The sequence below is a fragment of the Salvia splendens genome, chromosome 1, assembly GCF_004379255.2.
Source record: "Salvia splendens isolate huo1 chromosome 1, SspV2, whole genome shotgun sequence".
Taxonomy (NCBI): Eukaryota; Viridiplantae; Streptophyta; class Magnoliopsida; order Lamiales; family Lamiaceae; genus Salvia; species Salvia splendens.
In genome coordinates this window covers 6,065,108-6,204,741 of record NC_056032.1, presented here as the reverse complement: position 1 = coordinate 6,204,741, position 139,634 = coordinate 6,065,108, and the positions used below count along the sequence as shown (strand labels likewise).

The 139,634-nt window shown below is 39.3% G+C and overlaps 17 protein-coding genes, 1 long non-coding RNA gene, 1 other non-coding gene and 1 pseudogene across 26 annotated transcripts; 11 read left to right on the top strand and 9 right to left on the bottom strand.

Annotated features, from left to right (window-relative positions):
• The first annotated feature begins 4,731 nt into the window (after window positions 1-4,731).
• On the top strand, window positions 4,732-5,634 carry LOC121792703. The gene has a single exon (XM_042191129.1). The coding sequence runs from the start codon at window positions 4,732-4,734 to the stop codon at window positions 5,632-5,634; it is 903 nt and encodes a 300-aa protein (XP_042047063.1).
• A 16,809-nt stretch (window positions 5,635-22,443) lies between these two features.
• On the top strand, window positions 22,444-27,487 carry LOC121810309 (serine/threonine-protein kinase BSK1-like). Of its 2 annotated transcripts, XM_042211114.1 has the most exons (10): window positions 22,444-22,568; window positions 22,793-23,140; window positions 23,225-23,360; window positions 24,401-24,534; window positions 24,689-24,794; window positions 25,275-25,360; window positions 26,053-26,241; window positions 26,541-26,705; window positions 26,785-26,898; window positions 27,017-27,487. In XM_042211114.1, exons 2-10 carry the CDS (start codon window positions 22,844-22,846, stop codon window positions 27,269-27,271), a joined length of 1,482 nt encoding a protein of 493 aa, XP_042067048.1. In that variant the 5' UTR covers window positions 22,444-22,568; window positions 22,793-22,843; the 3' UTR covers window positions 27,272-27,487. The 2 variants fall into 2 exon arrangements, with proteins under 2 accessions (XP_042067048.1, XP_042067044.1); XM_042211110.1 differs by lacking the exon at window positions 22,444-22,568 and having other exon boundaries at window positions 22,582-23,140.
• Window positions 27,488-27,632: 145 nt separating this feature from the next.
• Window positions 27,633-27,705, bottom strand: TRNAF-GAA. Its single transcript has one exon. It is a non-coding gene; the product is annotated as a tRNA-Phe (tRNA).
• A 2,700-nt stretch (window positions 27,706-30,405) lies between these two features.
• LOC121790756 (probable cytokinin riboside 5'-monophosphate phosphoribohydrolase LOGL3) lies at window positions 30,406-32,090 on the top strand. The gene is made up of 7 exons (XM_042190022.1): window positions 30,406-30,522; window positions 30,640-30,737; window positions 30,811-30,841; window positions 31,038-31,137; window positions 31,235-31,305; window positions 31,826-31,969; window positions 32,046-32,090. Exons 1-7 carry the CDS (start codon window positions 30,406-30,408, stop codon window positions 32,088-32,090), a joined length of 606 nt encoding a protein of 201 aa, XP_042045956.1.
• A 4,395-nt stretch (window positions 32,091-36,485) lies between these two features.
• On the top strand, window positions 36,486-38,202 carry LOC121794852 (sugar carrier protein C-like). The gene has a single exon (XM_042193215.1). It carries the CDS (start codon window positions 36,506-36,508, stop codon window positions 38,054-38,056), a length of 1,551 nt encoding a protein of 516 aa, XP_042049149.1. The 5' UTR covers window positions 36,486-36,505; the 3' UTR covers window positions 38,057-38,202.
• Window positions 38,203-45,341: 7,139 nt separating this feature from the next.
• On the top strand, window positions 45,342-48,266 carry LOC121810274 (probable inactive purple acid phosphatase 29). 6 transcript variants are annotated; one of them, XR_006052433.1, is made up of 5 exons: window positions 45,342-45,714; window positions 45,785-46,176; window positions 46,718-46,855; window positions 47,350-48,158; window positions 48,239-48,266. XR_006052433.1 is itself a non-coding variant. In XM_042211055.1 (4 exons), the coding sequence occupies exons 1-4, from the start codon at window positions 45,348-45,350 to the stop codon at window positions 47,443-47,445; spliced, it is 993 nt and encodes a 330-aa protein (XP_042066989.1). In that variant the 5' UTR covers window positions 45,342-45,347; the 3' UTR covers window positions 47,446-48,232. The 6 variants fall into 6 exon arrangements, 5 of the variants coding, with proteins under 5 accessions (XP_042066989.1, XP_042067007.1, XP_042066999.1 ...); XM_042211055.1 differs by lacking the exon at window positions 48,239-48,266 and having other exon boundaries at window positions 47,350-48,232; XM_042211073.1 differs by lacking the exon at window positions 48,239-48,266 and having other exon boundaries at window positions 46,798-46,890; window positions 47,350-48,231.
• A 4-nt stretch (window positions 48,267-48,270) lies between these two features.
• Window positions 48,271-49,530, top strand: LOC121810298. The gene is made up of 3 exons (XM_042211099.1): window positions 48,271-48,326; window positions 48,407-48,838; window positions 48,920-49,530. Exons 1-3 carry the CDS (start codon window positions 48,309-48,311, stop codon window positions 49,433-49,435), a joined length of 966 nt encoding a protein of 321 aa, XP_042067033.1. The 5' UTR covers window positions 48,271-48,308; the 3' UTR covers window positions 49,436-49,530.
• Window positions 49,531-53,621: 4,091 nt separating this feature from the next.
• On the top strand, window positions 53,622-55,794 carry LOC121782241 (probable inactive purple acid phosphatase 29). Its single transcript, XM_042183211.1, has 2 exons — window positions 53,622-53,642; window positions 55,324-55,794. Exons 1-2 carry the CDS (start codon window positions 53,622-53,624, stop codon window positions 55,792-55,794), a joined length of 492 nt encoding a protein of 163 aa, XP_042039145.1.
• A 2,319-nt stretch (window positions 55,795-58,113) lies between these two features.
• LOC121810265 (KH domain-containing protein At3g08620-like) lies at window positions 58,114-63,435 on the top strand. The gene is made up of 7 exons (XM_042211043.1): window positions 58,114-58,414; window positions 58,496-58,587; window positions 58,969-59,120; window positions 60,645-60,761; window positions 60,894-61,010; window positions 61,222-61,365; window positions 62,895-63,435. Exons 1-7 carry the CDS (start codon window positions 58,332-58,334, stop codon window positions 63,036-63,038), a joined length of 849 nt encoding a protein of 282 aa, XP_042066977.1. The 5' UTR covers window positions 58,114-58,331; the 3' UTR covers window positions 63,039-63,435.
• Window positions 63,436-71,558: 8,123 nt separating this feature from the next.
• Window positions 71,559-74,042, bottom strand: LOC121774193. Its single transcript, XM_042173965.1, has 2 exons — window positions 73,828-74,042; window positions 71,559-72,342 (listed from the first exon to the last, which is right to left on the bottom strand). Exons 1-2 carry the CDS (start codon window positions 74,040-74,042, stop codon window positions 71,559-71,561), a joined length of 999 nt encoding a protein of 332 aa, XP_042029899.1.
• A 1,068-nt stretch (window positions 74,043-75,110) lies between these two features.
• On the bottom strand, window positions 75,111-75,802 carry LOC121765686. The gene is made up of 2 exons (XM_042165006.1): window positions 75,501-75,802; window positions 75,111-75,350 (listed from the first exon to the last, which is right to left on the bottom strand). The coding sequence occupies exons 1-2, from the start codon at window positions 75,648-75,650 to the stop codon at window positions 75,111-75,113; spliced, it is 390 nt and encodes a 129-aa protein (XP_042020940.1). The 5' UTR covers window positions 75,651-75,802.
• Window positions 75,803-76,163: 361 nt separating this feature from the next.
• LOC121810255 (unknown protein 1-like) lies at window positions 76,164-77,250 on the top strand. The gene is made up of 2 exons (XM_042211034.1): window positions 76,164-76,317; window positions 76,480-77,250. Exon 2 carries the CDS (start codon window positions 76,522-76,524, stop codon window positions 77,098-77,100), a length of 579 nt encoding a protein of 192 aa, XP_042066968.1. The 5' UTR covers window positions 76,164-76,317; window positions 76,480-76,521; the 3' UTR covers window positions 77,101-77,250.
• Window positions 77,217-83,462, bottom strand: LOC121810239 (ethanolamine-phosphate cytidylyltransferase-like). Its single transcript, XM_042211009.1, has 10 exons — window positions 82,930-83,462; window positions 82,574-82,809; window positions 82,141-82,358; window positions 81,194-81,265; window positions 80,857-80,924; window positions 78,773-78,893; window positions 77,903-77,968; window positions 77,681-77,803; window positions 77,513-77,607; window positions 77,217-77,423 (listed from the first exon to the last, which is right to left on the bottom strand). The coding sequence occupies exons 1-9, from the start codon at window positions 83,217-83,219 to the stop codon at window positions 77,536-77,538; spliced, it is 1,266 nt and encodes a 421-aa protein (XP_042066943.1). The 5' UTR covers window positions 83,220-83,462; the 3' UTR covers window positions 77,217-77,423; window positions 77,513-77,535.
• Window positions 83,463-83,916: 454 nt separating this feature from the next.
• On the bottom strand, window positions 83,917-87,484 carry LOC121810229 (probable serine/threonine-protein kinase PBL8). Its single transcript, XM_042210999.1, has 6 exons — window positions 87,293-87,484; window positions 86,688-87,028; window positions 86,444-86,579; window positions 85,738-85,874; window positions 85,474-85,597; window positions 83,917-84,611 (listed from the first exon to the last, which is right to left on the bottom strand). Exons 1-6 carry the CDS (start codon window positions 87,354-87,356, stop codon window positions 84,112-84,114), a joined length of 1,302 nt encoding a protein of 433 aa, XP_042066933.1. The 5' UTR covers window positions 87,357-87,484; the 3' UTR covers window positions 83,917-84,111.
• A 2,543-nt stretch (window positions 87,485-90,027) lies between these two features.
• LOC121757322 lies at window positions 90,028-92,199 on the bottom strand. The gene is made up of 2 exons (XM_042155802.1): window positions 91,913-92,199; window positions 90,028-91,849 (listed from the first exon to the last, which is right to left on the bottom strand). The coding sequence occupies exons 1-2, from the start codon at window positions 92,197-92,199 to the stop codon at window positions 90,028-90,030; spliced, it is 2,109 nt and encodes a 702-aa protein (XP_042011736.1).
• Window positions 92,200-95,024: 2,825 nt separating this feature from the next.
• LOC121810248 (V-type proton ATPase subunit E-like) lies at window positions 95,025-96,489 on the bottom strand. Its single transcript, XM_042211021.1, has 5 exons — window positions 96,353-96,489; window positions 96,052-96,283; window positions 95,615-95,837; window positions 95,430-95,529; window positions 95,025-95,144 (listed from the first exon to the last, which is right to left on the bottom strand). The coding sequence occupies exons 1-5, from the start codon at window positions 96,452-96,454 to the stop codon at window positions 95,121-95,123; spliced, it is 681 nt and encodes a 226-aa protein (XP_042066955.1). The 5' UTR covers window positions 96,455-96,489; the 3' UTR covers window positions 95,025-95,120.
• Window positions 96,490-97,061: 572 nt separating this feature from the next.
• On the bottom strand, window positions 97,062-104,492 carry LOC121748940 (annotated as a pseudogene).
• A 2,397-nt stretch (window positions 104,493-106,889) lies between these two features.
• Window positions 106,890-107,924, top strand: LOC121803175. Its single transcript, XM_042202878.1, has 3 exons — window positions 106,890-107,439; window positions 107,517-107,591; window positions 107,712-107,924. The coding sequence occupies exons 1-3, from the start codon at window positions 106,990-106,992 to the stop codon at window positions 107,766-107,768; spliced, it is 582 nt and encodes a 193-aa protein (XP_042058812.1). The 5' UTR covers window positions 106,890-106,989; the 3' UTR covers window positions 107,769-107,924.
• Window positions 107,925-108,494: 570 nt separating this feature from the next.
• On the top strand, window positions 108,495-111,323 carry LOC121794840 (vacuolar-sorting receptor 1-like). 2 transcript variants are annotated; one of them, XM_042193205.1, is made up of 11 exons: window positions 108,495-108,838; window positions 108,924-109,616; window positions 109,681-109,769; window positions 109,845-109,914; window positions 109,992-110,152; window positions 110,229-110,310; window positions 110,381-110,463; window positions 110,535-110,601; window positions 110,672-110,800; window positions 110,894-111,003; window positions 111,082-111,323. In XM_042193205.1, the coding sequence occupies exons 1-11, from the start codon at window positions 108,541-108,543 to the stop codon at window positions 111,169-111,171; spliced, it is 1,872 nt and encodes a 623-aa protein (XP_042049139.1). In that variant the 5' UTR covers window positions 108,495-108,540; the 3' UTR covers window positions 111,172-111,323. The 2 variants fall into 2 exon arrangements, with proteins under 2 accessions (XP_042049139.1, XP_042049131.1); XM_042193197.1 differs by having other exon boundaries at window positions 110,529-110,601.
• Window positions 111,324-112,025: 702 nt separating this feature from the next.
• On the bottom strand, window positions 112,026-113,178 carry LOC121794832. The gene is made up of 2 exons (XR_006049363.1): window positions 112,796-113,178; window positions 112,026-112,135 (listed from the first exon to the last, which is right to left on the bottom strand). It is a non-coding gene; the product is annotated as an uncharacterized LOC121794832 (long non-coding RNA).
• Window positions 113,179-139,634: the final 26,456 nt, after the last annotated feature.

Below are 139,634 nucleotides of genomic sequence, written 5' to 3'. Positions count from 1 at the left end.
GTTGAATTTATTAATGGAAAACTAAATAAAAGTAGAAGTTTTAAAAAGTTATTGCTCTGTAATTTATTAATTCAATAGCCGACAAACAGACTGACATAAAGCATGACACATTTTACTAGAAAATTTTAAATATAATAATAATAATAATAATTTATTAACTCTTTTTAAGTTAACTCATCTTATTCCTCCACTTGTATAGGTAGTCATTGTTATATTTCAATTCTCTGCACATTTTTTTTCTTGATTGTTCAGCCCCTTTTTCCTTATAACTTCAGATGATTTAGTCGTAAATAACTTACTCGGGTAAGGGCTGAGAGATAAGTTTTAGAATTTTTGAAAATTTTAATAATAGAAAAAACTAGAAAGAAAATTTTGGGTAAGGGCTTAAGCCCTCTCCTCCTTGAACGTGTGTCCGCCCCAACATGCTAGTCCAAACATAAATTTTCCTACATTGAGTTTCCACCGGCATTTCTTATTTATGATTCATCAATTCTGTATAGGACGTCAAATTAGGTGGAAATTGAAGTTTATAAATAAAACAATCTATTTTAAAACAAAAACAAATAACACAGTCTTGGGTGCATCCCAGCATAATGTGTGGCCAACTCCATCCGAGCAACAATTGATGGTCCAAACACATTGGTACCGAATGAGTCTCTAGTTAATCACAGTAACAAATATTAGCAAAAATAAAATATACTTTTAAAGATTTTTTGAAAAGTAAAATTAAAGCATCATATATGGCTATTACAATGTGAGTGAAAATAAGATAAAGGTTGGGTTGTATATATTGAGTGGTGATGAATTAATAGTCTTTATTTTATTTGAGAGTTAGGTTGAAGGAGGTCGTGTATGAATCAGAGACGACCATCAATATATATGACGGCAGCCCCGATCAACCCCAAGTCACAACTCGCAAGTCATTTTGTACTAATATCAAATTTGGGAAATTTGATAATTATTTTGTTGCATTTTAGTAAATTAACGTGGCTTTTTCACTTAATTTGCAATTGTCTCATGATTAGACTATTTTTCAGGGAAATTAGTTGTGGTGCCAATGTGGAAGGCTTATTTTTCCACATGAACAAAACTTTGATTCTTCGATACATTATTGGTTGGGCAGACTTGAAACGACGTCATTTCCTTCATTCTAATCAATTTTAGGGCTTTGTTCGTATAAAATTTAGGACTTATGCTGTTTGAAGTTGGCAGCTTCGATTCACGACTTAGTTTGCAACTCTCAACTGCAATTCAGACATGACATTCGCGAATTTGAGTATTTTCTTATATTTTTGAGTTTAAACAGAATTTAAAATAATTATTAATGTGAAGAGGCTCGTGAGATTTTTATAAGAAGAAAAAAACAAAAAAATTGATTGAGAGGGGCTTAAGCTCGCCCCCATCACCACATGGCTCTGCCGTTGGTTCGAATGGTTTTGCTCTTGTGGGGTTTTGTTCATATTCCACCATAGGTTTATACATCCACGTAGCACTTTCTCCTCTACGATGGGTGCATCATTCGTTTTAAAATAAAAATACTACGGAGTAATATTTATATTATATTCTTTCTCTACGGAGTACACATTAGTATTGTAAAAAATTTCATGTAAAAAAATATTCATTTTATATGGGATAAATGAAACATTTTTTTTCTTACTTAAGTCCTTTAAGATGAACATTTACTCAAGACTACAAATCTTTGAAGGATATCCCATAGAGGCGTTCTCTTGTGTTCTCCCCCTCATGGAGTATATTTCAATTATACTTCATCTGGTCCTATTTAATAGTCACATGTATGACTGGTACGGATTTTAAAAAATTGCTTGACATTTTCTATTTAATTGTCACATGTTTGACTGGTACAAATTTTAAAAAAATACTCTCTCCGTCCCGGACTACTCGCACATTTCCTTTTCGACACGGATATTAAGGAATGAGTGTATATCAAAGTCAACAATTGCGGCTGTAGGTGATAATTTTTAAAAAAAATGGAAAGAGTGCAAATAACTTGGGACGCCCAGAAAGGAAATAAGTGCAAGTAGTCCGGGACGGAGGGAGTATTTGACATTTACAAATAAAGTGAGGAAAAAAAGTTAATGGATTATGTATTCCGCTTTTATATATTAGTAGTATAATAATTCTAAACGAAATGAGTTAATGAAATGTATGATTCCCTTACTAAAAATAATAAAATTAAAATAAAGCATTTATTGAAAAACATAAAAAAAGAAAAGAAATATGAGTCATTTAATGAAACAAGAGAAAGTATTTAATATTTAGTCTCCTTAATTAATAACATAAACAACACAATTTATACTATAAATACTCTAAAGATAAATAAAAATTAAAACGCATTATAATAAAACATGAAAATAAATTATTAAATATGACACAAATAATACTTCTATAAGAGCATTAGCAATGGCGCCCGTCCCGGCAGAATTCCGACCGGCGTGCCGGAAGTCCACGCGGGACGTCCGCCATTGTGCAAGGGAGGCACGGATACGAACATCCGTTGCGGACACCGGAGTTCCGGGCCGTTCCGCGGATATCCGTCGCGACGTCCGTGCGGACGTCCGCCATTGCGTTGACTCCCACGGACGTCCGCGCGGACGTCCCGATTATTGCATTAATTTCTTTTTTAATAATTCTACAAATACGTATCGTTGAACTTCATTTCGTTCACACCACTTGTATTAACGAGTATCTCTCTCTCTCTAAAATACTTTTCTTTCGAAGAACAATGGATCACCACGATAGCGATTCCCCTGCCACGAGCGAGTCACATGCGCCTTATTTTCCCGTCGGCGGTAGTACGCTGATGTCTGCTGCGATGCCCCAAATGCCGGGGATGATGCCCCAATCTCAAACGGCGGCGAGGATGATGCCCGGTTACTACAACATGTACCCGGAGTGGTATGGGATGATACCCCAAATGTCCTAGATGCCCGGGGCGAGTCCCGGAATGCCCCAAATGCAGGGAATGATGCCCCAGATGCCAATGATGATGCCTTAGATGCCCGGGATGATGCCCCAAATGCCGGAAATGATGCCCCAGATGCCCGGGATGATGATGTCGGGGATGATGCAGGGATCACATGGCGCTGCGGGGGGAGTAGGCAGGGGGTCTCCCAATCGCCGGTGGACAACGTCTATCGGCCTATATGAATTTACTGGCGCTATACAACCCCCGAGTACTCCTCTCGAGACTCAGTTCACTAGCATGGAGACGTTCTCGCTTGAGGAGTTGGGGCTATCTCCGATCCGGGATTTTCCCACCGACGCACCAACGGCAACAAGGAGGAGGGGGAGAAGCCAGGGATAGGGAGGGGCAGGGGACGTGGCATTACCTCGCTCGTCCCGATGTACGGTGGTGAGGCGGGGGCCGCAGAGGTGGGGGAGGGGTCTAGCGGGAAGAAGAGGACCGTCTGGAGCATGGAGGAGTGCATCGCACTGGCGAAGGTGTGGATCAGTGTGGTGGAGGATCCAAACGTCGGGGCTAACCAGCGCATCGACAGGATGCGGTGGCGCATTAGCCAAAGCTACCTCCAGTTCAAACCACTAGGGGGAAGCCTCACAACGGAGAGCAATGCGGGAAACAGTGGGAGCGGCTGAGGAGGCAGCTTAGCAGATTTTCCGGCATTTACACAAACAACCTCCGCTCGGCAACCAGCGGCATGTCTACCGAGGATGTGAAGCTCCTGTCTCTCCATCAGTTCATCGACACTGCACAGGGGTTCGGGAAATTCAAATATTGGGAGGTCTATATTGTGGTGCAGACTTCGGCCAAGTTCACTGCGAGTGTTGAATCTGGCTGGCCAAAGCGGACGAAGATCAGCGCCTCCGGGGAGTACAGTAGCAGTGCTGGTTCCCACAACTCCCCCCGCCGAGGCAGAGTTCCCGACTCCCACATCGTCGGGCCGCCGCTGTCGCCCGGTTGGGCAAAAGTCCCCGGCGCGGATGGTTGAATGGCGCCAATCGACCGACCGCCATTACAAGCGGTCGCTTAAGGATATCATCAACAATATGCGATGCGATTGGGGGTTCGGAGACATGTCGGAGAGTGACGACGAGGGGGGGTGGCGGCGGCGGGAATGATGAGGGGACTGGCGGTGGGGACTCCGAGGAGTGAGATGGCGGTTTTTTTAACAATGTAATTTTTTTAATAATTATGTATTTTTTTAATTAAGTATGTTTTTTTTAAATAAAGTTGTTTCATTTTCCTTGTATTTGTGTCGAAATTTTAATTCCGTAAATTGTTTAATTTGTGAATTTTTATTGTGGGAAGTCCGTTGGGATGTCCGCCACTGTGCAGTGGGATGTCAGTATGACGTAGCATCCGCAGTGGGATGTCCGTATGACGTGGCATGAGGTGTTTTTGGGATGTCCGCCGGGACATCCGCGCCACCGCTAATGCTCTAAGAAGATTATGAAGTTGATGCGTAGATGAAGTTGAAAATAAACGTGTATGAAAGGGTAAACGGTTGCAGGCATGCATAGCGAGTGAGAGGTACGGGAATAAATGAGAGGCACACGTGATGCGTGTGTAGGCTCCACCATAACAGAAACACCTCCACATGACTGAATCTCCTCCCCTCCCAACACCTCCAGCTGTATTTATTCGCATATCGCAACCCAAACCACCATATAAATACACACACACACTACTCTTCCCCTTCAAACAAACATCTCCTTTTTCCCCCTTTCTTCACAAACACAAAAATCAAAACAATGGCACCCAAAATGGTGACCAGTTTCCGCCGCTCCCTCTCCTTCCCCAACCCTCCCCCAGCACCCAAACCACGCACCGCCATCCACGTCAGATCCGCCAGTCTCCCGTGCCGGACGCACCCGATCATTTCTCACCTCCGCGACGAGATCTCCGAGCTCCACTCCTGGTCCGCCGACGCCCGCACCTCCGCCTGGCTCTGCGACGGCCTCCGCCGCCTCAAGTCCGTCCACGAGTCTCTCGACGACCTCCTCCACCTCCCGCAGACGCGCGACTCCCTCCGCGGCGCCGACTGCTCCGAATCCAATCACCTCATCGAGAAGCTTCTCGAAGACTTCCTTCGCTTCGTCGACGTCCACGGAACCTTCCAGACGCTCCTCCTCCGCCTCAAGGAGGAGCACTCCGCCGCGCAGATCGCCGTCCGGAGGAAGGACGAAGCCGGTGTCGCGGCGCGATCGAAAAATCTCGGCAAAATCGCCAAGGAGATCGGGAAGCTCTCCTCCGATTTCGCATCCGTCGGGAAATCAGCGGATCCGCCGCGGAAGGTGTATGACGAAGAGGCGGAGATACTGGACGTGATCGACGGTGTGGTGGAGGCGACGGTGGCGGTTTCTAATGCGCTTTTCGGCGGGATCTCGAGCTCGGCGGCTTTTCGGAAGGCACCCTGCATGGGGTTGGGGTTTGGGAGGAAAACGAAAAGCGTGAAAGTTGAAGGAGGGATTCGTGAATTCCGAGAGTTGGATTTGGAGAATTTGAGGAAGAAAGCGGAGGAAGATGTGAAGAATGCGTCGAAGAAAATGCGTGAAATGGAAGATCGGATTTTGGAGATTGAAGAGTGTGGAGAGAGGGCGTTTCGGAGCTTGATTAACACTAGGGTTTCATTGCTCAATGTACTCACACAATAGTCATGACATTTTAGAAACAAAACAAATGAAATTTTACAGTTCAATTTTTTTTTGTTTCATATATTTTGATGTTATAGAATACTAGTATGATATATACACTGTATAGTTACGATTTAATATTGATCTTGAACATAATATGAATTCCATTTTGTCCATATCAGTCTAATTCCTCATTTGAGTTTGAGTTCACAGAATAAATGAATAACCGTTATGGATAATATCAATAGCTCTGATTAGCCTATTTGCTTAATAAAAGTGGAGTAATTTCAACCATAAAAATAAAAATATACTTTAATCATGGTTTATATAAAATTGATTAAATTGTATATGCAAATGTTTTGTAAAGGATATTGGAAAATCAATTCTCGACACTGACTAATGGCATAGTTATGATGTTCAACTAATTAGTCATTAAAATCTTGCCCACTTGATTCAAAAATTAAAATTTAAATTATGGGGCCGCAAGAGAATTAAATGAGCGCGACCCAACGCTAGTAATTGTCCAGCTCATGCTAGAGCTACATTTATTAAATTGAATAGTGGCATTAATTTAAAGAAACCAATATACTAGTAATCTACCAAGAAAATTAAGAAAGATTATTAAATAATCCCATAATGCAAGTGGGCGCGTTATAAAAAACATTCAGGCGAAATCGTATACCCAACATCCACGTTAAAAGAACAGAGTCTGAACATGTGAACTGGATCGGTAAGGAAAAAATGGGGAAAATTAAATAAAGTCAAATAATTGAAGAAAATATTACTCCAGCATGTAATTGCAGGAAAATAAGCAATCATTCCAGCATTGATGCTTTCTAAAAAGGGGTCATGATGAACTGGAGTTTTGGATTCTTGAGTAAGTAAGCTATTTGCAAGACTGGTTTTCAATCACAATAATTTTGGAACATGTTCCTTATTCTTCAAGTGTGTCTGGAGTTGAAAAACGATGGTTAGATGGAATATATAGCCAGACTCTTCGTCTTAGATACTTCCTACTTCTCTAAGTTAAAACTTTTAGACATGGAGATTAAAAAATTATGTTGAAAAGTGGAGAGAGGAATAAAGTAGGCTAAATAAAGAGGGTTAAAAGTGTGTGCTGGAATAAAGTAACAGTGATTGAATATTTTATTTTATTTTTTTAAAAAATGACTCAACTTAGTTGGAATATCCAAAAAAGAATCTGACTCAACTTAGTTGGAACGGAGAAGTAGTATTTTATTTACTTATACAATAAAAGCATCTCTAATGGAAGAGGTAAAATCTTATAAGTATCATAGTATTTGCCTTGTTTTTTATAAAAAAATCAATCAATCTCCAAGGGAAAGGGTATTTAAGAATGTACTCTATTATATATTTTCTCATTTTAAAGTGGAATTTTTACCTTTTGATTAAAATTTTATAACTACCAAATTTGCTCTTTTCATGAAAAATTATTCTCTAAGAGGGAAGATATTTGAGAATATATTATTCTTTTATGTTTTAGAATGTATCTTACTATTTTTTTATTTTAGAAAATAATTTATCTTTCCATATACCTTTTCCTTTTAAAATTTGTTATTTTTTAAAATGATATGATATACTTTTTCTATGGAGATGCTCTATTATACTCCTTTCGTCCCATAGAAATAGGGCATATAGTATCTTTTTTCGTCCGTCCCATACAAATAATCCATATCCATTTATGGTTACCTTTTTTCCTTCTCTTTTACTTTATAATTTATGGACACCACCATCCACTACACAATTTCAACTATTTTTTCTCCTTCTATCTTACTTGACCAATTACACATTAAACCCGTGTCAAACTCAAATGGTTTATTTCTATGGGATGGAAGGAGTATATGAACCTAAAACTACGTCGTTTTTGCTTATTGGATTATATAGTTTTTTTTCCAGTTGTATGAAGACATGGTATCTTCTTAGATACCCACATCGCTATCTCCCCTTGTTCGATCTCCTCTGATGAAGTAATAGATATCACATAATCAAATATCTCAAGAACTCTCGATTAAAATAATTATAACTATTAAAAATAAAACAAAATAATAGTAATAAATTGAGACAGTGAATTTGACAATCCCAGATGTAACTGAACTAGGCAATGTTTTTAAAACCGGACCGGCAAGCGAACCGATGTCATTACTGGTTCACTGGTTTAACTGGTTCATTGGTTGAACCGGAATACTGTTTATATATATATATTTATTTATTTAGTAGTAAATAATAAAATTTAATTAAATATTTTATCAATAAATATTATAGTATTATACATTTAATAGTATTATTACAGAAAACAAGTATTGTACTAGTGTATTAGAATATTTAACGACGTTAAGTTTAAATACAATAATAAATTATAATACACAATATTAAAACTAGTATTAAACTCTATGTATAATTATAAACTCCTATATTGTAAAATATTAGTGATTGTAAAAGTATAATTAAAATAAAAGAAATATATTATAATTAACAATTTCTTAAAAGAATATAAAATTAAAATGAATTATTAGTTTCGGTGGAAAAAGAAATTCAGATTTAATGTATAAGGATAATTAATGTTCAAAATATTTCAAAATGACTCTGTGGTAGAGTGGTAAAGGAGTAGGTATTTAGAGATGAGATCATGTGTTCAAGTCTTAGAAAGAACAAATCTAATCTTAAAAAAATATTTTATATTTTGAAAAAGTGAAAAATCGGTTTCCGGTTCACGGTCGGACCGGCCGATTCCACTGGTTCGCGACAATTCAATGTGCTAGTGGTTTTTAGGGGTGAACCGGATCTAATCTTAAAAAAATATTTTATATTTTGAAAAAGTGAAAAATCGGTTTCCGGTTCAAAAAATATTTTGAAAAAGTGAAAAATCGGTTTCCGGTTCACGGTCGGACCGGCCGATTCCACTGGTTCGCGGCAATTCAATGTGCTAGTGGTTTTTAGGGGTGAACCGGACCGGGCTTCCTGGTTCGCGGTTGAACCGGTCGGTCCGGTTTTTAAAACACTAGAACTAGGTATAGGGTAGATATAAAAATAAAAACCTAAATCCATCAAAAAATGAAGCCATGCCAATTGACAAATCTGCCTTCAGAGATCATCGCCATCATCTTCTCTAAGCTCCCCATTCCAACCTTTGCAATCAGCAAGTGTGTACGCAAACGGTTGCTGAATCTGCTGAAGGATGATTATTTCATCAAATCCTATTTTTGTAAATTATCCCCAGCCCTAGCTGTCATGCTGCCATTGAACCCCTCATACCGCTGCAAATTTTTCGAATTGGAAGACGATCTGGATCTCGATCGCCACAATCCACTAACCTACATCAATTTCCTCTACAGATCGCGAATAGAGGCTTCCGCAGTGGCGGATCCAGGGGGCAGGAGGGGGCGGTCGCCCCTACCCGACCGTCCGGAGAGCCTAAATTTTTCATTGAATCAAGCCGAAAATAGCATATCCGCCCCCTCCGTAGAGTGTAGAAATATTTTTGTTTTCAATAAATGTCATATAAAATGTAGTAGTCCAATGGTTTGGTTGTTGGATTTTTAACTAAGATGTCTAGGATTAATCCTCAACAAAAACATATTTATTTTCATTTTTCATTTTTTATTTTGTCAATTCATATTTCTTCTTATTATCAAAATAATACCTTTAAATACTAAGTTGCATATATTATGTTGTTATATTTATTCTTTAGTTAAAATCATTTTTAATCTTGTATTAAAGTCTTTTTTATTCTAAAGTACTTATAATTTGATCCATGCATCTTAATTATTCTCTATGTAACAAAATAAACATTTTAAATATTTTTGAAATATAAATATTTAGTGCTCTACTTATATCACTTTTGTATATAATATTTACAGTGATTTTAAATGTACATATATTTACAATAATTTTATATTTTAAAATGAATAATACATATTTGCAAGCTAAAGCATGTTTATATTTATATAATTTTTTATTTTAAAATGAATAATACATATTTGCAAGCTGAAGCATGTTTATATTTTATTAATGAAGCTAGTGCTACTTAAATATTAATATAATATTTATTTATTTTATTATTAAAAATAATATTAAATTAAATATTTAATATTTAAATATAAGTTCCGCCCCGTCATTTTCGGGTCCTGGATCCGCCACTGCTTCCGCTAACGGTTTGCTCATTCTCAGAAATTACGAGAAACACGTCCGCACATTTTACGTGTGTAATCCGATCACTCGCGAATCAATTCGGCTTCAACCGGTTCCACAGGGAATTTCTTACGGATTTGGGAAGAGCAGAATCATTGGGCAATATAAGCTAGTGACCGTTGGTGGTACTGGATATCATGTATACAATCTCGGGGAGACGCGTTGCTGAACCTATCCCGATTCAGCACGGTTACGTTACCTTTGCTGGATCGGTTAATGGCAATCTCCATTGAGTAGAATATAACAGTCGATTGATTTCTTGTTTGGATTTGGGAACATAGTTTTTTAGCATCTTTCCTGGGCCTCCTATTCAAGGGAATAATTTTCATGTGCGGCTGTTTACTTTGAAGGATTGCTTGTGTTTTTGCGAGCGATCCTCTGCTCATGAAATGGTATGGTTATTTGGTTGGTGAAGGATTATGAGATTGACAAAACTTGGACCAAGGAGTTTGTGATGTCCTTGAATTCTGTTATTTTTGGCTTAGTTAAATTCACATATATTCAGCCTCTCAAAGCTAAGCTTTTGGAAATGGTGACATCTTGTGATTACAACAAGATTTTCTACTACTCCAACACCACTAAGGATTTTCATCAAATTTCTTTCTTTGGTGAACCGGAGGGAGGAGGAGTGCTATTATATGACCTTTAGGCTATCCGCAATGGGCGGACGATGGCACGCCCGATGGCGCGCATCGTCCGCGCCATTCATCGTCCGCCCCCACTGTGGGTGTGTGGCATAGGCCGCGGACGATAGTCGCGGCCTATGCTTCGGGCGCGACTTAAACCGCGGACGATGGCCATCGTCTGCGCCATCGTCCGCTCCATTGCAGACGTCGCGGACGATGGTCGCGGACGATGGCCATCGTCCGCGACATCGTCCGCCCCATTGTGAAGGCCGCGGACGATGGCACACGGTTTCGTTTTTTTATATAAATCTCGTTTCTCATTCAGTTGTGCATACGAACATATCGACTATCTCTCAACATATTCTCTCTCAACATCCAACGAAAATGAATCCCGGCGAAGACACCAATAGTTCTAGTTCGTCTGATTCCGGTCGTTCGATTGACGAAGCATTAGATGCAGCCGTTGAAGAGGCCATGGCGGCATGCTATTCGCAAATGCAGCGCGAGAAGGCGGCGGCTGAGCAAGTCCATCGTCCTATTCGACATATGACTTATGTCCGACGCAACCACGAGGAAGCTCACAGGCGTCTGGTTGAAGACTATTTTGCCGATCAACCACGTTGGGGCCCGACTGTGTTCCGCCGCCGGTTTCGAATGTCGAGGTACCTTTTTCTCAGCATTGTTCGTACATTGTCTTCACGTGAAAAATACTTCACGTTTCGGGAGGACGGCATCGGGAAACCCGGCCTTGCACCATTGCAAAAGTGCACGACTGCTATTCGTCAGTTGGCATACGGCACCACGGCGGACCTTTTTGACGAGTACCTCCACTGTGGGGAGACTACTGGCCGCGAGTGTCTGAAGTACTTTTGTCGGGGGATAGTAGAGGCCTATGGCGACACATATTTGCGCAAGCCGACAGCCACTGATTGCCAGGGTCTGATGCAGATGCACGAGAGGGCGCACGGGTTTCCTGGGATGCTCGGGAGCATCGACTGTATGCACTGGCAGTGGAAGAACTGTCCGACGGCGTGGAGAGGCCAATTCAGAAGTGGATACAAGGGCAGCCACCCGACGATGATCCTCGAAGCCGTCGCTGACTATCGGCTTTGGATCTGGCATGCTTACTTCGGCGTAGCCGGGTCGAACAACGACATCAACGTCCTCAACTCGTTCACCCTCTTCACCGACCAATGTAACGGCAACGGCCTGGCCATAGAGTTCACTGCCAACAGACGCCAATACCATATGGGGTACTACTTGGCCGACGACATCTACCCATGGTGGCCAGTTTTCCTAAAGACGGTCAGCTGCCCGATTGGTGAGAAGAGGGTTTTATTTGCGCAAAAGCAAGAGGCGGCGCGGAAGGATGTAGAGAGGGCATTTGGGGTGCTCTAATCACGGTGGGCAATTGTGAAAGGGCCGGCTCGTTTCTGGTACAAGGAAGTCATCGCCGATGTCATATATGCGTGCATAATCATGCACAACATGATAGTCGAGAGTGAAGGCGGATGCATCACCGATTGGAATGACGGCGACCGTGCATCTAGCTCTGCCCGCACATCGACCGAGACACCCGATAGATGGTTACCGTTAGGTTTCGATGAGGTTTTATCTAGGCAGGCCTCAATGCGCAACCAACAGGAGCATGCGCAGCTCATGAGCGACATGATTGAAGAAGTGTGGGCTCGTAACCGCCGTCGCTGAGTTTGCGTTTTTTATTATTTTGCATTGTAATGTATTAATTTTTATTAAATGAATGAAGTTTTTAAAATTCGTATTTTAAATGTATTTTAGTTTTTTTTTAATCCGTATGTATTTTGTAAATATTACAAAATTGATGATGTGGCGCGCCATAGGGCGCGCCTTAGGGCGCCCCACTGCAGGTGTAGAAGGAGGAGGATAAAAATGCTGACGTGGCACGCCATAGGGCGCCCCACTGCTGATGGTCTTATGCTACTCACTCCAGCCCCTGTTTCACTCTGAAGTTTCGGGCGGGAGAAAGTCATCTCATTTTTATTACATTACATGTATGGTTTTCTGTTACATATGAGAGACAACGACCATAAATTGTGCATTAGTAGAATATGAGTCGTATATATAATTTTAAATGAAATTTGAATAAAATGAGTTAGTGGAATATTGTGTCATAGTATTGCCATAATTTGTAAAAATAAATCGAGATTTCTGTTCGGAACAGAGAGATTACTAATAGTTGTAGCAGTACTCCCTCCGTCCCTTAAATATTGTCACGGTTTGACCGGACACGAGTTTTAAGAAAAATAATGGAAAGTGAGTTGAAAGAGTTGGTAGGATGTGAGTCCTACTTTTAAAGTATTAGTTTTATAATAAAATTTGAGTGATAATAAGTTAGTGGAAGGTGTGATCCATTACCAAAAATGGTAAAAAAATGAAATGTGACAAATTTTATGGGACGGAGGAAATGGAAAAATGTAACAAAATTTCAAGGACTGAGGGAGTATTTATTTTTATATTTTACTTTAAAAATTCTTCTTGAGGCCGCTACACTACTCTTAGAAGCAACATTATTTATGGGCTTTAATTTGTAATAATATTTTCTTTTAACTTTTTCTCTCTCAAACATTAATTGATTCTTATGCTTTTCTTATAAAATTTAATTTAATTTTTAAAATTATTTTCTATATCATATAAAATGTAATTATATAGTTAAAATATAAAACTCATTTAAATAAAGGAATTATGTATTTAAGAATCTAAATGAATTAAAATAAAATAGATAATTTAAAAGCTGCAATTACAGTAATTAATTTAAATCTAACTACTTCGCTAAACTCTCAAGAAGATGCTAGTAGTTCGTCTTTTATATATATTTCATTCATTTAAGATTGGTCTTGCAAATTGGTGGTGTTGTTAGTAAGGATTTTCGTCACCTTACACCGTGCGTTGAGTTCAACGTGTTTTGCTCCATATCGGATGGTTCCTCCTCGCTTATATGGGTCCTCGTCATAATGGTGTCTATCTCCCAGTTGGTGCTGAATTTATCATCGCACATCTCTTTGCATGAAGCTTCGCATTCCCCCAATTTTGCAAAGTAGCGAACCAGCCAATCCTTCATATTCTTGAAAAAGCTTTCCGTTTTTTCTCTAATAGCATCTCAGGTCAGGGAGACAAGATATATAGAAAAAGGTATATCATGTATTTTACCTTCTTAAAAAATAATATACCCTTCTAAAAAAGTTACATATTTCAAAGGGAAAAGATATATAGAAAGGTAAATTATTTTTTAAGAATAAAATAATAGTACAAAATGCATTAAAAAACATAAAGTGTAATACCTTCACAAATACCTTTCTTATTGGAGAATGATTTTTCATGAAAAAAGGTAAATGTAGTATTTATATTAGTTTACTTCTCCATTTACCTCTCCCCTTGGAGATGCTCTAACTTATATATGGACACTGTGTTCTATGATATCTACTTCGCTACCTCTGTTCGTACCCTTTCAATTAAGTTGTAATTGTTGAAGAATTCAAATATCTATCGAAGCGGATCTCCTATTCCAACAATGGTGCACCATTCCTACTCCAACACTCACAACAAAATAAAATAATTATATAAACATGCAAGTGATGATGAGATTATTTTATTTTGCTGTGAGTGTTGGAGTAGGAATGGTGCACCATTGTTGGAATAGGAGATCCGCTCCGAATATCTACCGCACCCTTGATTAAAAACTACTCCCTCCGTTTTATAGTAGTTGAGTCATTTTGCCATTTTGGTACGTTCTATAGTAATGAAGTCATTTCTCTTTTTAATAAAAGTCAACATATTTCTTCTCACTTACTTTGCTCTCACTTAATTTATCTCTCTTTATCTCTCGAACTTTTTTATTTTCTACTTTATTCATCTTTACTGCTCACTCTTAACATAATTTTTCATAAATTGTACGGCGAAAAGAAACGCGTCTGTCTCTCCATCATTGTAACTGAGAGACGTTACATTTTGATCGTAAAGATCAAAATTAAATCTTAAAACACAATTGCACGATCACGCGCGTTTCCCATAAAACGCGGGCAGGGCTCGGCTCTAAGACCATCCACAATGCCGCCCAGCCGACCGCCCAGCCGAGCTCCGGCGCTGGGCGGTCGCGTGGCGCTGGGCGGTCCGCTCGGCGCTATTGCAGCGCCCGGATCGCCCAGCGCACCGCCTAGCGCGAAATTTAAATTTTTTTTCCCGAAACACTATATATACGCGCTTTGCTCGTCATTTTCATTCGCACCACTTGTTTTATTATTGTATTTTTTTAATTAATGTATTTTTTTAAATTATTGTACTTTTTTAAATTTTAATATTATTATTAAACTTTTCCCGTATATGTCTCGTAAATTAAATTTCGTATATTGTGTGATTGTTAATTATTTCATTTTGTATATATTTGTTAATAGTGATGTGGATATTATGTGGCTAGGCAATGGCTGAGCTATTTGCTTATTTTGATGATGTGTCAGGAGGATTTTTAGTGCTGATGATGTGGCAGTAGCTAGGCTATGGCTGGGCTATTGCTGGGCTATTTCTATCGTGGATGGTCTAATTGGTGCCCTAATTTTAGGTCAGACTGATTAGAGTAGATATAAAAACTCCAACTCCCCCACGCCAGCCTCTTTTCGCCTTCACCATCTGAATCTATCCAAAAATGAAGCCCTACCTATTGACAAATCTTCCATCAGAGATCATCGCCATCATCTTCTCATAGCTCCCAATTCCAACCCTTGCAATCAGCAAATGTGTCTGCAAACGGTTGCTGAGTCTGCTGGAGGATGATTACTTTATCAATTCCTATTTTTCTAAATTATCCTCCGCCCTAGCTGTGATGCTGCCACTGAGCCCCAAATACCGCTGCAAAATTTTCGAATTGGAAGACGATCTCGATTTCGACAGCCACAATCCACTCACCTACTTCGATTTCCGCAGAGGATTACGAATAGAGGTTTCCGCTAACGGGTTGCTCATTCTCGAAAAATACGAGAAACATCGCCAAGCCTTTTACGTGTGTAATTCGATCACTCGCGAATCAATTCGCCTGTATCCGGCTCCAGAAGGATGTTCTCACTGATTCGGGAAGAGCAGAATCAGCGGGCAATTCAAGTTTGTGATTCTTGATGGCAATTCTGGATATCATGTATACACTCTCGGAACAGGTGGTTCGTGGAGACACGTTGCTGAACCTGTCCCTACTTGTCACGGCCATAAGTCTTTTGCTGAATCGGTAAATGGCATTCTCAATTGGGTAACGTATTGCAGTCGATTGATTTCCTGTTTTGATTTGGAAACAGAGTGTTTTAGCACATTTCCTGGCCCTCCTATTCAAGGGAATAATTTTCATTCGCGGCTGCTTACTTTGAGGGTTTGTGTTTTGTTGAGCGATCATCTGTTGATGAGATGGTTATCTGGTTGGTGAAGGATTATGAGACTGAGAAAACTTGGACGAAGGAGTTTGTGATCTCCTTGAATTCTGCTATCTTTGGTGGAGTTAAATTCACATATATTCAGCCTCTCAAAGCTTTTGCAAATGGTGATATCTTGATGGCGTGTGATTACAGCAAGATTTTATACTACTCCAACACCACTAAGGATTATCACCAAATTTCTTTCTTTGGTGAACCGGAGGAGTGTTACTATATGACCTCTGTGCCTCTCACTCCAACCATTCTTTCACTCAAAAGTTTCAGTATGGAGAAAGTCACCTCATTTTGATTAAATGTATGGTTTTCTATTACTTACATGGTCGTTTGCGTTTATGTCGATGATGTAATCGACATGGGATCGTGGTTGATGCAAGTAGCTTCACTAGTCTTCATAAAGGTTGATCTTGTTGACGCGTACTAGACCTGGCATTGCTTATGCTCTTGGCGTGGTTGCTAGATTCAGGAATGATCCAACGAAATAACATTTTGGAGCCGCTAAGAGGATTCTTTGCCACATAGAAGGAACTTTGGATATGAGGATTTGGTATTCGAATTATTATAAATTCAATCTGGTGGACGTCACTGGGGCAGGGCCATTTGGTGATAGGAGAAGCCGAGAAGTAGCTCTGGCTTTGTCTTCTATTTCTGGTCAGGAGCAGTGGCGCGGAGCTCTAGGGAACGAGGGGCAGGGGAAGACAGTTTCAACGAACGAAACTGAATATGTGGCTGCTGTTTGTTCAGGCATCAAGCAATGCGGTTTAGGACTTAGGAGTATGTTGGCTGATTTGGGTCACCAGCAAAACAAGGTGACTCGGATTTTCTGTGAGGCGACATGCCGGGCTCAGAATTCGACTTGGAGTCTGCAGTTATGAATGAAACTTCATGGGTTCAAGATTCACAGCTTATCCTTCTCTACCTTCAGTACTCATGTTTTTTAGTTTATCCTTATCTGGATTTAGTGGTTACACTTTGATACTATCGATGCTTAATCTCATGTTTTGACAGTGCATTTCAGTATATCTAATTGCATATACAAAGTGTCAAAAGGGTAATTTTAAAAAATATACTGAACTGTCACTGTGCTGATTGCATATACAAAGTCGTGGCTTGATTTTCTGGAGGATGATTACTTTGAAGGATTGCTTGTGTTTTTGCGAGCGATCGTCTGTTTATGAGATGGTTATTTGGTTGGTGAAGGATTATGAGAATGAGAAATCTTGGACGAAGGAGTTTGTGATCCCTTTGAATTCTGGTGGAGTTAAATTCATATATATTCAGCGCTTTTGGAAATGGTGATATCTTGATGTTGTGTGATTACAGGGAGATTTTCTACTACTCCAACAGCTCTAAGGATTATCATTACTCTACGATGTCTATGCATGCCATTCCAACTTTTCTTTCACTCAAAATAGTCCGTATGGAGAAAGTCCAACCATTATGATTAATATAACTGGTTTTATTTTTACATACTCTCATATTGCATTTATAAATTAATTTCCATGTTTCAAAGAAGTACAAAAGTTTAATCTGCTTATTGGTTGTCATGTTTACTTGGGGCTAAATATCATGTCTAATTTAATTTCTTATTTATTATTTAGCTTTATAATGCCAAGATTATATTATATTCTATGATTATTCATTTCAATTATCACCTTCTTCTCTATAACTAATTTAATCTATTTTGACTTATTTTATTTTGTATTATATTATTATCTTGTGCAGTGAACCGAACATCACTTTAATGCAACTTGTGTTATAAGTAAGATTATCATATCTAACACTTGACTGAGATTCTAACGTAACGGTGGTAGCTGCCATTAAAATTCTATTGATGGCTTATTCTACCGATTTGATTTTAATGTTTGTAATTTATCTCTTATAATAAATTGTTATTTTAGGATTTCAATTATATAATTTTTTATTTTTTCAATGAAATCCCATTTTTAGGATTTTAATACCCTCTGTCCCATTAAAATAAAACGTTTAATGCTTTCCTTTTTATATTGTCTCATTTAAAATAGCACATTCATTAAAATGGAATTAAACAACAGCATCACTATTTTCTCTCTCTCACTTTAATCGCTTCACTTCTCACAAAATAATATTACAAAAAATCTCATGTTTTCATATTTAGTTTGGATGGAGGGTGTATAATGTTTAATTTAAATTAAATTGGCTGAAAAAAATGAAAAAAATAGTGAGACTAATGAATAATTAATGGAAAAGGTAGTGGAGAGATGATGGGTTGTTGAAAAATGTGTGAACCTATAAATAGAATAAATATTGAAGAGACGTGAATATTGATTTTATTTGTTGCTTGTCCTAGGGCTGCCTATGCTTGTGTTGTAACATTTGGGAATATTAGATTGTGCTTATGCAGACCAGGGGAAATGTAGACTAGAATCTTGGAGCTTAACATGGTCAATAAAGGAAAGTTTTGATTGGTTTTTAATCCATAAAATAATTAAACAAAATCGGTTATATAATTATACTGTCGGCAAGAGAGAATGGATTCAAGAAAAGAATTGCGCAAGAGTCATCTATCCCTATTTATAATCTACTATGGAGTACTATTTCCTTCTTCCTACTAAGCTCACAATATATTTTTTTTGGATCATCCCAAATTGTTTGTACCATTTCATTTTGGCAATATAAATAATTTTTTTTATTTGTACTCTTTTTTATCTCTCCTAATTTATTCTCTTTCCCAGATCATCCTTTTTTTACTTAATTAATAAACATCTATTTTTAATTTTCATATATACCAAAAGAAATGATGCAAATAAACGTACTTGAATTGAAAGACAGTGATCCTAATCAATATATGTTCGACTTCGATCCATTCTCAATTTCTCATCTACCCCACTCTCATTGAATTATAGACAAAATTTCGTCTTGTGGAAAATGATTTGGCCAGCAATTATTTCTAGAACAGAACAATCACAATAATACTTGCATGTCGACCGACTCTATTTCCTTATTTGGTTGTACTGTAATCTCTCACAGATGACCCATACATGTTTTAAGAAATACGAAGAAAAGTGGTTAAAAATGTTGATCATACATTTTATATTGATTTTATAATAAAATATTAATGAGAATGAGTTGATGGAATATATATTCCATTACTAAAAATAATAAAAAGTAAATGTGACAAGTATTTCATATGGATCAAAAAGGAAGCTAGTGACAAGTTATGACGGATGGAGAGAGCAATTTTTATAGACGTGATTAGATAAGTAGTAGTATTTTCTTTGGAAGTTCTGTTGGCTTTATTTTAGTAAAATTCTCACATGAGGGTGTTTCTTAGACTTGACCATTTTGAGAATAATTAAATTATGGGCAAATGACAAAAAAATCATAAAGTTTAGTTAAATTACAGTCTAATTCATAATTTTAAAAATTGGTCATTATATAACTTTCATATTTTTCTCTATTGTCTCATAGTCTATGATTTGGGAGAAATTTTGTACGAGTACGTTTTTGGAAAACGGAAAATACCGTCTGAACAAAACATTCAACTATTTTAAACGATGTAATTTTATACATTTAGTTAATATGTCTTTAATTTTTACATATATATGCATTATGTTGATAAATTTAGAAACATAGCATTGATGATTTTTTTTTGTTACGAGACAATTGAGAAAAATAGTAAAATTATGATATAATTGATAATTTTTTTTGTCATTTGCTCTTAAATTAGTAGTAGAAAATAAATATTAAGCCCTTGATTCAGGGCAGTGCCAGAAAATTATTACTCCCTCCATCTGATAATATGAGTTACATTTGGTGTGAGCACGAATTTTAAGAAATATAAAGAATAATGAATTAGAAAAGTTAGTGGAATATGAGGTCCATTTTTTATATTGATTTTATATTAGAATTTGAGTGAAGTGAGTTAGTGGATTGTGAGAACTATCTACTACTACTACTACTATTTTGTGGTAAAAGTGAAATGCGATTCTTATTGTGGCATGGATCGAAATAATAAAATGTGCCTCTTATTAGGGCATCCACAGTGGGGCGCCCTAAGAGCATCCACAACCGTGCTCTTGCCAGCGAGCACGGTTGTGGGCCCGGTGCCACTATTCCTTCCTGCTCTCTGGCAAGAGCACAACACCCACAGCTGTGCTCTTCCGCAAGGACGAACACAATTCAATTTAAAATTCAATTAAACAAAAACATTTCCATAATATGAAAATTCATTAAAAAAACCGAAATAACATTACAAATTACAAATAAATTTAAAAAGACATAATTAAAATCCTAAAAATAAAAAATTACATAATTAAAATCCTAAAATTAAAAAAACCACTACTCGTTGCCGAATTTCGCCCACATGTGTTTGATTAGGTCTTCTTGTAGCTGAATGTGGGTCGGGTATCGCGCATTGTGTGCCTTGTCTCGATCCTCTGGCCAACCGTCGTATGCACACCTTGGCGTGGGGGAGACCTCGCGGTTGAGCTTTCGGCTTCATCCTCGTCGTAGAAGCTAGCCGCCCTCGGTCATTCGTCGGCTATAATCATGTTGTGTAAGATAATACACGTGAACATGATGTCGACGATATTATTCACGTACCACAGCCGAGCCGGGGCCTTCACAATGTTGAATCGGGCTTGAAGGACCCCGAAGACTCTTTCGACGTCTTTCCGCGCAGACTCTTGACGCTGCTCAAAAAGAACCTGTCTAGGGTCATGCGGGTTGCTGAGCGTCTTCACGAAAGTCAACCACATTGGGTAGATACCATCGGCGAGATAGTAACTCATGTGGTATGTAGTTCCGTTGACGGTGAAGTCGATCGCCGGTGCTATACATTCATCACATCATTGAAGAGTGGTGAAGAATAGAGCACGTTCAAGTCGTTGTTGGATCCGTCAACGCCGAAATATGCATGCCAAATCCATAGGCGGTAGTCGGCGACCGCCTCAAGGATAAGTGTTGGGCCGCCACCTTTGTGACCGCTTAAGTGTTGCCCCCTCCAAGCAATCGGGCAATTCTTCCACCTCCAATGCATGCAGTCAATGCTGCCAAGCATTCCGGGAAAGTCATGGACTGATTCGTGAATACTAAGCAACCGTTGGCAATCATCGGTGGTGGGTACCCGAAGAAATTCATCACCGAAAGTTGAACGAACTCCCTCGCAAAAATTCTTTAGACAAAGGATTCCAGTGGACTCACCGACATGCAAATACTCGTCGAAGAGGTCGGCCGTTTGCCCAGTAGCGAGTTGTCGGATGGCACACGTACACTTTTGCAACGGTGTGATACTTTGCCGGCCGGCTGCATCTGGACCTGTTTGGAAGAATTCAACACGTGCGGACAATGTGTTGACAATTGGCATGAACATGCGCTTTGACATGCGAAAACGGCGCATGAAGTAATCTGCCGGAAACCGCGGCTGGTAAGTAAAATAGTCGGCAACGAGTCTTTCGTGAGCTCCCTCCCGGTCACGATGGATGTAGCGGCGAGTTGATCTAGTTCCTTGAGGAGGGGGAGCGGGGGTATTCGCCGCGACATACGCTTCGTAAGCGGCCCGATGTTGTTCGTAGTATTCTTGTTCTTCGCGCTCCTCTTCCGCCATAAGATGGGTGAAATCCATTTGATGTTTTGAGTGAGGGATGAATGTGTTGATAGTTTGTATGAGAATTATGAATGAGAGATGAATGAGGGATGATTTGAAGTGATGAATGGACGATGAATGTGTGTATTTATAGATGATTTTGGGGGAAAAAAAAATCAGAAAAACGGGAAAAAACGGCCATATTTTTGTGATTTGGATTTTTTTTTCATTTTTTTTTATCATTTTTAAAAATTAAATAAATAAAAAATAAAAAATTCAAACGCAACGGCTATGCCGTTGCCCAATCGCGTGCCGCCACTTCGCATGCTCGCTGGCATGGCGGCGAGCCTCGTCCTTGCCAGCGGCGCGGACGGACACGTGGCCTGCGTCCACCGTTGTGCATGCTCTAAGGGGCGCCCTAAAGCCCGCTCTATGCACCGCCACGTCAGCATTTTATCCTCCTGCCCTTCCACCTTCTAAGGGGCGCCCTAAAGCGCCGGCCATGTCACCTGCTCGTTGGCACGGACGTGCTCGATGCATCGAGCAGCGCCGTGCCAGCTGCGTGAGCGCAGCGGCGGACAGCGTCTCCGTGCCGGTGGCACGGACGGACGGACAGATGCCGTCCTGCTCACCGTTGCAGATGCTCTGGGAATGTTGTCGAAAATGACGTCATCTAATGATTCATTTTTTTTTTCTAAAGTTAGTATTTTTGACGAATACGACGTCATTTTAGTATTTTCTCCTTTATTTATGAACTTTAGCAAATTAAAACATTTGACAGCGTATTCTTAAAAAATGTAATATTCATATATTTGAATTACTACAAAAAATCAAGTGAAAAACAAATAAATGTTAAAGATGTTATTAGTAGTCAAAAATAAAAATACTACGGAGTATTATATTATCCAATCACGCACAGCCCAATATATACAAAATTTAATCATAAATACTAGTAACTCGCTGCTAGTTTATTACCCAATATAGACAAAATTTAACCGACAAATATGACTTCACAGAAACAAGAAGAATGTATTCGTTGCAAATATTGTGATGATGAAAAACTGAAAACAAAATAGAAAAGGAAAAAGCTGAGAAGAAGGAAAAGAAAAGGTAGAAGTATGATTTATCTTCCAAAGATTAAAACTTTTGAAACCCTTTTTCTCCACATATCTTAGCACGCACGAACGAATTCTTTAAATTTTTATTGCCAAAAAAGTATACTTATAAAATTCGCATTTGCAAATCAAAATAGTGCAAATCCCAACAATTTCATCCTCTGTAACTAAAACTCAAGCCATATGATATGATTCTGTGATTGATTTTCCGAGCTACAGATTGATTCAACAATTTCAGCTGCGCGTGTGAGTCAACTCAACCGAGTCGCCATGGGCTGCTGCTTATCTAAGGGGTATCCTCCGCGCGCGGCGGAGAAGGATCACCAGCAGCTGCAGCACGGCCACCGCCGCTCCTCCTCCGTGAACGGAGCTGCCGCCGGTGGATTCGCTGAGTTCTCGCTGGCGGAGCTGAAGTCCGCCACCGGCAACTTCAGCTCCGACAAGATCGTATCGGAGAGCGGTGAGAAAGCGCCCAATGTCGTCTACGAAGGACGCCTGCACAACCAGCGCTGGATCGCAGTGAAGAAGTTCACGAAAATGGCGTGGCCTGATCCTAAACAGTTTGCCGTGTGTATCGTATTTAATTTGATTGGTATTTAATGAGCTGGGAACTAGGTTTTGAGTTTTTGATATGTCTCGATTGATGTGTAGGAGGAAGCGAAGGAGGTGGGGAAGCTGAGGCATAAGAGGCTGGCTAATCTGATAGGCTATTGTTGCGATGGGGATGAGAGGCTGCTTGTTGCTGAATTTATGCCGAATGAGACTCTCGCTAAGCATTTATTTCACTGTAAGGCTCTGTTGTTGAATTTAAGTGAACTTAAATCTGTGCTTAGTTTGTCTTTGATTGGCATTACACATTTTTGTCAAATCCAAGGACCACCTCTTTTTGGGGGTGATTCTGTAGAGTTGGTATACTGATTGCTGTTTAAAGCATGTTATGGCTAATGGCTAGATTGTGAGGCTGTCTGTGCTCTTGGTCTTTAAAACTCTTTTATTGGGGGAGTTCTGAGTGTTTTCAGGATGAATGATGGAAGGAACCAAGGGTGAAGGCTTGGCCCTTGGATATTTGTTTCTTTTTTCGAGTATGGTTGCCCCTTTACTGCGACAATTACTGATGTAAGAAACATGGAATAAGATTTGGATCATCCAGGAGGATGATTTTATTATGGGCATAGGGAAAATAAGGAGTGTCTGTATTCTGTAGCAAGTTATCTGCTTATTGTCTGAGGGCTAACCTTAGCCATAATAAGGTTGAGTAGTTAGGCTAACCTTAATGAGCTCAATAAACTTAAAAACTTCCTGAGGTCTGTCACGAAGTTTCTCTTAGCCATCAACAATGTTGGCCGTGTTCAAATGTAAAACGTGTTAAATAATTTCTTAAGGATTGTTGTGATTTTTTTTGTTAATTAGAGATAACCATTTGATTTGCCAGATAAAATAGATACTCTAGGAACTTCTTGTACTGCTAAATCATCATAGTTCCTTTGTCTCATTAATCATTATAGTTCTTTTGATTCTGAGTTTTTGGATCATATCTATGCCTTTTTTCATTCATTCCTGCAACATGGGATTATGAGAAAATCATATTATTTTCTTATTATCCTTGGTAGCAATCTGGTACAGACTTTGGTACCTTAATGTTTTGTATCAGTCGTATTAATTACCTTCGTCGTGGTTCTGGCTTTCTGCTTGCTAAAGGGGGTGCACAAGGATGGGCTTGTCTTTCTCCGCCATTGAGCATTTCTATAGAAACTGTGAAATTGAATTTATGATGCCCTTTATTTATCTCTCAATTCTATCCTAAGTTTTCTTCTCCACCTTCTGCAGGGGAGAATCAAACCCCTGAGTGGACCATGCGTTTGAGAGTTGCTCTATATATTGCTGAAGCGCTTGATTATTGCACCAGGGAAGGTCGCCCCCTGTACCATGACTTAAATGCTTACAGGGTTCTCTTTGACGAGGTTAATTATTTTAAGCTTTTGAAGCATTTTCTTGTTCTATTACTATATCTAAGCTAGGGTGTTTTTCAGTCTTGCTATATGCATATTTTGCATGCAGTTGGGCCTTAGTTTTTTTTTTAATGTGTACATTTGTTGATGAGGTTAGTTTTCGCAGAATGGAGACCCGCGTCTTTCCTGTTTTGGGTTGATGAAGAATAGCAGGGATGGTAAAAGTTATAGCACAAATCTTGCATATACACCTCCAGAGTATCTAAGAAATGGTAAGTTAGACTGAGTTTTTAAAGTTCTTTATATTATAAACCAATTTTTATATGTTTTCCATTGCGGATCATGGCTTTTTAAATGTTGGTGTGACTTAGTGCTGCAAGGGTGAGCATCAAAAAATTCTCCAAGATTTTGAGCAATATGCCTGAGCTTAGTTTACTTGCACCATTATACATTAGCATGGGAAAATAAGGTTTTATTTGAAAATCAGTACAAAACCTATGCATAGCAGTTGTTAGCTCTCAGAGCTGACTTAGGTTTACTGTCATGTAGAGATGGTATATTCTGGAGTATATACGTGTCAGTGAAGAAACTGTGAATTGAATTGTCCTAATATTGAGTTGGAAAAATAGTTCTAAATTGATGATTTTTATTTAAGCACCTTTGCTTTTCCTGATTTGGTTGTGTTATGTTACATTTTCCTCTATTCTTTCTTCTTCTCAAGAGTATTAGCATGTGACGGAAATCTCTTGCAGGGAGGGTCACTCAGGAAAGTGTCGTTTTCAGCTTTGGAACCGTCCTTCTGGATCTTCTTAGTGGAAAGCATATTCCTCCAAGTCATGTACGTATTTGCATTTTGCTATTTATGATTTTTGCTATGATTTGAAATTCTCCTCCACTAACCCCAACGAAGAACTTTGGATGGATTTGTACAAGTGAAAACATGTATAGAAATACTCCCTCCGCCCCATTCAAGATGTCCACATTCTTGAATGGCACGTGATTTTAGGTTGAGCAGTTGAGTATAATAAAGTAGAGTGAAAAAGGTGATTGAATATTTTAATGAGGAGATAGTAGAGAGGGATTTGTTTCCAAATATGGAAAATGGACATTTTGAGTAGGACAAATTAAATAGGAAAGGTGGACATCTTGAGTAGGACAGATGGAGTACATGAATTCACTTCTCTTAACCAATATTTGATCACTTATTCATCCTGATATATTTTTCTCTCTCACTATTACACCGATATTCTTTTGAACACTTTCCCAAGACTTGGTATATATTCCTGCTAAAACGATTCCTCAATGAATTAGTGGGTTCGGCATTATTTTCTCAAGTGAGAATATATGTTGATTGGCTTTTTTGTTGACCTGCTTATTCCGGTTTCACATTTTTTTGTATTTCACGTTATGTTGTCACTGTCATGGTTGTGGTGCACACATGTTGCTCTGATTATAATTTTTTCTATTGATATTGTGCTGTTACTGAATTTTTTGGTGACTGTCATCTTATAATAATTTTCTACATTTCAGGCACTTGATATGATACGGGGAAAGAATATTCTTCTACTAATGGATTCCCATTTAGAGGGGAATTTTTCAACTGAAGAGGCCACTGCTGTTTTTGATCTTGCTTCACAGTGTTTGCAGTATGAGCCAAGGGAGAGGCCAAAGACAACAGATCTCGTTTCCACACTTGCCCCTTTGCAAAATAAGAATGATGCAAGTTCTAATAATATCCTTTGCTTTTAAAAGATTCATATTTATACCTGTTTAATCCCTGCAATAGTAAAATATACAATTATTATCTGCTGTTCCTGTATTTTTGATGCATACCGTAAACTGTGGTTGGATATTTATCATCCCTCTCTCATTTTGTTCTTTCATATTCTTTTCTCCGAATGCTACTTGATTCTCTCTTATAGTATGTTTTTTCGGCATGCTAGGCTAATTATGTGTTGCTATTTTTTTGGCATGCTAGTCTAATTATGTGTTGTTATTGGATAAATTATTCATTGTAGGTTCCATCTTATGTGATGCTGGGAATTCCAAAGCAAGAAGAAACGCCATCTCCACCTCCTCATCCACTCTCTCCAATGGGTGATGCCTGTTCACGAATGGATCTCACAGCTATTCATCAGTTTTTGGTGATGCAGCACTACAAGGATGACGAGGGAACCAATGAGGTAAACTGCGCTAGCTAAAGTGCTATCGTGAATTTTATTTTGATATTGATCTGTATTCTGAAGTGCATATGTCAAATAGTTATCTTTTCAAGAATGGACTCAACAAATGAGAGATATGTTGGACGCTAGGAAAAGAGGGGACTTGGCATTCCGCGATAAAGATTTTAAAACTGCTATTGATTGCTATTCTCAGGTAATTTTAGTCAAGTTCATGATTAGTCCCTCTTATCCGGCAGCTTATCAATTAAACGAGCCTTTTTCCTTATTTAGTTTCCCCGGCACACACATATACTGGGTGTTTATATTTGCAGTTCATTGATGTGGGTACGATGATTTCACCAACTGTTCATGCTCGGAGAAGTCTTTGTTATCTCATGTGTGACCAGCCAGATGCTGCACTTCGGGATGCAATGCAAGCTCAATGCATCTACCCAGATTGGTCAACAGCATTTTACATGCAGGCCGTGGCCCTTGCCAAGCTTGACATGCACAAGGACGCAGCTGATATGTTGAATGAGGCTGCCATGCTCGAAGAGAAGAAGCAACGAAGTGGGAAGGGATCATGACCCATCAACGTTCAAGGCATGACTGCTGTAATCACATAATTGCACAGTTTTATTCGGTTGGTTTGTGATTGAGATTGTGATTGTTGTACAATATAGAGAGGGAGGAAACATGAGTAGAGATGTTCTTGGTTATTTTTTTGTGTAACTGATATGTTGAATAGTATTTATTTGTATTACTCTGTATCATCAATGTTTAAAATTGGATATATTGTTTGAGCTTTGGCAGAATGCAACATAGTGGATTAGTGGTTACTGCCGCACCAAATCATAGTTTATTTATCCTACCACTAATGATATGAAAAATTAAAACATGAAAAAATTAATACTGTAGAAAATGAAATAAAAAATAAGAAATAAAAAATGCGGTGAACGTGGATCGAACACGTGACCTTCAGATCTTCAGTCTGACGCTCTCCCAACTGAGCTATCCCCGCTTGACTATTTTTTCAATGAATAATAATATTTCTCAGTACTTAGAACACAGTATTTTCTGTTTTTCATCATTCCGTTTCTAAAATTAATATCATTGAAATAAATATTAAATAGAATCTGTATTCAGTATATACTCCATCTGCCAAAAAAATTTATACTAGTGAATAACACAGACTTTAATAACTTAGTAAAATATGAGAGATAGAAAAAAATGATTAAAATATTACTCCTATTATATAAAATAGACTTATTCCATTAAAGAGAAAAAATTATACACTATTAAACATTGAACTAACCTTCTTTGTTTGTATATTATATTTTCTGAAAAAAGTTTATAATTTAATAAACATCTGAATAGTTAATAAATTTAAGCTTGAGATAGAGGATTCTATATTGGTAGGATTATATTGGAAAATGCACTATAATTACTTGTTGGATGGACGAGCTGCACTTCATTGTCATTACAAATTTACAATAAGATCTATAACTTGATTGTTATAGTGCAATGTATAATTTATTTTATTTCTTCTTTATAGTACTATTAAATTTGGAGATATTTAGAATGCATTTGCGAATCGTGGTCCTCGGATTATAATTATGTTGTCAACTTGCAAACCAAATAAGTGTAGGTACAAACTCGAGTTATGATACCCGGTGAACAGTTATAATTGCCACCCACTTGGGGTGCACACTAAAATTTCCCAATAAAAAGTTATCATTTAATTAATTATTATTTTTTGATATTTTTTTGTTTATCCAATAACATTGTACTCCAACTTTTTGGATGTTTTGATAATTTTTCGTTTATCCCATAATTTTGTTTAATTTTTGGAGTAAATAATATCACCAACTTTTTTTTCCCTTTTGTACCGTAATGCTTAAAATTGAAATTGATATAGAAAAATCAAATATGATATGTAAACAAGACTACAGTGTTTCAAATAAATTGATGTTATTTAATTAACAATCAAATTGAATGACGTTATTTTGTTGTCACATTATATTTGCTATTGTCATATTAATTAGTACTAGTTTATTACGTGACAATTGCTAAAAATTGAAAAGTACGATTAAATCTAGTTATAATTATAAAATTGAGTAGAAGTCAGATGAAAAATTCTAAGTTATATTACAGTGATTCCTTAAATTTTCTTAAATTTTGATGATATTTATAAATAATAATACTATTACATTTTTTATGAAAAATATTTTTAAAGTAAACAATGTGAATTTTAATGTATAAAATTAATACAGTAAGAAAGTGAGACATAGAAAAAGGGACTTGAGAGAAAAATTTTAAATAAATAAACATTAACTTTAATAAACAATTTAGAATAGAAAAATATGATTATTTTTTTATGACGGAGACCGTTTTAATAAGAACGACATAAGCTGAGTAGTCGTGATTATTCTAGTGAATTGTAAAAGTTTAGTAGTAGTATAGAATTCCATTAATGGAGACAGTTGTGTACAGTTGTTTTACTATTTAATGTCACTGAAATATCACTATAAGTTGATGAATATATATTTTCAACAGTAAATGTGAAAAAAATTTACATGAGTAAAACTTGTAGGTCTAAATTTAATGGTTTTTATGGCAGACCTAAACTTGATGTATATACATAAAAAATGAAAATAGCGCAAAAAAGAGTCAAAAAATTAATTTGATGTATATTGTGATCAACAGTAAATGTGAACAATTTTACCTGAGTAAAACAATTGTAGGCCTAAATTTAATGATTTTTTTATGGCAGACCTAAATTTGATGAATATGCACAACACGTACGAATAAATGAAGTCAGGAAGATAGCGCAAAAAGAGTCAAAATTAATTTGATTTATATTCATGAAACCGGTGATTAATTGGGACATAATAAAACTTGCCAAGCCAAAGTTTCCCAAGAGTCCATCTTTCAGTACAGTAGATGAGAATATTAAGAATTAGCTAAAATAGTTAAGTACTGTATATGTTATATTCATCGTTACTTAAAAATATCAGACCTTTATATTACTCCCTGCAGGGGTGGAGCTAGTAATTTATAGGAAAGGGGGGCAAATTTACATATGGAGGAATTTTAAAATTTTGAGGAAGGGCATTTAGTAGAAGATTAAAAGAAATAAATTAGAGTAGGTATATATATACATGAGATGGAAAATATGAGATGGGGCAATTGCCCTCTGAGTACATGTAGATCCGCCCATGCTCCCTGAATTACAAGATAGTTGAGTCATATTCTTTTTGAGTTGTCCTAAGGTAGTTGAGTCATTTCTTTTTTTAGCAAAACCTTTAACTTCTCTTGTACTCTACTCTCTATTCATTTATCTTACTTTATTATTTCTCTTACTTTAATCTTTTCACTTTAACCTTTAACCTATCAATTTCTTAAATCTCGTGTTCAAAAGAAATGCCCCAATTCTACCTTGGGAAAGAGGGAGTATATTATTAGTAGTTTTACCGTAAAATGTGAATGGAGTGAGTTAGTGAAATGTGTGGTCTATTACAAAAAAATAGTAAAAACAAAGTGGGACAATTAATAAGGGACATCCAAAATGAAAAGCCGGGATACATAATGGGGACGGAGGGAGTACTTGCTACCTAGTCATGACACTTAATTGCATAATGTTGTATCCTCCATTATATATCCCAAAAAGGATCATCCTAAGCTTATCCAACACTACACAGAGTTAATTTAAAGAGTAAAGATGGAAGAGAAGAAGGGAAGTGAATCAAGATTTAATAGGGTTTCTGTATTCTGTGGAAGCAGCACAGGCAACAAGGATTGCTATAGAGATGCTGCTCTACAGTTGGGCCAAGAATTGGTATATATTCCACACAAACACTCATTTTCTTATCTCAGTTTTATGATTAAAATAGAATAGGTTAATTCACATCCTAGTACTAAGGAAAAATATACGCATTATTTTGAGTGTGTTTAGGTTTCAAGAAAAATAGATCTTGTGTATGGAGGGGGCAGTGTTGGGCTGATGGGGGTGATCTCGAAGGAGGTGCATGCCGGCGGGCGACATGTTTTAGGGTACTTCACTTCTCTATCTATTCAACTTATGACACTTCAATTGTTTCTTGTCCTAATCTATTTCTCTCCTCAGAGTCATCCCCACAGTGTTAATGTCCAAAGAGGTAATTTTTGTGATTTATTCTCTTAAACTATATACATTTGCATTGCAGCATGAAGAAGTTAATTAGGTCCAAAATGAACACATTAATTGGGATATATTTATAATTAACACTCTATATGATTGGTTATACAACATCTTTTACCGGGGGAATTAGCAGCAGTATCTCTTCTTATCGATTTGTGCATGTAATGGAACAGATAATTGGAGAAACTGTAGGAGAAGTTTGTCGGGTTGCAAACATGCACGACAGAAAAGCAGAAATGTTCCGACAATCTGACTGTTTCATAGCTCTTCCAGGCAACCTTAATTTCCTCCAAGTTTCACACAGTATGGAGTAGTAATTAATTGTTTTATTCAAAATCAATTAATCAAACACAAATTATGATTAAATCAGGGGGTTATGGCACAATGGAAGAATTAATGGAAGTGATTACTTGGGCTCAGCTTGGGATTCACCACAAGCCTGTACGTATATTAAATTTATCTTTCAATATTCCCACTACCATGCATGTATGTCAGTCCGTACATTTTAGGTTTCTCAACCTCCTAAACGTGTGAATTCATAATAAAGTTTTTGCCAAATTTTGGTTTTGAATCAAGATTTCAGTATCGATGACTGGTACTATTAGACACGTCAACTAAAATAAGACCACATTATAGGCAGCGAAACAAGATTGTAATGTACTAGTACTAAATTAAATAATTTAATTAATTGTATTTTCTTCTATCTCATTTCTCGTTTTTTCTTCTTTGCATCTCATTCTTTCATTTAGTGTATACTACAACGTCGTTTCCCTGTCTAAAATGTGACGTTGCTTTGGTCAATGTCTGGTAGCACCACATATGTATGTCATCGAGCTATGTTCATGACCGTCCACACAAATCTTGATTGGTTGAATCAATAATTTATAAATAGATTTAAAGCTGATATCCAAAATAAAAACTTTACAAAAAGTTTAAAGTGTGTTTATTAAATGTGTTGCAGGTGGGTTTATTAAATGTACAAGGCTACTACGACACTCTGCTGAGTTTCATGGATAAGGCCGTCGACGATGGATTCATCGAGCCATATCACCGCCAGATCATTGTTTCCGCTTCAACCGCGCAAGAACTCCTCCGAAAACTCGAGGTGAATTTTATTTTACATTTATGTTATTTTTGGATCTTAATTACCTAATTCACAAGTACTGTATATGTATAAGTAGGAATATGTCCCAATGCATGAGGGAGTGGTGGTAGCTAAGGTATAAGAAGTGGAGCTCAGCCATTGACAGAATTGAATATCGTGAGAATAACTCCCTTGTTGGACATATAATCAATGTGCTTTATTTCCTTATTTGTGTCTTATTCAAAATAAGTAATGTACCACCGACGCGACTGTATTTATCTACCACATCTGTGTTCTGAAAATTTCAATGAGTTTGATAGTATTCATTATATACTTTAAAGCTTATAAATACAATCTAAAAATTTCAAGGACTTTGATGACATGACAGTCATTATAAACTTAGTGATAAAGCTTATAAGTACAATCATTTGAATCAAGAAATTTGATCAAATTTAGATTAGTTCAATCAAATTTGATTTTTTTTTATTGTTCTATGTACAAAATGATGGCTTTTTAGTGAAGCTCAAAAAACATCAGTTCATGAAAATAAGAAAAAAAGGGGAAAATTTTATTTCAATGAAACAGCATTTGTTTTGAATACACTACTAGAAAATTGGCTTTTTATGGCACTTCAAAATGCCACCAAAGATTCATTAACGTTACACTTCATGTATAGTGGCACCTAAGGCAAATGTCAAGACGGTAGATGTAATGATAGATCAAGTGTAAAGATAGGACTTGTATTATTACACTCAAAAAGTGCCATGAAACGATACGTGTAAAGTCACTGGAAAGTGCCACAATATGTTTTCTTAAACTACGTAAACTTTTGGACGAAAATTTACAATATACCCCAATAAATATTTATTATTACGATTTCCCCTGCATATTTTTTAATTTACTGTTTCCACCTACATATTTCTATAATTTATATTTTAATTCTTTGAATACTTACAATTTACATTTTGACTTTCAATGTACAAAATTCATTAAATTACTATTAATCATACGACAAAATTTAATACTCACTCAAATAAAATAGCAAATATTAATATCCAAAGTATCAAATCATCCTACACCAAAATATAATGTTTAAACAAAAACTAAACATAAGTATTGGTAATCTTTTACTTAAACTACACAAATATTACTAGTAGTAAACATTATATAATGCTAATCACTGCGTTTCCTCCTTGGATCTTCAATCTTCTCTTTTCAACGAAGGCCACCCCTCGCCGCTAGTGGAGACCTCCTCTTCAGCCAGAACTCCAAGCTCCTCCCGCCGTCGACATCTCAGCTGGAAGCTCTCAAATTACTAGTTAGGACACATAGTCAGCCTAAGTCAGATCATCCTCAAAAACCTCTATCTTTAAATTCAAATTCTTCATTTCAAGAGTACACAGAACTAAAACCCCAAACAATTAAAAGCAAAAAAACTCTAATTCCACCAAACATTGAATGATTGATACCAGATGAAGAGGAAACACTTACAACAAATGGATTAACTTCTTCTTCCTCAAATGGATTTTGATCCTAACAGCCTGTCATCTCCTTTTCGACTAATCCTTCAACTAAATCTGCTCACAAACACTAATTTACAGATTCTGTAGATCTAAATAGTGTGTACCCAACAATTCCAAGAATAATGCAATTATACTACCTCAATTTTGGCAGGAATCATGACAGTGGTAGATTATCACTCGGCGAAGTTGAAAATATGTAACCATTTTAGCACCAAGTTAAAACAAGAATAATGCAATTGTACTACCTCAATTTTTCATGACTTTGCCCACAACTTTGTGTATATGCTCCATTATTTCATCTAGGAGCTTCTGCATATTTAAAAGAAGAACAAACATGAGCATTAATTGGAAATTTTGAGCCAACATTATATGGGAAGGGCGACTGCCTGCCTGCGTATTTTGAACTAAACAAATTAGAAAAGGTCTAGTACAATATTTTAGTAGTTGTTTCCTGCAGCGAATATATTGGCGGCATGAAGAATCTGTTAAGATAATCACCAAAGAGAAGTTCCAAATGCATCCATGCGTGTTTAAGAAAATGTTAACTAATAGCAAACAAACATCAGTACTCAAAACCAAAATATGAAATTTACCAAGCAAGATAATTCAAAGCACGATAAATCTTTCATCATTACTGCAAATCTGCAATCTTCAATTGGACCCTTAATTCTTGTTCTTTGAACTTTTAATCATTGTACATTATGAAATCTAACAGCAAATAGTTTAATTTCTATACATACATAATAAGTTTAGTTAAAATGAAACTGAATGGATAGTTTTGTAAGAAGGAAACAAAGAATGTATTTACTGAAATGTACTTAAGTTATGTGCAGTTATTGCATTATAAACCTGTCACCCATCAAGATGCAGGAAAAATCCACCCAATAGAGACATTTGCAAGTCAGTGGTGCACAAGGAAATACATTAATGTATTCGTGAGTTATCCATGATAATTGGGCATACGTTTATCTTGCCGACTTTTGAGTTGTGTAGTTGACATGTTCAGTCATGTCCAAAATATTCCATCATATGTTCATATGGTTGTATCAGTTCAATCAGTTCACTTCTACTTCCAAATGCATCCATGTGTGTTTAAAAAAATGTGAATTAACTAGCAAACTAACATATAAAAATATAGCTTTAAGAATTCAAAACCAAAACATGAAAAACTACCAAGCAAGATAATCCAGAGTACGATAAACCACTACCTATAAAAAAATCCAGCTTTTCCGATCCCAAAAGAGAATGTGAATTAACTAGCAAACAAACATAAGAAAATTTAGTACCATAAGCATTATTTGCTGCAGCAAAAAGTAATCCATCATAGCATGCTCTCATGTGTTTCATATCCTGCAAACGAAAACAAAGCAAATACAGCCTACTTAGCTACATGATTCCACAGTAACGGTGAGAAACAACTCCAAATTTGAAAAAAGAAAAAAACAATAGCACCAAGAACTTTTAAAGCACGACTGCACAAACACAAACATTTCTTCACAACTGCTGCTTCACTCATAAAATCCAAGGAACACATGTGGGATTTCCAACTATTTTTACTTAAATTCGAATTGGGGGAGAAATTTAACACAAACCCTAAATTCAATTTGAATCGGAAATTGGATGAATAAGAGGTGTGGAAGGTTACTTACATAGAGGATAGACAAGACTATCCAAGCGATGCCGGAATCCAGCGACGGCGGCGGCAGAATCGGCCGGATAGCAGTTGCAGATGAATGTATATGTGGGTATGGATGGGGATAGAGGTGTTGAAAAATAGGAGAGAATGAAGGGCTTCCACGTTGTTCGGTGGAAGATACCGGTCGCCGAAGGCGCGGTGACGTCGGCGGAGGGTTGTGGGTGTGCGTGTGTCGCGGTGTGTATACGTTTCTAATTTCCTTTTATTCGTTAAGGATTGTATGCATTTTAAAATTGTCACAAATAGAAGTGCCATGAAATGAGTTTTTATATGGCATTTATTTTGAGGTGCAGTAACACTATATGATATACGTGTAGTGAAAAGCTAATGTATAGAGGGTATATCTATGCTGGCACCTTCTATAAAGTGTGACTAAAAAAGTGTAATGAGAAGCCAATTTTCTAGTAGTGATATCACAGAAATAACATAGTCTTGTTACAATTCACAGTAATTGAAATTTCATGATTTAATATTGCATTTTCAAACTTTATGTGTGACTCAAATTTAACCAAATTTTACGATTTAAATAATTACTCCTATTATGCAAAGTTATATAGCCTAGTCATAATTAATAATGAAATAATCACTCCTGCCAAGAATTAAATCATAAAATTTGTAAATAAATACTTATTTATTAAAAAATATTTCAAACCCATTTTCGATACAATGAAGCCTAATTAATACTTATAAAATAAATCTAAAATGAAAGAATTGAAATTGAAGAAAAATGCTTGAAAAAATATGAATCAATAGTAGAATACAAAAATTTTGAAAATTTTGAAAAAAAGAAAAAACAACTTTTGGGAAGGGCCCATCTCTCGGTGTGTCGCCAGTAATGACAAAGGTTGTGATCATTTGATCCTTCTTCAAACCCTAGCTATATTTTGTCCATAGCATATCTATAATTTGATAATAACGTCATAACTGAATTTAGATAATCTAGGTAAGTAAGATATTTCATGGAATTTGGGTATCTAAAGAAAAACGGATTAAGGGATAAAATCATAAATTAATAGTATGATTTTGATATTTTATTGGATGTTAGTTATCCTTTGGAACAAATATATTACAATCAAATTAAATGGATAAGTGGATAAGTTAGGGATTATAATTTGTTCGAATTTTTATTAATTGTGAATAAGTGGATAGATTGGTTAGAGAAGAATCACTACCTAAATCAACTCAAATAATTAAACAGATAAGCTAGAATAATAAGTAGAGATTTACTCCTATCTCGTATGTAATCATATACGATATGGAGCTTTATAAATAAGGGTTTGCATCATTCATTAATCAATCATCAATTAATCTCAAACAAACAAAAAAAAATATTGAAAGATGGCGGCAGGATTCATTACTGGCGGCGGCGGCGAACGGAAGGATTACCCCGGCAAGATGACGTGGCGCATGGTGATCACCTGCATCATGGCCGGCTGCGGCGGCCTCATCTTCGGCTACGACATCGGTATCTCCGGCGGAGTCACCTCCATGGCTCCCTTCCTCCAAAAATTCTTCCCCCACGTCTACCGCCGCGAGGAACTCAACTCCGGTGGCACCAACCAGTACTGCAAGTTCGACGACGCCATGCTCACACTATTCACATCCTCACTCTATTTGGCCGCGCTTGTGGCATCGCTTTTCGCCTCTTTCATTACTCGAAAGTTCGGTAGAAAACCCTCGATGGTTTTCGGCGGATTGGTCTTCTTAGCCGGCGCCGCCGTCAACGGCTTCGCCCACAACGTTGCTATGCTCATCATCGGCCGGATCCTCCTCGGTGTCGGCATCGGCTTCGCTAACCAATCCGCTCCGGTTTACCTCTGCGAGGTGGCTCCGGCGAAGCACCGCGGCAAGCTGAATATGCTCTTCCAGCTCATGATCACGGTGGGGATTTTAGCTGCTAATTTGATCAATTTCTTCTCTGCGAAGATGAGTAATGGAGAAGGGTGGCGCGTGAGCCTCGGATGCGCCGGAATCCCCGCCTTAATTTTTCTAATCGGATCGCTCTGCCTCCCCGATACCCCTAATTCTCTAATCGAGAGAGGTAAGCTCCCAGAAGGGAAGGAGCAGTTGAGGAAATTCCGCGGAGTCGACGACGTGGAGGATGAGTTCAACGACATCCGTTTGGCGAGCGAGGCGGCGAAGAATGTGCAGAAGCCGTGGTCGAATCTCCTCCGCCGCAAGTACCGTCCGCAGCTAGCGATGGTCGTTTTAATCCCCTTCTTCCAGCAATTCACCGGAATGAACGTCATCATGTTCTACGCTCCGGTCCTATTCAAAACCATCGGATTCGGCAGCAACGCCTCCCTCGCCTCCGCCCTAATCTCCGGAGGCGTCAATTGCGTCGCCACATTAGTCTCAATTTGCACCGTAGACCGATTAGGCCGACGCTTCTGGTTTCTAGAAGGTGCGATTCAGATGTTCATTTGCCAGATCATCGTCGCGATCTGCATTGGCGTCAAATTCGGCGTCTCCGGCAACCCCGGGGAGCTGCCGGTGTGGTACGCGGGCATAGTCGTGTTTGCGATATGCGTGTACGTGGCGGGATTCGCGTGGTCGTGGGGCCCGCTGGGGTGGCTGGTCCCCGGGGAGATACTGCCGCTGGAGGTGAGATCGGCGGGGCAGAGCGTGAATGTGTCGGTGAATATGATTTTCACGTTCATCATTGCTCAATGCTTCCTCAGAATGCTGTGCGTCATGAAATTTGGGCTTTTTATATTCTTCTCCGGCTTCGTCTTCGTCATGGCGCTTTTCATCTACTATTTCTTGCCGGAGACGAAGGGGATTCCGATTGAGGATATTGCTGAGGTTTGGAAGACGCATCCGTACTGGAAGAGATTCGTCGACGAAGACGATGACGCTGCTCGCAAGAGTAGGTTTTCAGGAGTTTAGATTATGTTCTTTTATGTTGCTTTTTCTTTTTGAGGTTAGAATATTTATGTTTTTGTTTAGGTTTTCATGAGTTTCAGTTTATGTTCATTCTTTCCGACGTTTGATTTTAAGATTAGTATTATTCTCTTTCTTGCTTTTGTTCCTATCAAGTGTGCTTATGCTTCAATTAAAGTTTACTTATGATGATTGGTAAATACCGATTGCGAATTAATAATAAGTTCGAATTTCGTTAAACTCTTGTGTTGGTAATTAATGTATCTTGTAACACGTATAAATAGCTCTCACACGAGTTGCCATATAATGAATCATTAGGGTTTTTAAATTTCACCTGTCCAATATATATAGACCAACATATTTTATTTCAATTTGTAATTCCTTTTGATTTCTTTGTTTCTCTATGTTCATAAAGGGCAAAGGCAATGACATCTTTTGTCTTTCAGTTCTATCAAATTAAAAGTTCAATATCAAATACTTCCACTCTATAGTCTGAGGGGAAACATCCACCATAGATCACATTATCAATGACCTCTTGAGTATCTTGTTGATCGGGGAGTCGGTTCAAGAGTTCTAGTCGAGGGGAAACATCCACACATGAAGATCACATTATCAGTGCTAACATTGCGTGGCCGATCAACAAGAAGCTCAAGAAATCCATTAAGAATTTGAAGTAGGTCATTCCTTTCTGAGTTGTGGCTCATATAAACCACTAATATTTTTCAAGCAAAGATATCATTGATGTTTTGGTTGATATGAGTTTTAGAAACTCCACGTGTTATCAGAGTTGGCGGTTGACGCATTATAACAACCTTCTCTTCCTCGTCATTTTGCATGTAGACCAATGTATAACATATAGAGTGGTGAGAGAGTCTCAATACAGTTCAAAATATTTTGAAATATGTAATAGATAAATGTTGATTTCTGAGTTCATCTTATATTGGTGTTTTACGGATTTTACATTTAGGTTATTTGCTTAAAAATTTCATATTTATATAATTATAAGAATATACGACAAAAGGGTTGGTAGGGGTGTGACAATTGAAATAAAGGTGGGTTCAGGGTTCCTGCTCAATTCATAGTTGTTGTGATAATCAACATCTTCAAATTCAACCACAGTGATCCCAACTGCATATTTAGAAGCTACGATTGGGGCTACACGAACCGTCACATGACCTCTCAACGTCTTCCCTCTAACGCAACGATTGCTGCAGAATATCCAAATGTATCTCTGTTTTCAACTTAATCTCTTGTACCCTCTTGGCTAGTGATTGGTTGGATCAGCAAGCACCAAAAATGGTCATGGTGAAGAAGAAGTTGGGAATGAGAGAAGAGCCCATCAATAACTCCTACATATGTTTTGAATCCCCAAAAACTCTGGCTGATTCTATTAACCTCAGTTTCGGAGAGGCCATACGTCAAGGCTTGGCTAGGAAGTGGATTGCCCGGTGGTATTGTGCGAGCATCCCCGTGTAGATCAAGGAAGCTCGTTGCATCATTCGAAACCTGTCGAATATATAGGGCCTCACCCTGCAAGATACCATCATCCACTACATAATTCGGGAGCTGTAGCTTGGTAACGCCCAAATGATCCAATTCATAAAATGACTTTGAACTATCAATGTAAAAGAAGGAATCAACACCATCTATTTCCTTCATTGGCTGCTCACAAACAACTGCAATATTGACAACATTGTCTCCAGCTTCATCATCATCCGTGTTATTTGGTCCAAAATTCTCATCACAAATAGTTGTATAAACAAAAGTGAATGAATTTGGTATGCTCTCTTCATCAGCAAAAACCGATTCACTAACTTCAACACTGGAATGGTGAGCAACTATAGGGTTGTTAATTGTAGAAAAAGGAGTAGACACAAGTCCGTTGTACTCCGACCCAATCTCATTAGGCCATCCGCAATGGGCGGACGATGGCACGCCCGATGGCGCGCATCGTCCGCGCCATTCATCGTTTGCCCCCACTGTGGGTGTGTGGCATAGGCCGCAGACGATAGTCGCGGCCTATGCTTCGGGCGCGACTTAAACCGCGGACGATGGCCATCGTCCGCGACATCGTCCGCCCCATTGTGAAAGCCGCGGACGATGGCACGCGGACGATGGCACGCGGTTTCATTTTTTATATAAATCTCGTTTCTCATTCAGTTGTACATACGAACATATCGACTATCTCTCAACATATTCTCTCTCAACATCCAACGGAAATGAATCCCGGCGAAGACACCAATAGTTCTAGTTCGTCTGATTCCGGTCGTTCGATTGACGAAGCATTAGATGCAGCCGTTGAAGAGGCCATGGCGGCATGCTATTCGCAAATGCAGCGCGAGAAGGCGGCGGCTGCAGCGGCGGCTGAGCAAGTCCATCGTCCTATTCGACATAGGACGTATGTCCGACGCAACCACGAGGAAGCTCACAGGCGTCTGGTTGAAGACTATTTTGCCGATCAACCACGTTGGGGCCCGACTGTGTTCCGCCGCCGGTTTTGAATGTCGAGGTACCTTTTTTCTCAGCATTGTTCGTACACTGTCTTCACGTGAAGAATACTTCATGTTTCGGGAGGACAGCATCGGGAAATCCGGCCTTACACCATTGCAAAAGTGCACGACTGCTATTCGTCAGTTGGCATACGGCACCACGGCGGACCTTTTTGACAAGTACCTCCACTGTGGGGAGACTACAGGCCGCGAGTGTCTGAAGTACTTTTGTCGGGGGATAGTAGTGGCCTATGGCGACACATATTTGCGCAAGCCGACAGCCACTGATTGCCAGGGTCTGATGCAGATGCACGAGAGGGCGCACGGGTTTCCTGGGATGCTCGGGAGCATCGACTGTATGCACTGGCAGTGGAAGAACTGTCCGACGGCGTGGAGAGGCCAATTCACAAGTGGATACAAGGGCAGCCACCCGACGATGATCCTCGAAGCCGTCACTGACTATCGGCTTTGGATCTGGCATGCTTACTTCGGCGTAGCCGGGTCGAACAACGACATCAACGTCCTCAACTCGTCCACCCTCTTCACCGACCAATGTAACGGCAACGGCCCGGCCATAGAGTTCACTGCCAACAGACGCCAATACCATATGGGGTACTACTTGGCCGACGGCATCTACCCACGGTGGCCAGTTTTCCTAAAGACGGTCAGCTGCCCGATTGGTGAGAAGAGGGTTTTATTTGCGCAAAAGCAAGAGGCAGCGCGGAAGGATGTAGAGCGGGCATTTGGGGTGCTCCAATCACGGTGGGCAATTGTGAAAGGGCCGGCTCGTTTCTGGTACAAGGAAGTCAATGCCGATGTCATATATGCGTGCATAATCATGCACAACATGATAGTCGAGAGTGAAGGCGGAAGCATCACCGATTGGAATGACGACGACCGTGCATCTAGCTCTGCCGGCACATCAACCGAGACACCCGGTAGAGGGTTACCGTTAGGTTTCGATGAGGTTTTATCTAGGCAGGCCTCAATGCGCAACCAACAGGAGCATGCGCAGCTCATGAGCGACATGATTGAAGAAGTATGGGCTCGTAACCGCCGTCGCTGAGTTTGCATTTTTTATTATTTCGCATTGTAATGTATTAATTTTTATTAAATGAATGAAGTTTTTAAAATTCGTATTTTAAATGTATTTTAGTTTTTTTTTTTTAATTCGTATGTATTTTGTAAATATTACAAAATTGATGATGTGGCGCGCCATAGGGCGCCCTTAGGGCGCGCCTTAGGGCGCCCCACTGCAGGTGGAGAAGAAGGAGGATAAAAATGCTGACGTGGCGCGCCATAGGGCGCGCCTTAGGGCACCCCACTGCTGATGGTCTTAGCGACACTGTTGCTAGATTCTTCAGTCAAAATTTGAGCAACAAATTCCTTTTCATCACAAGTGGCGGTGGCAGCCGAGGAAGTTGTTGGAGACGGAGCTTCTGAGAAAGTGGGAAAATCCGAAGTTGAGGTATGAAGCTTCCGAACATGCCCGTCGTAGTCATCATCGGGTTCAAATTGTCGTTTGACTGCCAATAGAAAATCATCCCAACCCTTTTCGGCATTGCTATCCGTCCAGTGATCCATCCATGTCGACGCCGGGTGATCGAACAAGTATTTAGTCAGGTATAGCCGATCGGATAGAGGTGTGTAGTAGAGGTTGTAGTACAACTGTATATCACGAATCCACTCGGCGGCATTCGCGAGGAGGATCGAAACGATGGCGAGGTAAGGCCATGGGAACCACGCTTGTCAGCCATCCTCATGTGTCTGAGTGGAAAAGAGGTGGATCGAGTGGTTCGATCATGTTCTTGTTGCCCGAGACAATGCTAACGTAATCTTCACAAAAAATTGGATCAAACCGATGCTTGACCGCTATTAAAAACTCTTCCCGGCTTTTGCCCGTGTTGTTTTCCTTCCAATATGTCGCCCAATCGGATGCCGGTGGGTCAAATAACAATGTGACAAGATAGAGACGATCAGATTCCAGAGTATAAGTGTGATTGAAGTAGCTCTGGATCTTGATAATCCAATTAGAAGCATCAATACCTGTGAAACGTGGCGGATCCATGCGGGGATATCTCCATAACCATGTCTGGCGGTTCCTTGTGTCTTTCCTCGGTCACGTGTCCACCAAAAGCTAGAGTTTCCAGCTTCTTAAGCATTGATTCTTGGTGCCGCGCCAAAGCGTGGTGGCTATAGTACTTCAGCGGAGGTTGGGGCTCCAAATCCATCGAACCTAATGCCATGGTTGTTGAGTGTTGAGGGAGAAGAGTAGTCAATGGAAGCACCAATTTGATAGAACCTAGTTCTATCTTGATTGAGCACACATGCTTGTAACGAGAACAAAATGAAGATAAACCCTAGTTGAAGTGCTAGGGGACGATTTCTCAATGATTTTCGCCAGAATCAGAATGAGAATAAGTAATTAACTTTATTTCTCAATAATTTTGACTCTCTAATGGACTCTAGTATTTATAGAGTCCGGACCCTGCTTGATTCGACTCTACGATTTGGGAAAGAATCAAGAAAAAAACATGAAAAGATTTATATAAATCCTATGCTAAAATACAGTAAATATCTTGCTTGAGGAGCAAGATTTGTGTCCCAAAAATATTATAGCTAGACAAAGAAATAAATAATAAACTAACAATAAAAGATGTCGGCTATGGCTTAGTTGTTCGTTTGGGTTTGGGAATCGAGGTCCCTATCATATGGCCACCCGCATTTTAGTGTTTCTCAAGGTTGATAAGATAGATGGACCCACACAGGCACACACCATCCACTCCTTACTGTGGAAAATATCTTTTAAAAGTATTACTAGTGAGCAGTAAGTAGACAATCTCTTGAAATATTGGACAAAAAATGCACAAACTCGGCATCTATTGTTGAATTGGACCGCTGTTTGAATTGGAATCACACAAGCGGTTCTCACACTTTATCCTTGGATAAATATTTAGAGAAAAAAAAACTAGAATTTATAGAAAAACGGTTGAAAAAAACCCAGCAAAAACCCTAATGAATTCACAATAATATCACGGGCAACGTGACAGTTGGGGCACATCAATCGCGTGCCCACCTCCTCTCCTCTCTTAGAGCAACCCCTAGCTGCTCGATGGGGAGGACGGCGTCCGTGCCGACGGCGCGACACACTCGTGTCCGCCGCTATGCTTGCGCCGACGGCACGACGCTGCTCGATAATAAGAGCACGTCCGTGCAGTTGAGCAGGTCGACGTGGCAGCCTCCTATTGGCCAGCGGCAATTTCGTTGGCTTTTTCTATTTTTTTTAAATTCGAATTTAATTTAAAAAATGTTTTTAAATAAAAAAAATATTTTCCCACTTCCCAATAAATTATATCTGTTTTCTCCCCACTTTTACTTTATTTTTCATTTTTCCCCCCAAAATTCACGTTTTTCATCTATAAATACCCTCATTTCCACACAAAAAATTTCACACCACACTATACAATTATCATCTAAATTCGCTCTCTTTTCACTCTTGCAAAAAAAATGTTCGGCTCATGGGATTATCCCTCTGACTCCCGTGGATGGAACCACGAATGGTTCAACCCAACACCATTCCCTCACCCGGATATGGAATTCTCGGCCCTTCCTCAATCCAAAGGTTCTCAAATTCCGGGTGACTACCGGCCTTATCCGGTGGACGAGCAAGATGCCACCGACGCTCACGTCCGCACCGCGTACACTCCGCCGGAGATGGAGAAGATGTTCAAAGCTTATTTCTAAATATCCGAAGATCCGGAAACCGGCATGAACCAAACCGGGAAGAGGTTTTAGTGGCGCGTCTCTCGCTAATACAATGTCAACCGACCGCAGGGAACCATCGAGCGCAACGAGAGTATGGTGCGCAATGCCATCTTCAGAGCCAACGAAGGAATCCAAAAGTTCCAGGGGTATTACCTCCAGGAACAGCGGTTGGCGGGGAGCGGCATGAGCAAGGTCGACATCATCACGACCACCATGTCGACCTACCATTCCATGCATTACAAACCATTCAAGCACCTCGGCGCTTGGCAGCAGGTGCGTAGAAATCCGAAGTATAGGGGAGGCTTATCATCCTCCTCCAGCAAACGGTCGAGGTCGTTATCCCTATCTGACGGCAGCTCCGATGAGGTGGCTAGCCAGCTTGCCGGAGCTAACTTGGGTAGCCCCGATGCCGGCACGAGCAGTTCCTAACGCCGGCCGCAAGGAAGGAAGAAGGCGACGGCCAACCGCCGTCGCGCCGAGACTCCATCCGCCCCCGCTCCCTTTGTGCCACCTTAACCTCCCACCAACTCGTTGTGGATCCTTTTGGCTCAACTCAATTTGGCCGATAGGTCTCGGATGACTCCCGAACAATTTGATTCACATTTGGCAATGATACGAGGTCTCCGAAAAATATTGGAGATAGGGCCAGAGGACTAGTCTTCCACGTGAGTATTTTTAATTATGTAATTTTTAATTTGTAGGATTTTAATTATGTAATTTTTATTTTTTAGAATTTATTTATGTAATTTTTAATTTTTAGGACTTTAATTATGTAATTTAATTTTTAGGATTTTAATTATATATTTTTTATTTTTTTTTTGTAATTTTTAATAGTATTCCGGGTATTTTTAATGCATTTTAATATTGTGGAAATGTTTTTATTTAAATTGAATAATAGAATAGTGAAACCCTTGAGCATGTCCTTGTGGAAGAGCATAAATGTGAGTGTTGTGTTCTTGGAGAAGAGCATAGAGTAAAAATGAATAAAAGTTGGTCCGAGCCCACTTCCATGCTCTAAGTTAGCATCCATGCTCTTAGCTAGCATGGATGGATGCTCTTATATGCCAAGTGCTAACAAGCTTTTCCCCAAATCTCTCGCACTTGTTCCATTTCCTCTCACTCCACTGCTTCCTATGGCTGCGCCGAAGGCAATGGGAGCTCTAGCGTTGCTAGTGGTTATGGCTTTTCTGAGCAGGGGCAGCTCAGCAGTAGGCCGGCAGCTCAAGTTCAACGCCAAACAAGGCGAGTTCAAAATTCTTCAGGTGGCCGATATGCACTTCGGCGACGGCAAGCGGACCGCCTGCCTGGACGTCCTCCCCCGCCAGGCCCCCAGCTGCTCCGATCTCAACACCACCGCCTTCATCCGCCGCATGATCCTCGCTGAGCGGCCGAATCTCATCGTCTTCACCGGTCAGTTTGTTAATTAACCCTTGCTGCTTTTGATTTGCCGAGAATTGATGAAATTAGCTGTTGGACGCAGGGGATAACATATTCGGATTCGATGCGAGCGACGCAGTGAAGTCGATGAACCAGGCGTTTGGACCTGCGGTGAACACCGGCATCCCCTGGGCGGCGGTGCTGGGGAATCACGACCAGGAGTCGACTCTGTCGAGGGAAGGTGTGATGACGCATATCGTGGGGATGAAGAACACACTGTCGCAGCTGAATTCCGGCGGATCTCACGTCGATGGATTCGGGAACTACAATCTGGAGGTCCATGGAGCGGAATTTTCTAGGATGGAGAACAAATCGGTTCTCAATCTGTACATGCTTGACAGCGGCGATTACTCTACTGTCCCCTCCATTCCTGGCTATGGCTGGATCAAGCCCTCTCAGCAACTCTGGTTTCAGCACACTTCTGGTAGACTGCAGGTATCAAAACTCTTAATTGAACTAATTGACTCTCTATTAAATTCTTGCTACATTAATAATCCTAATTAGGAATCAACGAATCCAGATTGGAATTATGCATTCATTAGTTTCATTTGGTGTAAAAATGGAGATAACTAGTTTGCTTTGTATCCATTTAAAACAATCCAATCTCATATATTGTCAATCAGTGAGAAAATCGCGTATATAGGCTACTTGGCCTTTAAAATAACGTAAATGTACCCCATTTTATTATCAATTCCATTTATGGGAAAAACGCCGATGAAGTTGGCGTGTTTATAAGTAAAAACGCCAATAGTATTGGCGTGTCTTTACGCAAAAACGCCAACATAGTTGGCGTTTTATACTTGTGCAGTATTTTGGGCGTATTCTTTCCAATGATCATTACGTTAAAACACGCCATTGGTGTTGGCGTGTATTATGTAAAACACGCCAATGACATCGGCGTGTTTAAAAGCAAAGACGCCAATAACATCGGCGTGTTTAACCGAAAAACGCCAATTTGAGTGGCGTGTTTGAACAGACTGATATACCAGCAGCCTCCACCCCCAAATCGCGAAAACATCACAGCAGCCTCACACTTTGCGATTTTTCTCCAAGCAGCGCCAATCTCCGCGAATTCGCCCTCCTCTCCGTGATTTCGCCCTCCATTCATCAATCGGTGCTATTCTTCCCCAGATTCATATATTTTCTTCGGTTAATATGCTTATCTTTTACATTATTAGAGTAATTGTTGGATAGTTAGCTAGGGTTTGTAATGGGTTGTGAATTGAGTTGAAATATTATGCATTTTGGATTGTTTGAATGACATTAGTGTTGATTATTATGTTGGATTATTTGGATTTAAGTGAATTTATATATAAAATTGATTATAAACCTAAACCCTAGGGTTGTTATAGCAAAAAAATTGGGCAAATTGATTTGGTTTATGTGGGTTTGGTTGATGTATATTGTTAGGTTGGGCAATTTGAAATTGGACAAATTGAATTTGTTAGGTTGGACAAATTTGTAATTGAAATTGTCAATTTTGTGTAGATGAATTGTGTTATGATTTTGGATGTGAAATGTTGTGTAGGTGAATTTGTGTATTGTATGTAATTATTGAAATGATTTATGTTTGGTAAATGTTAAATTTGGATTATGAATGCCGTGTAGGTAAATTATGGCATCATCTTCGACTTCTGCTCGTCGGCTTGCGTGTGGTCCTGCGGATCCTTCTGTACTGTATCTTCAGAGACAACACGTCTCTAATAACATATGGGCAGGAGTTCCATCCGAATACGTACGCTGCCGACGATATGAAGGAATAATTTGGAATGTTCCCATACATCACCGTGTTCTGGCACTAGTGGACCAGATGGGGTTCGGCGGTTTATTGAGGTGTGGTCAGCCAAAGGAAATTGACCACCATCTGATCACCGCTTTGATTGAACGTTGGAGGCCAGAGACTCACACGTTTCACTTCCCAGTCGGTGAAGCGACTGTAACATTGGAAAACGTGGAGGTTTTATGGGGCCTGAAAGTTGATGGAGAGGCTGTGACGGGTTACATCCCCCCGACACAACCGGGATATTGGAGGAAATGGCTTTTAAGCAGACAAGCTTATCGCGTCAATTGAGGATTGAGCTGAATGATGAGCACGAACACAACATATATGCTCAGCGGGCTCGTATCTACTGTCTGCTATTACTTGGTGGTCTGATGATCCCGAATGCCACCGGAAATAAAATTTCGTTCTTCTACTTGCAATTTTTCATGGATATAGAACGGTGTTCTACCTATAGCTGGGGTGGTGCGACGCTTGCTTGCTTGTACCACAATTTGTGTGAAGCTGCCATTGCTAAGAGGACGGATGTCGGGGGAGCCTTAACTCTATTACAGCTGTGGGCTTGGGAGAGAATCCCAAATATTAGACCGAGGATGCTAGATCCCGTGCATACAGACTATCTACCATGTGCAAGCGCGTAAGTTGTTCACTAATTCATTTTTTAAGCTTTATGTTCATCAATCTTCGTGTTATTCGCTCATAATTTATATTTTGTAGATGGAATGGTCCGGCGTCATATGTAAAAGCACCCGGACATTGTATTGAAAATTTCCGAGATCAGTTCTCCATGATGCATGCCAACCAGGTACTTCATATACTTATAAATTATTTTTTGTTTGTTGTTTTTTATTGAAATTAATTTGAATAAATTTGTGTTACATGTAGTTTATTTGGATGCCTTATCTCCAACGGCAGTTGCCGGAAAGTTGTGATGTCGGTCGTCCTGTATGGATGTCGATAACAACGCTTATTTGCTGGAATCTGGCTGAGCCACACCTGCCACACCGAGTGTTGCGCCAATTTGGGATTGTCCAACCGTATATCCCGCAACTCCCCCGGTTCCACGGTACTGATTTTGCGAAACAGGATCGCCGTGGAAAAGCTGGTCGAAATTGGGTTGATTGGCACGCCAATTATATACAGGAGTGGGACAACAGACACTTTTTGGTGTGGACTGATCTGGAGTACAGTGATGAGCCTGTTGCAACCGAAGAATATATGGATTGGTTTCGGCAGATAACTGTGGTGTATTTAACCAAACCCGGCGTGCATGCTGAACAGGGCTTCCACGAAACGGCATCTTCTCATAGATTCGCGGTAAATTATTCATACTTAACCAAACCCTAGTTAATTATTTAAATTCATATTATGATATGTATTTAACTTTGATAATTGTAGGTGGAGACACTTCACAACGTGCGCCACTTTCTAAGTGGCCAAGATACGACAGAACATCCGGCTTTGGGAACCATTTCGAGGATGATTGAAGAAGGACTGCGGATATCCGGGGAGGCTGAGCAGATGGACTACCTTCCTTTGCAGCGCTCTGCAATGGACGTGGACGTACCCGTAAGGCAAAAGGCAAAACGACGAACCAAAAAGAAAACCGCCTGCCGAGAGTCGTCATCTCAGCCCGTACACCGCTCCGATGACGATTTTGTGGAACCACCTCCACCTAGATCTGCAGTTCGAGGCCGTCATTCTGTCAGCCACACCGGTGGTACCGGCGACGACATTGGCCTCACTGATGTCCCCACTTCTCCACCACGGTCGTCTGTGCAAGATGACTTTTTTGGGGTGGATCTAGAGAACGCTGTTGTTCAAGATACTCCTCCCTCAAGGATCCCTAGATCTACATCCAAAATTGGGAAGGGGATACGGGGTTTGTTTATGCGGAAACGGCGAGATGATTAAACTAATTTGATACATTCTATTGATATTGGTGGTTTTTCATTGATTTCAACTCGTTATATTAGTAATTTGATAAATCCTCTTTTTACACGTATTCATATTGATATTTTGAACTCTTTATATTACTTATTGGTCGACGATAGGAACAAACACGCCATTCCCAGTTGGCCTTTTTATGTCACTAAGATTTTGTATAAAACGCCACTCCAATTGGCGTTTTTCACTTGGGAAAAATTTTGCCAAATTTTCCTACGTTGGAGCGGACATTCTGCATAAACACGCCACTGTCGTTGGCGTGTTTTAAAAGACGCCAACATTATTGGCGTTTTGTGTGGAAAACGCCAACGGAGATGGCGTTTTTACCTTGGGAAAAATTTTGCCAAATTTTCCTACGTTGTAGCGGACATTCTGCATAAACACGCCATTGTCGTTGGCGTTTTTACTGGAAAACGCCAACGGAGATGGCGTTTTTACCTTGGAAAAAATTTGGCTGGGAAAATTTTGGCGAGTAAAACGTTACAATGTTCAATTCAATAAATAGCTACGATTATAAACAGAACAATGTTCAATTCAACTAAATAGTTGTTACACATTCAATTGTCTCGCCTTCTCCGGGTAAAGAAGCTACGGATACCCTTCCCGATTCTGGCGGTGGAGAGTCTAGACGGAGGAGTATCTTGCACAACGACATTCTCTAAATCAACCCCGAAAAAATCGTCTCGCACAGAAGACCTAGGTGGAGAATGTGGGATATCACTGATCCCAATGTCGTCGCCTGTACCACCAGTGTGGCTGACAGAATGCCGACCTCGAACTGCAGATCTTGGTGGAGGTGGAGGCATAAAATCGTGATCGGCATCATCAGTGTGGCTGATAGAATGACGACCTCGAACTGCAGATCTTGATGGAGGTGGAGGCATAAAATCGTCAGCGGCATCATCTACCAACTGAGTATCCATCCTTGAAGAAGCATTCGGGCAGTTGCGTCTGTCGTGCCCTGGTTGACGGCAATGTTTACATCGGCGTCGGGCGCGTGGCTGGTCAGCTTCATGGACATCCATCTGATTAGGAATCCTAGTAGTACGATATCGACCTCGACTTTTAGGCATTAACTGGGCTCGTGAACATTGCAAAGTCCATTCAGGCACAGCCCAATAATCTTGGTGTCTGATTGGATTGAACACCGTAGAATATTGGTGTACCCAAACACGTGTGCGGTATACGTTATCAACAAGCGACAGCATGGGCTCGTTTCTAAACCGCGCAACTGCCGCTGCATGTGAACATGGAAGTCTCCACATCTGCCACTTTTGACATTTGCAGTTCGACTCCAAGTACTTTACCTTCCACTTATTACCGCCCTTTCCACCAATTCGACGCTTTGTTCGAACCACGTAAAGCCCTGCAATTGTGTTTGGGACTCTCACATTATGTAATTGACCTTTTACTTCATTTTTGCACACCTTTTCATGGGCCCACGGGGTAAGTGGTGTGGCACACTGTGTTGATGCAATTGACCGCTTATTAAACCATTCTATTGTCCTCCAAAATATCAGATCAATGCAAGCTTTAATTGGGAGTTGTCTTGCGCCTCTCAACACATTGTTGTAAGATTCCACCATATTAGTGGTCATCTCACCCCATCTTTTGTGTTTGTCATACGCCAAACTCCATTTTTCTAACTCCACGGCATCAAGGTATTGCACAGCCTCGTTGTTGATGGTTCGAAGTAAACGACGTCTGATCTTAAACTTGCGTTTCTTTGTAGCAATACCAATTTTCCAAACAAGTTTTTTTACCATGATGCCTTTGTGATTCTGCAAAACATTTTTTCTAACATGTACCAAGCAAAATTTGTGATGCCCCACATTGGGTTCTTCTTTCCATATGGGAGAATTCAATTGCATCTATGATTCCCACATGCCTATCAGATATTACACATATTTCATGCTCTGCTACGTGAATTCTAATACGTTCCATAAACCAATTCCAACTTTGTATGGTTTCCTCATCAACAATGGCATATGCAATAGGCAAACATTTCTTATTAGCATCAAATCCAACGGCAATAAGAATTTTACCTCGATATCGTCCACGTAGATGAGTTCCATCAGCGGTTAAAACTGGTTTGCATAGTTGAAAAGCCTCCACAGCTGGACCAAAAGCCCAAAATACGTACTTGAAAACCTTGTTCATACCGTTGCTTAATCTTTCATCATGTAACCATTCGACAATTGTGCCAGGATTTTGTCTTTGCAACTCATTCAAATAACCTGGTAAAACTTTGAAATTCCACGCCCACGAACCATACACAAGCTCAATAGCTGTCCTCCGAGCATACCATGCTTTCTTGTAACTAACTTTCACATGAAATCTATTTTCAATATCCGCCACAATTGCTTTTACCTTGTAGCAAGGATCGTTTTCTATCAGATGTCGAACACTCAACGCTATCATACCCGACGAAAGATTAGCGTGCCCATTATAATTACGATCCCCCATGCAAGTATGAGCAGTGCTAAACACTCTAATTTGCCAGTGTTCATCATGCTTCCTCAATGTTGCTCGGCACTCCCACAAACACGGCGGTAATGACTTATCTTTCGGATTTCCTTGTGGCCACTTACAAACTGCATGCCATCTCTTTCCTTTACTTTCAACAACTGTATATTGTCGGATTTTTTCCAAATGCCAAAAAGTCACAGCTGACTTCAATTCCAATTTGGTTTTAAATTTAGTATGCAAACCGACATTGCTCGGATCTTTTTCACTCCAATAATGCACATTGAGATCATCAGACTCAAAGTTTTTTGGATCAAAACTATCATATGGACCTGGTAAGGTGCGAAAATAGTTCATACCAGGCTGTGGGAACTGTGGAACTACTCTTTCTCGTACTGCTCTTCCTCCAATTGATGTTTCTCCAACCACTGTTTCTCCAACCGGAATGGATGTTCTTGGAGCAACAAATTGGTCCTCATCCGACGAAGCACCATCTGAATCTGTACTATCCGGATCTACATCTTCAGAATCATAAGGTGATTGTGGATTAAGAAAGTCGGCTTTATCAGGACCAATTATGTCCTGAACCACATCACAGTTGTCACTGTCCCCTAAATGCACGCCTCCAAGATCAAAATCTTGTGTTGTATCGAAGCATGGTTCTTGGCCTCTCGTTGACGTACCAACATCAAAATCTTGTGTTGCAGCGACATAGACGTACCAACATCATTACTCATGAGATGATGACTATGTTGTTGAGTAATTGACGAATACTCAACATACAATTCAATTTGACCTCCTGTAGTCATACTCTCACTAAACATTAGTGGCATGTATACTTCTTCTAGTAAAATACCTATATACGTGATTGAAGATCCATAGAATATATGACGTTTCCATACTATTTGAAGTTTGTTTTCAAATATGTTTATCCCCATTCTTTCACAAATTGTTTCCACAAGCTTTTCGTAGGAAATACTTTCATCCAACATAATCAATCCTTTTGCAAAAGGAGGATCATAAGAAATGACTGTTCCGGGAATTATATTTCCACCCCAATATAAATGGACACACCACGTCATACTATCTGCATTAATGTCAAACACAAATATTGGTCAAAAATATTTCTTTACAGTACACTACAATATATACTATCATAACAACCTATCAAATATGGGTAAAAAATTAGATATACTACAACATATAATACCATAACAATTGGTCAAAATATTTCTATTAATTACAATACAATTTATAATACTATACAATCCATCAAATAATTATATAAATTACACTACAATATATACTATCATAATAATCTAGAGATGCCCACCGGTTTCGGTTCCGGCGGTTAACCGTCGAACCGGAACCGCCGGTTCCGGTTCCGAACCGGAACCGTGGCAATATTCCCGAACCGGAACCGTCGCAATTCGGGTCGCGGTCCGGTTCAGGTTCAAGATATTTCGAACCGGAACCGTCACCGAACCGGCGGTTCGGGACGGTTCGGAACCGGCGGTTAACCGCGGAACCGCCGGTTCGGGTGCGTATATCGAGGCATGGGGGATGGGGCCGGCGGCGGCAGCTTTTTAGCAGCAAAACCGACCGGAACCGCCGGTTTTTCGGCGGTTAACCGGCGGTTAACCGCCGGTTCAGTGGCTTTCGAGGCGGCGCGGAACACGAGGCAATAATGGCGCAGCCTTTGCAGACGGTTCGTTGACCGAACCGGCGGTTTTATCCCGAAAACCGGCGGTTTTGTCTCGGAAACCGGCAGTTCCGGCGGTTTTCCGCCAAAACCGCCGGTTTTGTGAAATTTCAAATTTTTTTTTTTCAAATTTCAAATTCGAATTCTTCCATTTTCCCCCTCATTTTTATCTATAAATACCCCCCTCTATCCTCATTTACATTTACCCCACTCTTGTGTTAATAAGAGTTTCTCTCTTCAATCTCCCAATTCTCTCTCTTTGTCTCCAATTTCTCATTTGTGCTATTGTGCTTCCATTTAATTACTCAAGTGCTACTCTTATTAAGCATTGTTATACGCTTTATATTTGTTCTCGTAGTTCTATAAGTTGTCTTTAGTTCTCAATTGCTAAAATGGGCAACATTTTGCAAGAAAAAAGGGTTGGTCCCAAGGTAAGAGAACTACGTGGGCTTTGATTCCTCAATAAAATTGTGGATACGTAGGCAACTCAACTTAAATTTGAAAAGTTTAACTTTGAAAGTTTAAGTTGATCCCAAGCCCTTTTCAATTTTTCCTTTCCCCCCCATTTCATGTTTTTTTATTTACCTTCCGAGTCCGACGAGGCGACGACACTTGTAAATTATATTACATTGTTGTATGTTGTTGTATTGTATAATTATGTATTGTAAATTGTAATGTATCGTTGTCCGTTACAACTCAAAATCAATAAAATTTATTTCATTTTCTCCTTATTCGTCTTATTTGTGCTTGAATTATGCATTGTCTTGTTCCGATTTGTTGTATAAAGCCAAATTTCAAATTTTAAAAAAAAATAAAAAATAATTGAACCGCGAAACCGCCGGTTCAAAAACCGGAACCGCCAAAACTGCCGGAAAACCGGCGGTTCCGAACCGGAACCGCCGGTTTTCGAACCGGAACCGGAACCGTGAAATAGCCTCACGGTCCGGTTCCGGTTCCGCCTCCACCTCCGCCAAAACCGGAACCGGCGGTTCCGAACCGGAACCGCCGGTTTTCGAACCGTGGGCAACACTATAATAATCCATCAAATATTGGTAGACTAATGTTTGGAAGAATGAGTTAAAAATTAGCTATACTAACCGATTGCGAGTACTAATATTTGGAAGAAATGAGCCAAAATAGAAATCTACACGCTTCAATCCACCACCGGGTTGACCCGACCAAGGCAAGCGTTTTCGCGTTTTTCAGCTTTGGGAAGGTTTTTCGCGTTTTGGGGAGGGAGGGAATGTGACTAGGGTCTGCGATTTTGGGGGAGATCTGAGAAATATGGTTCAACCAAAAAACTCCGATCAGGTTGGCGTTTTTTTTTAAACACGCCAATGACCTTGGCGTTTTATATCTTAAAGACGCCATCCAGATTGGCGTGTTCAAATTTAAGTATTTTGGTTAAAAATACGAGCAAGATACGGTGCCATTGTAAAACGCCAACTATGTTGGCGTTTTTGCGTAAAGACACGCCAATGCTATTGGCGTTTTTACTTATAAACACGCCAACTTCATCGGCGTTTTTCCCATAAATGGAATTGATAACAAAATGAGTACATTTACGTTATTTTAAAGGCCAAGTAGCCTATATACGCGATTTTCTCGTCAATCAGTCAACCCTAAACAGTAAATACTCTGAAACTCTACATTGTTTGAATCTTGACAAATTATTGTTGAAATTAAGAAAATCTACAGCAGCCAACCGGAGGCGCAAAAGGGTGCTGCCCCTGGGCTTGCCTACTTCCACATTCCGTTGCCCGAGCACGCAAGCTTCGACTCGACAAATTCCACCGGTGTGAGGCAGGAAGGCATAAGCTCCGCGACGGTGAACTCTGGATTTTTCACAACGATGGTGGCAGCAGGGGACGTGAAGGCGGTTTTCACAGGCCTCTATCATCTCAATGACTTCTGTGGCGAGTTGACCGGCGTACATCTGTGCTATGCCGGGGGCTTCGGATATCACGCATACGGGAAGGCCGGCTGGTCTCGGAGGGCGAGAGTGGTGTTAGCTTCCCTCGAGAAAACACAGAAGGGGTCGTGGGGAACAGTCAAGTCCATTAAAACTTGGAAACGACTCGATGATAAGAAGCTTAGTCTCATTGATGCTCAGGTGTTGTGGAGCAAGAGCTCCACCAATAAGCAGCGGATTCTGTGAAAGCTGTTTTTTCTATCATGCCTTAAGCAAAGATGATTAAGTTTGAGAAGAAACAGATTGATTACAGTCTTTGTAGGTTTAACCTTTTCAATTAGTTATAGTTATTGAAACATTGCTCAGTTACAAGAAAAGCTTTCATGTATTTGATGAGAAGTTATGATACTTTGAACAAATTAATGAGAAGTTATGACAATTTAGATACACAATCTTCTGTTTGTGAAAACTGGTATATAGATGGTCCAACAATCTTACAATTGTTCATTTCAACCCAACATTTTCTACCAATGATAATCTCAATAAAAACAGACTTGGAAGTTAGACAACCTCATCCAAACATCACCATAGTCCCAGTTCTGCACAATGTAGAAAGGTACACAAGTACAGAAGAGTTTATAGGGAAAATCCACCCTGAACATTATTTATTCTAGCATGCGACCGAGCAATGTTACCTGCATCACAACAAAATAAGCTGAATAAGTGACAGGAAGCACATTCACGAAAAATGTGTAGGCAATAAGGCTCACACGAGATTATAAATAGAGTTATAGAACAATGCCCAAGAACCAAATCAGAAACAAATGTTGCAAAGAAACCTATCAGTTAGCAATATGCACTGAACATTTTTTTGATTAAGGTGCTTCACAGTTTTCAAGATCTGAGAACTTTAGATAGAAATTTAGATCATCCTATCAATCTATGTTGCTTCAGATGATTGTTAAAACCTCTAATGGAAAGATGAGTAATATTGGAAGTCAGTGGTAGCAACTAGCAAGATAGAAATGAAGGACTTCGACCTTAATAATGTTCATGAATTGGTTGAAAAGGTCTCCACACTTCACTCTATGCACAACTACCCACCCAAACAAGACATGCCTTCAACATGGTCCACCTAATCTTATAAGAAGGGATTTAGCCTAGTCAGAATAGATCAATGCTTACTACTCATGAGAAGAAGACAAGTGCCAGAACTACCTAAGAGTTTGGATGTGCACTCTCCATATGGTCCTTGCCAGTAATTGTGCATAGGAATATGAAGGAACTCGCAGACTCCCACCACAACTCATAGAGCTGCCCCATAGCTTAGTTTTCATTCGGCTAAACTAATCGAGAAGGTAACGCTAGAGCTAGACCACAATAAAGTGTCACGCGAGATATTTTTATCAACCTGAAGAGCCTAAATTTACATTTCATGGAGCAAGAACTACTACTTAATCATGAGCACACCATGCGTGTTAGGACTTAATAATGAATGCACTGGTGAATGCTTAAAAATAAGAATTGCCAAGGAATTTTGGTAGACAATAGACATCATAAGAAGAAATCATATACAGCTATAGATACTAGGCCATGATTTATTTGAAACCATAATCAAGCCTTACACTGAAGGAGATGTATTCCTGGTTCATCAGGACAAGATGACGAATGGGGAGGTTTTTGAATTAAAATCATAGAGAAGGCAATTGAAGTGATTGCCAGGATTAGAGAAAAGAACCAAAGTAGCACAAGGCTAATAAAAGTCCTAAACCTATATCAAAGAATGGACTTACACTTCAAAGTTGGAGAATGCTGAAAACTCCAACTTTATCAGAACACTGAACACTTTATTCAAATGGGAGAAAATGTATGCTTTATTTTCCCCAAAAAAAAACATCTTTAGATTCAGTTTTTATCATGTCTCCACTAGTTACATACACAGATTTCAGATAATGAAGAATAAAAGAGATAATAGTAAAAGAAGAAACATGAGACAAACCTAAATCAGTTGGAAGCAGAAGACGAAGAGAGCATCTCCATGATTTTCTTATCACGTTTCTCCATAGCCACATCCCAGACGTCGTTCCCAATGTGCTTAGGCTGCCGGATCAATTGCGAATAATCAAAGGAATGTTAGACTAATGTAATCAAACAGATTTAGGAAATACTAGTAGATAAAAGTGGAGAGGAAGGTACGGACGCGGCCGTGAGCAGCTTTGTGGATGTGATATTGAGCGTTGCCCATAACGCAGAGCATCCCTGCTATAATTCCCAATGGCAGCATCGCTTCCAACCACACCAACCCCATTCTATTCAATTGATAAGATCGACGACCACAAATTCACTCAGATCCCCCAATTCCAGCTCTACGAGAATGTAGATTGATTTCCGATTTTTCCCTCTGCTACCCTAGAAATGGGGGAAAAAATATAAAAATATTATTCTTGTTTAAATGAAGCCCAAAAAATTTATCTTTTTTTTTCGAGAAAAAAATATTATTGAAAAAAAAGGCCCAAACCAAGCCCATGTGTTGGAGAAGAGGATAAAAGCTCGTTGAACTGGAAATGAGGGTATCCCATGAATTTAGTCCTGTGACCTTCTCTCCATCGTCTTCTTCCCAGCTTTGCTTGCTTGCTAGATGCTTTTGTATCGATTTGAGTCCTGTGACCTTCTCTCCATCGTCTTCTTCCCAGCTTTGCTTGCTTGCTAGATGCTTTTGTATCGATTTGATTCAAATCGTTGCTAGCTGTGCCGCTTGCATCTGATTTGCGGAGCTTCTGTCTATGTCGGGTCTTTACAATTCCAACTTTTCGCCTGCTCGGGCTGCCTCTCCGCAGATTAATTCAACTAACCCTGATGTAGAGAGGTATATCGCTTCTTTTCTACTTATCTTCTTTGATCATGTGTTTAGTTAAGAGTTTTTATATTTTTGTTAATCCGAATTTAGTAATCGGTACTTGTCGGAGCTCTTGGCGGAGCATCACAAGCTTGGGCCATTTATGCAAGTTCTTCCCATTTCCACGAGGCTCTTGAATCAAGGTTCTTCCGTTCTCTAATTTACTTTGATGGATTACTTTGTTTCTTGTAGAGATTGGATCTGAATCATCGCCATATTGAGATTTCTATTGTTGTGTCGGTTTTCAAATCAAGAATTACTTATAGCTCAAATCAAGTACTTGTTGGTGTCATTGTATCTTCATTCAATATAAGTAAAATCATAAGTACTAGATTCTTCATTCATAGTTCTTTCTTGAAATGCCCTGTCTTGTGTTACTTTGGTTTCCATGGAAGCATGTATTTTAATGCATTTTATGGCTAAAATCCACTGATTGACTTGCTAAATTGTAGTGGAACTCTGAGGCCACAATGTGTTTTTCTCATTTTTTTATTATTCACAACTATCTTGTTTTCATCTTCAAGAGATCATGCGGGTTACTGGGATGGTGCCGAATCACGGCTTCAGTGAACTTGAGAGACTAAGACACAGAAGTCCGAGCCCTATGGCCTCTGCAAACTCTCTGTCAAATGTTGCTGGGACTGGATTATCAAGCTGGAATGGACTACCGCAAGAGGTAGTTAAATATCCATCTCAACAAAACTCTCTTTCTTTCTTTTTAATCTATGATATACAGTCAGGCAGGGTTGTTATGCTTTAAATGGACTAATGGAAGAGTTGTGGCTGTTAGGGAGTTTGATATCTAGCTATTGTAATTATAAATTTTCCCATTGCAGTTTCTTCGCAATAACTTGGCTCTAATAATAGTTCACAATCTTAGAATTGTGGACATTTTGAACTTTTGAAAAGTATGATATCTGGTGTAATTTACTATGTGTTATGTCTTGTGTAACTGTAAAATGAATCTTAGTTTTCAGAAATGATGCAACAGATATCAGGTAGCTTATCTGAGCTTTACAAGGTTGAAACATGTCTACTAGTTTAGGCATGGTTTCTGACTTGGTAAGAAAAAAAGGTGGGGCTATGGGACCTACTTTGAATGCAATTCAGATTTGCGAAGGATGGTTCAACTGTTCTTGAAAGATAATGTTATTCATTTAGGAACTTTTTCCCAGAAGTTATGTTTTTTGTTCCTTTTCCTTTTTAAGTTTCTGGTGCTTTAAATTTATGGAGCCTCCATTTTCCGTATATCCTAACTTATCAACCACAATCTCAGTGTACTTCTTTTGCATATCCATGTACTGCTATTGCTACTTCTTTCTAATTGTGGTTTCTTTCTGTCACCTTTTTGTCTTACTCATAACATACTCCATATTCGGAAAAAATCTATATGGTAAATGTTTTAAAAAACCTTGTAGCAGTTTTATGATATGTTCAGTAGATCATCAACTGCCCATCCAATTGACAGCAGCACTCAAAATAATACTATATTGTAATGACGATTGGCTACATACTGGGTGGAAGTGTTAGATGGTTAATGAGTTATGATATGTGGTTCCAGTTGGTTACTTAATGTTAGAAGTAAGGTGTTGATTTGGTTTGTCATAAAAGCTTTTTTTTGTTACTGGCCATTGAGATATGTTGCATTTAGAACTTCTGGTTGGATTTGAGAACACCCTCTTTCGCCCTGCTTTCGACACAAATCAGGATCAACACTTCAACAGTAGTTTCAGCTTTAAATTATCGCTATATTGTAGTAAGCTTTAAGCTTAGTTATGGAGGTCATGTATGCTGTCACCATTTTCAGTGAGTCCATTCCATCTTTTGACCAGTCACACTTACAGGTGAAATTCTAAAGCTCGTAGTGATGGTCACACTTGCTGGTTGATCATTGATTGGTTTGTTTTTGCATTTCGTCAGCTATGATCTAATTATATTTTTGCTTTTTAAAGTTTAGCCTTGGCAGTAATGATGAAATATATCTCATTGGCTTGAATATTGCAAAGGATGAGAACCAAATACCAATAATAATATAGTAGTTATTATTATTACTTTTATCACTTTTTTGCTTGATAGGGAACTTCTGCTTGTTACATGCATATCATGTTTCAATACTGGCATTATACTCAGTATCTAATCATTCCTTCTAATTTCTTTCAAAATTAAGCTGATTCCCTCTAACTTCTTGTTTAACTGGCAGAGACTGGGTGGGCCTCATGGAATGACTATGGATTGGCAAGGAGCACCAGCAAGTCCCAGTTCATACACCGTCAAAAGGATTTTGCGTTTAGAAATTCCTGTGGACAGCTTTCCTAATGTAAGAACATGGAATGAGCATGATTTACTTTTTGATACTCTTGTTGACCCTTCGTAGCTTGGTTCATTCTTAGCAACAAAATGCTTCCTTCTCTCCGGATGTTCCTCTTATCAGGATTTAATTTCTTCATAGTTCAATTTTGTTGGCCGACTGTTGGGACCTAGAGGAAATTCACTTAAACGAGTTGAAGCCACTACTGGATGCCGGGTATATATCAGAGGGAAAGGTTCAATAAAAGACCCTGACAAGGTAATGCAGTGTTTTTATGATGCTTCATTTTTTATTGTTCTTTCCGACTGAGCATGAAACAGCTACATTGTAAGTAGAGAAAAGAAAGAAACAGGATATGAAACATTTGGAACTATGATTATTATTGATGTCCATTACTTCATTTACATTGTAAATGAAGTTGCAAGTGTTAAGCAAATCTTCGTCACTGACTGCATATGTCAAGTTGCAGGAAGAGAAGCTGTGTGGACGACCTGGCTATGAGCACCTTAATGAGCCCCTCCATATCTTAATTGAGGCTGATTTACCAGCCAATGTTGTTGATATGAGACTCAGACAAGCACAGGACATAATTGAAGAATTGCTGAAACCAGTGGTAAGATCTGTACTGTTCTTTTTCTCCTTAAAAAATCTACCTGATTTCAAATTTCTTACTCTTACCAAGTATGATAAATGATCATGCCGGGAGTTCACCATAGTGACATTCTTTGATTATTCTTATCTTAAAAAAATATTGAGAAGTAACATTGAATTTTCAGCAATCTCAATCAATAGCTCCTACACATGACTCGATTAAGATGCTCACACTTCCTCTAAAATAAGAAAAAGGAAAAAAAATGATGTTATATGTAGAGAAGATGAAATAATTGTACATATGACTATGGGAATATTGGTGTAGAGAATGAAAGAATAATAATTTGTATATGTATACCTATATCCTATATAAACTAGGGACCATTTCAGCCTTTAGATCATGAAGATTTACAATGGATTCATCACCTTATTGAATGAGTCCATGGTTCTGAGTTCGAATCCAAAAGGTGACAAGATTTTTATTTTTTGAATTCATACAATATCCTAGTGAATTCATACATGATCCATGCTCCATGGCCATGAATTCATGTAACAAGGAGATGAATCCATTGTGCATCCTATATTTTAGCCACTCCTTATGTATATAGCATAGGGTTCAAATAAAAACATTTCATATTGTAAAAACTGTGAATTATTTTCAGCCATTAGATAGTAATGATCTACAGTGGATGCATCTCCCTTGTTGGACGAATGTAGACTTGGGTTCAAAACTTTGTGGAGGCAATTTTTTTTATTGAAGTTAATTTCTCTACAAAGCAAATTTTATTTATATGTTCAATGCAATTAGTCTCGCATTCTTATAACAACTAGGTTTTTATTCTAACACACCCATAAATATACATATACATATAAGGCCCTACTATACTGCAAACTACATCTCTCTTGCAAACTACAAACTAAAATTTGGACCATTAGATCTCAAGATTTGATATCAACAAGTGACATCAAATTGGAAATCTAATAGTCCAAATTTTTGTACATTGCAATTGATTACACCTCAGTTCATATAATACACTACTAAGGACATGTTTGATAAGCTGGTAATGCCTAAATGTAGATAATATGACTATTTCCAAGTGTTTTGTATCATAGTTAACCTATCATGTAAGCCTGTGTTATCCTCAGTTTTTTCCTCAAAATACAAGGATATGTATCTCACAAATTTGGTCGGATAGCATTTCTACCTCATTTCTTCTCTACCAAACAACAACGAAAAAACCCTCATTTGATCTTATCTTGACACGAAACCCTCATCTATTACTTTGCAAATCCTCTTATATCCCATCTTTCTTATCAAACGAGCCCTAAAGATATTAAACATTTAGCTTTATATCTGAATAAAATTGAACTGCACGTAGTGACAAGTGTGGCTGCGGTTGGTCTCTTGGAGCCCATGGTTGGTCTCCCATGACTTGAGTAAAACTTTCTTTGCTGTAATTTACACATGTGGCGGTTGACCAAAATTGCTAAAGGCCACCACTATATGTAGTCTTAGAGTTTCTAACTGATTGTACTTGTACTTTCATGTAGGATGAATCACAGGATTTCATAAAGAGGCAGCAGTTACGTGAGCTTGCTATGCTAAATTCAAATTTTAGAGAAGAGAGCCCCGGGCCAAGTGGCAGTGTCTCACCTTTTAATACCAGCATGAAACGTGCAAAAACAGGACGTTGAGATCAGTACACAAGCTCGTCAGAGAGTTTTTCTTCCGTGGCTGATGGAGTAATACATGGATATATCTATGGAAATGCATTGTATCCGTACTTGCTGCCCAGTTGATTATACAACAAAGAGATAATTGTTCAATGGATGTGAAGGTGATTGTTTGGGTTGGGTTTTACTTTCTTTTTGATTAAGCAGAACATCTAAAAGTTTTAAAAATGGTTGTATAGTATAGGGTTGGTTTAAACCAGGTTTTTGTCATGTCAGTTCAGAAATATGTATTCATTTGATTGATTCTAGTGTGAGATGTGTTATTATTTGTACAGACTGCCATTGAGAAGTTTGATCTTGTAGATATTTTGTTGGGACAAACTATCCACAATACTACATGGTCTTACCATTCACATTATGCTGCCTTTTTCAGTGTGGTTGATGTTGTTAGATTCATGTGGCAGATTAGTGCATGTTATGCATGCTAGTTGTGTCAGTTCCATGAAAATGCACACTGTAACCGGACCGGGTAACCTTATAGTAGCATGGTTATGGTTGAACTGTTTGCATCCAGTTCGGGTTCGACCCAGAACTAGTGGTTAACCGCCGGTCCAGTTAAAACTGCACACATTTACTCGGTGTGCTCTGAAATATGAAGGAGATGGTGAGTTGCATTCTTATGAAAGCCTTTTGCGGTAGCTTTGGTGAGAGTTTACTTTTCATGATTGACAAGTTATCACGGTCAAAAAATTCACAATCCTAGCTGTTAGCCTTAGGTGACAAAATGTATAGAGAAACAGTTGGATATCATCGATATCTACAATGCCATGGTAGAAGTTTCCCTAACGACTTAAATTATTCAGCTTCAACACAGTGGAGATCACTATGATCTTAACAGCCTTATCAATGCGACCAAACCATCGGTAGCTGAAGAAGATGAACCCAAATTCCGACGATATGAAGACAATGTCAGAATACTTGTTCAATTTTAAGGCCAGGGCTGAGTATGAGCCTTTTTTATAGTGTTTTGGGATGATAGTCACGGTAACAAATCGTGGCCAAATTATGATCAGTCTTTTAAGTTTTGAAAACAAAAACTAATGCAAAGTTTAAACTTTTATCAATTGTTTCATTCTTGTATAAAATCGCATATGTTGGTGGTGCTCAAACGAAATTGTTTCATTAAAAATAGAAAAAAAAAGGAAGAAACTAGAAAGGGTAAGAGAAAAGACAAAAAATAACATATTTTAATTAAATATACATATTTTTAATAGTAACCAAAAAGGCCAATTGTTGAACAAATTACGAAGTTCTCCAATTTAGATATATTTTTGTATATGAAACTTAAAAAATTCATACACAAAGATGTTTTCTTTGACGAATTACATATGATACTGTTTACTCATAAAGAAAACAACAATTGTATAAGAGCATCCGCAATGACGCCCGTCCCAGCAGACGTCCGATCGGTGTGCCGGACGTCCGCCATTGTGCAAATGTGACGCTGATACGGACGTCCGCTGCGGACACCGGCGTTCCCGGGACGTCCTTGCGGACGTCCGCGCGGACGTCCCGATTATTTTATTTATTTTTTTTCGAAAATTCTATAAATACGGCTAGTTGAATTTCATTTCATTTGCCTCACTTGTATTAACGAGTATCTCCCTCTCTAAATACTTTTCTTTTGAAGATAAATGGAGCACCACGATAGTGATTCCCCCGCCACGAGCGAGTAACAGGGACCGATCTTTTCCGTTGGCGGAAGTACCCCAATGTCCGCCACGATGTCCGGAATGGCGGGGATGATGCCCCAACCCCAAATGACGGCAGGGATGATGCCCGGGTACTACAACATGTATCCGCCTTGGTATGAGATGATGCCCCAAATGCCCGGGGTGAGTGCCGGAATGACCCCAATCCCGGGGATGATGCACGAAATGTCGGGGATGATGCCCCCCCAGATGCCCGGGATGATGATGTCGGGGATGATGCAGGGCTCGCCTGTCGCTGCAGGGGGGTAGGCAGGGGGTCCCCCAATCACCGGTGGACAATGTCTATCGCCCCTATATGGATTTACTGTCGACGGACAACCCCCCGAGTACTCCTCTCGAGACTCAGTTCACTGGCATCGAGACGTTCTCGATGGAGGAGTTGAGGCTATCTCCAATCCGGGATTCTCCCACAGACGTACCAACGGTGACAGGGAGGAGGGGGAGGAGGGGGAGAGGGAGGGGCATGGGACGGGGCACTACCTCGCCTGCGGCGGGGTACGATGGTGAGGCGGGGGCCGTTGAGGGGGGAGGGATCCAATGGGAAAAAGAGGACCGTCTGGAGCACAGAGGAGTGCATCGCGCTTGCGAAGGCGTGGATCAGTATAGTGGAGGATCCATATATCGGGGATAACCAGCATATCGATAGGATGTGGTGGCGTATTAGCCAAAGCTACCTCCAATTCAAACCGCCAGGGGGGAAGCCTCACAACGGAGAGCAATGCCGGAAGCAGTGGGAGCGGCTGAAGAGGCAACTCAGCCGATTCGCCGGCATTTACACAAACAACCTCCGCTCGGAAACCAGCGGCATGTCTGCCGAGGATGTGAAGCTTATGTCTCACCATCAGTTCAAAGACGCTGCGGCGGGCTTCGGGGAATTCAAATATTGGGATGTGTATCTTGTGGTGCAGACTTCGGCCAAGTTTACTGTGGGTGTTGAATCTGGATGGCCGAAGCGGACGAAGATCAGCGCCTCCAGGGAGTACAGTAGCAGTGCTGGTTCCCACGAACTCTCCCCCGCCGAGGCAGAGTTCCTGACACCTTCATCGTCGGCCCGCCGCCCGGTGGGGCAAAAGTCCGCGGCGCGGATGGCGAGTGGAAGCGCCAGCGGGTCCGCCGCGGCCCAATCGGCAGCTCATACCCAAAACGATCCCGAGCTCCCCTCACTCGCCCGCGTCGCGCAACATGAAACCCTGTTGCATGTAATGGTTGAATGGCGGACATCGACCGATCGCAACTACAGGTCGTCGCTGAAGGATATCATCAACAGTATGCGGCGCGATTTGGGGTTGGGAGACATGGCGGAGAGTGGCGACGAGGGGACTACCGGCGGGGACGACGAGGGTACTGGCGGCGGGGAATCCGAGGAGTGTGACGACGGTTTCTTTTTAACTATGTAATTTTTTAAATAATTATGTATGTTTTTTTTGTACTATGTATGTTTTTTTTAAATAAAGTGGTTGCAATTTTTCCGTATTTGTGTCAAAATTTTAATTCTGTAAATTGTTTAATTCCGTAAATTGTTTAATTTGGTGAATTTGTGAATTTTTATTATATTGTGGAAAGTCCGTCGAGACGTCCGTCACTGTGCAGTGGGATGTCCTTATGACGTGGCAGGAGGTGTTTTTGGGATGTCCGCCGGGACATCCGCACGTGGATGCCCTAAATAGTTACATGAATAAGAGCATCCACTATAGGAGGAAAGGGGGCGGACGAAAATCTGGGGCGAGGGTGGGGAGATCTATAATGGATCGGACGTCCGCCCCGGGGCGGACAAGAAAAATGGGGCGAGGGTGGGGCGGTAGAGGCTTCGCCTCCTACGGGGTGAGGACGGGGCGATGGTGGTGGCTGCGGGGCGATCCGGGGCGATGGAGGGGCGATCTATAGTGGGGCGACGGGCTATGGACGTCCGCCCCGTTTGAGTTTTTTGTTTTTATTTTTTAAATTTTTTCGAAAATTATATCTATAAATACCACTCCTCCACTTCTCATTATTTTCACACCAAACATTCAGTGATATGCGCAGGAGCACAGCACATACCACACTCCAGACCGATTTGGTTGAAGAAGTTTGGGCACGTAGGGGAGGTGCCGGTGCAGTGTGAACACTATTATGATGTTTAATAGATTAATATTTCATTGTATAATTTTACCCCACTTTAATACAATGAAAATGTAGTGTTTAATTTTAATTTCTTCACTTATACCCGTTTTTTTATAATTACGTATAGTCCGATAAATTTAATTACTTATTATAATTGAATTAAAATTAAAATTAGGTATTAAAATTTCGGGGCTATTAGAAGTGTCCGCCTATAGTGGAGTAGTGGAGGAAAAAATTAGGACTATGGACAAAAAGGCGGGGATGTGGATAAAAAAAAGGGGCGGGGCTATTATGAAAGGCCGCCTACAGTGGATGCTCTAATATTTTTCTGACAACTAAACTTATTTTACCAGAAATGTAGTTAGCTTTATTTTGATTTTTGAGAGACCGAGAGGAAGAGTAAAAGGGAAAGGAAAATCGAAAATCCAATTGGATTCTCCCAGTCCTAGAGCAGGAATTGAGGGATCTGAGTGAATTTGTGGTCGCCGATCTTATCAATTAAACAGAATGGGGCTGGTGTGGTTGGAAGCGATGCTGCCATTGGGAATTATAGCAGGGATGCTCTGTGTTATGGGCAACGCTCAGTATCACATCCACAAAGCTGCTCACGGCCGCGTCCGTACCTTCTTCTCCACTTTTATCTATTTCCTAAATCTGTTTGATTACATTACTCTTAACATTCCTTTGATGATTCGCTATTGATTCCTCAGCCTAAGCACATTGGGAACGACGTCTGGGATGTGGCTATGGAGAAACGTGATAAGAAAATCATTGAGATGCTCTCTTCGCCTCCTGCTTCCAGCTGATTTAGGTTTGCCTCCTGTTTTTCTTTTACTATCTTCGTCTGATATATGTTTCTCCACTCTAGATATACTATCATCTGATTAATATAAGCATTTTCAGTGTATTAGTTGACTTGATTTGATACTCACCATGTAGACAAACTTGTCTCTGCACAGTTACATTTTATATTTCCAGTAGGGCAATTGAGTTTCTTTGAGCTTGACTTGAGAGGGTAATGAAATTCTTGGTCTCGTAGGGAATTTCCTAGACTTTATAGTAGCATGAGGATTGAAGTTATAAGACTTGTAGCTGTAAGTGCTTTGTTTGCAAGAAATGTTGTATTGAGTTATTCCACTCCACAGTCATGAAAGTTTATCATGTTAAAATACATGTATATGCAACTAGTTCAGACATGATAAGATCTGATAGTACTAAATATGTCTGTTTTGGAGATATAAAAAAAAGATATATTTCATAGAACATCGCACTTGAGTAAAGTGTTCAGTGTGCTGATGAAATGGAAAGATGACTGCACTGATTTATGTTAAGCATAGAACTTCATTTGTTGTCCTGTATTGATGAGCAATGAGTTACATATGTTGAATGAACATTCAATCACACAAACAAGTGTATTTGGCCATGAGTCATGCTTGATCTGAAAACTGACATGCCACTGAGAATCCAAACATGGTGAGTTGCTCAAGTATTTTGACCAAGTGCATTTTACAAAGAGCATCAAATAGAAACAAAGACTAAGAATCCAGGGGTGTCATATCTGAGTTGGTTAGTTCACTAGGCCAAAATGAAAATAGCTAATTGCCTCACACTTATTTGCCTTCAACCATTTTTTGTTCTTCCAGTAGAACTTACTATGCTAATGATAAGGCATCCTAGTTGTTCCACTAATGAAGTTGATAATAATCTAAATAATTGATTCCTTGCCGTACTAATTATCCTCTATTAGATCCATATGTAGAATGTTCAAATGGGTGGGTTTGATGAAACCCGAGACCTGCTGCCCCTTGCTTCATAGTCTAACACAACCTGTCTCTCCCCGCATAAAAACTGCTGGGTTTAGGCCTGCAAACCTGTTCTCCAGATCTGGTTTTGCCACCCTCCTTTAGTCCGTTCAATCAATCAAAAGTTTGTGGTCTTCTTCCATCTTCTCCTCCTCTCTCACAGATAAAAACACTGGCAAATCTGAAAGATGTCAAGGGTGTTTTCAATACATGGAGCAGGTCTAAATAAGATATTGTAATGAGTGTTACTTAGCCCAACCTTAGCGGGTTCAAGATTATGAACCACGACACCCACCTTACTACCCTTGTAGTCTCCCCAAAGTCTTCTTGAGCTAGGCGAGTTAATGGCAGGTCTGTATATATTTCCCTATTCATGATCATGCATAGGTGTAATGAGGCCTTGTCGGTTAAGTTAGTAGTAATTATTTAATGCTTCCTTGATACTAGTGGTAATTTATCTCAACCTGAGCCAGAGCTTGCAAATACCGAATGCTGAGATAGTGGGATTATATTTAGACATTCATCCAATTCTTTGACCATGTTCTCTATTCAATTTATTTCATAACTTTCCCTGTTTCACAAGAACTAAGAACATCACAGAATTATTTGACAGCTACTCGCTCAGCGATTAGGTGCTTCAGTCATAACTTTGTATGGGATACGGGATATTTATGCACCATTTTTTTCATACATCATGCATAAGTTTAAGCCAAATGAAGCACAACTGGTTAAAAGTGGCAGTCTGTACTGCTCATGTTAAAACAGGGTAGTTAGGCACAATTTGGTTTGTCATCATACCTTTGTCCGTAGATCTTATTTTCAACTTAACTCAATTTCTGATGAAAGTTAACACTTGCAGACAATATATTATTTCCACTGTCGATGCATAAATTCTAATTCAATCAATAAACCAGGAATTGGGATAAATGGAGTGTGCACTGCCACTGTCTGATTATGGAATATACAAGTTTACTAGTTTATCCATATTTCCTTGCACAAATCTCATTTTATGTATGGTATTGGAACCAGTTTCAAATTTCAATTAAAATATAATACCTTCACCAACGTCACACAAAACTCGGCCCAAACTATTTTCCAAATGAAATCATGTGAACAATCCAAATAGAATCAGGGTTGGTTGTTGTTGCTTGCTGTTATCCTCTATGCTTATGCTTATTCCACAATCTCCTTAAACTATCACCCTCAGATACATATAAGGAGTTCAGGGATGGAACTAGGTGCACGAGGGAGAAATAAGGGTACAAGTAAGGCTCCAAGTGTTGGAATTGATCCAAGAACTCAATCGAGGAACCCTAGGTTTAGAGTGTGTGAGATTTGAGAGAAGAAAACTATTGCAGAAAGTAGAATTGCTTCTTATTCAAAATGAAAGAACTCAAGCTTACAACTATATCAATATCTTTACACAATGAGCAGCTATTCCAAACATTTATACTCTATCAAACTAAGTGTATGAGAGCTACACTAAATCAGTTAGAACTGCAAATATAACTGCTTCCAACGGATAGTTGATAGTTCACTGTTTCAGCTCATTTCTTGATCTCGTAGGTTGCTTCTCCACCTGACTCCATTACCCTCAGTTGCTGTGATTGACCACACCCTTTAACACCAAGAAATTTGGAACCAACCACCTCCACCACCTAACTCACAGCCAGCTTCTTACACTCCCAACCGATTCTTTTATTATTTTCAAAATGATTACAGATCACTTAGCAAATATAGTGGTCCTCTTTCAGCATCTGGAGATCATCCAAATCTGGTGCATGTCTTCCTAGATCTTAAGTGCGGCTAGATAAAGATTCAGTTGGTTCTTACTCTCAGTTTGGTCGTTATAGTTTCTTTAGTGTTTGTATCTGAATAAGTTGTTGGGCAATATTCTACTATTTACAATCTCTTGTATGTGCCTTATGGCCTAAGCATATTTCTTGGGTGTGCTTCTTTATTTATCACTTATTCTGGCTTCTTTTATTGTGATGTAGATTACAATGCTTGGTGGCATGCTGGAATGAATAATGTGTTGGGTGGATTTATGTACAAACTGTGCAAGAATTATGGTGATTTTTGGATGTTGTTTATGATAAATCTGTTGAAATACATGTGTTGCTTAACATCCAAGTCTATTTTTATTGAGATTAGAATTGTCTGAAAGTGTTGGGTTTGAAACAGAAATCAGAATGGTGAAGTTGTTGAACCGTCAATATATATTACTACACGGTGTACTGATTTTCATAAACATATTGCAATCAGTTTTTCGAAATTAGGCAATTAGTTTTTGAAAAATGATAGTGCTTAACTAGTTGATATTGTACTTTTTTAAGTAAATAGATTTATAACTACCTTTTGATAATTGGTTTAAATAAAATTGAATTTATATGAATTCATCTGATGCCATTTTATAGTCATATGTCTCAAATCAATAGATATCATTTTACAGAACGAGTTTGTAGAACTTTTGCTTTTTTTTATTCAAGTTCTATAATTGTGATTTTCTTCGAACTATATCTTAAAATTGGGAAAAATTTGTAGAAAAAGTAGGTTGAAAAATATAATTGAAATGATTTAACCTCTAATTCAATACTGATAGCTTTTAGAGTAAAATATATTCGTTGCGTGAGAAGAGATGATTTTTGGCAGAAACTCTTTAAAGCCATTTGTTTTAGTAGTATGTTAGGATTGTTTGAAAATGTTGGGTTTGAAGTGAACAATTGTGAGTAGAAACACAATCTAAAGATTTATGGATCTAATGGTGCTTGTGATTATCATATTTAATATTCCTTGGCCAATTTGAGTGTACAAGCAATTGGCAGCTAGCTAACAGTTGAATGAAAAAAAGATGCAAAGGGGTGAATTTAGGGTACATATTCATTCTCAAGTATAGGAAGAGTCCTTGTTGGCATAGCCGCCGGGGTGCCATTGTTACTCATATAGAAAGCTTCACTCAATTCCGCAACCATCTTCTTCCTCGTCCTTCGCTCGTACTTCCTCCTCGCCACAACCGCAACTCCTCCCAATGCCAACACCCCACCAGCAATCATCCACCACTTTAAACGAGTCGAACCAGTACTAGTACTATCATTTCGCGCAATACTAGTAGTCACAACAGAATAATGGCCCTCTTGGAAAGTCGTGCAGATATTACTCCACATCATGTCACTGAAGTAGACCGACCCATTGACATCAAAGAACACACATTTTGGATGCGCGGGCATGGCCATGGGAGCCAGCAGCAGCTTCGAGAAATTGATAGATATGGGTTGGCTAGATGCTCGTATGTTGAGACGCATCTTCAACTGCGACGCATCGTAAGCAAGGAGACCGATCACCGGGGCCAAATAGGTGTAGCCCTCAAGAGGAGGGTAGTATGCCAAGGACCAATTGGCCAAATTGTGGTAGAGAAGAACAAGCCTCTCCACATAGGGATGTGTCATCACTCCCTTTGGAATTTGGAACTCTTGGTACATGCTCACTCCTCTCCTCTTTAAAGCTCCGGTCTTGAGCCTCATCGCCGATACTCTGATGCCGGAGACGGCCCCATCGTACGCCACGCCGGTCTTTGGCCGCCGAGCAAATGCCTCCAAAGCATAGTTTTGTAGGACACCATCCAAGTCCCTACTACTTAATTCACCACTCACTCTACATGTCCACAACATTATTAACAACACAATCATTTTTTTAACATATATATTTCGCGCTACATCTATCCATCTATCCGATTAATTCTATATAGGCGTATCATCAATAAAACCCTAACGAATCTCCTAAAAGCGTGCATGCTAATATCTTTTTGAATTTTCAATCATATCTCCTTCTTTCTCTCTACATTAATACCTAATCTCATTTCTTGAATTATTTTTTGACTCATTACTTATAGAAACGGAGTAGATTCTACTCTATTAAGAGTAATTATTAGATATTAAAATAATATGCCTTACTTAAAGAAACAAATTAGATTCTCAAATTTTGGGTTCCCTTCTATTGGGTAAAATTGATAAATGCATATTCATTTATGATTGAATACAAAAATCTCATCCTTTGTGATCCTAGCTATGCTCTTACGTTATGGATCACTTTTTTTTTCATTAATTACAAGAATATAGTCAGCACTATAAGAACCAATGTTTTAAAAACCGGATTGGTGGACGAACCGGCGTAGCTATTGGTTCACGGTTCAACTAGTCCGACCGGTCGAACCAATGGTCAAACCGGAATACGCAACACACATATATATATATATATATATATATATATATATTTAATTAAATAATACATTATACAAATAATAAAATAATATAAATAATAAACAAAATTGACAATTATAATACATAGTTTTGAGCATTCATGACAAGAAATATCAATAATCCTACAATACATATAACTTTTTCCTACGAAAAAAATGCAACAATAAAACTTTTTCTAAATATTATATTGTACTACTCCTGGTATTAAAATAAAAGTTAAAATTGCTGAACCAGTTTAACCAGTCACTGGTTTTTGGTTGAACTGGGCGGCTTGAGTGAATCAAAACGGCCCAATAGTAGAACGGTTTTAATGTCCAAACCGAACCGGATAAGTTGCCAGTTCGTGGCCGAACTGGTCTGACCGTATGATTCGGTCCGATTTTTAAAACATTGGTTTTAAGAACGCATGTTTAGGCAGCAAGTGATACGGTCTCACCTATCTTATTTAGCAAGTAGATTAATAGTCCCTCTTGGAGAATCATTTAGCTGTTAAAAGATCTCGTTCATCATCAGACCCCAGTTAGCCATAAAGTCTTGCCACATAATTCTTTTCGCGATAGACATGCTTAGTCTCTACATGCCATTGTTTATCGGTCAAGGAGCAAATATGGTCTAATAATGCCATAAGTGCAACCTTCATTTTTTTTTTCAAGTATAGATTTCAACACAAGTAGTTCTCTTGTATCCAAGATATTCGAAGTCAATATACATGCACGTTGAGTGTTCATCAATCTATGTTCAAACCAAAAGGCCTCTTAACAACAAACAAACAAGTCAAAATGAAGGGTCAAATCGGAGTTGGGCGGTGGCAGAGGCGCTTCGGAAGAGAGAGGAGAGATCCGGTGGAGAGGTAGGGGAGTCAGGGAGAGACGCCGAGTACAAGATTGGATGAACTTCTGCCACCTCATCACTCCCCTCGTCCACGTAGATAACATCCTGCGTCGTCATCTGATGGTATTCCACTATCTCTCTCAACACGCGATTCTCACGCGCGTACACTGAGTTTTCGTGAGCTAAACGCGCCTTCTCCGCCAGCAGTGTCTCCAGCTGATTCCGAATCTGAATATCATTTTTCATCAATAAACACATATCCATCAGTATATCACTATATACAAATATTTTTGCATTAAACAGTATTATTGGTTCTTAGTTCTTATTTTAATAAGAATTCACTATAAATACCATGTCGTCGTCATGGTGAGCAGGACCATTATCTCTGAGGGTCTTGTTCTCTTCTTCCAACTGAGTGCATCGCTGCTTCGTAAAAGTCAGGTCAGCTTTTACCGTTTTCAGCTCCCGAAGCAGTAGTTTTGCTTTGGCAGCAGTCGCCATCGCCACCTGTGATATTCAATCCAGGAAACTGTAATGCAGTTGCTGAAAAAGTAATACTCCCTCCGTCCACCAATGTGTATTGGTTTTATAATGAAATGTGAGATCTTACTTAATGTAATAAAAAGTTAATTGGAAATGATATGAGAAAATGGGACACATATTACTGGACGGAGTGATTATAAAACAAGAGAGTGTAGCAACCTTACGTCGCGAGATGCCTTGAGCAGATCTTCTTGGGTGGTGGGATTCTTAGGTACTTGTTGTACTGTTGATTTATGGTGGTCTCCCATCTCTTGCACTAGATTGTTTCCTTTTCTTACTATCTGTATTTTATGAGTTTCATCGCCCTTGCTCTCTCCTCCGTGGTCCAAGGTTTTGGCAATGTTGCTCCTCGTGGAATAAGCTATCGCGGCGTGACTCGGACTGGGAGTGTCTAGCTTCTTCGATATTTGAATCTGCAATGGCAATATTGGTAGAGCTTTGTTAATCATATTTTCTGGCAAGCCAAATAAATATATGTTCTTTCTAATTAGCTTTGTCTAACATTGATTCAATTACCTTTTTTTTTCGTCATAATATAGTTGAGTCATTTTTCTTTATAAAGGATTTCTTCTACTTTGTTCTCTTTTCAAGTATTTACTTACTTTATTCTATCTTCACCAAACTCACTAAACGCTCATTCCTTAATCTTTTTATCTAAAAGAAATGCTTCTAACTAGTGGAAAGCAGATAGTACTCCATAATAACAATACATTTCTATTTCTTATTTTAATTTTCTTCTTCATCTCTTACATCCATATTCTTTGTCAAGCCCTTTCTTATTTTGTTTTCTCAAATTTGATCTTCATCGACGTCAGACGATTTGGAGAAAATTGAAATGAAAACCTGAGTAGGAGGAGGATGAGCTTTGGGAGAGTCTAGTCTCTTCTGGCTTGGGGAAAGAAGAAGATGAGGGCGTGATTTAATGTCATCATCCTCAAGAATGGCCTTAGCTTTTCTTGCAAGAACTCCCCAAAAACTGCCCGTTTCGTTCGAGCTTCCCATGGCCGTGTAGTCATACGTGGGACCACCCTGTCCCATTCATCAATCCCACATTAATCACATGTATGTATACAATCAAAACTTCTATTAAATTCATGCGATTAAATAAATAAGAGAAAATGGATCTATTAATACAAAAATGAATGGAATGTCGAATGTGTATGTATGAAGAGACCGAACCGTGGAGTGGCGGTGGGCGGCGGAGGTGGCAATTGCCTGAGCGGCGAGGGTGGAGGCGGCGGCCCTTTCTCCGTCGTCGGGTGGGGGGTTCTTTTCCTCCTTGAAGGTGGATGATCGTGACATCGCTCCTTGTTTCCTCCTGTACGCCATTCTCTCTCCGGCAACAGATTAACGATGTTTTCTTAGGATTTGATGATGATAGGAAGAAAAAAGAAAAAAGAAAAAAGAAATTGGACGTCCAAAATCTTAACGACTTTTTCTCTTTTCAGTTATATATCCTCGTTTTTCTACTCTCATATCTTTATATACTAATTGTATAATACTTATTTAATTAATAAAATTTGATCTAATTATAATTATTTATAGTATTCTCGTAAAGTTTGAAAATGGAATATTAGAAAATAAATTTTCATCGCTTTATAAAACAATGTCTTTTGTTGACTGCTCACCTAGATCCAATATACTAATAATCAGAAAATATTTAAATTGGGGTGCTTTGTTACCCACTAATACTATTTAATTACGCAATACTTAGTATTTTAAATTTATCCAGTATACTAATAATCAGAAAATATTAAAAAACATTTGATAATGAAAAATTAGGGATGGGAAGTGGGACCCATAGAGCATCTGGTTGGATATGCATCCATCCACCCATCACGTGCGGCAAATAAGGTGAAGAGTCAAAATTGTCCCAATTTCAGCGGCAGCGAGGTACCACAACGCTTTCACTATCACTTCCATCGCCCGCCAATTTCATCCACAGAGACAACCACCTCCGTCCGCCGCTTTTCCTCTTCCATTCAATCAATCGCCGGTCTGTTTTTCTTCTCCTTGCTTTCGGTTTCCTCTTCTCCGTTTTCTTAGGGCTCAGCTTCGATTTCCCGTTTCCATTTCACGTTTTCCCCCTTTCACCGGAACCCTAATTTATTTCCCCAACTGATTTTTTTTTTTTTTTATGTTTTATTTTTAATTCCAGTAACTGCTTGTTAGCTTAGCTGACTTCGAAAAAAAGGAAGCCATGGGGTCTGAGGTCTGCGCAGATGAACAACAAGCTATTTGTGGGAAAAATTGGAGTTTGATTTGTAAAACAGGCGATGAGGAAGCTGGGCCAGCAACTCCAGAGGAAAAGGCAGAGCATTCCCCACCCCATTCTTCTCCTGATGTCGAAACTCCTAAAGAGACCTTGTTCGATTCCTTTGCCCCAGGCTCCGACAAGCTGTTGCTTGCTCCGCGCCGCCTCAGGTACCGGGATGAGTCGCACAGCCACGTCGTTCGTCGCCTCAACTTTGCCTCTTCTCTCATTGAAGAATTTGATAATGTGGCCGATGATGGTGATGAGGAGGATGAAGAGCAGCGTTTGTTTGACATTGTATATGGCACCATCATGGATGCCATTTCCGAAGAGCAAGGGGCGCCGAGATCCACACCCCTTCTCACCGGGATTGCTGAGACGCGCCCAAAAGAGGAGCAAGGGACGCCGAGATCCATGCCACTGCTCACCGGGATTGCGGAGACGTGTCCAGCAGCACCCATTAAGTCCGCAACGACAAGACAACGATGCATCATCGACAAGGATATATGCAGAAAGCTGTTCTAGAGTCAAAGACTGCCCAAGACTTGATCTTGGAATGGAAACCTAGGTTTTATCCTTCAATAGCATGTTAATTTAGTTTTCTTCTCCTCAAATGTATTCCAAAACTCATCAATCATCGATTCAGCAAAGTTAATATTCATCAAAGTTTAAGTATTCTGTTGTTTGCTACATGTCATAGTGATATTGCACTGTTCTACAGCTTCTACCAAATTCAAATTCTTTCAAAAGAAAATACAAGTAGACAAAAACATCAGTGATGAGAGGATCCTCTTTATTGTGAAGCAAGAACGTCCACTTAGCATCAAGTCAACCCAAGTCTTCTCCACCTGAAATCAAACTTGGCTTACTCAATATGAAAACATCTACCACAATATGAAAACAATGGCTTAACTTAATCAAAGTCATGTGGTCTTACTCTTTCCAGACTCTAAGAGTTAATCAATCTCCTGTCACAAAAGCTTTCTCTTCATAATATCTTCTCTCACTTTCAGCTTTTCTTTCATTCCGTTTCTGCAACAATAGCTTTAATCACTTATCTTTTTCCAATTAACTCGTAAATCTGAAGGACTAGATGGGTGAAAACCTGGTATGCATCATGGTTCGATACGATCCTCTTGATTATCGTGCTAGTTGTAATCTCCAGAGGACTTTCCAAGAGCTTAAGAATACCCATACTGTTAGGAACCTCGTACGGATTCTCCTTCTCCTGCAAAAATAACAGGGTTTGTCCTACAGCATCAGCAAACCTAGCTAATCATATTTGTAACTGAACAACTAAATGGGTACACGTATTTGTTAGCAGTACCTTCTGAAAATCATTATCCTCAGCAACAGATCCATGCACAACCAAAGAGATGTTGAAAGTTGTAATCTGCAGCATCAGGAATTAGAAACCAGATGGAAAACTGATGATAGGAAGGGTTCATCTCAGCCATTTAAGTTTCAAATTACTTTGGAGCATAATCCATGAAGTGAGAGATTTATTAGTAGAACTGGACCTCAGAATATAGAGGCTGTATAACAATATTCTCACTTCTCAAGTAACTTGCTTAGTTTTGTAGTAAGTTAAACCATGCTTACAACAGAACAAGGCTGCAAGCATATGCTACTTTCTGTGTTGAATCAATAGTACTTTATTCTTCAAGACATTAAAAAAGGCTGCATTTGTTTTTGGAGAACATGCCTACATTCTCCAAGTGAAATTAAAAGAATAAAAATTGCAACCAAAAATCAAATCTACAGCATTTACAGTCTGCAGTTGCAAGTATCTAATTTGAACTTGGCATTGAAGCCTTTTAGTTTGCTTATTAACTTATACAAGGTCAGAGAAGCATAGAGTTATAGTAACGGTAAGAATATGCCTGAAAAAAAAAGAAATACTACCAAAGTACATAAGTCACATTGGGATTTGTTTGCTGATTCAGAACCAGTGATGTCAACTATGATTTCAGTACGAAAGAAGGAAGAAGTGTTTTAACCAGAGAAATAAGTAGAAATTAAAAGTCGACTTTATATATGTGGGTGCCAACTGTCTGTTAGACTGTTACCAATCACATTCTATGCTTTCTCACTAACTTTTTTTACCTCTTACTAGACTTAAATCATTAATGCAAGGGATGGAATATTGTATTCATGCAGATAAGTAACTAGTTAAATGTGAATTCATCATACTTACCATATCTTTTGACACCTCCATTGGGGCACCAATTATAACCTCGTCCACATATCGGCAAGCCAGTACACTCAAGCTTCTTTCATGAAGATTCATAATTGGACGGTGACGTCCTCTTTTTGCACTACAACAGACATGGTGGAGGTTTTATCAAATGTCTGCCTCAAAAGTTTGCAATTTTATCATTATTCTACACCCTGAGGCCAATGTTAGCAAGCACCTTAAAATAAGTTGTATTTGAATGCTAAGCAGAGAATGCACCCACAGCACCACTAACAATTTGACGTTAATCACACTATTGGAACTTTGAAGTTTGATATTGGCTATAAATATTTTCATGAGCAGTACATAATGCTGAGTGAGATTTTACTACTTGTGAGTAAAACGCACCATCAAGTCGATTCAAAGTGGAAGAAACCCTCTAGACACACAATTAGTCCAAAGCATCACAGTTTGTGAAAATCATGTACAAGTGTACATTACAAAGACTTGGGTAAACTTTTGACGCCATTAGAGAGTGCACTACTAAAAATTATCAAAGCATGTTTGATTCATAACATTGACAATGACATTCATAACTATGTCGAGCAAGCAGCAAATAACTATGTCGAGCAAGCAGCAAGGCAATAATGACAGTTTCTACATCTAAATAATAAGAGACTCTCCCATCACTTAAACGTTTCTCTCACATCGTCTGTCCATTGCCCTGCTGTGTCTCAAAGCACATTTGCATTTTCACTATCCACATTTCGTTGTTAGGGGTGTAAAAGAACTAATAAAAAGGATACTGGGGATCAGTTTTGGTGTCTTTATCCTTAGAATAAATAGTTCACACTTCAGATAATTATGTCACATTGTCACCAGAAATATTCAACATTAAGTTTCACATTCTATTCCATACTAAGAAAATAAAAGGTTTCCTTTCATTCTCTAAATCGTAGCAAGGGACTACGATAAGGCCCTAAGTATTTGGTTGTTTTGGTGGAGAGCAATGCAATAAATCATCCCATCAACTTTTACAGGTACAACTCTCTGTACTTAATCTCAACATAACTTCCGTCTTCCATGGACAAGAAATCCTAGAACTAAAATTTTATCATATTCCATTCTGGTTGGCCTGCATTTGCTCAGGGAAAAATCACAAAAGCAACCTCATCAAGTAAAATTTTACTTAAGTTCCCCCTATCACAAAAGACATTAGAAACCCCATAAACCTAAAAAAAGAGCTGATAGAGAATTGGAAACCCCACCCCCTTAAAGCATCTGATCAAACCAGACCACAGGTCCACAACAGACATTTATATAGTGTAGTCAGCCAATGGTCTGTTCTTCACTGTTTCTCTATCAAACATTTTACTAAGAGACTTGCAATGAGACTTGGCACTTTAGTAGGTTTCATTCATCCTTCGCTTTATTTAAATTTTAAAGAGAATCAAATTATTCAACATCACAAAGCAGGCACTAGTAATTATTGCATACTTTAAACTCAGTCTAAGTCACGATCAATTGTCATATCAACCAAGAAAACAAACAGACCATAAGTGCAATCTGCCATTATGGACAATTTGATCCCGCAACAGTAAGCTTCACTTAGGATATCATTACTTATATTTCATCCGATAGAACAGCAAATATACTACAGCTTCCTCCCACTACCAATAATCTTGGTACTGGTGGATGACATGGTTTTTAATGCAAAATTGGTAAAGTGAGAGAGAGATGGTGGTTGGAGTGTTTTTAGTGGAGAATGAGGTCCACCTCACAGAGAGAGAAATGTACCAAAAATAGAAGGTGACTAATATTTGTGGAAGGCCAAAAATGAAAAAAAATAAATATGACTAATGGTTGTGGATGGATGTTGTAGGATTTTATAATAGTTAAGGTGATTATGTTCTACTAGTAGATATGTGAAGCATCATGAGTCACAACCCATTCCGGATAAATCTGATATAGAGCATCCATGAAAGCTTATAATCTACTAGCTCTAAAAAAAATTCTCACCTAGGAATAGTGATCTTTTACAGGATACATCAGATTTTACATGCAAATTAATACATCTAAGGAATGAAGAAAAATAAACATCATACCTGACATTATGGTCGGTATGGATGCCTACAAGAAGAAAGTCGCCAAGCCCCCGGGCAAGCCTTAGTATCTGTATAAAACAACAAATAGCAACTGAGTACATAATATTAACGGAAGAAGTTGAAAATTTTTTTGCTAGCATTGGAAAAGTAGTACTAATGTAGTAAAAGTAATTCAACAAAGTCTGTGACATTAGACAAAAGAATGAGACGAATACGATTAGATGGATAGACATTAAATTTTAAATAAAGCATACATTCTGGGCTACAATACTGTCAAATAATCTGAATTAATAGATACATTAAGTAAAAACGATTGGAGTTTGGAACCATAACATACCTCCACATGTCCGGCATGAAAAAGATCAAATGCACCGTCTATGTAAATTATACGAGCATCAGGTCCAGGCCCCTGAAAGAGAATCAAAGATAAATTTTAAAAGCTAATTGATATTATAGATACCTAACTGACACTTTTCTTTCCGTCCCATGTGAAGGAAGAAGGAAAGCTTGGATATCTAAATTGATATTGTAGATACCTAAATTTTAAAAGCTAATTGATATTATAGCATGGTTATCAAAATAGATCACCATCTCGCCGTCCCATATGAAGGGAGAAGCAAAGCTTGGATTGGTTGCAGTATAATGGCATTATAAAAACATAAACTTGGTACTGGAGTAAAAAATTATACTCTGATTTGGACCAGATTAGCTACAGATATGCATGCGAGTCCATCGTTCGACTCTAAAGTCCAACAAACCCAGTTTATAAATTTATGCAAAAGGCAAAACAGCACACCAAACTATCTGGTAAGGGCACTGCATATATTTTTAAGTTTTTTTGCTTGATTCCAGAAGTTTCTATTTAGCTGCCTTAGTTTTTGTATGAATCCCATAACACTCACATTATCAAGCTTCCTTGGTTCCATGCCATTTAAAAAAGCAAGAAGCAAATCCAACTATTTACTAGATATGCTTAAAGCTATGGTTAAGAGAGATTGAGTCACATTTGCAATCAAAATAACATCCCTTGCTCAAGGCATAATATCAATGCAGGTTAGCAAGATAGAGAAGAAAGGTTAGGTCACACTGCAAAGTCTGCAATCAAAATAACATCAGAAAGAATAACTTAAGACAAAATATTAAAGAATGTTAGTTAGCAAGATAGAAAAGAGAGGGTTTAGGGTAGCAAAATGAAATGGTCTCCAAATACTAAAATAATTCCTGATGTAGCCAGAAAGAATATATTAAGATAAGCAGTGAAATTTTCATTATAAATCCACATGCCTTGCCATTCGAGAATTGGACAATTCTGCGAGAGGTGGGTAGAAAATGAGATATCCGTGTCCCACTACCAGAGACACCATCTTCTGATTTGTTGTTGCGACCATGGCTGAATTGTCGCTGCAGAGTTGAGCGGCCATTGCTGCTGAATTGTCGCTGCAGAGATGAGTGGCTATTGCTGTCCCCAGCTGATCTCTCTCTCACACAGAGAAGCATACGACCTAAAACAAAATATTTAAACAATAAAGCTTTGATTTTTTTTTTATCTTGGAAAGCTTTTACCATAATATAGATGCAATAACATATAAATCCGATCAATGCACATTGTTAACATCGTTACTACGTTACAACAACTATGATGTAATTATTCACACACATATTTAAACAAGCAAACAAAAACACCAATTTCGGATAAACAAGAATTGCAACCACACACCAACTATATCAGTGCTTGAAACCCCTTCCGTGCGCTTTATCTGCTTATAACGGCCAGCCTTCTTAGCAAGGGCGTAGGCATCAGTCCCATCCGGAAGAACGCAAGGATCATCCCCATGGATAATGTAATCAATGTTGTATTCATCAAACAGCTTTTTCATGAACTCCTCGGTGATAGCATAGGGAGCATCGGGGATAATCTCATCCACCCATTTAACACCACTAACCATGATCATCCTAGGGCAGAGAGCAGATGTACAACATCAACAATTACAGATCAGAGGTATGAATAAACAATTAAACAAACACTTGAAAGAAGTAAGGAAATGGTAAAATTAAATTAAAATTGAGGTATACCGCTCGTCGAGAGGAGTAACGGGAGGGCCCTTGTTGACGATAATCTCGGCGTCGCTGACAACGCCGACGACCAATTGGTCGCCGAGAGCACGGGCCTGGCGGAGGGCATTGCAGTGGCCGTAATGCATCATGTCGAAGCAGCCGTCCATGTACACCCTAATTGGCCTCTTCTTCTTCTTATTGTGCGGCAAAGCAAGGCGGCGGAAACCCAGCACGGATAACCCAATTACAAGACCGCCGATCAACCATGACACCGCAATTCGCTGCCCGCTTGCACCTTCCCAGCCCATTTCTCTTCTGTCTTGGATATATGTATGTGTGTGAATGTCTGTATGTGTAGTGGATGGAATATGAATGAAAGTTTCAAAGGAAATCGAGTGTTGTGAATGGATTAGTATGTTACGTTGGTGAGTGAATGAATTGGTTGAATTGAGAGGAAAGGAGGGTGGCTGCCTCCTGCTTCTATTTTCTTAGGTTACCGCAGCTTGCTGGGGACTGATACCCGTTTTTCCTTCTCGGATATTCTTTTCTTTCTTTCTTTTTCATTTTTCATGTATTCAAATTGACAAATTTTTTGAAACATATTTCTAATAAAAACATCATTTTTCTAGTTATTTTTTTTTTAGTTTTTCTCTTTACTAAACACACGAACAATAATAGAGTATTTAAAATCTCTTGCAGAAAAAAATAAATGTTCCCTTTCTACGGGACGAATGAAGGATTATCATTTACCAATCTGAATAATCATAATCTATATGTCTACTATAAATGTTTTTAACTAGGGCAATGTCTTTATATGTTTGATGCATAACGCTTTCAATAATTATACAGAGTAGTTTTTAGTAAAAGTAATTGTTAGTATATTGAACCAGATTCGAGATCTTTTTAGACGTAACACTACATATACAAATTAAAGATTGAAAGTGGAAAAGGCATGAAATCTTCGGATATGCGAAAGAATAAACTACTACAAGAACACATATAACATACATCGACGGTAAAATCGACTCTCACTCCAGATTGCAATTTCGAATTTGGAACAAAGCATCATCAACACAAAAGCACTTAGCTACATTAACAATCAACAAGCCTGTTGCTATCAGCATTATGATATACATAACCAGGCAGGCACATTAACACCGTGTACATACATCTTGAAGGCGACTACAGCCGTGACTTGGCTCACCTAACCCGGCAAGCTGCAGGGCCACCAGGGGAGCAATTCGGGTTGGTGGACCGACAACCCACACCAGTTCCGACTGCCCCAGCAAATCTGCGATGCACCCGATAATCTGGAATCCTTCCTGTCACAAACGGACTGCCACTGCACAGGAGCGTAGGGGTTGATGACGATGATGGAGAGACTTCATTACCGCCACTAGACTGTAACGGTTCCAAAGTCTCAACCACATCGCTCATTAATGGTCTGGCCTTTGGGTTTTGGCTCAGACAATAGTATGCCAAACTGCAAGCTTTCTGGGCTCCCCTTACTGAATACTGATTCTCTAATCTAGGGTCTATGATTTGCAGCATTTTCCGCTTGTCATTTAGCTTTGGCCTCGCCCAATCTACCAAACTTTGTTCTTTGCTAGGCCTTGTCTTGTCTACTGACTTTCTCCCCGTTAATAGCTCCAGAAGAACTACCCCAAAGCTGTACACATCACTCCTGGCAGTAAGGTGCCCTGTGCATCTCATGTAGAGTTTAATTAGATAGGAGAGCTATGCATACTTAATTTCATGGCAGCAAAAGAACGAAAAACACATAAGAGGTGAATCTACATACATAAGTGATACAAAGGTTGAAGATATTTGAAGAGATATATGAGAATCAACTTTTCACATCTATCCCAGAACTGCGTAGAATACTTTTAAAAAACATAGTTTTCTTATATTGGTATTAAAAGACTAATGAGTGCACGCTTCAAATGCTGCTATTGGCTTGAAGTGTGAATCTAATCTAATGTATAAATACAGCAAAATTTACAAGGCTAATCTGAATGAATTTCAAGGTTTTCAATACTTCCATATCTATTTATGATCATTCTCCATACTGACATCTTTTTTATTTTAGGAAAACACAGAATGACATATATGCCATGGAATAAAGTGTTTTCCTTTTCCAAAATTGTAGTGTTCAATTCAGATGTCCTTCCTATCAACATTGCTCATTTAAACTGAAAAGCATGGTCTTTTTGCCTGTTGAAAAATCTAATTTATTCCACAGTGAAAAAATAAAAAATCCAGACATCAAGACCAAAGGCAAGCATTTAGAAAACCCCCTATATACATTATTTAAAGGGAATCTTTGGAACAAGACAAAAAGAAACCAACAAAACAACCATCAGAAGGCTTCTTTATCAGTAAATACCAGTTAGAAAATCAAGCTTCTAGCCCTTATTATTTAGATAAAAAGAATGCTTTTGGATATGCATTTCCTACAGAAACCTCAAACAGTTATCTTGCAATAGCTGATGACCAATTTCAACAGCTGATATATATAAAAAGATAACAATGCGCAAGGAAACAAAAAATATTTTGTATTACCAGTCATAACATATTCAGGAGCAGCATAGCCATAGGTTCCCATTACTCGAGTAGATACATGGGTCTCATCACCTTGCGGCCCTGCTTTTGCAAGACCAAAATCAGAAAGCTTGGCTATATAATCCTGCAACAAAGAGAATTGGCATAAAATACCAGATCAAGAAAGCAAGTGATACCAGATAAAACTATGTTGCTGAAAAATTGTGAATGCATAATTATAACTTTCAAACAAACCCCCCATAGAATTTCAATCGCATCACTTACTGAATCTAGCAGAATGTTGGAAGTTTTGAAATCCCGGTAAATAACTGGCCTCTCGGCATTATGAAGGAAAGCAAGCCCCTTAGCAGCCCCAAGAGCAATCATCATTCTTGTCGACCAAGATAGTGGAACAGTTGCTTCTAGATGCCTCAGCAAAATTTCAGGTTAATTGTGTTCAGCAAATGATTATGACATAATAAAAAACTTTATTCAAATTGGCAATTTGGCACATAGCAGAGCTGAATTATCATGCTAAGAATAATAGTGGAAAAATAGAGCAAGAGAAAAAATAAGTAGGCAAGAACCAATAAGTAGAAAACATAGCATGCACTATTTAAATAGGAAATACAATGATAGCTTAATGCAATGAAAAAATCATACAGAAAAGTGTGGTAGATGAGACAGTGGGCCATAAGAGCATCTCTCTTGGGCAAAAAATATAGTTCGGAACAGTACATTTTCAGATCTCTGGACTTATTGAGCATGTAACATTGGTATCATATAAAAACACAATCTTTTCATTAGGATGGCAATTTGCATGAAGAATCTTTCTTTCAATTCACTTCTAAAAAAATATTATGTGACCCCACTATAGACAAGATATCATTAAAATTTTCAATACCAGTCATATACAGAGACAATCTGAACATAGAAGCATAGGAAACAACTCTAAAGCATTGCTTGGAAAGGGATCGGAAATGGGACATACTTCGAAATAGATGATTCTCAAGACTTCCTCTAAACATGAATTCATATACAAGTAACCTGTGGTCATCCTCACAGCAATATCCAATCAACTTCACTAAATGAGGATGCCTGAGCTGCCCAAGGAAGTTGACCTCAGTCTGCATCAATGAGCTCAAAATTAGCATATAACCTTTCTCTTGTTTATGGATGGGACAAGGAAAACAGAATTTAACATCCGGTCCCAGGAATAGACATGGGAAACTCACTAGCCATTCGCGGTGGCCCTGAAGACCTTCCTTGTTAAGCACTTTGACGGCTACAGGGAGAGATTTGAGACCAACCCTAACATTCTCATCAATGTAGCCTTTGTACACAGTCCCAAAACCACCTTCTCCAAGAATGTAGTCTGAACGGAAGCTCTTGGTGATGGTCTCAAGCTCAAAAAGGGTGAAAGCAATGACGTGGGTGTAGAGCAGGGCGTTTTTACGGAAGTCCTCAAAGTTTCGGGGGGTTGAAGGATCGCTCAGATCTGAAATGGAGCGGCTGTGCTTCTTATCTGTGGCTGGATTCCTAGTCGGCAATGACAGCACTTGTAGCTGCTGGTGCACTGCACATTGCGCTCTAAATTAATACTCCTTTTTCCAGCAATTAAACAGTGCAATTTTACATCATGATTAATGAGAAACCCTAACTGCGAGTAGCGATCTCCAGACATGTTTAGGCTTGAAATTCCTCTCAAGCAAGTAAATCAGTGTAGTAGAGGGATTAAGAAAATGAGGAAGAGTTGAGCACGAATAGAGCAGTGAAACCTAGATCTGATTGTGGAGGGAGAGAGATAAAGAGAAATGTGGTTCAATTAATGAGGGCGGACCTTGGTGGTGTTGATGCGCGGTGGATACGACGGCGGACTCCTCCCTAGTGCCGCAATTTCCCATCTTCTGTGCCGCCGCGGTGTCGCCGTCTCATTCTTCGCCGGCAGCAGCCTTCACTTTCTTCTCCCTCACAACTTGTGCTCCAACCTGGACGACTTTTTCTCTTTATTAACTCTACTGCTACAACTCGCTCGTCCAAAACAAATAATACTACCGCTATATATTTCATCTCTTCCCTTACTTTTACTCATTATTTTATCTGCTTTATTAGTAATAGGAGTAGTACTTTTATATAGTAAATAAATTGTGATCAAAGATTTTATAACAGCTACTCCTACTATCATATTTGAAGTCTACAAATAATATGCTCCCTTCATTTCATTACAATCAATATACTTAGTTTTGGATATAAATTCTAAAAATTAATGTTTAGTAAGTTAAATACATAAGGAATAAAATGATATAAATAATAAAATAAATAAATGATTTGAAAACAAAGTGAAAAACAAAACAAAATAAAAGAGGGTAGTAAAAGCATTGTTTTTTGCTTAAAAAGAGATGAATCAACTATAATGAGTTGATAAAATGAATACTATTCAGCTATGGAGTATAATAGAACAAATGGAATGCCATTTTTCTTCCTTTGGACACGACCTTACTTTCACTTATCTTTTATCATTACAAATGTTCTTTATATAAAGATAAAAAAAACCTTACGTGGTCATTATGTTGTCATGTTTAGTGTCATATCTAATTTTATTACTTGTCTAATTGTATTTTTTTCAAAAGTTTGGTCCATGAAAATATATTATGGTCCGTTTGCACAATATCATAATTATTCATCTCACTTCCACCCATATAACTAATTTAATCATTAATAAACCATATTTTGACTTATCTTATATGTTAATTTTCACTATTATCTTGTCTGTCTGACGAATCAAATGTCAACTATATTTACATAATGGAGTACGACTTTTAGGATTAGTATTCATCAGAGCTATTAGAGCATCCCCGTCCGTGCTCTTACCAATGAGCATGGATGTGGGCCCGGACCCACTTTTACTTCATGTCCTTAGGCAATAGCACAACACCCATATACGTGCTCCGCAAGGACAAGCTCAAAGGTCCCACCATTTTATTATTCAATTTAAATAAAAATATTTCCACAATATTAAAATGCATTAAAATTACCCGGAATACTATTACAAATTATAAAAAAATAAAAATTACATAATTAAAATTCTAAAAATTAAAAATTACATAATCAAACTCCTAAAAATAAAAATTACATAATTAAACTCCTAAAAAATAAAAATTACATAATTACAGGATAAAAATACCCCCGTGGAAGACTATTCATCCGGCTCTACCCCTAATGTTCTTTGGAGACCCCGTATCATTGCCACATGCGATCGAAGTTGCTCGGGGGGTCATAGTTGACCTATCGGCCAAATTGAGTTGGGCCAAAACCCCCCACAACGAGTTGGTGGGGGGTTGAGGTGGCACAAAGGGAGCGGGATCGGGGGCGGATGGAGTCGCGGCGCGACGGCGGTTGGCCGTCGACTTCTTCCTTCCCTGCGGCCGGCGTTGGGAACTACTTGGGCCGGCGTCGGGGCTACCCAAGTTAGCTCCGGCGAGCTGGGTGGACACCTCATCGGAGCCGGCGTCGGATAGGCATACCGACCTCGACCGTTTGCTGGAGGAGCTAGAGAAGGATGATATGCCTCCCCTATACTTCGAATGCACACGCACCTCCTGCCAAATATTGAGGTACTTGAACGGTTTGTAGTGTTGGGATTGGTAGGTCGCCAACGCGGCACTGATGATGTCGACCTCGCTTCTGCCACTCCCCGCCGACCGCTCTTCCTGGAGGTATTACCCCTGAAACTTTTGAATTTCTTCGTTGGCTCTGTATATGGCATTGAGCATCAAACTCTCGTTGCGCTCGATTGTTCCAGCCGACCGGTTTTGATTGTACCGGCGACAGACGCGCCACCAAAAATGGTCCCCGGATTGGTTCGTGTCAATCTCCGGATCTTCGGAGATAGACAAAAACGTTTTGAATAATTGATCCATCTCCCCCGGAGTGTACGGGGTGCGGACACCACGAGTAGGAAGATGAGGAATTTGAGAGCTGCCGCTCCCTCCCGCTCTAGGTTCGGATGCCTACCCGTATTGCCCATCGGGGGCATCTTGATCGTCCATCGGGTAAGGCCGATAGCCACCTGGAGCTTGCGAACTTTGGGTTTGAGGAGGGGGCCGAAAATTCAGTTTTCGGACTAGGAAATGGTTGCGAGCCGAACCATTCGTGGTTCCAACCTGACTCGACTTATTTTAACACAAGTGATACCCGCAAGTGTACGGGGCTAGTGTAGCAATCAGTAAGCAAGAGTATCGTATCCCACAGAGACAATTTTGTATCAACTTAACTACCACGAACAAAAATCAACTACTATCTAGACAATCAAGTGAAGTTTGGTTTGTTCTAACAACTTATAAAGTGTATACTAAGCAAATAACAGTTAAGAACAAGAGAACACGGTATAATAATGATATTAAATATAATATGGAGAAATTGTAGAACTCAAGGATCCGATGCACAATTCCAAGCTCTTATCCAATTGATTCACCTTACCTTTTGGTGTCTCTAGAGTTAATAAGTCAACCACGATTATAGAATAAACCCCCTCCCGAGGTGAGAAACCTGTAGATTAGATGCTAGAATTGTAGATTAGATGCTAGAATTGAAGTCGTGTACCATCACAAGAACGTCCTCAACAATTCCTTTGGGATAGGTGACGGTTCTATCTGCCATCTGTAGCGTGATTGTTGTCGGCTTGAGAGTGCCGATCTTCATCTTTCTGAAAAACGATAATGGCATCAAATTTATACTCGCCCCCAGATCACAAAGTGCCTTTGTCTGTCTGTCATTTCCAATGACGCATGAGATGTTGAAACTCCCAGGATCTTTAAGCTTGGCCGGTAGCTTTTTCTGAATTATGGCACTAAAGTTTTCAGATATGTTCACCGTCTCATAGTCAGTCCACTTCTTCTTCTTGGAGAACACATCTTTTAGAAACTTTACATATGTAGGCATTTGCTGTAACGTCTCTACCAACGGGATGTTGATGTTCACTTTTCTAAATATGTCAAGAAACCTAGAGAAGTGATCATCTAGTTTCTTCTTCTGCACGCGCTGTGGAAATGGGATCTTAACCTCAGCAGGGGGTGCAGGTATCACGGTACTTGCCTTGGGAGGCGGCACCTCTTCCACTGGTTCTTCTTCTTCCACCACCTCTTCTACCACTGTCTCCTCTTGAGAGATTTTCTCCTTCTCTGCAGGCATAGTTGGGCCTTCATAGCTCTTTCCACTTCTTAGATTAATGGCTTTGCAATCCTTACAGTCTTTAGGATTTACAACCGTTTGTGAAGGAAATTGGCCTGGTTGATGCTGAATACCCACAGCCTGTGAAACCTGGCTCATCTGGTTATCGATGCTCTTCATGTGAATATTCAAGGCATTCACATTAGCTTCAACCTGCACTAGCCTTTTGTTGGAGTCTTTCATGCACTCTCCTGTTTGTTTCATAAAAGCCATTAACACATCTTTCAGCTCATCTTTCTTCGGTTCTATGATTTGGCCATTTGATACCTGGAATCCGGGTGGTGGTTGCAGGGCATTATTTGGGTTCCCGTAGGACAAGTTGGGATGCACCTTGTTCCCATAGTGGTTGTAATTGCCTCCTCCTTGGTTGTGGCGGTAATTGTTGAAATTTCTGCTATTGCCACCTTGGTAAACGTAGTTTACATCTTCGACTCCTTGTTGCATCTCAGTCCCAACCTGCCTTGTTCCCGTATACCCAAGCCTGTCAGTTAGGAATTCCAGCTGCTTGGATATTGTATCCATCCTATCATTATCGGAGGTAGATGTCACCCTATAAGATTTGCTTCTGTCGTTTCTCCATCCATCATCATTTGAAGCCACCCTCTCAATCACTTCAAGCGCTTCAGCTTCTCCCAACTTCAAGAGAGATCCTCCGGCGCTCATGTTCAGTTCACGCATTGCCTCCAGTGTGCCTCCCTTGTAGAAAGTTAAGATTTGTTGCCCCGGGGTTAGCCCGTGGTTGGGGCATCTTCTCATCAGCTGCTTAAACCTTTTCCAAGCCTCCATGATATTCTCCTGAGGGTGCATCTTGTATTGAATGACTTCTGCTTGGCGTTTGAGTGCCTCGCTAGGTGGATAGTATTTCTCTAAGAACAGCTCCACCATTGCATCCCATGTGGGCACAGAGTTAGGACCCATACTGTCATACCAGTCCCTTGCCTCGTCTTTCAAAGAGAATGGGAATAATCGGAGGCGGACTTGCTCATCTGTGACCCCATTCGCCTTCACTGTGTTGCTGATCTGTATGAACTTGGTGAGGTGCTTGTTGGCATCTTCTGAACCTGTCCCACCAAATGCGTTTGCTTCTGCTCTGTCTATCAACCCCGGTCTCAATTCAAAGTTGTTGGCCGCTATCCCCGCATTGTTGACTGGTGGATTAGTGACCTGTCTGTAGGCAAACTGATTCTGTACGGGCACTGGCCTCGCGTTCTGCTCATCCAATTGCCTCTACATGGCAGCCAGCTGCAGACGGAGTTCACGAATGGTAGGATCCTCATTGTTGTTCTCCCCGCCGTTCTCCATTAGAATTGGAGAATGAGGCTCGTACTGGATAGGTGATGGAGGTGGAGATGGACTGGGTGATGGAGTTCTCTGGATAGGAGAAGGTAGACGCCTGTGAGCGGATGAAGAAACCCGAATCCTTTGGTTTAACCTTCTCTGCGCGTTCCTCCTTCTGTTGGATGCTTCGATCTCGGGATCGATAGGCTCTAGAGGTGGACCTTTAGAACGCGTGTGCATACACCCTGAATAAGGAAACACATCTATTAGAAAACTCAAAATAAAAATTAAAAATAAAGCAAGTAAAATCTAGATTAGTAATCTCAATTATTATCACGATATTAAGCTATAATGACACACAATTGTCCCCGGCAACGGCGCCAAAAACTTGACTCGACTTATTTTAACACAAGTGATACCCGCAAGTGTACGGGGCTAGTGTAGCAATCAGTAAGCAAGAGTATCGTATCCCACATAGACAATTTTGTATCAACTTAACTACCACGAACAAAAATCAACTACTATCTAGACAATCAAGTGAAGTTTGGTTTGTTCTAACAACTAATAAAGCATATACTAAGCAAATAACAGTTAAGAACAAGAGAACACGGTATAATAATGATATTAAAGATTATATGGAGAAATTGTAAACTCAAAGATCCGATGCACAATTCCAAGCTCTTATCCAATTGATTCACCTTACCTTTTGGTGTCTCCAGAGTTACTAAGTCAACCACGATTATAGATTAAACCCCCTCCGGAGGTGAGAAACCTGTAGATTAGATGCTAGAATTTAAGTCCCCTTCTAATCCTAAACTCCTAACTCCCAAAAGCTTGATTAGGTCAATAACCTCACTCAAAACCTCAACTCTCCCGAGTTCTATTGTATTAAGGTGTGAATTATTCTTCTTTCCGGATTAATTATTTCATCTCCTGATTAATCTAATTAATCCTACACAATCAATTGGTGATCAAGCAATTGAAAGGAATAAACCCAAGAATAATCAAATAACTACAAGAGCAAGGCAAGAACAAAATCAATCGGATAAAAACTATGAAATCAGTGCATCATCACCAAGAATTCTACAAGAGATGTTTAGCTACTCATGTTTATAGAGAAAACCATGTTCAAAACAAATGAATTCAACAAATACATGAAGTAAAGATAGTAAGACTCATGTGAGATCAATCGATGGATGGGTGACTTCAATCTCCCGATTGGAAGTCTTCAATCTTCAATTCTCTCTCTCAAAGGTGTGCTTGGGGTGGTGTGTGAGTGTAGGAGGCATTAGGTGTGGCGTGGAATGAACCATAGGCTTCTTCTCCTCTTAATCCCTATCAAAAATCGCGTTTTTGGCATAAAAATACGTCAAAACAACGTACCCGGCCGGGTGGAATTATAAAGGGTAAAATTCACCCGGCCGGGTGATGATTTTCGACCAGATTCTGCTCCATTTGAGACACCCGGCCGGGTGGATTTACAGGGTAATAATTCACCCGGCCGCGTGAGATTTTCTGAACAGCGCAGTGTTCGTAAAACGGTCATATCTCTCTCATCCGAACTCCGATTGGGGCGTGTGAGGTACCTACGCGAAGCTCTTTTGAAGACGAAGAGAATGATATCCATTGGGGGTTGATTGGAGTTCAAAATCTCCAGTAAAATTGTCTCAAACTAAGACTGCTGCACATCCACCTATTTTGCACCTTTTTCTACACATTCTTAACAAAATGGTCAATATACCAACATAATACAGAAGTAGATGTAAACACGCCTAATAATAGATGAAATATGATCAAATTCATACAAAACCACCCTCTAAAACCATGTAAAATCCAAGTGTGTCACAACCGCGGGAGTCAGAGAGGTGATCGCCGGAGCCGGACATTTTTTTTGTTGTAAGAGTGAAAGAAAGATTTAGAATTGTAAGAATTGAAATGAGAGAATTTAGATGAAAATTGTATAGTGTGGTGTGAAATTTTTTGTGTGGAAGTGAGGGTATTTATAGATGAAAATGTGAATTTTTGGGGAAAAAATTAAAAAATAAATTAAAAGTGAGGAGAAAACGGATATAATTTTTTGGAAAGTGGGAAAATAATTTTTTTATTTTAAATCGAATTTTTTAATTAAAATATGATTTTAAAAAAAAAAAAAAATTTCAACGGCATTGCCGTTTGCCAATCAGGCGTTGACACGTGTGCTGCTTGCTGGCACGGACATGCTCGATGCATCGAGCAGCGCCGCGCCAACGGCAAGAGCGCAGCGGCGAGCAGTGGTGCACCGCGCCGCTGGCACGAACGGACGGACAACGTGGTATCACCGCTGCGGATGCTCTTATATACCTCAGTGGACAACTCAAAATCAAATTAGTATATTCGTACTCATTTTTTCACTAATTGTTTCCTAATGTCATTTTAGGATGCTCAACATCAACATTTCATTTTTACTATTTTTAATAAATGAACTTTAAATTACATTAATTCATTTCATTTACATTTTATTATAAAATTAATTACTATATAAAATTAAAACACACATTCCATCATTTTTTTGTCACTCGCTTCTCTTTTACATTACTTAAAATCGTAGAGCTATAGCCTATAGTGGGACATTAAATTCTGAAAAGAGGGAGAATGAGTTTGCGTTTAAAAATAAATGTTCACAAAATTTGTTGGGTGCAAATTAAGAGTATTGACAGTTCAAGGTCGTGCCATTTATATTATTTTTTAAATAATCGAACTTTAAAATAACTATACAAGCAGAAGTTGGGCGCCACAACAACCAAGTGAATAATACCTCTTTATTGACACTAGTACAATCAACCTTAGCATTAAAAAATGACTCATTTAATTTACACCATTTTTTTAAAGGTGTGACTTGTATTATATCGAACTCACTTTATTTTCTTTTCCTTTTCTAATGTCCCCATTCGTTGTGTGTGCGCAATTGCAATTCAAAAAAGAGGAAATAGCAGAGAATAGAGATAATTGTATTCGTATCAAATTGTATTTCAGAAGTGTTACATTTTGTTCCTTTATATGAAGGCACATTTCTGTCGACTGATTGCATAAGCTTTGAGATCTAATCTTGTTTGTTTCTTATTTCCAACACGAACAAATGATGCAAATCCACTTATTAATCTTGAATTTGGTAGTGCTTTGATCTAGCCACAGAGATGCTTGCGTATCTGCAGCCAAGAAAGAGTTGAGATTAAGATGATGCATGTAACAAGGATATTACTTCCTATGTCTAATTCAAAGCCAAACATTTCTTTTTTTCACACTAATTATATCGCAATTATTGCTTAGTTACAAGAAAAGATAATAAAACATGAGAGAAAATAGGGAGTTCATTTTTTAAAATATATCACTTTGAATAGAACGAATGAAGTGAGAGAGAAAATGGGGAGTGTATTGTTTTCATTTTAAAAAATATACTATCACTTTAAATAGAACGAATGAAGTATATGTACCTCGGGAAGTTTCTGGCGGAAGACAAGTTCTAACCGTGCATCCAAGGTATTTTCACATACTATTTTGCCATCTAGAGAAGCCAAAACTACCCCTCCAGAACTATAAATATTTGATCATCACAATTGATGTGAGACAAATTTCCTTACACTAGAATCCGTAGTAAAAGAATATATAGTTAACTAACCAAGAAGGACCAATGGAGTTTCTGTTGTCGATAAGCGGAGGCGGCAGGTACACTTTATCAACGATAATGTTCGGGGCCATGAGTCCCGACCTTTTTGCATAGTCACGCTTTGCTTCTTCCAGCACTGAATTCACTACACTCACATCCATTTCTCTACATCTCAACAGCACCGAATCCTCCTTGAGCCGCATCAAGCTCTGGATAATCAACGCTTTAACAAGCCCTTTCAATAAAGATATAAAATGAGATAGAAAAATATTTCATCCATTCATGAAAAATAGTTTCATTATGATATGTCCATCAAAATAAGTCTCTCATTTGCATTTATGAAAACTGCATCACCACATTTTCTCTCTCTCTCTCTCACTTTTCGTCCATAAATGAGACTATTTTTATTCAGCATGCAAAATAAATAAATACATGTGTATCAGTATCACCTTTGTAAGGAGCCTTTTTACCGGCGACTTGCAGGAGCTCCTTCCGAGTAGCGTCCTTCATCTCGTTCACGACGTCGTCTTGCGCCTGAAGCACTTGGATGCGCGAGGCGTTGAGCTGCATCGAGTACTCTATCTTCTTGCGAACGTCCACGTGCTTGCTCTTTCGCTCGTATTCTTGTCTGATCTTCTTCTTCTCGGCCTCGACTATCTGCAGCTTCTCGATATTGCATTCCTGTACGTGTGTAGGCATCGTGAGTATGAGTAGAGATGGTGTGGTAAGAAATTGAGGAGAAAAAACAACCTCTTGGGCACAAAGGGTGATCTCGTTGGCTTTCTCTTGGGCTTCTTGGCGGATGAACTGCACCATCTGCTGTATCTGCTTCGACACTTGTTGGTCGTTCATCTTGCCTGCCTTTCTTCTTCAGTTCTTGATTTTTGCCATATGATTGAAAAGGGAATCAAGCATTATAGCAAACAGTGAGGGAGAGAAAACTAGGCCGTAAACTACGTGATGAGGCTTTGAACGTCTCTAAATTCGGACAAATTATGGACGGAGTCAATCTTACTTTAATACTTGGATCGGATCAACAAATGAAATTAATTAGGTGCTATAGACTATAATCGCATTGGCGTTAATAAATTTAGGTGGACGTACTAGTAATTTGTTTCTATTAATTGTGACCATCCCTTTTTATTTACTTATGATTTTCTCAATCAGAACTAATTTGAATAATTAAATTCTTACCTTCTATTTCAGTGTGAAAATAGGTTTCCGATCTTCGCAGTTGTCTCTAGTTTCTAGTTTCGCTCACTCATTTTCTTTTTTCTTTTTTTTCCCTCATTATTCATCTCTCTCATAGCCCAGTATATATGCTAGAACTACGACATACTCCACAACTGACAACAAACGAGTGTTTCAATATTCTGAGTCAACATAAAAACACAGGTGCATACTAGCTAGCACGTGTACATGTATGTAGAAATGCAACATAGAAAGTGAAGCAATGCGTTCATCGCCCATCCGCATTCATAATCTGAGAAAAAACAGCACTCGGAGTCACCCCACTCGAGTCAAGACTAGCAACACTCCTCCACAAATCGAAATCATCAGCAACACTCCTCCGCGCTCTCCTGCAGCTGCAGCGCGAACTCCAGATTCCACAGCACATCCCCCATCGACGGCCACTCCACCCCCACTTCATCCACGCACTTCGCCGCCGTCTCCGCCAACTTCTCGAAGCTCTCCGCCGCAATCTTCCCCACCAGACACGGCTCCGTTATCCCACCAAGACTCCCACTCCGCCAAGCTCACCTGCTCACGCCCGCAAAGCTCCTCGAACAGCACCACCCCGAAGCTGCTGCCTCCTGTAGTACTCCGGGTCGAGGTACCCGAAGCTCCCCTTCACTAAGGTGCTCACGTGCGTGTCGTCGAGCGAAGGCCCTGTTTTCGACAGCCCAAAATCGGACACCTTCGCCACCCATTTCTCGTCTAAGAGGATGTTTGTGGTCTTGACGTCGCGGTGGATGATGGTGTGTTTTACACCCGTGTGGAGGTAGTGCAGGCCCCGAGCTGCGCCGATGCAGATCCCGAGCCTCTGCTTCCAGGAGAGGGCGGGGCTCGGGGCGTTGTCGAGATGCTCGCGGAGAGTCCCGTTCGACATGTAGTCGTTGTCAAACATGCTGAAATTAGAGAAGTCAAACATACCGAAATTGGAGAGCTTAATTAGAGGAGAAAGATGTGTAATTGATACAGAATTAATTTGTATACATTGTCCTAGAATAGGTTGATATCTTACCTAACTTACATTGTATCATCTCCTACTTAAGGAGGAAGGGCCGAGAGCTACAAATATATTGAAAAAGAATAAAATCATCTTCTCCCAAACTCTTTCACTATGAGCCTTAATCGCCTAACTCTCGATTACCATCTTTAAGATGGTATCAGAGCAGGTTCGGGACTCAGAACAGATTCATCACCGTCCCGGGCATACCTTTCCCGACCTTTCCTAGAACCCCTGCAAACCCACCAAGATGTCAGAATTTGACACAATCAAAGCCGAATCCACAGAAAACTTCCAACTATCCAATGTGAAATCAATCACAAAGCTTACTGCACAATTTGCAGAATTTGTGACTTCAATTACAGAGCTTACTGCACAATTTGCTGAAATTGTGAAATGGCAAAACAACCAACAATTAAAGCCATCAAACCAACACCAACCAAGCCAAATCTCCCCTAAACCAGAGTTGGTTCACCTACAATCCAGAATAAATGGAGACAATTACTCCTTCTGGGCAAATCGGATGGAGCACGCTATCGGAGAAGAGGGCCGAAACGGTGGAGGCCGAGGAGGCGAGAGAGCCGCAGCGGCCGCCGCACATGACCACGCCACCAACACCGATCCTCCGGCGGGCAGCAGTAGTGGCGGCGGCATCCCCGATAGCGGCGACGAAGGGTTACCTGGTGAAGCTATGGCTCCAACGGCCGCCGCACATGACCACGCCACCAACACCGATCCTCCAGCGGGCGGCAGCAGTGGCGGCGGCGAAGGGGGTGAAGCTAGGGTTCCCACGTCAGAATTGAGGGAGGCGGCCAGAATACCAAATCGCAAACATACATATGCCCAACACTTCTACATTCCAAAACTATCTCCCACAAATTCTAAATGCAATAACCGACCCCAGCCAAAAAAAACCATTCAGAATATACCCCAAAAATCCCAAATACTCCAAATTAACCCCCGCCCAAGAGTTATCTATCCAATTACACCCCAAAATTCCCGAAAATCCCAAAGCCATCCCCTGAATTCTCGAAAATCCCAGTTTCACCCCCACCGAAAGAAAAACGCAAAAAACACCCCCCAAACTTCCGAAAAATTCCAAACTGACCCCCCACTTGCAAAAACTTTGCAAATTGCACCCTCCCCTAAATATTATTTCGGGCCAACCATATCCTGCCGGAACTCCTTTGATGCCTTAGCCTGTTCCTCTACATCTGTTTCGGGCCCAAAAGACCCTCAATGGATTTTTGACTGTGGGGCAACGGACACGATATCGTTTGAAGCCTCGGATTTTGTTTCCATAGCCAAATCGAAGAAATCCTATGTCCAAACTGCCAGTGGGGACCTAGCACAAGTTATGGGGGCAGGCACAATCAATATCTCGCCGACTCTATGCCTCTCGAATTGTCTTTTTGTTCCGTCTTTATCACATAAACTGTTATCCATAAGTCACGTGACTAGAGAACTGAATTGCAAATTACTGATGCAACCTCGCTTCTGCATGTTACAGGATATCAAGACGGGGACGATAGTTGGGCGTGGCACGGAGCGAGACGGACTGTACTATGTGGACGAGATAGCCCAACAGAGTGTTGCAATGATGCTGACTCCCGGACCGACAGACAGACAGGCTTGGCTTTGGCATCGTCGGTTAGGGCACCCATCTTTGGGGTACTTTCGTCTTCTTTTTCCTGAATTAGCTAGATCCTTGAACTCCTTTCACTGTGATACTTGTGTGTTGGCTAAGAACCATAGACATTCCTTCAAATTGAACAACACTAGAGTAAAATCCCCGTTTGCTTTAGTACATTCGGATGTTTGGGGTCCCGCTCCTATCCCGGGGGGACAAGGTTTTCGTTATTTTGTGCTTTTTATTGATGACTACTCCCGCATGACTTGGATCTATTTCTTGAAAAATAAACATGACGTGTTTGATAGGTTTGTAGATTTCTATAATCTTATTCAAACTCAGTTTCAACACACCATCCAGATCCTTAGATCAGACAATGGGGGGGAATTTGTTAACAATAAAATGCGAGAATTTTTTAGGAATAAGGGATTAGTCCATCAAACCTCGTGTGCGTACAATCCGGAACAAAACGGGGTAGCCGAAAGGAAAAACAGGTACATACTCGAAATTACCCGAGCTCTCTTAATTGAATCTAAAGTACCAAAGTCGTTTTGGCCAGAAGCTGTAGCAACCGCTGTGTACCTCCTAAATCGTCTACCTACTGGCATTCTCAACTTCAAAACTCCATTAGATATTTTTTCCCAACACTTCGACATCCCATCATCCCTATCCCTAGAACCTAAAGTGTTTGGATGCTCGGTCTTTGTCCACATTCCTAAACACGAGCGGTCCAAATTTGATCCCTGCGCGCTCAAATGTGTTTTCCTAGGCTATGGAAAAAATCAAAAAGGTTACAGATGCTATGACCCTAAGACTCGTAGGATACACACCACAATGAATTGTGATTTTGTGGAAGGGGAATACTTCTATGCCCAATCTAGTAGTCAGGGGGAGACACAAACTTCAGCCAATGGCCCGAATAATGACCTCCTAGATTGGCTACCAGATACTCTAAACAACCAATTAGGGGGAGTGCCACCAGGGGAATTACAAACAGGGGGAGAGCCACCAGGGGAACTACAAACAGGGGAAGAGTCACAGCCAAGTCCTGTCATAGACGTTGGTCCACCTGAGGAAGTTAGCAACACCGCCGGGCCGTCACCTCCGGTAATACAGAATGTCGAACAAAGTGACACTGACCAGTCGTCAACCCCGCCTTCGATTCCTGAGGTAAACAGTTCAGATTTTGATAATATAGCTCCGGACAGCACTAACATTCATAGGGGCAATGGAGAGGAGTGTGGAACAAGTGGACAAAATGTCGATTCAACAGACCCATACGAGTTACCTCCAAGAAGAACAAGAGGAGTGCCTCCTCGAAGGTACTCACCAGACTGGAAAGGGAGAAAGGCCAAATATGCAGTCTCCAACATTGCGCAAAGTCACCTATCAGAAATGGCCCGAGCCTTCGAAACTGCTCTATATGAAGAAGAAGACATTCCGCAAACATTTGAGGAGGCAAGTAAACATAAACACTGGAGGGAAGCCATGAAGAAGGAGATAGACGCCTTAGTAAAAAATGGTACATGGGAGAAATGTACATTGCCAACAGGAAAGAAGCCAGTTGGATGCCGGTGGATATTCACCATAAAAAGAAGGGCAGATGGTTCAATCGAGAGATACAAGGCGAGACTTGTGGCTAAAGGATACACCCAAGTATATGGAGTGGATTATGAAGAGACATTCTCTCCAGTGGCAAAGATGGAGACTGTGCGTACACTATTATCTGTAGCAGCTTGCAAAGACTGGAATCTACACCAGTTCGATGTGACTAACGCATTCCTCCATGGAGAACTAGAAGAGAACAAGGAAGTATACATGGAAGTCCCACAAGGTTTTTCCGGGGAATTCGGAGAAGGAGAAGTTTGCCGGTTACGGAAAACCTTGTACGGTTTAAAACAGTCTCCACGGGTCTGGTTTGGCAGGTTTTGCCAAGCTATGTTCAAGCACGGATTTCAACAAAGCCAGTCCGATCACACACTCTTCACAAAAAGAAGAGACAACAAGGTAACTTGCCTTCTTATCTACGTTGATGATATGATTATCACGGGAGATGACGTAGAGGAAATCCAGAGGCTGAAGGAGAATCTGTTCAAAGAATTCGCGATGAAAGATCTAGGAGCACTAAAATACTTCTTGGGGATAGAAGTGTTGCGATCTAAACACGGAATATTCCTAAGGCAGAAAAAGTATGTTCTAGATCTATTGGCTGAAACAGGTCTCCTTGAATGTAAGCCCGCAGACACTCCAATGGTTCCTAACCATGGTTTGAAGATAGAGGATGGAGCAGAGCTCGCAGACAGAGAAAGGTACCAACGACTTGTCGGAAAACTCATCTATCTCTCACACACCAGACCCGACATTGCATACGCTGTGGGTATTGTAAGTCAGTTCATGCACCTACCTCAAGCTAATCACATGGAAGCTGCATTGAGGATCGTGCGTTATTTAAAAGGAACTATAGGATATGGGGTTTTCCTAGCAAAGAGAGAAGACTTGGAGATTGATGGATACACCGATGCTGACTGGGCAAGCAACCCGGTGGATAGAAAATCTACGGGAGGCTACTTTACTTTCATAGGGGGAAACTTGGTGACATGGAGAAGTAAGAAACAAAAGGTTGTAGCACTATCGAGTGCTGAAGCAGAGTTCCGTGGAATGAAGAGTGGACTCATGGAAATCCTCTGGCTAAGAAGGTTGCTCACAGAAATCGGGTTCCCACCTACTCGAAAGAGTCGACTGTTATGTGACAATAAGGCCGCCATCAGCATTTCAGAAAACCCAGTGCAACACGACAGAACGAAGCACGTGGAAGTTGATCGGCATTTCATCAAAGAAAAGCTAGACTGCGGTATTATCGAGTTCCCATTTGTCCGTTCGGAAGAACAACTCGCGGACATACTAACCAAAGCGGTTCTACCAAAAGTCTTCAAGGAAACATTAGCCAAGTTAAGCATTGGAGATACCATTGCTCAACTTGAGGGGGAGTGTCAAACATGCTGAAATTAGAGAAGTCAAACATACCGAAATTGGAGAGCTTAATTAGAGGAGAAAGATGTGTAATTGATACAGAATTAATTTGTATACATTGTCCTAGAATAGGTTGATATCTTACCTAACTTACATTGTATCATCTCCTACTTAAGGAGGAAGGGCCGAGAGCTACAAATATATTGAAAAAGAATAAAATCATCTTCTCCCAAACTCTTTCACTATGAGCCTTAATCGCCTAACTCTCGATTACCATCTTTAAGAGTCGTAGACGAGGATCATCTCGTGCTTCTCTTGGCGAGGGAGACGAGGTGGCGGTGTCGGAGTTTGGACAGCATCTCGATCTCTGTTTGGAACTCGTGCACCCCTTGCTGTGAGAGAGGGTTCCCTCGTTTGATGGCGACTTTGGTGGTGGTGCCGTCGGTGATCTCGATCACGCCGCTGTAGACTTTTCCGAAGCCACCGAGGCCGAGGAGGAGAGCCTTGTCGAAGTTGTTTGTGGCAGCTTTGATCTCCGCGAAGGAGAAGTGGCGGCAGATGCCCGAAGGGAGGCTGCTGCCGATTGATGTGGCGGTGGTGGTGCTGCCGGAAAATAACGAAGGTGAATTGCCATACTTTGATTTTGATAAAGTGAGCCACCCCTCTTCTTCACCGGCGGCGGCCTTTCTGCGGCGGCGAGCAACTAGGATTACAAGTACAACCACTATAAGAGCGGAAGCTCCGGCGCCGACACCTCCTCCGATGGCGGCGGAGTGATTCTTAGACGGCGGTTTATTGCTTGCAGGAGCGTCGGGTGTTCGGGTTGGGTTCTGGTTGGATTCGGGCCACCGAGATTCCCTCTACTGTCATTAATCTTGAAAATCTCCAATCTGTTCAAGATCGCATCGTAGAATTGAGGATTCGAAGCCGTGTAAGGATGCAAATCCAGCCAAAGATTCTGCTGCGGCGGACCGCTAGCGACGAACACCACAAAATCCCGGTGAATCGGAACTCCATTTCCGCCGGCCCAGGCGATCACATCCGCTACCGCCGCCGCAGTCTGATTGTTCAAGAAAGTGGTGAAAACAATCAGATTCGTTTTATATATATCGCCGCTTATCTCACAGAAATGGAGCCTAACAATGTATGAAAATCCAGAATCAACAGTGAAGTACCAAGTAAGGTTTGAATTCCGATTAACAGACAAATTAGGCAACATTGGTCTCAGCGTCGTGTATAAACGCAGCGGCGCCGCGTAGTTTACCGGCGCCGCCACCGTCACGTTGGGTTCAAGTCCTCTGACGAAACCATGCGCCGCGCCGAACAAGTAATCGTCGTCGTCGCCCCACGACCGGAAAAGGCCGTTTTCGTTGGACGGCTTGATGGCATTTCCGCCGACGTTGAGGCGTCGGACGTTTTCCAAGGCTGTCGCGTTGTCAATCTGGAAACCGCTGGATTGGCCGACTGCGAGAGCAGACGCAGTGGCGAAAGTGTCGGGATGGGACACGAGTTCGATACCGTTCACGAAAGCGAAAGAGTTGGTGTCAGAAGCCGGCGCGAATGTGACCGTGAGAGATTCTTCCCCGGCGGGAATGATAATGGAAAACTCCTTCACCATGCGAGTGAGTTCGAGAGCTTCCATGGTCTGCGTGGCGCTGAAGTTTTTGAGGAGACTGTAGGCGCCGGAGGTGGCGAAGAAGAGGGCGTCGGCGGCGGTGAGGTTCCGTATGCGGCGGAGTAGAAGTGGAAGCGGAGGAAGACGCTGCCTGGGGATGCTGGGATGGTGTAGGACTGTAGGTGAAGTTGGAACGGGAGACTCGGGCGGTCATGTAGGGGATTTGAGGGACGTCGGGCTTCTGCGTGGCGGCGGTGGAGGGAGAGAAGGTGGTGTCTGAGATCCATTCTCGGCCGTCGGAATCGGTGGCATTTGGGCCTCCGCAGTTCAAGAAAATCTGGTCGATTGGGATGTAGTTGGTTTGATATTGTGAATTGACACCATATAGATTATGAGTTAAGAAGCAAGTAGTGATAATTCCCAGAAATTGAATGATGTTCCTCATGGCTATCAAGTGAATGTGGTAATGAATTTCATGATCATCTTTGGCAAGGCAAATATAATAAAGAGAGAATGGGTACATGGTTTGATCAGCAGAAGCATGCAAGATAGTATAAAGAATGTTAAATCAAGTTGCAAGAAACTACGACCAAGTATTACTTCAATCTAACTAATTCTTGGTCGGAAAAGCCTGCTTCGTTATTACTACTAGTACTATTTTATTGTCTATGAGATTTGTTTTTTTCTCTTCTGTTGTTTTTAGGGATTACAGAAGGTTAATTTGTGGTCTAGTGTAGACTGGACTGTGTGGGTAAGCTTATAACTCAAAGCTCCATTGTCAAGTAGCTTAAAAGATTTCAGGCTAACTGTCTAAAAAACAAGTTAATTTCTGGTTATTCTTGCAACTTTTACAAATTTTAGGTTTAGGGTTGCGTTAGTGTGCTAACTAATTTACAGCAATAACTAATAACTTTTAATTCTGTGTATTAAAATTATCAACACAAAGACATAATTATATCAATACAACATGTAAATTTAAATATCAACACAAAGACACAAGTTTATCAACACAAAAATATTGAAAAATTTATGTCTTTGTGTTGATATTTTTAACATACAAAATTGATATATTATTTATTAGTTATTACTGTAAATTAATTAGTATTTAATCACACACCTTTAGGTTTATGTAGTATTTTTTTAATTGTCTCATAATGAAAATTTTTGATGTGGTACATGCATATGTAAAATTAAAGACATGATTGATTGAATGTATTAAATGACATCGTTTATGTACATATGGCCGAACATTTTGCTCACATAGTATTTTCCGTATGTCACATCATACATAATTTTTCCTGAATTCAAGATATGGAATGATTGACAAAAATGTGAAATTTATACTGTGACTGGTTTATTTTTGTTAAGTTCCAAGATGGACTTTGATGATTTTTTCAACAATTTGACCAAAGATTTAAACATATAGAATTGTTGTTTTGTACAGATGAAATTCTTTAATTTGCATACGCTTAAGATTAATATGTTTAAGGCAAATTGATGGTTAATAGTAATATTGAAGGTAATTATTGTGAAATTAATTGAGTAATGGAGTATAGTGCAGTAAACTAATTAGTTGTTCCCTTTAAGCATACCATGCATAAATGGAATATAATGTGTGAAAAACGTAGACACATTAAAAGAGTAATAACTAGTATAATGGTTGTTGATGATATGCTGAAATAGTCACGCAATGTCTATGTCAGGAAAACAATGAATTGTGAGGATAATGAAATGTTATTTTAATGAACTACTACTATCATTAATATATACTCCTAGTAGTGTATGAAATTTGGTAGCAGTCAAGTTGCGAAACCGGCCACAACCAAAAGTAAATACTATTTTTGAAATGAAGACTCCCTTAAACACGATGTGACCCATTGCACTATATGGGAGCTAGTCAATTGCATGTTGGCTTGCATGAAGGAGACGATCTAACTATCTAAGCATCTGTATATTTGTTAATCATATTATTTTATTTGAAATGTAATAATATTAATAATAATACAATTGTAAAACTCAACTAGCCAGTACACAACACAAACTCAGAAAAAAAAAGAAGAAAGAACTCAAGCAGCCGAAATAGCCAAGGTCAATCACTACCATGGGTCGGATTATTTTCGAAAAAAAAACAATCAGTTTTTAGTCTTAGTCAAGAGTCAATTGTAATAATAAAACAAACTAAAAAATGATATAAATATATTTACATTTTCCCTTTTCTTGGGCTAGTAACTAGTTTGAGGTTAACTTATGGTAAATTGTCATAAGGGTGGCTCCAAATAGCTAGCATAATTTTCAGTGTAGCCTCTTACTAAAAATATAATACTTCCTCTATTCGCGCATACTCGATTCATTTTGACTCGACATAAATTTTTTTAAAAAAATAAGTGAAAATATTTATAAAGTGTGAGTCCTACTTTTATTTGGAATATTAATTTTATGCTAATAAATTGCTAGTAGATTGCAAGTCCAATTACCAAAATAAGTAAAAGTAAATGTGATATGGAGTGTAAACAAACCAAAAAGGAAATATGAGACAAATATTTGCGGACTAATGAAGTACAGATATATCATAATGATTTTTATAATATTCATATTTAAATTTAAATAAAACAATAGTAAATTCATACTTACTATACTTCACTATTTTTTCTCTACTTTATTAGACTAAAAAATTTCATCTAAAATCATGTTTTATATACGAAAATGAATGAGATAGGACGAAGTATTAATTTATCACTAGTTAATCTTGATTTGAATTTGAATCATTTAATTTTGTATGACCAACTCTCACATAAGTAGCCGTTGCTTGTTTTTTTCAAATTTAAATCCATTCATTCTTCTTCATTCACTCTTTTTTATGTTCTTAACCACTCCTCTTCTCACCAACAATCTCAATCACATTCAATAACCTTCCCCTCTCTCTCTCTCTCTTCGAAGATAAAATGCTGGTAGCTCGATCCCCAATCTCCGGCCACAAGCTACACCACCGCCCGAGCAGCGGCCGCAAACCGCTCCAGCCGAAGAACTCGCCGTCGACTCCTTCTGCCACAAAATTAAAACCAAACCCAAATCACGCAGCTGTTTTTTGGGGTGAAATAGATCAGAGTAACAAGGAGAATATCTACTCCACCCCTGTGAAAAAGGAGCGCATCCAATTTCAGATCGAGTTTGATTCCTTCGATGCTTCTCTCGCGGAGGAACTGAACGCAATCCGAGAAAAGGTCGAGCGGCTGCGGATCGATAAGGAGAAGACCGATAAGATGCTGAGAGAGAGATCGCTCCTGCTCGATTCGCAGATGAAGGAGATCGTCGATAGAGGGATGCAGCAGAAGCAGCTCGAGATTGAGGTCGATCGCCTCTTCCGATTGAAGGAGATCAAGCTTTCCTGCAAGGTATGCAGTGTAGATCGTTAACATTTTTTTATAAATATCGAATTGATTCGGCGCTGATTGTTGATGGAAATATGTAGAGCGTATCACCGATTCGGTCGTTGAGGGAGAAGGAGCAAGCGAAGAGGATAAATCAGGAGCAGGATCAGTTCAAGGCAAGTGCAATTTTGGGGATTAGGGTTTATCTTTTGTTTCTCACTTTCATCTATCGATTCATTTAGCTGCGAAATGGGAAATTGAATTAGATTTGAGTTAGTTGCTGTGTTTGTTTTCAGGCCAAGAATCATCATTCTGAAGAAGTGAAAGAAAAAAGCATGAAGAGTGAGAAGTGAAATGATTTTGGATACTCTTCGTCATCGCCATTTCTGGTTTTCCTCTGGAAAATCAGAGGCAGATTATCATTAGCACATAACATATTACTTGATTTGAGAATATTTCTGTTGTAATGTATTGTATGGTCACTATCAAAATGGATAACTCTTTGGTCAGTTTTTGAGTGTTTTTTCTTGTTCATTTAAAAGAAAAACTATTTCAAAAATTATTATTAATATGTGCAAAAATTACAAAATTCAGTGCAACAGATTTGGTTTCAAGATAAATAATCTACATGTAATTTATTGGGTTTGGACAGAAATGATGTCCAATCTTAATAGCTACACGCCACGTGTGAATGATAACTTTAATTGCTGTGTTCAAGTCTTGACCAACTAACTATTCCCGATTTAGACCTGATCAACTAACTGCGGTTTCTTAGATCTACATGCATACTGTTTTCACGCTCCTAAATTAGTGTCTTTGCAGCTGTTAAAAAAAATAAAAATTAAAAATTGGTTCTACTTTTATGAACTCATTAAGTTTGAGATTTTATCTTACATTCATGCCTTGACCATCTAATTAATAAATACAAAATCCATCTCCTTGATCTGTTTTTCTTGTTTATATTCATTCCGAAAACAGTCTTCAGAATTAAAGATTCAAACTTTATTATATTGCACTTGTGGGATTTGTTTTGTTGATGTATAATCGGAGCATTGGAGAAGAAGGGCTCTTTCCTTATTGATCGAAAGTGAGAATCTTCAAAGATATACACATTTATAGAAGAAGATGAGAGAAAAAGTGAGTGTTTTTGTGTGTGTTTGTGTGTTAATGTTTGGATCAATCTGTTTCGGAACTTTCCTTGTGGAGAAAAACAATTTGAAGGTGACATCACCTGAGTCAGTGAAAGGCGTCTACGAATGTGCAATAGGAAATTTTGGGGTGCCTCAATATGGAGGAACAATGGTTGGCTCAATATTCTACCCCAAATCCAATCAGAAGGGCTGCAAGCCTTACAAAGACTCCGACGTTTCGTGGAAGAACAAGCCCGGTGGCATCCCCATCTTCCTCCTTGCAGATCGAGGAGGTAACACGATACGGATATCTATTCCACCTCATTACATATATACTCCTTTTGCATGTATTAAACATTTTTGAATGCTATGTGTCAGAGTGCTATTTCACTTTGAAGGCGTGGAACGCTCAGAATGCGGGAGTGGCGGCCATCCTCGTTGCAGATGACCGAGTCGAGCCTCTGATCACGATGGACACGCCCGAGGATGGTGACACGCAGCCGGATTACCTCCAAAACATAAGCATTCCTTCAGCATTGATCAGCAAAGGGCTAGGCGATAGGATCAAAGAAGTGTTGTCGAAGGGGGAGTTTGTGAGCATCAATCTTGATTGGAGAGAGGCTCTCCCGCACCCGGATGAGCGAGTTGAGTATGAGTTTTGGACTAATAGCAACGACGAATGTGGCCCAAAATGTGAGAGCCAGTTGAATTTCCTGATGAATTTCAAAGGGGCTGCTCAGATTCTTGAGCGGAAGGGATACACCGAGTTCACTCCTCATTACATCACGTGGTACTGTCCCGAGGCGTTCATCATGAGTCAGCAGTGCAAGTCGCAGTGCATAAACTACGGGAGGTACTGCGCTCCTGACCCCGAGCAGGACTTCAGCAGAGGTTATGATGGCAAGGATGTGGTTGTCCAAAACCTGAGGCAGGCGTGTTTCTTTAAGGTTGCGAAGGAAAGTGGGAAGCCGTGGCAATGGTGGGACTACGTGACAGACTTTTCGATCAGGTGTCCAATGAAAGACAAGAAGTATAACAAAGAGTGTGCTGATAGAGTGATCAAGTCACTTGGTAGGCTAATCAAGAATGTGTTTTTCTATGGTTCTTGATGATCTGATTGAGTCTTGCTTTGCAGGATACGACGTTAGGAAGATCGATCAGTGCATTGGAGATGTTGAGGCGGACGTAGACAACCCTGTCCTAAAAGCAGAACAAGAAGCACAGGTTTGGATTTGGTTTTCTTTCCTATGCCTTCTTTGGCTGAATATTCTAATGAATGTGGATGCAATTTGTGATCAGATTGGGAAAGGCCCGCGAGGAGACGTGACTATACTGCCGACGCTAGTTATAAACAATCGGCAATATAGAGGTATCAAGAGCAAGAAATGGCCTTTTGTGATATGACAGAAATGTGACAAGAATGATTTTGTGCAATGTTTGATCTAGGCAAGTTGGACAAAGCAGCAATTCTCAAGGCCATTTGTTCGGGTTTCGAAGAGACTACTGAGCCTGCCATTTGCTTGAGTCGAGATATGGAGACGAACGAGTGCCTACAGAACAATGGAGGATGCTGGCAGGATGATTCTGCTAACGTTACCGCTTGCAGGGTATTTTATTTCATTTCCCAACTTAATGGTGTACGGTTTATTGTTGTACTCCACTAAATAGCAAAGAGTGCTGTAGGACACTTTCCGGGGGAGGGTGTGCCACTGCCCGGTCGTGCAAGGAGTTAAGTTTGTAGGCGATGGCTATACTCACTGTGAAGGTATTATAACAGTCATGAAAGAGGTTTAAGAGAGTGATGAATAATGCATTTTGTCAATCTCTTTGTGCAGCTTCTGGGCCTTTGAGGTGTGGGATAAGCAATGGAGGGTGTTGGAAGGAAAAGAGGCACGGTCGAACGTATACAGCTTGCACTGTGAGTAATATGGCTGATTCTGATGGTTTAGAACTATTGAAATATTGTTGATTGTGGTGTGAAAGTTGCAGGATGATCATATATCAGGTTGCAGTTGCCCACAGGGATTTAGAGGAGATGGTGTAAGAGATTGTGAAGGTAATAACATCTTATGTAATGAGAAGAGTGGATTTGTTGGTTTTACTAAATGTGATGAATTATGTGTTAGATGTGGATGAATGCAAGGAAGAGCTAGCATGCGAATGCCCAAATTGCAAGTGCAAAAACACATGGGGGAGTTATGAATGCAGCTGCAAAAACCATTTACTTTACATTCATGAACATGATACATGTATTAGTAAGTATATACAGATAAAAGAAAAATTGGCGGAAAAATCACTAAGTTTGATGATTTTTTTGGTGATTTAAATAAAAGGAATTATATATGCAGGTAAAGAGGGTGGGATAAGTGAAGTGAGTTGGGGCATAATGTGGGTGGTCATTCTAGGCTTGTGTGTGGCTGGAGTAGTTGGCTATGCTCTTTACAAATATAGGCTTCGGGTAAGCCTCGGGCGAATTGATTAACTTTTTAAGCCGAGAGCACGGATAGGGTTTGATTTGGATGGAAAATGGGTGCAGGGTTACATGGATTCGGAGATAAGGGCTATAATGGCTCAGTACATGCCCTTGGACAATCAAGCCGAACTTCCTCAAGGGACCACCGTCTAAGCAGCTATGTAGACTAATGTTTTGGTGCATGAGGACTAAACTCAAGATCACTCCTTTTTTATTCGGTACAAATTATTTCGATGCTTTAATTGATTACTATATATTTATCAAATATATTTCATGTTTATAGTGAAAATATGTCTTGACTTGAGTGTCACAAATTGGAAAATAATGAAATAGATTCATATTCTTGGTGTATCTGATACAACTACAGCATATTTGTAAGTTAGAAGAAGGTCATCCATCATATGGGCCCAATAACAGCACCCTACTTTTACATTGGTTTCATTCAATAGCTGTATTGGGCTTCCAGTGTTTATTTATTTTTTCTTTCGAATATTTAGATCATAATTTGGAGTTTCTTTGTTCCAAAAAACTCCAATTGGAGTATATCCTATATTAGAGAAAAGATAATTGTACATGTACATAGTATCTTTAAATTTAAGTGAATTTAATATAAAAATTTTATGTCGAATCGTAATATGATTTTGAGCTTCATTTGAATTAATTATACAATATTTATTGATCATAACTTGATTTAATAACATGAAATTATATTATATACATTAATCTGTTATTTAAACTTTTAAAAATGATGGATTGATCACGCAAAATTGTAATTTAAACTACAATTATCCATATTGGTATCATATACTCCATGTGTATGCACATTATTGATTCAACGAACAATAAAATCCGTGCCGTGTTTGTTTATCTCTTAATTAATTAATTAATGTACATGGATTAAGTGTGTACATGAAATTACTTGTTCAAAGGAAACAAGGTACATCCCCTTTGTTCTTTCCCAAAATGTACAAAACATACCGGTACGGTATAACATGTCACATTCAACATTCCACAAATTCATTCTCTTATATTTTTACATCAACACTCATATACACGAGCATCAGAATATAAAGAAACAAATTAATTGAATAAAATTTTCGAAATCATGATAATGGTCCTGCAAAAGTAGAAATGGCCAAATCACAGGAAATTTCTCAGTAATTTCAGAGTGGAAAATGACCAAATAATGGGGAAAGTTCGCAGTCATTTCTTCAAAATTGTCTTCACCTTCCTTACCAATATCACCACATTTTTCGAATTTTCAAAAAAAGCAAACATTTCGAATAACTCAACCAAACCTTTTCTATATACAAACTATCAAACAAAAATAAGCACATTAACAAGAAATTAAGCAAATTCTCGAATAGAACAAGCTAAATATCGCAACAAATTAAGCAATGTACAGAAAAAACAATAAGCAACTTGTCGTAGCCAAAATAAGCATAGTTTAGCACAAAGTAAGCAATCATTTGTACAAAATGAGCAATATTTCGAATAGATTAAGCAAAGCTTTTGAACACACAAATATCACCCAACAATAAGCACATTCAACAAGAAATTAAGAAAAAAACAGATTTAAGCAACAAATCAGCCGCAATTAGCAAAAGGAATACAACGTTAAGCATAAACACCATACCAAATTGAAATAACCAAAAACATCTAACCAAAAAAATAAAGCAAATAAACATAAATTCACGAAACGGAGGAATATTCAACAAAACATAAATTTGCAAACATAAATTCATGAAACAAGAACCGAGAAAAAACAGTAAATTACCAATTCACGAAGATTCTTCGACGTTAGGCTCTGTGGTGTTCGAAATTGCTCGTCTTTTAGCCATTTATCGAATTGGTGGTCGGTTGATGCGCGGTTCGCACTCTGTTGGAAAAAACTGGACTTTATTGTCGCCGAGATTGTGGTCAACGGCGGGATTGGGCTAGGATTTTGATTTGACAATGTGTTTTTGGAGGTTTTTGGAAGTGAACGCAGCAAAATTGAGAAGTTGTATGAATTGGAAAGAGAGTGGAAAGGTTTGAAATGATTTAAATGAGTAGACGGATTATGTAATTGAGTGACCCCTGAAATCTCGCGCCTCTAATTCGGGGAGTGGGTTAAATACACAAACTGACTAATTTACCCTTAAATGCAACTAAAATACTAAAAAATGCAATCCCGGTTGATGAAATCATAACCCCACATCTGCATATCTAATGGTTCATATTAGTAGGATGTTATAACTAGATAAGTCTATGAGGAGTGTAGTGCTCCCCTAAATACTCATTCATTTAATTTAAATTTATATATTACATATTAATTCTTTAAAATAATATAAAAAAAGATTATATATTCAAATGAAATATTTAGATATTAAAGAAAAGATTATTTTTTTTATTGAATGTTGCATAATTTTTTCAAATCAAACTTAAAACTACGTGCAGATGTTTATAAGTCTTGCATATCATCTTTTTTTCTATTTTTTATAAAATAATAGCTATACAATTAATAATAATAATAATAATAATAATAATAATAATTTATATAAATAAAATTTAGATATATTTAAATTTTAGGGGCATTATGTACGTACAATTTGTAATTTAGACGTATATTTATCTTTTTTTTGGTATATATGATATAACCTCCGTCTTTTAAAACTAGAAACTTTTGAAATGATATAAGTTATAATTCGCAGTTAATAAAGTAATAGAAAGATAAAAAAAATTATTAAAGTATTATTAATGGAGAATGAGTTTCTTCTTAGAGATTTTTTTTTTCTAAAATAGAATATTCCTATTTTTAAGGGATAGACTAAAATGAAATTAGTTTCTATTTTTAAAGAACACAAGTAATATAATAACGCAGATAAAGTCTGTTAAAAATATCGATGCACTTTTTATTAGCACTAAATAAACCTGCAAGTATACAGAGTATATATAGTATATAGCTAAAGGTCAGTACCGGATATCGAACAAGGGGAATAAAGTCATAGCTGACTATCTTCTACTAAGCTTCGTTCACTATTTGGAAAACCGAGAATTTTGGAGATTTTGAAAACTAAAAGCAGTTTGAAAGCAATAACACAACTAATTGCAAATAATTAAAGAGGTAAAAGTATGAGAGATAAAAGAATTCCAGGGATGTGCGTTCACAGTTATGGTTATACAAATTCCAACTACAATATCCTAGCACAGTTTATACTTCGATAGAACGAGTCACATAAGTTTTGCTCATGCGGTACAAGCGTAGATTACTAACACTAGGGTTGTCAATCCTAGATCCGTAACTCCTAAAAGCTCCTAAGACCCTTGAAAAGTTCTCACTCTCAATTAACAGTGTCGTTTTAAGGGAAGCTAATTGTAGTGTCTACTAAGTGGATCTAACTCGCCAACCTCCTCTCACGATTATGTAGCAAGTTATATTAAATCATCACCGAATTTGTCACTCAAACGTGAAGCATTATGGAACAACTTAGGGAAGAAACAAAGTAAAAATAAAACGGATATTAAATAGCAAAACGGAATTGTATAACCAAAGTCGTTATTAACACATCCCTAGAATCCTATGAATTTAGTTACACATAATTGAATAAGCTAAAAACATAGAATGAAGGGAAAACAAAGTGAACATAAGAACTAAAGCAATAAAACTCAAATGTTGAATCCTTGTAGCATTGATCTTCTCTTGATTCCTTCTTCAACCTCTTGCACAATGAAGAACTCTCTCAATTTTATGCTCTAGAATTATATGGCAAAAAGAAGATCATAATGAAGAGGTTTTAGGGGGTATTTATAGAGGGAAAATCGAGCTCCATCAAATAAGGCAAAAAGTGACTAAGTTTGGTAAATCTTAGGGAGAAAGCAGGTCATATTCGTGCACCGCGTTTTCGCAGCGGGCCGCTGCACCTTGGCCATCGGTCGCTGCACATTGATCCGTAGCCTCTGCCTCTTGGATAGCGGTCGCTACACTGTGTTACAGCGGTCGCTGTGAATATTCCAGTAGCTTAGGAAACTCTTCGAGCGGTCACTGCGCACTCCCCAACAGTCGCTGGGCGTCTTCTTCTTTTTAGCACAACTTTCTCAGGAGCGAACCGCTACTAGCTTAGCGGTCGCTAGGCCATAGCGGTCGTTGTGCATTTTACAGCATACCGCTGGGCATCTCGAATGCTCCAGATTTCCAACTTCGACTTTTTCCTGTCTTTTTAGGTTCAAATATGCACAAATCTCACAAAACACATCAAAATACCAAAATAGAGAAAATATGTAAAATATGGACATGAATTGTGATTTTGACATTAAATACAGATCAAATAAAAACCTTAAAACAGTGCAAAATACGAGCGTATCAATTCCTTATATTTACTTAGGTTTAAAATCATGGATTGTATTATTGGGATTTTTTTTATTTTACTTTTTCAAAGGTGGTAGATAGATGATTATTAATGGTTTTTCATTTATATTTATATTGACTTTTAATTTTTGATAGTATATTGGATGTGAGGAAGCGTTTTACAAATTATGACTCATATTATCGACAATTAGAGTATTTTTGAAATATTGAGTTATTCTAAAAAAAATATAAAGTAAAAGGAAATTGACTTAAATATTTAGTGAATTAATGCTCTCATCTTAAATGTAAGAGGACAGTTGAGATATTCCCATATCATTTTAAGTAAATGAGTTTCGTGTAAGTTGTAACCGTCGTAAAATCTATCAAGAGTACTTCATAATAAGTTGTAACCGTCGTAAAATCTATCAACACTTCATCAATTTAATTATGATAATTAAGTCATGTCACGAAATAAGAGAACCATTTATCTTGTGTCACTTGTATTTTTAATTCCCTATTTCACAAATAATTGACACCAATTACGTGGTAGTTATTCCGCCGCGTCATCAAGGCAAGAGCATTCGAAAAAATTCTACTTTCAAATAGCTACCAAAAGCCCAAAACTATTGTTAACCAATATCCTTAAATGCAATATCACTCAACTATTTTGAACCAAGTATTTCATTAACTTTTTTTCATGGTTGTTATATCATTTATTTCTACAGAACTGCGTAGGCCCCTTGAATTTTGAGAATTTAATTCAATTCTTATCCAACCTTGTCAATATATTTATTTAATGTAAAATACAACTTAATTAGATTGGAAAAAAATTTCTTTTTCATCTAATAAATTGAAGTTCAGATATCTTTTCTAAAATAAATAAAACCTACTCGATTTACCTCAGAAAGTTGTATAGATTCATTAAACACTAAACCCTCCAAATTGTTTTCGTTCAGACAATTTTTTTTTTAAAAATACAATGAAAAAAGTACTACTCCAGTGAACTTTTTACTTTTTAAAAGTAAGTTTTATGGAAATAAGTCTATACATTTTAGAATACTTGAAAAATGAAAAAAAAAAACAAAAAAAGCATGTATATAATTGAGATGGAGAAAGTGCACTATGTTTGTTGAATTTGTGAGATGCCAAATGGCCACGTATAATAGATTTGTTGAAATTATTTGAAACTAGTATCCGACAATATGTTTATTGCATTACATATTTTAATTAAATAAATCGAAGGAATATAATTGTAAGAAAAAGGAAATAGAGTTGATTGGGTATCACATTTCGTCGAAGCTCTAATATTCTTCTGAATGACAACCATCGGCGGATCTAGGTGGGGTCGGGGGGGGCGGCCGACCCCACCGCTGTCTCCGGAGAATCGCCGGATAATGCCCTCCCTCAGCCGCCGACCCCACGCCGCCAATCTCCTGCCCCGCGTCGCCGATTTTGCAGAGAAGAAGGTCTCCTGCCCTGCTGCCCAGCGTCGCCGTTTTTTGCAGAGAAGAAGGAAGAAAGATTGCTAATTTGGGCGGCCTGCTTTTACAACTGGGCTTTACAATTTGGGCTTCCTTTTAGTCATTAATTCTAGAATTGAACCCACTTTTAATTGACCCAATTCTAATATGAGTAGACCACATTTTAACCTATTAAAATAGGAGTAGACAGTAGTTCACGTTTTAACACTTACACGCCGATTCTGATTTCTGCAGAGAAGAAATTTCACAAGTCCTGTGCAAGAAGTTTGAAAGAATATTTTAGCAATTGGCAATTTGACAATCAATTACTCATTGTATCAAGGATTCGAGGTAAGTAAAATCAATAAATCATAATTCAAGTTTAAGTTAGTAATACTATTATTTATTTGTTTTTTTTTTCAGTTTTTACATTTAACATTTAAGTAGCAGTTAGCACTATTAAATTGATCATCATTTAAGTAGATATTGCAAATTCTTTGCTTAATTGCTTTGGAGTTGTGGACAATTCATTTATTTTGTATATGAAAAATGATTAAATATAAATTCTAAATTTATGTTACTTTTTTTAGGTTAATGGATAAATATCTTAATAAAAGACCTCGAGTTTCTATCGGTTCTTCTTGTGCTAATGTTGAGCAAGAACCACAACAATTGGGAAATAATGTGGTAGTTGAAAATAATCCGGACGAGATTGAAATTGATAAAGAGAAAATCAAAGCCGACCCCGGATTACGAGACCCTATAGATAGTTTTGATGTGAATATTCGTGATCGAATTCGTAGAGAATATGTTGCCAAAGATCCTTGCCAACCAAAAGACCATGACTTTCCAAAAAAAAACATATGGGAAAGATAAGAGAGGTTTTAGGGATGTTTGGTATAAAGATTATATTTGGCTTGAATATAGTACGACAACAGATGTTGCGTATTGTTTTTGGTGTTTTCAACTATTCCCAATGAAAGGATTTTGAGTCGTTTTCAGAAAATGGATACTCGAAGAAGCCAACTATCTCGCATAGCATAAGATTGTGGTATTTATATTTTTACATATTTTTGTTTAGAGATATTTATTAAAATATTATATTTATAATCTTGATCGGTTCGACCCCACGATTTTTGATTCCTGGATCCGCCACTGAATTGACAACTTCGGGTGAATTTTATGAACCAGATGAGATATTCCTTTAATTATTTGATATTCTTGGAATTAATTCTTTTATTTGATCTGTAATATTATATTGATGCTTTCATAAATATTACTCTATCTAACAATGAACTAGTGATCAACAAGGACGTTAATTCTGAAGTAGAGTCGATTGTTATAAACTCTGATGTTCCATGAGAATGTTGACTTTAATTTGAGGAAAATCGATTGTTACCACTCTAATGTAACACATCAATTGTAAAGAGTACCTAAAGGGGGATCGATTATTACAAGCACTAATGTGTTGTGAACTTGTGATCAACAGGAACATTAGCCCTGAAGGAGGATCGATTGTTACATATTTTGATGTTTCATAAGAACGTTAATCGATTGTTATAGACACTAACGTTTCACATTGATTGCAAAGAGCACCATGGGGAGATCGGTTATTACAAACACTAATGTGTCGTGACCAACAAGGATGTTAGTCCTATATGGGAGTTGATTGTTAGGGGCTCTAATGTCCCATATTGATTATAAAATTTACCTAAATGGGGGATCGATTGTTATAGACACTAGTGTACTCTGACCAACATGTACATTGGTCCTGTGAAGAGGCATCAATTTTGATGGGAATAAATGCAAGTAATAAATGAAGATCACAACACTGAGAATTACGTGGTTCGATTTACTGAGGTAAATCTACGTCCACGGGAAGAATAGAGGGCAAATTTGTATTGCTTGATCTAGCTTACAGATTACAATACTGATTTTGCTATATGAGATTCAGGATCTAGAGAACTTAACCCTGGTCTATCTGATCTAAGTTCTATTTATACATTCGAACTAAGATCGTGGTTTGCAGCCCTGGTAGAGGGGTTGATAACTGCTTAATACCACTAAATAGATCGTGGGTGTAATGGAGGTCGTGGAGATCCTGCATGGGTCCACTATCTCCTTGTTCGGTCGAATACTGAGACCGAACTGCTGAACTTTGCCGATCAGCTTTTGCCGATCTGAGAGTTGAGCTCGATTGGTCGGCTTTTACCGAGCTATAGGCTGTGACCGAACTCTTTGGTTGTGCCGAACTGATACTCTTCCTTGGGTTACTATCTCCTTGTTCGGTCGAATACTGAGACCGAACTGCTGAACTTTGCCGATCAGCTTTTGCCGATCTGAGAGTTGAGCTCGATTGGTCGGCTTTTACCGAGCTATAGGCTGTGACCGAACTCTTTGGTTGTGCCGAACTGATACTCTTCCTTGGGTTTTGGGCTGATGGGCCGTCACTGCTATTGGGCTCGCAATTATTGTTTAGTTGTTTAGTTCGTATCCCATCACCACCCCCCCCGAAAAGCGAAGTGAATCACTTCGGCATTTTGGATAAGTGTAAGGGGGAGGCTGACGTCAGGGGACGTGCTCTGCACGTGTCTGCATTAAATGTGACAGCAAATCCGGCCAGAGAATCCAGAAAAAGTGGGATTTGAAACGGTGCGACGAATTTGAAAACGCCTCTGCGAATCTGATAAATATTTCCTTTCTTCATCATTGGAACACTTTTGCGATTATTTCTTCTGCATTCTCTCTCTTTTTCGTAAAATTTTCTTCCGCTTCTTCAAGAATTTCTTCAGAGACTTTCGACCATCAAAGAGTAAGAATCATGTCTTCTTCTTCTGAAACTGTTTCTGAATCAGGTAGTGGTAGGAAGGGGGGTAAGGGATCTTCTGGCCGGAAAAAGTCTGGGGAGAAGACGGTAGAATATTTTCACAGCATTTTGAGTAAGGATACTGTGATATCCTTACACAGAAAATATTTTCTTCCTGGGGGGTTAGTGGTGATTCCCGACGACACTCATAGGGCTAACTCGCCGCCGGAGGGTTATGCCACCGTTTACGAAGCCTGCTTAGAATGCGGGCTTCGTTTCCCTCTTCCCCCCGCCTTTGTAGAGCTTCTTGATTTTTTCCAACTTCTTTTAGGTCAGGTGACTCCAAATTCTTGGAGGCACTTATCGGCCTTTGCTGCCGAGCTGCGTAGACTAGAAAAGGATCTGTCTCTGAGGGCAATCCTTAATTTCTTTCAGTTTAAGAGAAAGGGATCCTGGTTTTACTTGATCCCTTTACAGCCCTTTAGACCCTTCTGTAAAACCAAATGGCCGATGTGGAAAAATCGCTTCTTTTTTTACAATAGGACAGCGGCTCCGGACTTTTCCTGGAGAGGGCCGAAGTCCGTAATTCCTCATCCTCGGGTAGAACCGTTGGACGAGCTCGAGGGCGGGCTCAATAAGATTCCCATGATTAGGAAACAGTATTTGGAATCTGAGCTCGTCAAGGGTGACTTCGTGTTCGACTCCTCGTCTTCGGACGAAGAGACTGAGGGTGAGGATTTCTCTTTTATGCTTTACTGCTTTAGCGGCGAAAACTAACTTTGTTTTCTTGCTTTTTGGCAGTGAACATGCTAAGCAGGCTTGGTCGCAAATCCTCCGAATCAAAGGAGCCGGAGAAATAGAAAAACACCAGCTCGGCGTCTGATGCCGAGAAGAATCCGAAGAGGCAGAAGACCTCTTCGAGTCAGTCTTCGGATCCAAAAAAGCCGGGATCGACCTCGGCAAGGGGGAAGGCGAAGACTCAGAAACCCCCAAAAGCGCCAGAGAGAGACATTGTCCAGGGGGGTTATGGATCAGGAGTGGTTACGGCCACTTCGGAACATATCTCTGAGCCCTTTTTATGGCCAAAGGACTTTGTAGAGGTGAATTTTCTTCTTGATTTTCTGGCTTTGCTTCTTTCCTATATTTTTTTGTGGCCCCTCTGTTGACTTTTTCCTTTTTCCATTTTCAGAGGAACAATATGCTCTGCAAACTCGTCACAGTTGAACTCTCTAAAGCGTCCAGCGATTATGATGAGATGCAGAGGAATTTGAATGCTGCTCGTCACCAGGCCGAACAGGCTCGGGCAGACTTTGAGAGGGCAAGGGCCGCTATGATCTCGGCTCAGGATGAAGCCCAGCGTGCCAAAGACCAGCTCATCATCCAGGGAGAGCGGTCGAAACAGAAGGAGGCGGCTGCCGTGGTTGCTCAGGGGGAGGCTCTCCGTGTTTACACGGAGAAACTCTTTTTGAGCAATCAATTTTCGGCCCTTATCGGTGATCTGCTGAAATTGATGACCGATAATGTTGAGCAGGAACCCGAAGTCGTCTTGCCGCTGTATGGCCGAGAGATTGCAGCGCGTCTCCAGAGTCTTCCGCTCCTTGAGGAGCTTGCGTCTTCATCGGTCCTGCTTTCTGCTGAACGAGTCCGTAATTGCCGTGCTGACCGTGACGAGAACATGGAGGCCATCTTTGCCTCCTTGGGGCCTGTTTCACCCGCTTCAATTTTCAAAGAAGATGGTGAGCAGGAAAATGAGGCCGGCAAGGAGACCGAGCAGAAGGATCAGCAGACCGGCGACGGGCACGCCGAGCAAGAGGTGCAGCAGATCGGCGATGGGGGCGCCGAGCAGGAGGGAGGGAGGAGGGAGGCCGAGGCTGAGACCGAGGTCGACAAGGAGAAAGAAGCTGAAACCCACAGAGAAGCCGGAGACGAAACTGGCGGAGTATGATTTCGTCTCCCTTCTCTTAGTTTAGTTTCTTTCTTTCTATTTGTAAAATGGCCTTGAAGCCCTCCTTGTGTAAATTTTCTTTGTGAATGAAAAAAAATCTTCTTTCTACACTCGTGTCTTCCTTATAGCTCTTCTTAATCTCTTTTACTCCTATTGTGGTTTACTGCCTGCTCGGTAAACTGAAATGCCGAACTGACATAGCTGCTTCGTATTCTTAACTTTAAGGAGCTGGAGGTACTTCACTGGAAGCGGCTATACTCTTTGGCTTTAAATGAAGCTGAGAAAAAAGCTATAGATGACCAGATGAAGTATGATGAACTCTTGGCTCGTTTAGTGGAGCTGGAGTCCAACAATAAGGACTTAGAGTCCATAAAGAAAGATCTGGAGGCCGAGCTGAATACTGTCATCGCTGAGAGGACTGCATATGAAGATTTCATCTGCGGGCGCGGGGGAATGACTATATCTGAAGTTCAGAGTTAAGTTGATGAACTGTGGGAGAAGCTTCATGTACTCCGGAAGAACAATGTGCTGGAGAGCTCGGCTTGCCAACAAGTTGTGAAATCATTGCGGCGCTTGGCTTCTCTGTACGACATCATTCTTTCCCGGCGTCCCTCAATCGAGAGATTCCTTAGCCGTTTCCCGCTAACAGATGCTCACACTCCAACTCAAACCTCTAATCCACTTACTCAAAATTCTACTCCAAATCAACAACGGACTCAGGAGCAACCGGAAACGTCAAGACAAGAACGCCCTGAAGTTCGTAGAGGAGTTGTGAATATGAGTGAGCAAGATCAGCGAATGCTTCGTGAAGAGACTCTTCGCCGCCGAGGTGCTAGAACTTCCCGGACTCAGGGAAGAGGCGGTAGGTCGATCAGAGCATCTCGTCCACCTACTTATTCTTCAACTGCTCGGAACGCCCGAACTCAGCATCATGAGGATTTTTCGGATAGGTGGCTCAACTTTAGCAATCGTAGACAGTAGAATAGTCCTTTGTAATGGTGTAACGCATTCTCGTAGGGCAGCGGAATTGTATGCCCAACAAGACTTAGTAAATGAAATTTTTTCATTTCGCTTCTATCACTGCGTATTTACAGTTCAGCGATTTTTTATTTCATTTATCGTACTCGTCCTCGGTCTTATGAAGTAAACTCTTCTTTGACCGGACTTAGTTAGTGTCCTTATTTGGCGAGTTTTATCGCTTGGATTGGACTTTCCCTAGTTAACCGAAGTGGTTTTCGGCTTATTGCAGTTCGTTTCAGACGAATTGCTTGTTTCTTAAGCTGAATTGTGGAATCTTGTATCTTCCTTAGAAGCTTGGACCCACAATTGTCTTTACTCGTCCTCGGTCTTATGAAGTAAACTCTTCTTTGACCGGACTTAGTTAGTGTCCTTATTTGGCGAGTTTTATCGCTTGGATTGGACTTTCCCTAGTTAACCGGAGTGGTTTTCGGCTTATTGCAGTTCGTTTCAGACGAATTGCTTGTTTCTTAAGCTGAATTGTGGAATCTTGTATCTTCCTTAGAAGCTTGGACTCACAATTGTCTTTAATACATGATCTAAAAAAAGGGGATCAGCCTTTAAGGAGCAATATACCTCAGTAACATTTATAAGAGACAAAACGCACATAACCCTAGGACCGAACTAAACACAAGAACAATAAAAATATGAAAGCACATAACCCTAGGACCGAACTAGACACAAGAACAATAAAAATATGAAAGCACATAACCCTAGGACCGAACTAGACACAAGACTGACCGGACCTTGTCTCTTACAAATAGAACTTCTTGAGGTTGGAAATATGCCATGTTCGGGGTACTTGTTCTCCTGACATGTGGGTTAATTTATAAGACCCTTTTCCCAGGACTTCTGACACCCGATACGGACCTTCCCATGTGGGTTCAAGTTTGCCCAGCTTTTCTACTCGGCTTACTTCATTGTTTCTCAATACGAGATCTCCCACTTGAAACTGCAGCTTTTTCACCCTTTGGTTATAATACCGGGTTACTTGCTCCTTGTACTTGGCTTCTTTTATGAAGGCCAATTCTCTTCTTTCTTCGGCAAGATCTAGTTCGGCTCTCAGTCCGTCGTCATTCAGTTCTGTTGAGAAATTAAGAGTTCGGGGGCTGGGTATGCCGATCTCAACCGGAATTACGGCTTCAGTGCCGTACACTAGACTGTACGGAGTTTCACCGTTGGAGGATTTTGGTGTAGTTCGGTAAGACCATAGGACTTGAGGAAGATTTTCTACCCATTGTCCTTTGGCTCGTTCTAACCGAGTTTTTAACCCTTTCACCAAAGTACGGTTTGTTACTTCCGTTTGTCCGTTTGCTTGTGGGTGAGAGACTGAAGTGAACCGCTGTTGAATATTCAACTCTTGGCACTAATTCTTGAATGTTTTGTCAGTAAACTGAGTCCCATTATCTGAAATGAGGATATGGGGTATGCCAAATCGGCAAACTATGTTCTTCCAGACAAAATCTAATGCCTTTGAGCTTGTTATCGTAGCTAATGGTTCAGCCTCCACCCACTTTGTGAAGTAATCCACGGCAACGATCAAGAATTTCATTTGCCGGGGAGCTTGTGGTAGTGGTCCTACTATGTCTATGCCCCATTGCATAAAAGGCCAAGGGCTTTGCATAGCACATAGATCAGTCTGCGGCGTCCTTGGGATATTTGCATGGATTTGGCATTTCGTACATTTCTTAACTAGCTGTACTGCTTCTTGTACCAAAGTTGGCCAATAATATCCCCATCTCAGAACTTTTTTAGCTAATGCTCTAGCTCCGATGTGGCTACCGCAAGATCCTTCATGAACTTCTCTAAGGATGTAATCCGTCTCTTCTGGTCCTACACATCGCAATAACGGTTGAAGGTAGGACTTTCTATATAGGACTCCTTCATGAAGTTCATACCGACGTGCTCGGCATGTGATTTTCCTTGCTTCTCTCTTATCCTCGGGCAGTTGTCCTTGATCTAGATACTTTAATATTGGCGTCATCCAGTTTGGTGAACTGGTTACTGAGTGTACTTCAGCTTCATCAATGCTTCTGTGCGGTAATTCCTCCACCTTTGAGCTCGGATATGAGGCCAACTTACTTAAAGTATCTGCTCGGCTATTTCCCGCTCTGGGAATGCGGATTATCCGAAAATAAGAGAAATTTCGGCTAATACTTTGCGCTTTGTCCAAGTATTTTTTCATCCTTTCACCACGGGCTTCACTTGTACCCAGCATGTGATTCACTATGACTTGTGAATCACAATGGATTTTGAGAGATTTGACAAGTAGACGTTGCGCTAACTGAAGTCTGGCAAGAAGGGCTTCGTATTCGGCTTCGTTATTAGTGGTTGGGAATAAGAACCGAAGTGAATAAGTTACTTCGTGTCCGTCGGGAGCGATAAGTAGAATACCAGCTCCACTTCCTGTCTTATTCGAAGCTCCATCTACGAATCCAATCCAACAGTCCGGCGGCTCTACTTCGGGTTTCTGGGGCTGTATTAGTTCATCATTGGTAGGATTTTTCTGTTCGGCAATAATAGGGATTGCCTGATCGAACTTTGCCTCTACAAGAAAATCTGCCAAGGCTTGTCCCTTGATGGCTTTCCGAGGTAGATATTCTATTGAATGTTCTCCCAACTCTATGGCCCACTTGGCAATTGTGCCTGATGCTTCTGGCTTAGTCAAAACTTGCCGAAGTGGAAGATCGGTTAAGACGCATACTTTGTGAGCATAGAAATATGGCCGCAGTCTCCTTGCTGCATTTACTAATGCCAGAGCAATTTTTTCCAGAGGTTGATACCTTGTTTCGGGACCTCTTAATGCTCGGCTTGTAAAGTAGATAGGACGCTGTTTTAGGCCTTCTTCTCGTACAAGCACCGCGCTAATGGTTTGATCTGATGCTGCTAAATATAAGAATATCACTTCGGCATCTGTTGGAGCAGAGAGAGTAGGAAGTTCGGTTAAATAACTTTTGAGTTCGTCAAAAGCCTTTTTCTGTTCGGCTCCCCACTCAAACTTTGGTGCCTTCTTCAAAACATTGAAGAACGGCATTTGCTTTTCGGCTGCTTGGGAAAGGAATCTATTCAGTGCGGCTAGACATCCAGTTAGCCTTTGCACATCATGGATGGACTTCGGCATTGCCATGTTCTGAACAACTTGAACCTTTAGGGGATTTGCCTTGAGTCCTTCCTTTGAAACCCAACAACCCAGAAATTTTCCCGAATCTACCAAAAAGGTACATTTTTGGGGATTGAGTTTGAGGTTGGCTTTTTTGAGCACGTCGAGAGTGGATTTGAGATTGTTTTCGTACTCCGAAGTGCTTCTGCTTTTAACAACTATGTCGTCAACATATACTTCAACCTCTTTTCCGATCAGGTGCCGAAATAGCTTATCTACCATCCTTTGATATGTGGCTCCGGCATTCTTTAAACCAAATGACATCTTTTTATAAGCAAAAATACCGAAGTCAGTAATGAAAGCCGTTTTTGAAGCATCATTCTCATCCATTAAAACTTGGTGGTATCCTTTATACAAATCAAGAAAACAGAAAATTTCGAAGCCTATCAGAGCTTCTACTTTTTTATCTATGTTGGGAAGGGGGTAGCAATCTTTAGGACAGTGCTTATTTAGATCCGTAAAATCTATGCACATCCGCCATCCTCCTTCTTTTTTCTTGATCATCACAGGATTGGCCACCCAAGAAAGATATTTTACTTCAAATAATACATCCGCTTTCAGTAATTGGCGGACTTCGTCATGGATGACTTGATTTCTTTCTGCCGCAAAGAGTCTTTGCTTCTGTTTTATAGGCCGGACTGAAGGATCAATATTTAACCGATGTGTAATTACCTCGGGAGACACTCCAGTCATGTCCAACGGAGACCACGCAAAGACATCTTTGTACTCTTTGAGGAGCTGGATGGTCTTTTCCCGGAGTAGAGGTGTTCCCGCGAAACCGATCTTGACCGTTCTTGATGGATCATCTTCGTATAACTGAACTTTCATCGAGTTCGGCTCCGGTGTGACTTCGTTCATTTCGCCTGCCTCTGACTCCGGCTGCTGTGATTGCTATGCTTGATGGTGCCGATCTGATTGTTCGGCACTTTTAAGCGCAATCTGCAAACATTCTTTTGCTCTCTTTTGATCACCTCGGATGACTGCTATCCCTCCTTTAGTGGGGATCTTGATTGTGAGGTGATAAGTAGAGCAAATGGCCCGAACTGTGTTGAGCCAGTCTCTTCCCAGTATAATGTTATACGGGGATCGAGCTTTTACCACAAAAAACTCGATCATCGTACTGGAGCTAGTAGGCGCTCTTCCTACCGTAATCGGAAGGCTGATAATACCTTCAGGGCGGGTGTCCTCCTGGGCGAAACTTTTCAGAGGAAGTGGGGCCGGACTGAGCCGAGCTGGATCCACTTCCAGTTTATCAAAACATTCTTTAAAAAGAATGCTAACCGACGCTCCTGTATCCACAAACACTCTGTGGATCAGTTTGTTTGCCACTCCAGCTTGAATGACAATAGCGTCTTGATGAGGAGAAATGGCCGGGACGGGATCTGCATCTGAAAATGTAATTACTTCCTCCTTCTTCAGCCTTTTATGTGTTGGCTCCTCTCGATTGAAGCCTCTGCGCTCTGATTTTAGAGACGATTTAGTCTTCCCGGCTGGGAGAGCGTCAATAGTCTGGATTACTCCATCATATTGCGGCTCGTCATCGTCTTCGGGATCCTGTTGCCTTTTAGGATCCTGAGGAGCGCAGTTCGCACTTCTCTGTTTCTTATTCTTTTTCGGCGGCTTGCTTTGGAATTTTTTTAACGTCCCTGCTTTCACAAGAACATCAATATCTGCTGCCAAATTTCGGCACTCCTCGGTATCGTGACCGTGGTCTTGATGGAAGGAGCAATATTTATCCTGACTTTGGCGCGTGGCCGATTTCGTCATCGGCTTTGGTTTTTCGAACATATCAGAATGCAGTTCGAAAATTTCCGCTCTCGGCTTATTCAATGGTACGAACTGAGCGGGTGGTTTCTCAGGATTGAGACGTGGTCCCAATCTGTCTTGTACCGGTGCCCTTTGAATTCTTTCAAAAGGACTTCGGCGAGGATGTCCCTGATCGCTATGATCGGGCTTCCTCTTGTCTCCTCTGGAAGAGCTGTCTAAAGACCGTTTTCGACAGTCTGCCTCATCAGCACGAGAAAACTGGTCCGCAATGTCCCACATCTCTTGAGCTGTTTGCGGACTGCATTCAACGAGCTTTCTGTAGAGAGCTCCTGGCAGAATTCCATTTTGGAATGCCGAAATGACAAGTAGATCATTGAGATCATCTACTTGTAGGCATTCCTTGTGGAATCTTGTCATGAAGTCGCTAATCTTTTCATCGCGACCTTGACGTATAGAAAGCAGCTGAGCCGAAGTGATTCGGGTTTTAGCTTTCTGGAAGAACCTCCTATGATAAGCATCCATTAGATCTCTGTAAGATCTAATGCTGCCTTGAGGGAGGCTATCAAACCACCTTCTTGCGTTCCCGATGAGCAGCTCGGGAAACAGCTTACACATATGAACCTCATTGAGACCTTGGTTCGCCATATTATACTGATAGCGTCCCAGGAAATCATGAGGATCCACTAACCCGTCATAAGTCACTGACGGAGTTCGGTAATTCTGTGGCAACGGAGTTCTGGTGATATCATCCGAAAATGGAGTCTTCAGCGCTCCATACATAGCGAATCCGACATCTCTACGGTATGGTGGAGATGGAGTTCTCCTGTGATTTCGGTAACAAGGAGGAGAAGGAACATATCGGTGGTGAGGATTCTTTCTCCTGGAAGATACGACACTACTGCGGTAGTGACTTTCATGTCTGGAGGGGGAGGGAGAATCCGCCGTTTTCTTCTCCGGCTTCTGGCTCTTTTGCAGGAATGTTAAGAACTCATCCTGCTTCTCAGCCAAGAACAACTTGACAGCCTCATTCAAATCGAGCTGCTGGGGAGGCTCGGTGCGATGACTTTTTGAGTGGTTTGTTCTTTCACCGTGAGAACTGGAGGCAGATTTCTCCCGAGGCTGTTTTCCAGACCTACGGGCTGGACTAGCTTCCTCACGTTCATCACGGACGGAAGTATGGGTATTATGTGATCTGGTACGCATTTTTTGGTGGAAGAGGATCAAAAACTCGCTTTTATCACAGTTTTGGTTCTCTGTTTCCCACAGACGGCGCCAGTGATGATTTAGCGAATTTTTGATGGGAATAAATGCAAGTAATAAATGAAGATCACAACACTGAGAATTACGTGGTTCGATTTACTGAGGTAAATCTACGTCCACGGGAAGAATAGAGGACAAATTTGTATTGCTTGATCTAGCTTACAGATTACAATACTGATTTTGCTATATGAGATTCAGGATCTAGAGAACTTAACCCTGGTCTATCTGATCTAAGTTCTATTTATACATTCGAACTAAGATCGTGGTTTGCAGCCCTGGTAGAGGGGTTGATAACTGCTTAATACCACTAAATAGATCGTGGGTGTAATGGAGGTCGTGGAGATCCTGCATGGGTCCACTATCTCCTTGTTCGGTCGAATACTGAGACCGAACTACTGAACTTTGCCGATCAGCTTTTGCCGATCTGAGAGTTGAGCTCGATTGGTCGGCTTTTACCGAGCTATAGGCTGTGACCGAACTCTTTGGTTGTGCCGAACTGATACTCTTCCTTGGGTTACTATCTTCTTGTTCGGTCGAATACTGAGACCGAACTGCTGAACTTTGCCGATCAGCTTTTGCCGATCTGAGAGTTGAGCTCGATTGGTCGGCTTTTACCGAGCTATAGGCTGTGACCGAACTCTTTGGTTGTGCCGAACTGATACTCTTCCTTGGGTTTTGGGCTGATGGGCCGTCACTGCTATTGGGCTCGCAATTATTGTTTAGTTGTTTAGTTCGTATCCCATCAATAGAGTAAATAATTTATTTATTTCGATGATAATAGTAGTTGTTCTAGGTATTATCAAATTAATTAAATTATATAATCATTCGATTTCACTTGTCAATGCTTACATGAATATCTGAAACCATGCTAATTGATTAAGTTTTGCTGCTGTTGCTATTGTAATTAATACTATTAAATGCCATGCGTCATTACAACCGAACTCCACTTCTCATTGGCTCTAGCCTTTTCAATCCCATTGAGCCATATTTTCCTATCTTCTCTATCAAAAGTGACGTAATATACTAAATGTGTGGTAGATTAAGCAACGTCCCTCAACATTAATGACAACGACGAATACCCATAACATTATTAATTATTGCAATAATACATTTGTATTTTAGTCAATCTTTCGCGGCCCAGAAAATAAATATAAGGGCATCAATAACCCCGTTCCCATTTCCGGCCCCAAGTCCCCTCCACGTCATCATTCCTCTACAGTTGCGGCCCAGGTCCCAACTGCTGTAACCCTGCAGGCCGCAACTCAGGCCGCAACTAATAAATGACACTATTCACAACTTCAATCTATTTTACACGTAAAATAAAAAACACCGGAAATTTATAACACGGAAAATTTCATTTATAACACGAGAATTTCATTTTTAATACAAAAACAATAAATTATAACCTAAAAATTATAAAAAAAATTAGAATATTAAAAAAAATCTGCACGTCGCCCTCCTTCTTCTTCCTCCTCCTTCTCTCTCTCCCCCTCCCTCTTCTTCCTCTTCCAAAATGTAAAAATTCAGAAAAAAAATTGGAAATCTGCATCACGTCGTCGCCGCCCCTCTTCTTCATCTTCCTCCCTCTTCTTCCTCTCCCCCTCCCTCTTCTTCCTCTTCTCCCTCTTCCTCCCTCTTCTTCCTCTTCCAATTTTTGGCAAAAATTCCTTCTTCCGTCACGGCCCATCTCCATGTAACGCGCGCCCAGGCCGGGCCGCGGGAAGCTCTCCAGGCCGGGAACGCGGCCCCGGGACCGGCCTGGGCCGTGACTCTCCTCCGTGTAACGCATGGGACGGGCCGGGACTCGCGACTTGCGGCCCGGCCCGCCGCGTTACAGATGCTCTAAGGATAGTTCTATGTATTTTGTCTCGCTTAAAAAGGCTCAAAAATTATAGGCAAGGAATTAACAATGTGGTTGCATCGTATGACATATATCCTAATCTAAAGTGCAAGTTTGATTAAAAGTTCTTAATGCCCTTTTTGGAGGGAAAATGGAAAGATGAGGTGTCTTCTATTCAAAAATAATTTTTTAAGGCAAAAACAATAGGACAAATAATAGCCCAATAAAATGCTAACTTCTTGAAGAAATTTTAAAACACATTTAAATAGTGCACTACCATTAAATTTTTTTATAATTAAGTTATTAAATTTATATATTAATTAGACTTATATTTGAGTTAAATTGAAATTGTGCTAGAGAGTTTAGTTTGTCTTCCATTTATTTAGGTTAAAATTGAGATTTAATCATTTATTGCAATATTTTTTCTCCGAATTAATTCACAAGCTAAACGGCAACACATATATGTAATGCTTACAATTTCCATCTTATATTTACTCAATTAAAGTTTTTAGTTCTTATATTTTAATTCGCCTCTAATTAAACAATACTACTAAGTTTATAGATTAAACTAAGGAATAAGATGACATTATATATATTTAAAATTAAATCGAACTTATAAAGTTTGTATAACTTCTTAATATAAAGAGTAGTGTAAATTCTCACATTATTCAAAACAAACAAGATGCATAAAATATTATCGTTATTTTAAGTGATAGTAGTAATTTACTTTTTATATGTATATGTGGCGGGAAGTAAGAAATTTATAATTTCCAATATAAAAAAATCATTTAGTCTTTGGCAATGTACATCAAGTTATGCTATGGTTTGAAATTAAAAGAAATAAATAAACAGTCAACTAAAATGTGATTATTGGATAATACAAATTTTCTAACTTGACTTCTCAAAGAAGTTTTAAATTTATATGATTTAAATTATTCATATATTTAATGTGGATATGTTTAATATTCCATATATTTTTTTCAAATTAATTTTTTATAAATTAATCTATTAAATTTATATATTAATTTGCCTTTTATTTGGATTAATGACTTGCATAGCACTTTCAATAAACATCTTTACTCACACATATTTTCTTTATTTGTATATCTTATTCTAATTAATTCATACTCTTAGATCATTAGTCACACATCTTATTTTTGTCATTAATTTTATTATTTTTACTTCACTTAGATTATAAATTAAAATTGCTTAAATATTTTATTCATTGGGGAGTAGTAAATTCTTCATTTTGAGTGAGACAAGATAAGTACATTTCTGTTTTTTTTTTAAATCTCCATATTGCTTTCAATTCTTATTTCTATATATTTATTATATTTTATATTCATTATTTGAAACTCTTATGTCCCGTGCATAGCTCGAGTGTTAATACTAGTCGGTAAGTAAAGGAACCTTAGTCACTCGTTAACTATGAAGGAATATTTTGGATTTGGAATATTATCTATTGATTTGATATCTTTATTTATTTTGGAATTTTATGAAATTCAATATTTTTGAAAAATATATTCATTTTAATAAAAAGGTGGGTTAGCTAGAGTGGCCACAATAGGGGGCGGGGGTGGGTAGGCGCCCCTTCACACATATTTTATAAAACACATATTTCTCTCATTTTATACTTCACACATCCACATCCTTATTTTCATCTCTCTAAATTTTTATTGTCTCAATATACAAGGTGGAGATATTGATAAATAATGTGATTTGTGGCTGGCGTGGCCATTATTGGGCTGGAAGAGTTTTTTTAATTTTTGTGGTTGTGGAATAGTTTTTGTGGCTGTGCCTTGGCGGAATCGTGGCTGTGCCACTCTATCGTGGACACTCTTATAGACTTATAGTTTATTGCAACCTTTTAAAATGTTTTAAAATCAATCTCAACATTTATAATTTATCAATTTTATGCATAGCTATTCAAGTTTTTATCAAATTTATTATCAGAATACATGTCGAAGCTTAAGTGAAATTTGAAAGTTATATTTTTTTCCCTTTACAAAATGACATTGAAAGAATATACACATAAGTATTCGCTATGCTATGTCACTGATGTGATGCCGGGAATTGAATCTTAGATTTGATAAAAGATTAATTATAAAATTACTAATATTTTACAAAGTTTTGCAATTTGCAGCAACCTTCGCATATTTTTAGTTAGATTTGGATAAAGTTAATAAAGTCCAATTCAAAAACTTAGATATATGCAATTAATCCCTAGTTAAATTCTAACAAATTCATCCCCCTTTGGATGACGATTACTTGCAAAATTCCCAACAAATTCCGTTACTTTAAAGTTTAAGCAAACATATCATGTTTCTAGAATTTTACTTTTAAGCAAAAAAATCAATGCACAAGTTTCTTTACCTTTTATCATTCAATTGGTTCACGAGATTTAAAGGTTTCATAATGTGTTGCTTCTACTGGAAATTTTATTCTCACTTTGAAGTTACAACAATTTCCCTCTATTTTAACAATAATATAATTCATAAATATGATTGATACGTGTAACGACGCTTTTACAAATGAAAAAAATAATCCACACTTTATTAATTATTAATAATTTATAATGAATTAACTTTTAATTAGGGTTTACTAGTAGTTTCTTATCAAAATATACTCATTGTTATTATCAATTTGTCATTATGTAATCATTCATAACTGATGTTGGATTGGTTATTTAATTAAAGGATAATGAATTAACTAGTTAATTACAGTATAAAATAAAAAATATTAACAGAGTATCATGAATATATGATTATACAGGAAACGTTTTTACTTTTTACAAATCCTATGAATTTTCTTCTAAGTTGAAACTAATAGCAACTGGTGAACCAGATATGATTATATAGAGTCGAAATGCTTTCTAATGCTTAATTTGTAGTAGTATTTTGGTTCGTTCATAATCAAGAGTCACACTTTCGTATTTTGGTTCATTCTAAAAACTTTACTATATCAATTCCGAATTTGGTAAATTTCATTTATAATTAACAATAATTTAATTATTACTTTTTTAGGAAAAGTATACCCCTTGTGCTATCTATGTTTCACACGCACAACAATTAATAAATTTCAACTATTCTCAATAAGATTTAATAATCCTTATTAAGACTGCAAACCCATTAATTAATGGGTGCTAATAGCGCAGGTTCCTATCCTTTTATTTATTTCTATCTTACGATTCGAATATTTTAAAGAAAATTCTTAGTTACTAATTAATTACTCCGTATATAACATTTCAAAATTTTCAACATTTTGAGAAAAGGACTAAACAATTTAATTAAAAATAGGAAAACGCATGACTTGCCTCTTCTTCTTTTGTGTAGAGTGTGGACTACATAAATTCGTATAATTATATCTGAACAATATAACACGAAACAAATTCGTATTATACCATTTCTTATTATATATCAACAATATAACATAAAATAAATCCATATTATACTTTAATAATATTTCGTTTTATATGTCAACAATATAATACTACGAAATAAACACGGAGAACTGCCAATGGTCACCATTTCGTATATTTTGCCAACTACGAAATAAACACGGAGTATTACTTATTTTTATGGAATAAGAATTAGCAAACTATAAGAAAATAGTAAGCAATATGTCACTCTAAAATCATATGATTATTTATTGATATGTAAATGTCTAAATTTTCAATATATTTTGGGTTTTTATCAATTTTTATTATGAGTCTAAATACATAAGTTATGATGGTTTATTTATATGTAAGTATATGAATTTAATGAGTAGTAGTTTTTGTTATTTCCTTTATTTTTTTTGTAAAGATAAATACATGAATTTTTAAATATTAGTATGATATTATTCCCTGATGAACAGTGTCAATAAAATTAAAGTTTTTTTAATGAATTACTTTGCATATCTATTTCTAAATCGTACTCCCTAAATTCTATAATTCTGTCCCGTAATAGATGTCACACTTTCCTTTAATGTTTGTCGTACAAAAAATGTCACATTTCCGTTTTATAAAAAATTATCTCTCACATTAATATAAATATATTATTTTTTCGCTCCACTCACTATACTAAACAACATCTCCTAAAATTTGGTATTATTGCCCGTGTGTCAGATGTCATCAATTATGGGACTGAGGGAGTATTGATTATTGGTTTTTGAACTCTCTTTTTTAAATTACATTGAACTAAATTAATGTTTTGAATGGAAAACAAATTGTGACTTATTTTTTAAAAAAATTGCATTTGGTTACGGTGATGATTTATTTTATTTTTACGAGTATATTAATTATTAATGAAATAAGTTGTTGTCAAATTTTTTAAAATAGTTATATGTAACAATATCAAATCTCAAAATTAAGCAATACTAATTAATTTATAAAACAAAAGTAATCATAGTAATCAAATGAATAAAATATCATACTATCATTAATTAGCAGAGACTAGAGAATGAGTAAGAACTTGCTAAAAATTTTATTTAGATTATATATTTTTTAACTAAAACTATATATGTGTACTTTATAAATATTCAATGAATTATAATTTTTTTGAAAATTTCATTTTCTTTAGATTTTGATAAGTCAAAAAATGTTAAAACACCATGTATTCACAGTTAAATAACTCATAAATACAAAATTTGATGATTTAAAAATATATATAAATATCTATACAAATATCCTGGTTATATGACTAGCACCACAATAATATACTGTAACTATTATAATTGGAATTTTTTGTTATAGGTGATGTAAGTTGATTCATTTTTCTTCTTAATCAAATGATGTTTTAAATGTCCCAATTCATATATGATGAATCAGAGCTCTCTAACTTTCAATAGTTTGTTATTAATAATTTTAAGTTTATGGTATGTTTTAGTTGTATAATTCATAGTTATTTTATTTACAATTTTTATATAATGATATTATTTTTAATTTCATTCAATTAACTACAATTTAAAACCAATGTTTTAAAATATTTTAATATGTGCATCGCACAGGCAGTGTAACGACCCGCTAAGCCGATATTATTATAAACTATATTATTAGTTTGATTATCTATATAAGTGACTTTTATGCGATTAAATCCGAGCTACGATAGATTGCCGTTGTTTGTTTTGACGTTAGGCAAGTGAATAGCACACGTAAATATATTACATCTAAGTGAATAAATACTCAAATAATTTCTTAAATAATTATTTAATTAAATATATATATATATATAGGATTGTATTCAAATCCTTTTTCCATATTTTCTCCTATTTCCTTCTTGATCTCAGCCCTACGATTTTGTCATTCGACGGTTAGATTGATGCCACGTGTCATTTAATAATGCAGATTTTAAGTTGAATAATGCACACCGACTAATAATGCACCGTTATAGTGTAATAATGCAGATTTTCAGTTGAATAATGCACACAGACTAATAATGCACCATTATAGTGTAATAATGCAGATCATCTGGACCGTTGATGAATGAGATCTAACGGTCCAGATTAAGAAGGAACTTAAATCTAAGGGGAGAAAATGAATTTAACACTACCATATATATATATATAATATTTTGTATATATATACAAAATATATACAAAATACTTTATTTTGTATATATATATATATATACAAAATAAAATATAAAAAAAATGAGAGAGAGGGCAGATACATAGAATCGTTTTTTTTTCAGCAGCAATTAATGCTGCATTAATGGTTACAAGAAAAACAATCTTTATCCTCTGAAAGAATATTTTGATAGATATCCTTCCCACTTGCCATCTTTTATGTATATATACACATATGCAAATCAACCACCACATCCTACCAACAACGTGTAATTCCTCCACATCCTACCAACAAAATCGGAGCAAGGGAAGGAAGAGCAGCGAGGGCGACAAGAGATCAATCCATAACCGAGAAAGACCACCGAGCAAGGTAACCCTCTCAACACCTCATTACCCCTTGCATCACAGTAGAACAATCGAGAACAAGAACTCAAGAGGACTTAGAATTAGCCTCAACAATCAGTAGATGAAATTAGCATCACAAGTAGTCCAGTAGCAATAAACATCCAGTGGTAATCGAATTTAGAGCAAACTCTCCCCAACAAGATCACAACTTGAGAAAACAACTTAGTACAAACCCATCAATGAATCAATGCTGCCATAACTCAAGTTCGGAATAAATTATGAAAGGGTGAAAGGGGAATAGGGGAAGGGTGACTTAGCTTAAAGAGAGGCCGATGGCAGCAGCAGCCTGACCCGGCAGCGAACAGCAGCCCGGCTCTGTGCAGCGGCGACAACAGCGTCCTCCAGGCGAGACGGCAGCAGCTCTTCAGGCGGATCGGCGGCGGAGGAGCTCGTCTTCGTCACCGGAGAAATTCTGGAGCGATGCGGCGGAGGAGGAGCCCGACGGCAGCAGCGGCGTCGGGGGACGGAGGGCGAATCGGCGCTACCGCCGATGGTTCAGCGGCGTGCGACGGAAGGATCGGACGACACCTACGTCGCCGGAGTACAGTGAGCGTCGGAGGGGAGATGGCCGACGACTCTGGTGTGGTGAGGTTGGGGGGAAGGCGACGGGATTTGGGGGTGACGAGAGAGAGATTGAAATGGTGAAGGAAAGATAGGTGTTGACCGAGATGGAGGAAGTAGGGGGAACTCTTTTGCTTTGGGCCATCCTTTTTATTTTGTTTGGGCTCCATCTTTTATTTGTGTTGGGCTCAAGTTTTAATTGGAGATATAAGGTGGGGAAATAATTAAGTATATTGGGCCTTGTTAGTTGATTGAGGAGAAATAAAGATGGGGATATATATTAAATTGGGCTATTTCTTTTAGGGCCTCACTAAATAAATTGGAGAAATAAGGTGGGCTAGGATAACAATTATCTTGGGTCAAATTAATTAATCCTTGGACGGATAATTTAATTGTGCACTTTTATAATTTTGGGGATTTTATTTCGATATCAAGATGGAAAATACAAGAAGCCAACGAAGGAGTTATAAGCGTAAGCGGCCGACCGCCGTCGCACGCGACGCCTTGGGCGGCCGCCGAATAATCGAAAATACGCGAAAATCGAGAAACGAGATAAAAGATTTTAATGAGGGTGCATGCATTCTAATTTAAGTAGTTTTGTCCTTGAGTCTAATTAGTGTATTATTATATTGTGTTTTTTTTAAAAAAAGGGTGCTTTCGCAAGTAAAGTCGGGACGAAAGATTCAAGTTAAGGAATCTAAACGATCAAGGTGAGCTTTTCTATACTAAAAATACAAATCGTATTTTATGAAAACACGAACACATGTTCGTGATTTTTAAAGATGTTGTCTTGCCATAAATGTTTGTGTATGATGCCTATCTGTTTGGCTAAGGCCAAGTGAATTATGAATGATGATATAAGTCGAATTCGGGTCCCAGTGAGGGTGGTGTTCCCGCTCGGACTAGTGTACACAAGCTACCTCTGACATGTTGGGCAGAGCAGGTGACCGAGGAAGGTGGCCACCTTCCCGGCACAAGGATACCTCTGACATATTGGGCAGAGAAGGTGACCGTGGAAGGTGGCCACCTTCCCGGCACATGTATGTAAGGTGACCGTGTGAGAACACCATCTCAACGGCACAATGTGATCTGATATGGCTAAGTACAGGAAAAAGGGACTGCAGTCCAATGTGATATTTTTAGTAAGCTCGGGTCTTTTCAACAACACCCCGAGTGTTACTATGATGATGGCTTGACAATATGTTCAAATGTATATGTGTAATTTTCGGTAATGTGTTCACTGAGTACTTTTTGTACTCAGCCCTGCATATATTTCTAAATGTGCAGGTTGAGCAGCGAAGTGGTGGAGGAAGTGCTATGGAGACAAGACATTTTATTCAGTCAGATTTTGACTCTCGGAGGTTCATGTCTTCATACATGGAACCGCGTTCATTTGCTTCCGTTGTGCATCTTAAAAGACTCAAGTCTATTTTGTTCAAAACTCTGATTTATTTCGAGCTATTCCCATTTGTTTCGGGTTGTGGTTGAGTTGTGTTGATTTTCCCCTTTCTTCCCCGCTTCTTTAATCCTCCCCTAGTCGCGATCAACCGTGTTTTCTATCCTTAGAAAATGCGGTCGTGACAGAGTGGTATCAGAGCATTCTTTCTCGCTCTGAACCCGAGAGTCTTCTTTGAAAATATTTGGTCTAGCCTAGTTCCACTAGACTGTCTAATCGATGAAAATGCTCTTAGCACTCCCACCAATCGCACTCAACAAGGAAAAAGGTAACTTATTCTTTTTTCAAAAGAAAGTCAAGATGTTTAAAAGTTTGAAATGGAGAAATAACTCATGCACTTAATTTGAGTGAACAGATGAAAATACCAAGTTTAAAGAAAGAGTTGATGTTTCTTGATTTGGTAGCGTGCTTAAAAAAAGAGTTAGTATGTCTTTTCTTGGCTAAAAACTGAATGTATCAATAAAAGAAGTAACTTTCCTAAATGGAAAAAGGTACTGAAATGTGAAAGTATAAAGTATATGAGTCTGGTACCAATTGGTGAAATGACACATCTTTTTGAGTTAGTCATTGAATCATGTTGCTAGTATGGGGAAATCGAAATTTCCAAAGAACTTAGAAAACTTAGTTATGCGTTCTTTCTAGAACACAATATGAACTCGAACTTAGAAGTACAGTATGAACATTTCTCGCTTTCCCGAGCGACGAAAAGAAAATGGCGCGATAAGAAAGAAACTTCGCCACGAGAAAAGTAATCCAACATAGAACAAAACGGTGTTTCTAGAAAGATGGTATGGGTAGATGCCATGAATAATCTGGGTTAGCCATTGTCTTTCTTGACAATTCAATCACTCCAAAGGATCATACCTTTGATCCAACTAAGCGATGTACACAAACATAGCAAGAAAATATGATTACAATGTAAAGAAAGAACCTAGCTCTACAATATAAGTGAACAGAAACGACGTGTTACGAGGATGAGCGTTATGACGAACCGAGAGTACCAAAGAGTCGTAATCCCCACATATGGTCATCTGACGTGATCGTAAAATGAAATAGCTTGTGACCAAA

What these genes read in the sequence shown, in the direction of transcription:
- LOC121792703 (XM_042191129.1), top strand. Translation starts at nt 4,732, where the DNA reads ATGGCACCCAAAATGGTGACCAGTTTCCGCCGCTCCCTCTCCTTCCCC.
- LOC121810309 (XM_042211114.1), top strand. Translation starts at nt 22,844, where the DNA reads ATGGGCTGCTGCTTATCTAAGGGGTATCCTCCGCGCGCGGCGGAGAAG. An exon ending in CTGATCCTAAACAGTTTGCC is followed by an intron (nt 23,141 to 23,224) that starts GTGTGTATCGTA and finishes ATTGATGTGTAG; the next exon opens with GAGGAAGCGAAGGAGGTGGG. An exon ending in CTTTGCAAAATAAGAATGAT is followed by an intron (nt 26,242 to 26,540) that starts GCAAGTTCTAAT and finishes TATTCATTGTAG; the next exon opens with GTTCCATCTTATGTGATGCT.
- LOC121790756 (XM_042190022.1), top strand. Translation starts at nt 30,406, where the DNA reads ATGGAAGAGAAGAAGGGAAGTGAATCAAGATTTAATAGGGTTTCTGTA. An exon ending in GGCGGGCGACATGTTTTAGG is followed by an intron (nt 30,738 to 30,810) that starts GTACTTCACTTC and finishes TTCTCTCCTCAG; the next exon opens with AGTCATCCCCACAGTGTTAA. An exon ending in TTGGGATTCACCACAAGCCT is followed by an intron (nt 31,306 to 31,825) that starts GTACGTATATTA and finishes AATGTGTTGCAG; the next exon opens with GTGGGTTTATTAAATGTACA.
- LOC121794852 (XM_042193215.1), top strand. Translation starts at nt 36,506, where the DNA reads ATGGCGGCAGGATTCATTACTGGCGGCGGCGGCGAACGGAAGGATTAC.
- LOC121810274 (XM_042211055.1), top strand. Translation starts at nt 45,348, where the DNA reads ATGGATGGATGCTCTTATATGCCAAGTGCTAACAAGCTTTTCCCCAAA. An exon ending in ACACTTCTGGTAGACTGCAG is followed by an intron (nt 46,177 to 46,717) that starts GTATCAAAACTC and finishes GTGTTTGAACAG; the next exon opens with ACTGATATACCAGCAGCCTC. An exon ending in CGCCCTCCATTCATCAATCG is followed by an intron (nt 46,856 to 47,349) that starts GTGCTATTCTTC and finishes AATGCCGTGTAG; the next exon opens with GTAAATTATGGCATCATCTT.
- LOC121810298 (XM_042211099.1), top strand. An exon ending in CATCTTCTCATAGATTCGCG is followed by an intron (nt 48,839 to 48,919) that starts GTAAATTATTCA and finishes TGATAATTGTAG; the next exon opens with GTGGAGACACTTCACAACGT.
- LOC121782241 (XM_042183211.1), top strand. Translation starts at nt 53,622, where the DNA reads ATGGCGCAGCCTTTGCAGACG. An exon ending in TGGCGCAGCCTTTGCAGACG is followed by an intron (nt 53,643 to 55,323) that starts GTTCGTTGACCG and finishes GTTGAAATTAAG; the next exon opens with AAAATCTACAGCAGCCAACC.
- LOC121810265 (XM_042211043.1), top strand. Translation starts at nt 58,332, where the DNA reads ATGTCGGGTCTTTACAATTCCAACTTTTCGCCTGCTCGGGCTGCCTCT. An exon ending in CACGAGGCTCTTGAATCAAG is followed by an intron (nt 58,588 to 58,968) that starts GTTCTTCCGTTC and finishes TTCATCTTCAAG; the next exon opens with AGATCATGCGGGTTACTGGG. An exon ending in CTGTGGACAGCTTTCCTAAT is followed by an intron (nt 60,762 to 60,893) that starts GTAAGAACATGG and finishes ATTTCTTCATAG; the next exon opens with TTCAATTTTGTTGGCCGACT.
- LOC121774193 (XM_042173965.1), bottom strand. Translation starts at nt 74,042, where the DNA reads ATGGATATGTGTTTATTGATGAAAAATGATATTCAGATTCGGAATCAG. An exon ending in GCAGAAGTTCATCCAATCTT is followed by an intron (nt 72,343 to 73,827) that starts GTACTCGGCGTC and finishes GTGGACATGTAG; the next exon opens with AGTGAGTGGTGAATTAAGTA.
- LOC121765686 (XM_042165006.1), bottom strand. Translation starts at nt 75,650, where the DNA reads ATGGCGTACAGGAGGAAACAAGGAGCGATGTCACGATCATCCACCTTC. An exon ending in CCGCCCACCGCCACTCCACG is followed by an intron (nt 75,351 to 75,500) that starts GTTCGGTCTCTT and finishes TGAATGGGACAG; the next exon opens with GGTGGTCCCACGTATGACTA.
- LOC121810255 (XM_042211034.1), top strand. Translation starts at nt 76,522, where the DNA reads ATGGGGTCTGAGGTCTGCGCAGATGAACAACAAGCTATTTGTGGGAAA.
- LOC121810239 (XM_042211009.1), bottom strand. Translation starts at nt 83,219, where the DNA reads ATGGGCTGGGAAGGTGCAAGCGGGCAGCGAATTGCGGTGTCATGGTTG. An exon ending in TTCATGCCGGACATGTGGAG is followed by an intron (nt 80,925 to 81,193) that starts GTATGTTATGGT and finishes TGTTTTATACAG; the next exon opens with ATACTAAGGCTTGCCCGGGG. An exon ending in CGAACCATGATGCATACCAG is followed by an intron (nt 77,608 to 77,680) that starts GTTTTCACCCAT and finishes CTATTGTTGCAG; the next exon opens with AAACGGAATGAAAGAAAAGC.
- LOC121810229 (XM_042210999.1), bottom strand. Translation starts at nt 87,356, where the DNA reads ATGGGAAATTGCGGCACTAGGGAGGAGTCCGCCGTCGTATCCACCGCG. An exon ending in CCAACATTCTGCTAGATTCA is followed by an intron (nt 85,598 to 85,737) that starts GTAAGTGATGCG and finishes TCTTTGTTGCAG; the next exon opens with GATTATATAGCCAAGCTTTC. An exon ending in TCCTGAATATGTTATGACTG is followed by an intron (nt 84,612 to 85,473) that starts GTAATACAAAAT and finishes TGAGATGCACAG; the next exon opens with GGCACCTTACTGCCAGGAGT.
- LOC121757322 (XM_042155802.1), bottom strand. Translation starts at nt 92,199, where the DNA reads ATGCACACGCGTTCTAAAGGTCCACCTCTAGAGCCTATCGATCCCGAG. An exon ending in CGTCTGCAGCTGGCTGCCAT is followed by an intron (nt 91,850 to 91,912) that starts GTAGAGGCAATT and finishes GTTTGCCTACAG; the next exon opens with ACAGGTCACTAATCCACCAG.
- LOC121810248 (XM_042211021.1), bottom strand. Translation starts at nt 96,454, where the DNA reads ATGAACGACCAACAAGTGTCGAAGCAGATACAGCAGATGGTGCAGTTC. An exon ending in TCACCCTTTGTGCCCAAGAG is followed by an intron (nt 96,284 to 96,352) that starts GTTGTTTTTTCT and finishes ACACACGTACAG; the next exon opens with GAATGCAATATCGAGAAGCT. An exon ending in TAAAAAGGCTCCTTACAAAG is followed by an intron (nt 95,838 to 96,051) that starts GTGATACTGATA and finishes CTTTATTGAAAG; the next exon opens with GGCTTGTTAAAGCGTTGATT.
- LOC121803175 (XM_042202878.1), top strand. Translation starts at nt 106,990, where the DNA reads ATGCTGGTAGCTCGATCCCCAATCTCCGGCCACAAGCTACACCACCGC. An exon ending in AGATCAAGCTTTCCTGCAAG is followed by an intron (nt 107,440 to 107,516) that starts GTATGCAGTGTA and finishes GGAAATATGTAG; the next exon opens with AGCGTATCACCGATTCGGTC. An exon ending in AGGAGCAGGATCAGTTCAAG is followed by an intron (nt 107,592 to 107,711) that starts GCAAGTGCAATT and finishes GTTTGTTTTCAG; the next exon opens with GCCAAGAATCATCATTCTGA.
- LOC121794840 (XM_042193197.1), top strand. Translation starts at nt 108,541, where the DNA reads ATGAGAGAAAAAGTGAGTGTTTTTGTGTGTGTTTGTGTGTTAATGTTT. An exon ending in AAGCAGAACAAGAAGCACAG is followed by an intron (nt 109,770 to 109,844) that starts GTTTGGATTTGG and finishes ATTTGTGATCAG; the next exon opens with ATTGGGAAAGGCCCGCGAGG. An exon ending in TTTACAAATATAGGCTTCGG is followed by an intron (nt 111,004 to 111,081) that starts GTAAGCCTCGGG and finishes AAATGGGTGCAG; the next exon opens with GGTTACATGGATTCGGAGAT.